The sequence below is a fragment of the Bos javanicus genome, chromosome 13, assembly GCF_032452875.1.
Source record: "Bos javanicus breed banteng chromosome 13, ARS-OSU_banteng_1.0, whole genome shotgun sequence".
In the NCBI taxonomy this organism is placed as follows: Eukaryota; Metazoa; Chordata; class Mammalia; order Artiodactyla; family Bovidae; genus Bos; species Bos javanicus.
In genome coordinates, this window is record NC_083880.1 from 64250887 (window position 1) to 64394554 (window position 143668).

Genomic DNA, 143668 nt, shown 5'->3' on the forward strand with positions numbered 1-143668 from the left:
GTTGGCTTCCTGTGAATCTTCAATGCCAGGATGAAGGAGGCTCCTAACTGGTCTACATTTCCTCTATTTTCTTCCTCTTCAGCCAGGTTATTCCTTTTCACCTGTGGTTCGAGACCTGCTTTTCTTCTTGTGTGATTTCCCCAGGGAACCTGGGAGAACTGGGGATAGAGGGGAGCAGAAAGGGGAAACGACAGCATCCAGGTGCTTGGAGAGGGATGTCTCACTCTCTCTGCTTCTCTTTGTTTCTTTCTTTATTTTTTTTTTTAATCTTTTGGCCATGCTGCATGACATGTGGGATCTTAGTCTCCCAACCAGGGATCAAACCCACGGCCCCTGCATTGGAAGCGTGGAGTCTTAACCACTGGACCCCAACTCCCTCAGAGGGAAGTCCCCGCTTCTCTTTTTGATTTGGTCTCTGCCACTGCTTTTTGTTGAGACTTGACCAGTGCTCTCCTTTCCCTGGGCCTCGGTTTTCTGGATGTACAGAGAAGGCTGGACCAAAGAGTCCCAGAGTGCATCCTGTGGTTCCCGCTCTCTCAGTTTTCTTGCTCTTCTTTCCTGGGCATGCGGACATTTTTCTGGGTATATCAGACTCCCTGAGACTTGGTTTCTCTCCCCCAGTACCTCAGTCTTTCCAAATCTCTCCCTGCCTTGTCCCTGCCCCTGTCAGTCTGAATCTCAACCTCCCAGTCTCTGAGTGGAGTGAGTGTCTCTCTCCGCCTTTGTGATCCCTTGACAATGGGAGGTAAAAATAGCCCAGGGGCCGAGCTGGTGGAGATAAAAGGGAATTTGCCTTTTGTGTCCTGTGGCCAGGCTGGGGGGGCTGTGACACGTGGAGATTGCTGACATAGCTCTCCTCCGCTGACCTTGACGGCAGCAATAAAAGGGGGAGCCCAGCTCCCAGCCCTCACCGTGGTGCCGAGGTGGGTGATCAGGGCTGGAGTGGGAGCCCAAGGGAGGGCAGACAGGCTGGTGGGTGAGGGTGCTTGTGGGTTGGCACCAGTCTCTCCATTTCTGTGGGAGAGGATGCTCTGGTGTCTGAGAGGGTGCGTGCATGTGTTGGGGGCTTACCAAAGAATCACCTACTATTAGGTCTTGTGGGTTGGTTGATCACACCCCAGTTTGGGGCCCCTGCCCTTAGTCCCCTCTCCATGCCATCTTCCAGTGCCTGCTGACTTGGACCACCTTGAACCTCCAAGATCTCTGCTGCTGCATCCTCCGCCTCTCAGTGCCACTACCATGATGGATGTGAGTGAACTTGGGGAGTCTGCACGCTACCTCCGCCAGGGCTACCATGAGCAGATGAAGGTGCACACCGTCCTGTGGGATGGTAAGTGAGGGCAGAGGTGGGCAGAGCCACAGAGAAGTTCTTAAGGACTCAGAACAGGAGTGAGGAGGGGTGGCACTCCACTCGGGTCTGAAGGAGCCCTCTGGCCTGACAGCTTTAGCCCCAAGAAGAAAATCCCAGGGACCTAGTATACCTCACTTGGGTGTCTGTGAGCAAGCCTTGGTTTGCTCCTCTGTAAAATGGGACAGTATCGCCTGCCTCCTGTGACTGCAGTCCGCGGCCAGAGCCTGAGGCTTCTGAGACGAGAGTGCCTGGTATGTGTGCGGGCTGCCTTCACGTGTCCATAAAACCTGTGCTGGAGTTATTTTTAGTGCTTTCCCTAGAGCCAATCCCTCTGTTTATTAGGGACAGGAATAAAGGTGACTATTTATGACCCGGTTTGCTCATAGGACAATAATAACAATAGGCAATGTGTATCAAGCACTTATTGTGCGCCAGGCCCAGAGCAGATGACTTTCCATGCATCATTGCAACAACCTGGGGAGGTGGTGACCAGGGCCAGGGCCAGCTTCGTGGGCATGTGACCTCTGCAGCTGCACTGGGGGCCTTTTACTCTTTGCTATCAGCATCTTGAAATTTTAAATGATTTCTTAACAAGAGGACTTGCATTTTAACACTGGAGCCTGCAAGTTATGTAGTTGGTCCTAAGGTACTTGGCCAGTAGGTGACAGGATACCTGAGTCTTTAACTTTCATGATGCCTTTAAACTACCATGAAATATGGGCTCCCTGGAGCTCTGGGACCAGCTGCCTGGGCAGGAAGGAGCATAAGACAGACTTACAAGATGCAGGGCTTGAGTCTTGGGTGAAATAGGGGAGACAGAACCCACTAATATTAAGTGCCTGATACTGAGGGTTGCTCCAGAGGAGAACTAAGGCAATGCTTACAATGTTTTGCCTTTGAGGGACAGGCCCAGAGAGAATGAGGGATTTTCCACAGGTCGCAGGGCAAATACAAGAGAAGCATGAATCTGAACCAAAGTGTGTAATCCAGGGCTGTGGGGGACCCTTACTTTAGTCAGGGGATTCTTTGAGGAGATCTCTAGGGAAACCTCCCAGTGCTGCCTTTTCAGGAAAGAGGGTCTGGAGGGATCTTTCCTGGGTACTCCTGTGTCCTGATAGAGGGGCTCCTAGGCACACAGCTCTAGGGACACGACAGGGGAACCCAGTTGGGCCCCCAACCCCTGGATGTGCATCAGTCTCTTTCAAAGCCCCAATGCTCTCCCGGAAACCAGGGAAGAAGCGGGTCTGGGTACCTGATGAACAGGATGCTTACGTGGAGGCTGAGATCAAGTCGGAAGCCACTGGGGGCAGAGTCAACGTGGAGACCAAAGACCAGAAGGTTTGGCTCCCCCCTTTTCCTGGAATTAGCTCCTCTGCCTCCCGGAGGTGTAGCTCCTGGAAGGCATGCTCTGGATGAAAGGGGGTCTGGGGGTGTACAGGGGTGAGAGGCTGAGGTCACTTGGTTCCTGCCCCCACGATATGGCCTTCCTGGCAGGTGCTGACGGTTCGCGAGGCTGAGCTGCAGCCCATGAACCCGCCCCGCTTCGACTTGCTGGAGGACATGGCCATGATGACGCACCTCAACGAGGCATCCGTACTGCACAACCTGCGCCAGCGTTATGCTCGCTGGATGATCTATGTGAGCCTGGAACCGAGGAGGGGCCACGGGTGGGATGGGGCTGTGCGTGGTGGGGGCGGGGCCGTACCATCAGGGGCGGGGCTAGAGCGAGAGCCACAGCTCGGCGGGGTCGGGACCGTGGGGAGGGCGCGGGGCTGTGTGTGGTGGAGGAGCAGGGCTAGAGGTAGGGTAGGGTGATGTCATGGGGCTGAGGGGGCGGGGCCACCGGTTGGTGGGCGGAGCTGGAGGTGGGGCTGGAGGTTTGGCTACGGGACTGTAGGGAAGGAGCGGCAGCCGCCGAGTCGCTGGGCAATGGGCTGTGGAGGTGGGACCACAGGCTGAGGGCAGGAGTGAGAGCTAGGGCGGGGCCAGGACGGCCACAGAGGTGTGGCGTCGCACCTTAGGCAGCTCATTTTGGAGAATTTTTGCAAAGATCATAGTTTTGCGAGGGCTAGAGCTTGAGGACGGGAACTTGGCCTCCAATAACCCATCTATACTCTCTCTCCCCAGACATACTCGGGCCTCTTCTGTGTCACCATCAACCCCTACAAATGGCTCCCTGTCTATACAGCCTCCGTGGTAGCAGCTTACAAGGGAAAGCGCCGCTCGGAGGCCCCGCCCCACATATACGCGGTGGCGGATAACGCCTACAATGACATGCTGCGCAGTAAGGGCTGCCTTGACTCCTCTCCCTGAGTCTTCTTTCTCTCCTGAGACCCTTCCCCCGGCTCCCGGCTCCCCTTCCCTCCACTCGCACTGCCCTCTTTTCCATCCCGCTGGACACTGAAGCATAGTCGTTCTGTGTCTTCAAGTGGGAGCTGGCCTGCAGTCTGAAGGTTCCCACCTGGTCCTTCCCATTTCTGGCTCTGGGTGGCGGAGGGGCTGTCCCAGCACCAAGGATATCCCAGGTGTTCCACCTGTGGCTGGTCCCTCACTTTGGCTAACTTCTCTGTCTCCTCCCCTTTCTTCCAGACCGAGAGAACCAGTCCATGCTGATCACGTGAGTGTGGGGCTCTGGGGATGGGGTGGGAAATGCTGGCCATCTGGCAGGGAGGGATTGGAACTAAAATCATTTCCCGAGATTGAATAATTGAATACAAAGTGCTAAGGGCAGGGGTTTTACCACCTAGAGCCAGTGTCCCAGGTGAGGCTAAATTATAGCGTCTTCTCTGCCCCTGTTCTGAGCAGATAAGTAGAAAAGGAATGCCAAACTGATCACCCACCCTCATACCCCCTGTTCCTAGGGCCTGGAATCTTCTCTAACCTTGATCTTTGGGGAGTTCTGATTCTGGCTCAAGGAGGGGGGAGGAGATCCCCTTCCCTTTCCTCTTTATTTTAGTCGGTCAGTCATGTCTGACTTTGAGACCCCATGGACTATAGCCCATCACACTCCTCAGTCCACGGGATTTCCCAGGCAAGAATACTAGAGTGGGTTGCCATTTCCTCCTGCAGGAGATTTTCCTGACCCAGGGATTGAACCCATATCTCTTGCATTGCACGAGTCTTCTTTACCACTGAGCCCACCAAGAAAGCCCTTCTTCTTTATTACCAGCTTCTTATTTCTGAATCTTATTTATAGCCCTTTGTTTGCCTCCTTGGGAAAGTGGTAGAATTCTCACATACCAAGTTTAGGTCCAGCCAAGCCAATATGGACATCGGTTGTGCGTGAGTGTGTGTATGTGTGTGAGTGTGCAGCCTGTTGGTTAAGAGTAAAGCCTTTGAAACCAGAAAGACCTGGATTCAAGTTCTCATGGGTCCACTTCCTGCTGGTGCCCTTGGTCCTCTGAATCTCATCAGTAAAAACAGGACAGTCCTGCTTACCTACTGCAGAGCTATAGGAGTCAGCCGGTGAATGTTTGCACCTGGCACCCAGCAGAAACAGCTACATGACCTCTCTGAGTCACATCCCCTTCTCTATCAAGAGGGTGATGATGGCGCCTGCCTTACAGGGTTCCTGAGGCTTCAGTGAACCAGTTCAGGTGAAGCACTCGGCCCAGGGCCTGGCAGTAAGTTAGCGCTCAGTAAACAGTGGCATCATGTGTTTTCTCATCTCACTGGGATGATTTATGCTGGTTTGTTTTGTAAACAATTCAACACCTCTGGGAGCTGACCCATCTCTGAGGAGTTTTGGGTTGGGGGGCTCCTGAGTTGGGAGCTGGGTGTGGGGAGGGCAGAGGCACCCTGCTGGAGAAGTAGGGTGCTGGGGGTGGGAGGAATTAGAGTAGCCAGATGGACATTGGTGATTCATGTTTGTGTCGTCCAAGGGGAGAATCGGGGGCCGGTAAGACCGTTAACACCAAGCGGGTCATTCAGTACTTTGCCATCGTCGCTGCCCTGGGAGACGGGCCGGGCAAGAAGGCTGTAAGACTTGCCCACGCGGGCACTGCTCCCTGCTGCTTCTCACTGTTTTTCTTTTCTTTTTTTTTCTCCTTTTCTTCTTTTTTTTAAAAGTTGATTCCCCAGAGCCTCTCGCCCTGCCTGAGCCTCCCACCCTGGTGGCAGACTCTGGCCCGAGCAAGGCTTGACCAGAGAGGCTGTGGCCATTCTCTGTCACGTGACGCAGATCCAGGCTTGCCTTACTGTTCCCATCTGAAATGCAGAGGGGCGGGACCACATTGCTAGTCCTCAACATTTCATGTAATTTTTCCCTTTCATATTCTCACGACCTTCATATTTTAAAAGTTTACCAAGCAAGCTGTTTTTTACCAAAAAGTAATAATTGGTTTCTTGGTTTTCATGCTCCAGTTACCTGCTGTCAATCAAACAAGGCAGGTTTAGCCAGAGCCAAGGGCACTTGGCCTTCCCAACAGTCAAGATTAAGGGCAGTTTTGCACCCTATGATTTCTTTATGGTTTTTGAAATTTTCTGAAACAATGGGGGACCAGTATTTGGGGGTTTTTTATTTGTTTTCAAGGTGCAGTTTTCCTTCCTAGCCCTATGGCCAGCTGTTTAGAGATGTGTGGGCACTGCACCCCCACCCCCAAATGGGTTGACTTTTCTTTCCAGAAGCCTAAGGCCTCCGCCCACCCAGCCCTCACTCCTGGTCTTGTTGAGCCTTGCTTTTATTCTGGGGCATTTTTCTTTCTTCTTTTTCTTATCTTTTTTTCCATTTAAAGTTTTGTTTTTTTTTTTTCCTTTTTCTTTTTGCCTTTTCCTGTTTTCCCATTTGATTTTCTTGTGATTTTTTTTTTTTTCAGTTTTGGTTTTTTGTTGTGGTGGTGGTTGTTTTTCTTGTTTGGTTTTGTTTTTGCTGTTGACTTTTTTGGTACTCTTTCCTCCTTCCCCTCCACCTCATTTTCCAACTCCCAAAATGTCTCTGAGGATGCTACAGGAAGTTGGGGCTCGGTCCAGGAATAGGAATGGAGGGCGGGAGCTGATGGGTCTGCAGCCAGAATGGGTGAGTCTAGGGGGCACCTGGGCAGAAAGGAGCCCTGCATCGTGGATTTGAGGTTTAGGGGAGCTGTCAGGCAAGGGAGGTAGAGAGAAAGCCTGGCCCACAGGGGCCATGGGCATTGTAGCTTAAAAACCTTATCAACCTGCCTCCCTTCTCTCCCAAATTTGACTACATCTATCAGAAGGAGTCCTATTCAAAAGCCCTGGAGCTGAGTGTGTGGGGTGGAGCTCAGGGGAGGGCTCCTGCCATCTGTCTCCTGCCCCTGTCTCCCCAACAACAGCTCAGGGGGATTTTTAAGTCTTGGGCTCCCTGGAGGTGAGTGAATCACCAAAGTCTCATAGCATAGGACAGGTGGCATGGCACCTGTCACTCCAGAATCCATTCCTTCCTTTCCCCCCTTTTTTTCCCAGGCTGCTGGGATCCAGGGCAGGGAAGAGATAGAAGGGTAGATGGAGGGAAGATGAGGCTAGGAGAGCAAGTGGGGAGGAGTCCTTTGGTTCAGCAAGTCCCTCTAGATGAGAGACAGGTGGCTTTGGGCGTCATGGGAAGCAGGATGCCTGGACTCAGTGTCTGCCCTGCCCCTGACTTACTGTGTCATCTTGAGCAGACACTTTCCAGCTCTGAGTCTTAGGTTCCTCATTTGCAAATTAGGGCTAATAATATGCACCTGGCGGGGCTATTTTGACTAATACTCAATATACAGTTGTACAGTGAAAATGCACCCAATCATAATAGAAAGGAGAAGTGTGAAGAAGGGCCATCACAGAGGGAGGTCAAGGGTCAGAAGGTTTGGACAGGAAGAGTCTCTTCCAGCCTCAGAGAATCAGGGAAGACTTCCTAGAGGAGGGGGCTTTTGAGCTGGACTCTAAAGGGGAGTAGATTGTAGTCAGGAACCTCTGGGGCTTGGAGCAGGGTCAATTCCAGGGGAGTGGGAAATGAAGGGATATGGAGGAGGCCAAAGACAGAGCTTTGGGGCACTGTGGGTAGGGGACACCCACACACAGCTCCTGCCTCAAGCCCCTCCCTGACCAGAGCCCTGCCTGCTCCATTTCTTGCATTTCTCCATCTAACAGCCCCTGGAGGGTCAGGCATAGGGAGTGGGGTGACATTTGGGTGACTAACATTCACTGTCCTGCTAACCCACCCTACTCCCCCACTGCCACACTCCCGCCTGGTGAGACCTCACACCTTCTAACTTTGTCTTCCTTCTCCTCCCAGCAATTTCTGGCCACAAAGACCGGGGTAGGTATGGGGCTGGTATGAGTGGGGCAGACAATTATTATGAAGTCCTGGGGACCCTCCCTCCCCTTCCCCTTCCTCTTCCCCTTCCCAAGCAGAGGTGGTCTGGGATGGGCTAAGACCCAGGACTACGGGGTGAGAGACCCCTCATCCTGCCACCAGGGCACCCTCGAGGATCAGATCATCGAGGCTAACCCCGCCATGGAGGCTTTCGGCAATGCCAAGACCCTGCGCAATGACAACTCGTCCCGCTTTGTGAGTGGCTTTGGTGGGAGACTGGGTGGGGTTGGGGCAGGAGGGTGGGGAGGCGGGGAGACACAAGGTCTGGGGAGCCCTGGGTGGATGGAGCAGCACTGCCTGGGCCCCCGACTGAGGCTGCTCCTCTGCCCACAGGGCAAGTTCATCCGCATTCACTTTGGTCCCTCTGGGAAGCTGGCATCAGCGGATATTGACAGCTGTGAGTTCAGGAGAGGGAGGGGAAGAAGGAGGATGGGAGGGGCCCAGGCCTGCACCTTCCCACTTAGATTGAACAAGTTTCATCAAGTCTTTGGGGCTCCCACCTGCCCCAGACGCTGCTCTTCATCCTCAGGCCACTGCCGAGCTCATGCCACCTCACCTCTCACCTGGAACTTTACCCACTGCCTCCACGTGATCTCCCAGCCTCCATTCCTCTGCCTGATCTTCTTTTAGCCAGAGTGATCTTTTTTTGGCTACTAATCTGATCACATCGCATTCCTGCCTAAAAACCTTCTCCAGATCCCATCACCTTAAGATGGAGACCCCCACCCTTATTTGGCGGGTCAGGCTCCTTGTGATTGGGCCCCTCCCCCTACCACAACCCCAGCCTTTTCTCTGACCCTCCATCCAGCAGACCTGTGCCCCTCCTGCCCAGCCTCATCTCTGGGCACCTTGAGACCCTGTCCTGCCAGGAAGGTCTCCCCCAGTGTGTCTCTGCAGTCATCGCCTATCCCTGACCCAGTCCGGCTATGCAGACACTGGGTGCCCAGGTCACACGCACAGAGGGACCCCTCCACATTGACTGCTCCCCATCTTGGGATGCAGGGCCAGATCCTGACGGACAAGCATAGGCAGGTGGTGATGGGAGGAAATGTCATAATTTACACCCTGATGGGCCCATGTGCAAACACACCAAGGCTCTGCTCTCTGCACACACTGGCACACCAGCACACCTCTGGGGGAAAGGAGCAGTCTGTGGGTGGAGGAATGACAGCCTAGATGAAAGAACAGAAAAACCAAGATCCACACGCAGGGGATTTCCCCGATGGTCAGTTAGGACAGTGAAGATTTGGCACTCGGTGCTGAGGGCCCGGGTTCAGTCCCTGGTCAGGGAGTTAAAATCCCACAAGTCAAGTGGCCAAAAAAAAAAGACCCCTACACAGACACCCACATTAATACACGCACACTGGTGTACAGACACACACATTCCCACACTGTGGCACATGTGCCAATGGAGAGACCTCCCACAGCACATGCCGGGGGTGTGTGCAGACACGGCGCCTCCATGTGTGCAGACACCCTTGCCCCCTGCTCCTCAGCCCTGGTGGGGTGACCCACTCGGGACAGTAGGCCAGCTCCTCCCTTTCCCCCAGATCTCCTGGAGAAGTCACGGGTGATCTTCCAGCTGCCCGGTGAGCGAGGCTACCACGTCTACTACCAGATCCTTTCGGGGAAGAAGCCAGAGCTGCAGGGTGAGGGCCAGCAGCCCGACGGGGTGGGAGTCAGAGCCCGCCGGTCTGGGTGGCAGTGGGGCTGCCCAGCCCTGTCCCGGGCCCCTACAGACCAGGCCCTGGGCTGCCTGTTCCCCTGCTGTTCTGGGGTCTGTGACATCCCTTCTTCCCTAGAGACGCAGCACTCCTTCTAGCCACCCACCCGCTTCCTGGGATTTCTGGTTCCTGCTGAGCCCTCCCCCTCGCGCTGGGGAACAGGCACCTCAGCACCTCTGCCCTGGCCAGGTTGTCTCTCTTGTCCTGAGACTAGAAAGGTTTCCCCCAGCACGAAGCAGGGAGCAAGGGCTCCATCTGGGCCTGGCTTACCTCTCTTGCAAGCCCCTCGAGGGCAGAATCTGATCCTCCCTGTACCCGAGAACCCAGACGGGGTCTGGGCCGGAGGGGTGGCCGTGAGCAAGGATCAAAAGGTGAGTGAGAGCTAGGGACTGTGGCTCTTTCCCCAGACTCATAAAGAAAGAGAAGCCTTGGGCATTAGAGTGGAGGAGAGAAACTCCGGATACAAAATCTAGAGAGGGCCCTAGAGTCTCTTGCCGCAAGAGCCCCCAGGATCCACCACACTGGGACCAGGGGAAGGAGGAGAGCTGGTGAACCCAGCCGACACCCCCTTCTCGGCTCTGTGTCCCCCAGACATGCTGCTTCTGTCTATGAACCCCTACGACTACCACTTCTGCAGCCAGGGCGTCATCACCGTGGACAACATGGATGACGGGGAGGAGCTCATGGCCACTGATGTATGTCTGGTGCGAGGGGAGCAGGTCCCGTGGCTCCGCTGGACCCTGAGGAGCCTAGAGTTCTCTGAGTCTTCCCTTCCCCCACAGCACGCCATGGACATCCTGGGCTTCAGCGTGGAGGAGAAGTGCGCCTGCTATAAGATCGTGGGGGCCCTCCTGCACTTCGGCAACATGAAATTCAAGCAGAAACAGCGGGAGGAGCAGGCTGAGGCTGACGGCACTGAGAGTGAGGCGCCCTGACCCTGACCTGACCTGGTCATTCTCTTGACCCTGATTCCAACCTCCAGTCCGTGACTGTGATCCCTGAGCCTTGTCTGCAACCTTTGACCTCAGTCTGGCCCTGATTTGTAAATTGTGATTACTCAACCCCAGCCCCTCACCCTTCTGAGCTGTACAGTTTGCTGACCCTGACCTCTCCCAACCTCCCTCTCCTAACCCTAAGTAGAGACCAGTAGAGCCCCCAAAACCCCTAGTCTTAGCCGCCTCCTCATCTCACCTGTGTGTCCTGCCAGGTGCTGACAAGGCTGCCTACCTGATGGGGGTCAGCAGCGGGGACCTCCTCAAAGGTCTTCTGCACCCCCGAGTGCGTGTGGGGAATGAATATGTGACCAAGGGTCAGAGCGTGGAGCAGGTGAGCTGCCGGCAGGCCGGGGCCCACCCTGGGACAGCCGGGGCAGGGTCCGCTTCTTGCCGGGTCCCAGCCCAGCCTCCCCACGACTCCAGGTGGTGTTTGCCGTGGGGGCTCTGGCCAAGGCCACCTACGACCGGCTGTTCCGATGGCTGGTGTCTCGGATCAACCAGACGCTGGACACCAAGCTGCCCCGTCAATTCTTCATCGGCGTCCTGGACATTGCGGGTTTTGAGATCTTTGAGGTACGGGCAGGCCCATGGCCCCAGGCTCTGTTCTCTCTGGGGTGGAGGACCATAGGGGTGGGGGCAGGAGCCCTGGGCGTCTGCCTGGAGGCAGGGTGGAGTCCCGCACATCCCTGTTCTCTGTGGGCCTCCATGTCCCCATCTACAAGCAGGCCGGCTGAGCCGGGCGCTGCCCTCTACAGTTTAACAGCTTCGAACAGCTGTGTATCAACTTCACCAATGAGAAGCTGCAGCAGTTCTTCAACCAGCACATGTTCGTGCTGGAGCAGGAGGAGTACAAGCGGGAGGGCATTGACTGGGTCTTCATCGACTTCGGCCTGGACCTGCAGCCCTGCATCGACCTCATCGAGAAGGTGGGGCCCAGGGCCAGGTCACTCCGGCAAGGGAGTGCCTGTGTGCTTGTGTGTGAACGAGCGTGTGCAGGCATGCATGTGCGTGTGCATTGAAGTGAGCGTGTGTATACGAGCATGACTGTGAGCGTGTGTGTGTGATGTGTATATGAATGGAAATGTGTGCGGGTGTGTGACTAGGTGTGTTGGAGATTGAGTGCGATCGTGTGTTGGTGAGCAGGGCGTGTGTGTGAGTGTGCGTCCCTGTTGCACTGCTGACAGTAAGCCCTATTGCAGACACAGTTTCACTGGACCCTCAAAACTGTCCAGAACTACAGGGCAGGGTAGGGTGTGTTTGTTTATTTGCTTTATAAAACATTACACGTATTTCCCTATGGTACAAAGACTAGAAGGAAAGAAAAATCAAAGAAAAATGGAAAAATCAGAAATAAAGGGGAAAGAATATTTCCCCCAATCCTACCACGACGTGCATCCTCTCCATCCTTTATCCTCGGCATCTCTTTTCTCTAATGGACACAGACTCACTTCTCATCCTACCTTTTCTCTAAAAGTGTATTCTGGGCGTGGTGCTTTGTTGAAGAAGGCACAGTGGTTCACACAGCAGATGATGCCCATGCGTTTCTATAATCTCCTACCTATGCACATTCAGGTGGTCGACAGTTCTTTGCTGTTATGGCAGGAATGAAAGTATTCATGTCCCCATTTTGCAGGTTAGAAAACCGAGGCTTAGAGAGGTCTAAGGGCCCCTTAACCACTAAGTGAGGAAGCCAGAGTTTGACATCAACTGCGTTTTTTGACAGCACCATGTGGGAGAGTGTGAGACCACAGATGTCGGGGGTGTGTGGGTGCAGGGGTGCTGGTTTGAATTTGCACACTTATAAGCAAAGAGAACAACTCAGGGCCAGCTGCAAATTGGTCAGAAGCGGGTTGAAAGCCAAGCCACAAACTTTCTTTCTTAGAAGACAGGGCTCCTGGGTGCAGATCCATTCTGCCTCCCTCTGGGCAGATGGTGGCTGAGGTTGGGGGGTCTGGGGAAGCTCCCAGAGAGTGGGGCTCCAGGAGGTGGGAGTCCAGCCCAGCCTGGATGGACTGGCTTGATGGAGACCCTTCACCCTTGTGCCCTGTCCCCAGCCGCTGGGCATTCTGTCCATCCTGGAGGAGGAGTGCATGTTCCCCAAGGCCTCGGATGCCAGCTTCCGGGCCAAGCTCTATGATAACCACGCGGGGAAGTCGCCCAATTTCCAGCAGCCACGGCCTGACAAGAAGCGCAAGTACCAGGCCCACTTTGAGGTGGTCCACTATGCAGGCGTGGTAAGTGCCTGTTGAAACCCCAGCTCTTGATCTCCCTCCTCCCTTCCTGCGGTTCCTCCGCCCCTCGGGTCAGCACCTGTCTGGTCTCTGGCAGGTGCCTTACAGCATTGTGGGCTGGCTGGAGAAAAACAAGGATCCACTGAATGAGACGGTGGTCCCCATCTTCCAGAAGTCGCAGAACAAGCTCTTGGCTACTCTCTACGAGAACTATGCTGGCTCCTGCTCTAGTGAGTACCAAGTGGTGCAAGTCTGCAGGGGACTCACGGAGGGAGTTCTCTGCAGTGAGTGACTGGCCCCTTGTCTGTCCTAGCTGAGCCCCCCAAGTCCGGGGTGAAAGAGAAGCGTAAGAAGGCAGCATCATTCCAGACGGTGTCCCAGCTGCACAAGGTGAGGCCCCACCTAGGCCCTGTGGAGGACCCCTCCCTGCCGCCCCCACTCGGTCCTGGCTCCCTGCTCTGTCCCCTGCACCCGGGGCGGGCGGCCGTTAAGACTTGCAGTGATGTTTAACTCCTCTCCACGTGAACATCACAGCAAGTCTGTGCTGCTTCCCGTCCCCACGCTGCCTGGGCAGGGTTTAGGGGGGATGGGGTGGGAGCCACGGGGCCTGTGGGAGGGCTGAGGATTGGTTGGGGGACTTGCCTGGTCAAATGGAAGAGGGCCAAGCGTCACAAGGAGAGTCAAAGGGTGTCACTGCAGAGACCCAGTGCTGAGGTGCCCAGTCCTTAGCGGGCTGGTCCATCCTTGGTGGGCTGGTCCACTGCGGCTTCCAATCCTGCTTCTCTGCCCTCTTGTGCTTTCTCCCCTCTCCCTCCCCCAGGAGAACCTCAACAAGCTGATGACCAATCTGCGGGCCACGCAGCCCCACTTTGTCCGTTGCATCGTCCCAAATGAGAACAAGACCCCAGGTAGTCACCCCAGGGGGGCTGGTTCCCCATGGGGGGACATGGGAGGGAGGGGATGGGGTGGCCAGAGCTGGGTCACCCCTCTCCACAGGGCCTGTGCGGCCTCGAATTCATGAAGGTGTGTCCCCTGACTGCTAGTCTTTTCCTTTAACCTCCACTGTGCCCAGGGGTCATGGACGCCTTCCTGGTGCTGCACCAGTTGCGCTGCAATGGGGTGCTGGAGGGGATCCGGATCTGCCGACAGGGGTTCCCCAACAGGCTGCTCTACACTGACTTCCGGCAGCGGTGCGTGTCTCCCGGCCCCAGCCCTGGCTCCTCCCTAGCTCCCCCGCCAGCCACCTTCCCTCTTACCTTCCTCCCAGGTGGAGGCAGAAGGTTGGGTGGGGTGGGAAGGGCACCAAGGAGGATGCAGGAGGGCTGGGGGGCATCCCAGTGGGAAATGCTAGTCGGTGAGACCTGAGGGACTGGGTTTGGGAGAAGTGAACAGGCTCTGGGTAAATACTGCAGCTTCAGCCAGCAGGGTTTGCTAATGAACTGGAAGTGGAAAGAGAATGAAAAAGACAGGGGTGACTTCCAGGTGTTTGGCCTATCAACTGGGGAGTTGGTGGTAGATTTACTAAGAAACCAAGATAGTTTTTTAAACTTTTGGCAGGGGGAGGTAGGTGGACAGTGGATTGAACTCTCCTTGGAACATGTCAGATTTGAAATGTCTCCAGCAGGAAGCCCAGGAGGGAGGTCGGGCAGGCAGAGCCAGGTGTGGATTTGGGAGTTGAATGAGGGTTCACATGGACTAGGCTTTATGTAATGCCTGGCAACGAGCGCTTGGTCAGTGCTGTAGTCTCTCTGCCTTCCCTTTATAGGTTTGACTTTTGTCTGGCTGCAATTGTCCACGGGTCCCTCCCTCTTCAGAAGTAATTGTGGCCATCCATGCTGACCATTATACATGTGTGTCTGTAGAAATACTTTACACATGGGTGCACACACACACATGCGCACACACACATGCACACACACGCATGAGCACACACACACACATGAACATGCACACATGAGAACACACACATGTTCTGTTTTTTCCCTGTAACTGTGTCTTAGGGATTGTTCCTTGTTAATAGACATAAGTCTGCATCATCACCCTCTTTAAAAAACATGAAGACTATTTTTTAGAGTAGTTTTAAGGTTTGCAGCAGAATTGAGGGGAAGGTACAGGAAATTCCGACAGTCCCGCCTCCCCTGTGGTCAGTGAACCCCACCAGAGTGGGGCATCTGTTACGGCGGCGTCATAATCCCTCAGTGTGTATAGTCACCATTACAGTCCGTTCTCAGTATTGTGCCTTCTAGGACTTTGGGTAAGTGTAATGACAAGGAGCATCATCCATTTTGTTATGGAGTGAAGTACTCTGTAATCTAGTGACCCGTGCTTTGTAATCAGTCCCTTAGTGAGGGCCCTTTTGTGTTTCCAGGGTTTTGCCTTCACAGTGTGGTCAGCGCAACCTGACCCACACGGCCCTGTGCACACGTGCAAGTGTGTCCTTTTAGAAGTGGGCATGCCGGAACCCTTATTGATCTTGTGATCCACAAGATCGTGATCTTGTCAATCACAATTCTCTCCCAATGCTTCTTCAGTTTGTGATATGCTGTAACACATCACCGTCTTTACTTTTTTATTGTCTTCTCAAAAAACTGATAAAGTATTAAAAATTATAAGTTAAAAATTATGACAGTGCCATAGGCCTTCTGTAAATACTGCCGCCTCTTAAAGAACTACTGAAGCCGTTTAAATATTACCTGAGCTTTTAAAGCAGAGTATGCCCACTCCCCGAGTATCACGAGGCTGTCAAGTGTCACCTGCCAGCTTGTTCAGTGGAGCCTGAACAAGCCTCCGAGAGGCCAGCCTCTCCAGTCCTCTGCTCCCTGCCCAGCACCCTCCTCACCAACCCTTCCCCACCCCCTCAGGTACCGCATCCTGAACCCCAGCGCCATCCCGGACGACACCTTCATGGACAGCAGGAAGGCTACAGAGAAGCTGCTGGGCTCGCTGGACATCGACCACACCCAGTACCAGTTTGGCCACACCAAGGTCGGGGCACAAGGGAGTTAGTTAGGGTCCTGACCCGGTGTGGGCACGCACTCTGCAGGGGGGTCATGCAGATGATTGAGGGTTATACCTACCATGCCTACCCCAGGTGTTCTTCAAGGCTGGGCTCCTAGGCGTCTTGGAGGAGCTTCGTGACCAGCGTCTGGCCAAGGTCCTGACGCTGCTGCAGGCGCGGAGCCGGGGCCGCCTGATGCGCCTGGAGTACCAGCGCCTGCTTGGAGGCAGGTGGGTGCGAGCAAGGGGGTGGGACACAGAGTTGGCGTACAGCCACTGTCCCCCAGCTCACAGAACCTCTAGGCTCTCTGAACCTGGTCGTACTGTCCTGTGGGTCAGATTTTGTGTATGGCTGGTTGAGTGTCTCCGAAGGGGCAAGGCTCTGCTGTGTGCCCATCAGCCCCCAGCTACCTGCCACTTCCTCCCCTCAGAAGGTGGGGAAAGAGAGTCCATCTCTATTCCAGGCCGTCCCAGAGTGTGGTCTGGAGTGAGAATAAGGGCATCTAGTGTTTTCTAAGAGTCTTATGTGCCAAGCCCTGGGCGAGATATCTTGTTTGAATTTATCTTGGTTAAGGTACAGGATGGACTTCTCAGGCGTCTCTGGTAAAGAATCTTCCTGCCAATGCAGGAGATGCAGGAGACACGGGTTTGAGGGAAGATCCCCTGGAGAAAGAAATGGCAACCCACTCCAGTATTCTTGCCTGGAGAATCCCATGGACAGAGGAGCCTGGTGGGCCACAGTCCATGGGGTCACAAAGAGTCGGAATAGACTGAACACACATGCAAAGTACTGGACAGTCCTAAGAGGCAGATGACCATCTCTGCTCACCAGAGGGGGTGTCTGAGCAGAGAGAGAGCTGTCAGCTGTCTCATGGGGGAGGTGGGAGGCTGGGATGGGAGCCCAGGCTGTCCGACCTTATATGACAGTCGGCTTAACCCCCACTGGTGTCCTGTCTTCAGGACCCTTGCAGGGACCACCAGGCCATTCAGGGTTTGTGAGCTCCAGCCCTGGAGGCAGACCTGCATGCCCTGGGCCTCTCCCTCAACCTCGTCTGTAAAGCAGAGGATTAGGACCTATTTGAGAGGCTGTTGGGAAGGTTAATGCGATCGACCACACACTGAAGTGCTTAGTGCAATGTCCGGCCCAGGGGAGGTGCTCAGCAACATCGGGGCTATTGCTATGAAGGGGCAGCTGTGAACCTGCTGACCACCTGTGGTCACCCCTCCCAGGGATGCCCTGTTCACCATCCAGTGGAACATCCGTGCCTTTAACGCTGTCAAGAACTGGTCATGGATGAAGCTCTTTTTCAAGATGAAGCCGCTGCTCCGCTCGGCGCAGGCTGAGGAGGAGCTGGCGGCCCTGCGGGCAGAGCTGCGGGGGCTGCGGGGGGCCCTGGCCACTGCGGAGGCCAAGCGCCAGGAGCTGGAGGAGACGCACGTCAGCGTCACCCAGGAGAAGAACGACCTGGCCCTTCAGCTGCAGGCGGTGAGGCGGGGAAGGGCGGGCTTTCTTTCTGCGACCTGGTGCCCCGACCCCCGGGCATCCTCAGGGAACCCCAGGCTGCTCCGAGGAAATAGCACAGGCAGACGCACCGTGCCCCACTCCCCCCGCCCACCCACCCCCGCCCCCCGCCCAGCCAAGGCCAACCTGGCATGTGCTGGGTGCTCAGGCTTTACCTGGGTCCTTTTTGCTATTCTGGAGGCTCATGGGCTCATACCTGTGTGCGGCCTCCTCATACCCAACCTCCCCACCCAGTCAGTGCACGTGCCCCAGTGCTCTCACACCCTGGGCCCCCATGGCTTCCTGCTAAAGCCTCCGTGGAGCCCCATCTCCCCAGCTCTCTCCTCTGCTCCCTCCCTGAGACAGTGCCAGGCTCTCTTCTCTGGTTAAGGGCCATGGGAACCCAGGCAGCAGGTAATAGTAACAACCAAAGGGCAGAGATCAAGGGTCCAGATCCTCCCCCAAGTCCACAGAGCCCTTCCTTCCTTCGGCAAACACCTTGAGTGTCAGGCACCACAGAAGCTCTGGAGATAACACTGGTGGGAAGACAGATGGGCCTGTGCTCAGAAACCCACCCTCTAGAGCAGGAGATGGTTATCCGGTCAGGTGGTGAGGAAACAGTGCGGTGGCCGAGAATCTGAGCCCTCTGTGGCCCCACAGGGCCCTCCCCACCCCGACTTCAGTGAGGGCGGACCTGGCCGTTGGCTTCTCTCCTTGAGCCTTGTTTGGGCCTTTCTCTGGGTCGCCCCACAGCCTAGGTTCCCCTCTTGTCCCCCGGTCCATCCCTCCACTTGTGCCCTCATCCCACCACAACTGATTGCCTTCAGGGCCCAGAACAGGTCATTGGCATGGCATTCCTTGGTCCCAGAACCCAACTGAACCTGTGTCAGGCCTTGGCATGGACAAATGAGCTTTCTGTCTAGGACCTGGCCTGGGGTCTCTCGGCTGTCCTGACTTTGCGCCATTCCCGTGTCCCCCTCCAGGAGCAGGACCCTCGGCTGTCCTGACTCTGCGCCATTCCCGTGTCCCCCTCCAGGAGCAGGAAAACCTGGCAGATGCTGAGGAGCGCTGCCACTTGCTCATCAAGTCCAAGGTGCAGCTGGAGGCGAAGGTGAAGGAGCTGAGCGAGCGGCTGGAGGACGAGGAGGAAGTGAACGCAGACCTGGCTGCCCGCCGCCGCAAGCTGGAGGACGAGTGCACAGAGCTCAAGAAGGACATTGATGACCTGGAGCTGACGCTAGCCAAGGCTGAGAAGGAGAAGCAAGCCACGGAGAATAAGGTGTGGGTGCGGGGTAGGGTGGGGAAGAGCTGTGGGGCCAGGCACCTGCAAATCCCACACCTGTGTGGCCCTGGGCAGGTCTCATCCTGTGAGCCTCAGTTTCCTCCTCTGTCAAATGGGGCTAATAGCAGCACTTCCCTAATTAGGGCGGGTGAGGATTCAGTGTGTAACTAGGCTGTGCCAGCACTCGCCACCAAGCCTCGCACATAGTAGGTGCTCAGCAGATGCTCGGATCGTCATCCACCAGCTCCATGTGCCCCAGGGGCCTTCCCTCATTGAACTCTTTCGAGAGCCCGTTGGTTCACACTCTGGGGGGACTGACTCCATCATACAGGAGGGGAAGGTGAGGCTCTGGGGGAGGGTGAGCTGCTTATTCAGGTTCTCACAGGTGCTCCCTGAGGAAGCCAGGAGTAAGAACAGCTGCTTAAACACCCCTGAATACCCAAATAGCTGGCATCTATTGATCTCTCAGTGCCAGCCAGACACTGGGGAAGGGCTCAGTAATCCCTCGAGGAGGAAGTTACAACCATCCCTGAAGGATGAAGAAATTGAGGCTCGGGATGAACTGACTCACCTGAGGTTCCCTGGCTGGAAGGGGCAGCTGCTCAGGCCAGAGTTGGGGGAGGCAGCCCCACAGTGACCTTGGCCCCGACACAGGTGAAGAATCTGACGGAGGAGATGGCAGCACTGGACGAGTCTGTGGTCCGGCTGACCAAGGAGAAGAAGGCCTTGCAGGAGGCCCACCAGCAGGCCCTGGGTGACCTGCAGGCTGAGGAGGACCGTGTGAGCGCGCTGGCCAAGGCCAAGGTTCGGCTGGAGCAGCAGGTGGAAGACGTGAGTTGGGGCCACAGCAGGGGGCTGCATGGAGGGGCCGGGCTGGCCAGGACAGCGGGGAGCCCACCCACCCTGTCCTGCCCAACAGCTGGAGTGCTCCCTGGAGCAAGAGAAGAAGCTGCGCATGGACACGGAGCGGGCCAAACGCAAGCTCGAGGGGGACCTGAAGCTGACGCAGGAGTCGGTGGCAGACGCTGCCCAGGACAAGCAACAGCTGGAGGAGAAGCTCAAAAAGTAAGTGTGGGGAGGGCCCAGCCCCGACCTCCTGCCGCGGGGGCCTCCTGAGCCTGCAGCCCGCTTCTCGTGGCCCCCAGGACTCTAGTCAGTGTTGCATCACAGCAGAGGTTGAACCGTAGGGTGAAGGGGGCCCACTTAGGGCCAGGCTCTAGGGCTGGGGCTTGAGAGGGAACTCTGGGGAGATCTTGAGGGCTATTCCAGGCACAGTGCCTCAGGACAGCATGTGTGCTGGGGCTCCCAGCAGGTTGGCGGCAGTTAGGACCTGGGCCGGCTCACGCCCACCCTCTCCCCCAGGAAGGATTCGGAGCTGAGTCAGCTGAACCTGCGGGTGGAGGATGAGCAGCTCCTTGGAGCCCAGCTGCAGAAGAAGATCAAGGAGCTGCAGGTGCGTGAGGGACGGGGGCGGGTGAGGACCCGGCTCAGGGGCCCATGGAGGTGACCCTGCCGCCTGCCTGCCCGTCCCCAGGCTCGGGCCGAGGAGCTGGAAGAGGAGCTGGAGGCTGAGCGGGCGGCCCGGGCCCGCGTGGAGAAGCAGCGGGCAGAGGCGGCCCGGGAGCTGGAGGAGCTGAGCGAGCGGCTGGAGGAGGCCGGCGGTGCGTCAGCCGGGCAGCGCGAGGGCTGCCGGAAGCGCGAAGCCGAGCTGGGCCGGCTGCGGCGGGAACTGGAGGAGGCGGCTCTGCGGCACGAGGCCACGGTGGCGGCCCTGCGGCGCAAGCAGGCGGACGGTGCGGCCGAGCTGGGCGAGCAGGTGGACAGCCTGCAGCGTGTGCGGCAGAAGCTGGAAAAGGAGAAGAGCGAGCTCCGCATGGAGGTGGACGATCTGAGCGCCAACGTGGAGACCCTGGCCCGCGGCAAGGTGTCGGCCTCCTTCCTGACCCCGACCTCTGACCTGCCGCTTAGCAGCCCACCCTCACCGAACCCCTCCTGACTGCAGCAGCTGACCCCACGCTCTGAGCCCTGAGCACCCCCTGCCTATCTGACACCACACTAGTGCTGACCCTGCACCTGATCCTGATCCCTGGCCCCTTCACCCGGCACCCAGCCCGAAACCTCCCCTACCAGTTCTGACCTCAAACCCTACCTCCTAAACTCTGTGCCCTGATGCCAAAGGATTTTGACCCAGCATCCAATTCCAACTTCTCAGTCTTTAACCTCTGAATTCTGACCTCATCCCTATCCTGTTTGGGCTTCCCTGGTGGCTCAGATGGTAAATAATCTGCCTGTAATGCAGGAGACCTGGGTTTGATCCCTGGGTCGGGAAGATGCCCTGGAGAAGGGAATGGCAACCCAGTCCAGTATTCTTGCCTGAACAGTTCCATGGACAGAGGAGCCTGGTTGTCTACAGTCCATGGGGTCGCAAAGAATCGGACATGACTGAGCAAATAACACATACCTGACTGTTCTTGTCCTGAATCCCAGCACCCAACCCTGACCCCTGACCTTTGTACCACCTAATCTTAACAGCTGACCTGTGACCACTGTCCCCAGCTGACTTCAGACTCTGGTATCCTTACCTCACCTTGACCCACTGGCCTTAGGACTGGTTCAGCCAGCTCACTTCTGACACCCATGTTTTAAGCCATAGTCCAGCACTTGAATCTCTGACCCTGAACTTGGGGTTCTGTTCTCCCTTTGATTCCTGGGCACATGTCTAGCCTTCCAATTCCTGGCTCCAGTCTCTCTGATTGGCAGCCCTAGATCCTGCTTTGTGGGTCTCTGACTTGTTCTGATCCCTGACCCCGGCTCCCAGGCCAGTGCAGAGAAGCTGTGCCGGGCATATGAGGATCAGCTGAGTGAGGCCAAGATCAAGGTGGAGGAGCTACAGCGGCAGCTGGCAGACGCAAGCACCCAGCGTGGGCGGCTGCAAACCGAGAGTGGTGAGGCACGGGGCTCAGCGGGCCACGGCGGGGCCTCCATGCTGTCCACTCGCCTTCACCTGACCTGCTGGCTCCCCTTTGGCCTGCAGGGGAGCTGAGCCGCCTGCTGGAGGAGAAGGAGTCTCTGATTAGCCAGCTGAGCCGTGGGAAGGCCTTGGCCACCCAGAGCCTGGAGGAACTGCGGCGGCAGCTAGAGGAAGAGAGCAAGGTGGGCCAGCCGTGGGCAGCCACAGAATGGCGGGGGTGGGGGCACAGGGCCACCGGCCGGCCCCATGCTGAGGTCACCGGGCTCTCTGCAGGCCAAGAGCGCGCTGGCTCATGCAGTGCAGGCTCTGCGGCACGACTGTGACCTCCTGAGGGAGCAGCATGAGGAGGAGGCTGAGGCCCAGGCCGAGCTGCAGAGGCTGCTGTCCAAGGCCAATGCCGAGGTGGCCCAGTGGAGGAGCAAGTACGAGGCAGATGCCATCCAGAGGACCGAGGAACTGGAGGAGGCCAAGTGAGTGCCCTGCCGGCCTGGCCAGCACCACCTCGGGGCGGGGTAGGGTGGGGGAGGATGCGGGGCTCAGCTACACTCCCACATCCCATCTGTTCCCGGGGCCCAGAAAGAAGCTGGCGCTGCGACTGCAGGAGGCAGAGGAGGGGGTTGAGGCCGCTCACGCCAAGTGCTCGTCGCTGGAGAAGGCCAAGCTGCGGCTGCAGACCGAGTCAGAGGACGTGACCCTGGAGCTGGAGCGGGCAACCTCTGCGGCCGCGGCGCTGGACAAGAAGCAGCGGCACTTGGAGCGGGCGCTGGAGGAGCGGCGGCGGCAGGAGGAGGAGATGCAGCGGGAGCTGGAGGCGGCCCAGAGGGAGGCCCGCAGCCTGGGCACTGAGCTCTTCCGGCTGCGGCACAGCCATGAGGAGGCCCTGGAGGCCCTGGAGACGCTCAGGCGAGAGAACAAGAACCTGCAGGGTACGACCCACCATGGGGTCAGAGCTGCCCTGGGGGTCACTGGGAGTTCCCTCCGAGTCACACAGGCAGGGTCCCCTGGCCGGGGCACCCTGGAATTATGAGGGGGTGAAGTGATGTGGCTGCAGCATGAGTGGTGGGGTGGCCCCTCAGTGCCCTGTCCTTTCTGCAGAAGAGATCAGTGACCTCACAGACCAGGTCGGCCTCAGTGGGAAGAGCGTCCAGGAGCTGGAGAAAGCCAAGAAGGCGCTGGAAGGGGAGAAGAGCGAGCTCCAGGCAGCGCTGGAGGAGGCTGAGGTCAGGAGTGGGGCGACGCTGACCCGCTGGCTCCTCTGGCCTCCCCTCTCAACGTACGTTCGTGGACCTCCTGGCTCAATGGCTTGTTCTATACCCCAGGGGGCCCTGGAGCTGGAGGAGACCAAAACCCTGCGGATCCAGCTGGAGCTTTCCCAGGTCAAGGCTGAGGTGGACCGGAAGCTGGCAGAGAAAGATGAGGAGTGTACTAACCTGAGGTGCGGGGGGCTGGCCCTCCTCTCCAGGCCGACAGCCTCTCCCGTCCCAACCGTCTGAGAGCAGAGGGCAAGAGGTGTTGGCTGAGCCCCAGCGTGCACACAGATTTGCATGACACCTAGTCCCCCCTCCCCAGGACTTTCTTTGGGGGGAGGAATGGATTACTGTCCACAGTTCAGAGGTGAACCGAGGAGAGGCCAGAGGACTTGCGCAAGGTTACACAGTAGAGGCAGAGCCAAGATTCAGTCCATGTCCGTTTGCTCCGGAGCCTCACTCTTGCCTGTGAAGTTGCTCTGATGGGCAGCAGGCAGTCATGAGGGGCTTGAAACCAGGGAGAGTCCGGTCACTTAGTCCAGTTTACATCTCCAGCGTTCCTTTTGCTCCTGTCAGCAGGTGCGGTGCGCGGGCCCCTGCTCCTCGAAGGTCACCACTCCTCCTTCCGTCCCTCCCAACCATAGGCGCAACCACCAGCGGGCAGTGGAGTCCCTGCAGGCCTCCCTGGATGCGGAGACTCGGGCCCGCAACGAGGCACTGCGCCTCAAGAAGAAGATGGAGGGTGACCTCAATGACCTGGAGCTGCAGCTGGGCCACGCCACCCGCCAGGCCACAGAGGCGCAGGCCGCCACGCGGCTGCTGCAGGCCCAGCTCAAGGAGGAGCAGGCGGGGCGGGACGAGGAGCAGCGGCTGGCGGCAGAGCTCCGCGAGCAGGCACAGGCCCTGGAGCGGCGGGCCGCCCTGCTGGCCGCGGAGCTGGAAGAGCTGCGGGCAGCCCTGGAGCAGGGTGAGCGCAGCCGGCGGCTGGCGGAGCAAGAGCTGCTGGAAGCCACGGAGCGTCTTAACCTCCTGCATTCACAGGTGGGCACTGGGGGTTGTCACCAGAGCGTGCGGGGCGGGGGCCTGCAAGGCCCAACTCTAAAGCTCTGCTTCCCTGCAGAACACAGGTCTCCTGAACCAGAAGAAGAAGCTGGAGGTGGATTTGGCCCAGCTGAGTGGGGAGGTGGAGGAGGCCGCCCAGGAAAGGCGGGAAGCCGAGGAGAAGGCCAAAAAGGCCATCACTGATGTGAGGCTGGGCCGGGGCTGGGGATGCCAGAGAAGAGTCCAAAGGGACCGTCACCTCCTGATCAGACCGCCGCCTCCCCCACAGGCAGCCATGATGGCGGAGGAGCTGAAGAAGGAGCAGGACACAAGCACACACCTGGAACGGATGAAGAAGACGCTGGAGCAGACGGTGCGGGAGCTGCAGGCCCGGCTGGAGGAGGCAGAACAAGCCGCCCTCCGGGGCGGGAAGAAGCAGGTGCAGAAGCTGGAGGCCAAGGTGTGTGCGGCCCGCCTCCCAGTCTGCTGCCCTGGCGGGTGGGTCAGCCCCGGGGAGGGCAGGCCAGGGGCAGCAGGCCCACCGGCTGGCTGCTTGTAGGTGCGGGAGCTGGAGGCCGAGCTGGACGCGGAGCAGAAGAAGCACGCAGAGGCCCTCAAAGGGGTGCGGAAGCATGAACGCCGGGTCAAGGAGCTCGCGTACCAGGTGGGTAACCAGGACCACCTCGAGGGGTGGCCCTAGGGCTGGGCTGCTTTGGGCAAGACCTGAATCCCCTTTGCCTGCCCAGGCTGAGGAGGACAGGAAGAATCTGGCTCGCATGCAGGACCTGGTGGACAAGCTGCAGAGCAAGGTCAAGAGCTACAAACGTCAGTTTGAAGAGGCGGTGAGTGCACGGGAGTCTGGGTCTTTGGGGCCTAGTACCAGTCAGGATTCCGGTGGTCACCCCACTTCTACAGCTGGCCCCAGTCAGTGGGGATGCCAGCAATGGTCAGGCCTGTTCCATCTCTGGGCTGTGATTTCCCCCACGGTGGCTTTGTGTGTTGGTTGGGACAGTGACCCCACTGCCCAGTGGGAAGAAAGACAAGTTTCTAACAGGTCCAGCAAGACACAAGACCTAGCTCTGTCTCTGAGGGGACCTCTCTGATTTCCCCTTCCAGGCAGGTCTGGCACCCAGGCACCTCTGGAATGAGTGGCTCCATGCCCTTCCTTCCTGCCGTGGGGACTGGGGAGGGATGGGGAAGGCCGTGGGCAGCGGTGGTGAAGCAGACTGGAGGACCAGGAGAAGCCGGCCCCTTCTGGGGCAGCTGACCGTCTCAGTGATCAGAGAGTGAGCAGGCCTGCCTGTGCCCACAGGAGCAGCAGGCCAACACCAACCTAGCCAAGTATCGAAAGGCCCAGCATGAGCTGGATGATGCAGAGGAGCGGGCAGACATGGCGGAAACCCAGGCCAACAAGCTGCGGGCACGCACCCGGGACGCCCTGGGCCCCAAGGTGAGGGGTGGTGTGGGGCACCCTCCCTGCCCTCTGCCCCGGAAGCCGCTCACTCAGGCACCCCTCTCCCTTTAGCACAAGGAGTGACACTGGAACCCTGGGCTCTGGGAAAAGAGGGACACCTGCTGTCTGCCCCAGCCTGATCCTGGCCTCTCTTCATTCACACATGCTGGAGCCTCGCCACCCCAAGCCCTGCTCCACCTTGAATAAACCCTGTGGCTGCAGCTCTGACTGGGTTTCTGCTCATTCTTTGGGGTTCAGGAGGGGAGGGGAGCACATGGTCTCACAGACAAAAGTCAGGCCCACATCAGTCATTTAAAATAAATTCTTTAATAGTCTCCATTTAATTGGTTTATTTGTTGTTAATAAATTGGCAACACAAGAAGGGGCCGGGGGTGTGCTCCCAGGCAGGCTCCCGTGCGGGCAGGCTCAGGCAGGAGACGCTGCCTGGGGGTGGGGGTGGGGCACAGCCACCCTGTGCCCCAGGGGATTGAAGGAGAAAGCCCCCCACTTCTGGGGGAAACCCCTGGGATGAACACAGCGGCCAATGAGCAAACAGAACCAGAGGAGCTAAAGGAAAACGAGGGAGGGAGGAAAGGAGGGACAGATGGGCAGGCCTGGGGGAAAAAAGCATTCTCTGGTATCCCCCACCCCTGCCCAGGGGCTCAGAAGCCTTTGCCTGGGTCCAAAGGCCAGGGCAAGCTCGGCTCACAGATTGGGGAGGGGGCCCACATCTCCCTCCCCATGCCAGGACTGACAGTCAAGAGACCGGCGGGAGCTCAGACAGAGCTGTTTTTAAAAGTCCCCTTGGCTCTAGGTGGGCCAGGGCCCCAGGGTTCTGAACGAAGGGTGGGCACAGCGCCCCTGTCCTCATCATGGCCATCTTGAGGGAACTGAGGCACCCCAATGACCCGGAGCCTCAGAACCCAGGGGCCAAGGGCTTCTAGATGCTCCCTCCCACTCAGCCTGTACCTGAAGACCCGGGGCAGGTGGAGCAGCAGGGAGGCGGGGGAGGGTGGGGGCAGGGCGTGAGGCACGCGTACCCCGCTCACCCGCGCTGGCCCAGCAGCCACCGAGGCCTGGCCCAAGATCACTCCTCGGTGAAGTCCCTGTCTATGTCCATGTAGGGCTCCTCAATGTAGCTGACAAGGGCAGAGGGAGACTGGCGGTCTGGGTTCAACAGGATGGACACGGTCTCTTTCCAGTACGAGAAGCTGATGCAGGAGCTCTGTGCACAGAGAGAGGGGCCACGGGAAGTGCCCTGGTAAGGGGTAGAGAGCTGCCTTCCACAGGGCCCGGGGGGAGTCAGGCGGCCCGGACACCTGCCCCTCCGAGGAGCCTGGGCCGGCGCGCCCGCAGCCTGCCCGCCACCCTCGGGGCGGGGCACTCACGTTCTCCAGGCAGGTGCTGTCCTTGTCCTTGTGCAGGTAGTGCTGCTGCCAGAAGCGCAGCAGGTTGTGGAAGTTGTTGAGCAGGAAGCCGGGGTACTTCTTGCTGTGCTCCATCCGCTGCAGCAGCCGCAGGTAGAGGGGCAGCCGCTCTTTCCGTCGGGCCAGCATCAGGATCACCAGGCTGGTGTTGAGGCAGCTGACGTTCTCCTACAAGGATCGGGCTGTGTGGGTCAGGCGTGTGCCGGCAGCCCAGGGGCCCTGGTGGACCGGGGCGGGAGGTAAGGGGGTAGTGGGCAGGGCGGAGGTGTCCACGGGCCTCACACGGTGCTGCCCTGCATAAAGCCAACAGAGGACGGCAGAGAGGAACGATGAAGCTCCCGCCCCCAGTGCCTTCCTGGCCCTCACTGCCCCCATCTCCCACCCCAGAGTTGGGGGGAGCGGCATTATTAATCTAGTCAGTCCATGCCTCCTCCAGAATCGGCTCAGGCACGGCTTCTTCCTGGGAGCCTCAGTCCCTGGGGCGGCTGGGCGTACACATCTCTCTCACTCAGCACTAGACTGGAAGCATCTTGGTCTGTTTATTCATGGTGCATCCCCAGCCCAGGGTCTTGCCTTAATAAATGTTTGTTAGATGAAGGAACAAAAGAAAACCTCTGAGTGTCACCCCCATTTTAGAAAAGAGGGTGTGAAGCTTGGAGGAGGGCAGCTGCACAATTGCTTGTTGAAGGAGATGGGTGTCAACATCAGATCCAACCCCAGGTCTGTGCTGCAGGCAGGGCCTGGAGAGCACTGGATGGGGAGTCAGAACTCACTGCCCACCCAGACTCTGCCCAAACCACTTGTGACCTCAGAGGCTGGCTCCTTCCCCAGGCCCCTTCTGTAAAATGGGGAGCTGATCCCTTATTGGAACAAGTCCTCAGAATAGCTGGGGGGTCTCCTAGGAATGAAGGGGTGGGTGACAGGAGAGGTACTTCTAGGGTGAAGGTGGCCCCGGGATGATGGTAACTTTCCAATCCCCCTTTCCTGGGGGCAGGTCTGTAGGCCTCTCACCTGGGTCAGCGTCTGCACGTGAATGATATTGATGAGGCGGAAGAGGAAGGACATCTGTGTGGGTACCTGGGATATGTAGGCGAGCAGGCGGCACTCGGACAGGACCTCCGCAACTGAGGGCAGACAGGCAGAGGTGTGAGCAGCAGGCGCAGAAGCTTCTCGATGGCCCAGGGGCCCGACACCCAGGCTTCTAGTCAAGCCCCCCTCGGGCCCCAACTCTGAAGCTGGGAGCCCCCACTGTCAAAACGACTATAGAAAAGCTGGGCTGCAGCGGGGAACAAAGCTCCAGCTGCTCCGCCACCATGGCCAAGCCTGCGTTCCCATGAGAGCCCCAGCAGGAGTGCGCCTTCCCCTTCTCCTTCAGTCCCATTCTGGCGCCATGCCTCCCTGAGGCCCTCCCCAGGCTTCACCACTTGAATCCTCATCCAGGCAATTCCAGGCCAGGAGAGGAAGGGTATGGTGGTGTTTCTTGCATTTTGCTGGCAACAATGTTTTGGTTTTCTTTAATTAAAGTGTCATACATGCCCATCAGAGGAAGCATGGATGATAGAGAAAATTCATGAAAATCACCCAGAGAGCCACTGCCCTGACCCCAACCATGTTGGTTGTGTAATGACTCAGAAATTTCCGTCTCCTGCAAGAGGCTGGGTGTTTGACACCAGTGCGGCCACAATGGATGGCCTCGCGTCAGCACTGAGCCTTCTCTTACCTTTCATGTCCACCTGGTTTTCGAATCGGTCCAGTGACAGGGTGACACAGCGCACCAGCATGTTGGAGTCCACCAGCGAGCTGTTGATCTGCTTCAGGAACACCTGGAACTGGAGCGGGGGCCAGGCTGACGGGGGTGGTGGGCTCTCGGCTGAAGATGGCCAAGGCCCAGGGCATGCGGTCACCGCAGGGGGCACCCACCTACCCTGGCCCAGCTGTTGCCAACAGGAAGACCGAAGCTCAGAGGGACTCGGTGCCCTGCCCTCCCCACCTAATAAGCAGCCCCAGCAAGAGCTGAACCAGATCTTCAGACACCACATCCAGTGTTTTCTGCACCAAAGGGACTCCTGTCATGTTTACTTCAATTAGTCTGGGCTGGGTTTCTACCACATACACCCTGAAAGCTTACCCCATCAGGCCCCGTCCTGCCCTTCCAGGGCCCATCATGGCACCTGGCACACTGTGTCAGAGTCACTGCCAAGCTCACCTGCTCCCGCCTGCCCACAAGCAGGCGAGACTTTCATCCCTGCATACCCAGGGTCTAGCGCAGAGCAAGGGCTAATGAACGCTAACTGACATCTGCCCGCTGACCCCAGGACTCTCCAGTGTAAAACCAGCACCTGAAGACTGGCAAGGACCAGGGCTCTGACATAACTTCTGGACAAAACAGTGAACTCACGAAGCCCTGGCTTAGACTTACCTTTGCATCAGTGTTGATGTACTTATTGAACCTCTTGAATGCATCAACATTAAACTTCATCAGCTCCCCAAGAAGGTCAAAATAACTCTGCAGCACATCCCGTGACTTGCACTCACTGTCCACGATGCAGTAGAGGATGTGCTGGGGGTGGGAGAGGACAGAATGAAGGCAGGAAAAGGTGGCTGGTCCCCGGAGGCCCCAGGCCGTGCTCATCTGAGCTGCCCACCGCCTGCCTCCCCCAGCCCTGGGTTGTAGCTCAGGCCATGTGGTGTTAGCTTCGAGCAAGCATCCAGGTTGATAGGACCTGCTCCCCTGTCTAGATTCTCACTGGAGAATGCTGGTGGCTCCAAGGGCAAGGCCAGGCCCGACACACCTAACCAGGAAGTGGGGCGGGTAGGGGTGAGGGCAGGTTGAGGTATGTAGCCACAACCTCTCTTGCTTGCCCAGGTCTGAGCTCAAGTCTTTTCACGATGGCCAAGCTCTCCAGCTCACAGGGAGGGAGCTGTCTCCAGAGGTAATACGGCCCTGGCCTGAGGACTGAGGCCATCCAAGTGCAGCATGGGGTTTAAGGACAGGAGACACATTTTGACCCCATGGTTCATGTTAATAAACGGAAAGGTTTACGATGAGTGAATTTTTACAAGACAGTTAAAATGTTTCCTTTTCTTTTTCTTGAGATTGTATATACTCATTTAAGTGAATTCTTTACCTTATGGATGTTATTACAGTTCATGGGTCAGTTTCCTATTTGTATCCTTTTTTATTTTTTAAACCAATTGTAGCTTTGGACATTTTGCTCTACCCCCTTTTGTAAACTTTGCTTTTTCTGGAGGCCATTTTTCAATAAAGGGAAATTAAATAGTCAGCAGCAAAGTATCCTTGGGGTCAAAAGGCCTTGCTGAGCAACTTCACAGACTCCTATAATCCTCCATGGCCACCCCTCAGATCCCTCAATCACCCGGTAAGCACCCATGGGGAACCCAGAGCTGAAAGCTCAGGGGAAGTACCAGAGAGATGTGTACTGGCATTTGAAGATAGTCTGGTCTGCTTCTGCCAGCTGTCTAGGTCTCAGGGCAGGAAAGCAATGCATGGGGCTGGGGGAGAAGGAGACACCCAACACCCTGGCTCCTCTGGGCCATTACCTCTAGAAGGCCTCGCTTCAGCAGGAACATCTGGTCTGCATAGGAGGTGGTCCCTCGGAGGAAACTCTCCACAGCCCGGGCTTGCCAAAACCTGCGACCCAAATGTTGACCCCTGGCCCAGGTGGCTAAGGCTGCCCTCTTCTGGCCCACGTTCCATTCACCGAGCGGCTGGGAGATGTCTATTGCCCTTTTCACTGATCCAACACACTGAACACTGGGAGATGCTTACTGAACCTCTCCTAGGCCTTGGGCCTCACACAGGGCCCTGGGAACACGTGGCGAGTCCCCATACTTAGGGAGCTGACGGCTCAGTGGGGAACAGTCCTCTATGTGGTTCGTCTGGAAGGAGTATGTGGGCTCAGAGGACTGCCCCAGGAGTTACGTGTGAAAACATACTCTAGGCTCCGTTCCTTCAGAGGAACAGGAGGACATGGAAGAGAGGGATCAGAAATGCATGAGGGACCAGACAGGCTTGTGGACGGGTCACTGAACTCACTTCTGATGGGCTGTCCTAGAGAAGAGGAGGCTGATATTGACTGAGTGGCCCCAGAGGGCAGAGCTTGGATCCGTGAGGGGATGAAGGGACAAGGTAGGCTGAGCTGACAGGGAACCCTTGGGCATGGAGCCTGCTGACAGCTCACACCCACCCTGATGGAATGCCTCCCTCAGCCGTTGTCCTGTCCACAGCCTCTAAGACAACATGGATGAGTCTAAGGAACCGGGACACCCTCCCTGTCTGCACCCCCCCTCCCCCACAAGCCCTTCCTTTGCTCCCACAGTCCCCAGGGCAGGTCCTGGCTCTGAGCCCTTCCATACCGCATCCCCCACACAGGGGTCTTCCCATGCTTATTTCCTGCATGCCAGGGGCCTCCATATGGGTAGGGATTGTAGCTCCCATTTCTTCCCGCTTGTCCAGCATCAGCACAGAATAGGTGCTTGCTGAATGCTGGCTCAATTCCTGAAACACACTGCCAGCACACAGCAGAATCCAGTACATGCTAGATTCCGTACAACACCAGGGAGCCAGCAGACTCCCTCTCCCTGACAATAACCAGCTATGCGGGGTGGAAGCTGGTGATGACAGAAGGCATTTCTAACAGCTTAAACACTTGGTTTCTGCACCCTCAGGAGTGGGAGGTGCATGTCCAGACCTACCTGAAAGATGACTCAGCTGGCTCCTTCTTCATAACCTGCAGCAGACGTGTTAATAAGCCCCTCTTCCCATCACATACCAAACTCCTGAAAGAAAACAGACAAAAATCTTGATGGAAGATTTGAGAGGCTGACAGAGGCCGAATTCCATATGGCAGAAGAACAACGTCTTGAGACCCTGGGGCTGGGTGTCTTTGCTGATGTAGGTGGGTAAAAGGCAAAACAAAACAAAACATGTGGACATTTCTAAACCTGCAGGATGTCCTCCTGCTCCACCTGGGTCCAGAGCACCCTAAGGACTCCTGCAGTCTCAGAACTAAACAGCCAAATGCATTCTCACATCTCAGGGCAGCCTTCACTGCCCAGGCATGCTGACAAGTGACCAGAGGCCAAAAACACATCCAGAGTCATATGGGGCTCGGAACTGCTGGAGGGAGGGCTGCTCGTGTCAAAAGTGGGTTTGGATTACCATGACAGAGTCTAAGAGATGGGGCAAAGTCTGTGCCACTGATAGGGTACGTAAGGCAGGGAGTACCCTGGGCCCCAGCTTTGGCTTCAGGTGGCCATGGACACATACTGAAATTTCTGGGCCTCTGCTTCCCGGTCTAGGAAGCAAAGAAAATAAATGAGAAAAGCACTCAGGCTGCATTATGGAGGAGAGAGGAATAGCAGGCAGCGACTCTAGGCCCTTAAACTTTCCCTTCAAATAGAGCAGTTCTACTCTTCACCGACTACAGGCCTTGTGCTGTGTACTTGACCGCTCAGTCCTGTCTGACTCTTTGCAACCCCAAGGACTGTAGCCCACCAGGCTCCTCTGTCCATGGGGATTCTCCAGGCAAGAATACTGGAGGGACTTGCCGTGCCCTCCTCCAAAGGATCTTCCCAACCCAAGGATCGAACCCGGGTCTCCTGTACTGCAGACAGATGTGGGACTACATTCAATTTCATTTGAACAAAGATTTCTGCTGCTTTTAAACCAAAACAACAAAAGATCAGAGAATTATGACTCCTGTTGCTGCACACAGTCCTCCCTGCCCTGACCCCTGTGAGCCTGAGACCCCACTGCTCTGCTCCAGAAAGTGAGGCATTACTCAGCTAATGGGTTTTGGCAGAGGGCAGGAGAAGAGGAGGCCAAAGAAGCTGAGTGAGCAGGGAGGGGGCAGAGCATTTATGACCTTTGGCAGGTGACCTTGCTGAGCCCCTGCTCCCCAGTTTACAAGGTGGGTGACAATGGCACTTCCGTCCGAGGCTGCTAAGGGGCTCCAGTGAGACAATGCAGGTGGCGGGAGGACAGAGCCTGGTACACGGGAGCCCTCAGCATGCCAGTTACACATGTGAGAAAGGACAAGCATGCAGACCCTGGTACACCTGTCTGTGAGCCCCGGGACACGCAGGCAGCCAGGCGGGCTGTGGGCCCCCGATGCTCACCTGTCAGTGTTGAGGACGGCTTCCACCTCAGGGATGTTGGCCTTGAGAGAGATGGCGCTGAGTTCATTCAGCTCTTGGTTGTTGAGCAGTAGGTATTTGTTCCTGAAACAGATGTGTTGGAGGCGGTAATGGACAGGAACTGGGGCCGCCACCTCCACACTGGGCCAGTCTCTTGCTGCCCACTTCTGTTAAGAAGCCCCCAGTAGGTGCCCTGAAAACCACCCACCCCAAGGCAGCATTCTGGGGGAGGGCATGGAGCCCACTGCTGTTCGGCTGAGGGAGTCTCCCTGGCCCCAACGCCACCCTCTGCCTGCATGCTCACTAACAAAGCCCCTTTCCTTAGTATGTGTAAGGCCTTTCTTTTGCTACTGAACATTTCTATTTAATTTCTCAAAGGCACTTCCAACTCCATGATGCCCAGACGCTCATCACTTTACTCAAGCCTGGCCCTAGTTCAGCTCTCCCACCAGGAGGCCCGAGCGTGACCTTCCCCCTTCACAGCCAGGCCTCTCATCACCCACATCATGTGGACAGAACCAGCTTCCTAAACGGTCTCCCAGAGGAATCAATCCCACACACAGCACCCAGAATGATCTTTGGAAAACTGGAACCTGACCCTGCCACTCCCATGAAAAGCACGCCCCCCTTTCCTGCTGCTTCAGAATATACACAATCCAAGCCTGCGAATGTGAGCCGTCAAATGACGAAAGTGAGGAACCCAGGTCCTCAGGGGAAAAAGGACACATTCAGGACATACTGGTGCCTTTTTTCAGAGTTGCCATACTTCCTGGGGCTTAAGGCCTTCAAACAGAGAATCTCTCAGAGAGGATGGGCCACACCACCCACACAAAAGCTTCAAAGTGAAGGCCCCTGAGGCCACACGGGTCCTCAGGCATGTTCTATTAGCTTACACAAGGAATCTAAACCAGCACCTAAAAATCAGGACCGTGCACATAAATCTTCATTTCTGGCTTCTCTCGGGGGAGAAACTCAGCAACTATACAACAGTGGGCCCTGTTTCCTGTACCCAGCAGGTGGTAAGAGCTGAGTAGCGCCTGCTTCTGTTTGCCAGCTCACCAACGTCTTCCCAGTGTCAAGGTCAAGGGTCAGCTGCCATTTACCCCTCCCCTGCCTGCACTGTTCCCTCATAGCGGAGACTCATTCTCCTACACATCCTCCATCAAAGGCTGAAGAGTAAAAAATGAGAGGGCAGAATGTGTTCCAAGGAAAACAGGAGAAAGCACATCTCCTCGTACAGGCAAAGAATATCCCACCTGTTCAACATATAAATACTCAGCCCACTCTGGCCATCTGAGGTTCCTACAGGCCCCTGCGAATAGCCAAGCTGTCTACTCCCGGCTCAGAGGGACAGACGGCCGAGAGCTGCATTGACTCCAGGGGTATTAAGGGGCCAGCAACTTCCGCACTCACTTCCAAGGTGGCTGTGGGGGTCAAGGGGAAGCTCAGGTAGTGCCTGGCATAAAGGAAGGGCTGGACAAATGGCAGCTCTTATGGAAGTGCAGCCTCATGGTCACACTGAGGTGAGAGCGGCTCTCACAGCTCCCGGGTCCTCCTCCGCTGAGGTCAGTGATGAGACAAAGGGAGAACAGAGACAGCAAACCAAGTCTCCTCTTGGGGACAGCTTGTACTTACTCGTGGTGGTCGCTGAAACTCTGGAGGAGCCTCAAAAACTGGATCTTCAAGGTGATGTCCTAAAATACACGTGCATCCTCGACGTTAAGACCACAGTCACAACGTTCCAAAAGAAAACAAAAGGGTCTGCTGAGAGCCTGGGCATCCTGCTGCTTCTCTGAGTCCCTGTCCTGGCGCACAGGGAGGACTCCTCTTTAGTCAGAAAAACTTTTGTCCACATCTGGCCAACAGTGGATTAAGCTAAGGCAGAACCTTTCTGTTAAAAACACTCCAAGATACTGGATACAAAATAACTGAAATTATTTTCAATGTGAGGCTAAGCACATAGGAAAGAAGAAATTCCACTAGAATTAGAAACGAAGGAAGGACTGAGTTCAGAGCAGGGAGCAGGGAGCACAAGAGCTGACAGCTGGCAGAGAAGGGCAAATGAGACTTATTTGGGCCAGGGCTTGGGTTTCAACGCTCTGTAGGGACCAGACAGGACCTTGGGCCTATGTAAAGCCTGTGGAGCTGATACATTTAGTGAAAAAAGGGTTAGAAAAACCCCACCCACCAGCCCCAGGAGCTGGCAAAGAACCCTGTCTCTGCTGGTGGATGGGAGTCCCCAGGTCCACAGGACCCTGGGCTCACACTTCCAGGGGAGGAGGGCAGATACTCAATGTGAAAACTTGCCCTGGGACACCGCTCCCTACAGCACCTGGTAGACAAAAGCCAAATGTTCTATGGGACTACTTCCAGTATGCCCAAGGAAAACAAGCTCCCTGAAGGTGACCTTCTATAAACAGTAAAGAACACAAGGCAACTCCCCACCCCAAGCTGAGTCTGAAGACGCAGGCACAAGTATTAGCACTCTGTGAACAATCCAAAAAAGACGATACAAAAGTATGTTATTAATAATTAAAGAGATGAAATTAAAGACAGAAAATGCAACAGAAGAAGAAAATATTTAACATAATGAATAAAAGACCAAATACTTTTGGACAAAGATCCAGACAAAATGTCTAGAAACGTAAAATATATGAACTCAAATGGATCTGTTGAAAGGTAAATCTGACAAAGCCAAGGAGAAAAACAGCAAACTGGAAGACACGGCACTGAGGGAAGTCCCCAGGATGCAGCAGAGAGACCAGGCAGGGCCCACGGCTCTGGGCCCTGACAGCCGTGTGGCACTGATGTGGTGCTGACGGCCGATGATTTAGACTCCCCGTTCAGGGCTCTTTAGGGCACTGTGATGAAAACCAGGTAGACATGAGCCCTTGACCCTTAAAAAAAAAACTTCCTAAAGTCCTTTTTGGAGGCCAACCGCTGGCGTGGTTCTGTGAGGCAAACCTAATTATTAGGGATGTCAATTAGAATGGGGTAGAGAACAATGAGGAAAACCCTGCTGCCCTGGAGTGGAGTGTGTGGCCCTGCCTGGAGGTGAATGAACAATGGGAGGCTGGTGGAGGGTCTCCAAAGGGATTCCTGGGTAGGTGGAGGGTGGGGTCAGATCCTTCCCCAAGGTGGCTTCCAATTATGGGAGTACACGGGCTGTGACTTTTAGTTTCTGCTCTACTCTCAAAGAAGGAGATTTCAAAGGGCCAACAGCAGGTCTTGAAACAACCACTCCTGGCATCTGCCGTCAGGGTCCCTGCTCACCGGGCTACAGTCACAGTTCTGGTTGTGACCGTGGAGCACGAGGGCAGATGCTGAATGCTTCCTCCAGATCAGTTTGTCAAACAAATTATTCAGCCCAGGGATCAGCTTGAACTCCGCAATCATTCTGTGAACCTGAAGGGGTAGGAAGGCAAAAGCATGAAGACAGATGTGCGTTGAAGGTCTATCAAAAGCCCAGGCATATATGTACAAGAAGCCTTCAGGATAAAGAAAGCAATGCTGAGCTTTAAAGCAAACATCTACACTTATTCTCACTATGCACCAATGCACTTTCACACTCTCTAGAGACATTAATAATTGGTAAAATTAGATGCCTCATGGAAGAACCTTGAATGTTCAGGATCAGAGGGGAGAAAGGCTTCACTGATACTTATTTATACCTCAATACAGCACTATGTGAATTACCGACCTATTAAAATAATCCATGTCCCTGTAGTACCTGGCACACAGTAGGAACTCAGTAAATGCTGACTGTGCAAATGAGGACACAGCAGCATCACACTGGCTCTCAGGAAGGCAGGGTTGAGGCCAGCCGGAAAGGGCGGCTGTGATCAGTTTAACCAAAGACCACAAAGATTCATAGAAACTTGGTGCCAGGGAGACTAAGGGAGCAGGGGAACTATCACGGTGAAGGGACAGAAAGAAAAGTCAGAGCAGCAGGATTTAAGTCCTGCTCTGACGATGCCTGGAGACTGAGAACATGGCCCTTATGTGGGTCTTGGTTTTCAAAAGTATCAAGTGGGATGGAGGCCACCATCTGCTGTGTAACTTACCAAGCACCTGCAAATTCAAATATGATTACAGAAGTGTCTCGAAAAAGAAAAAGCACTCAACACAGGTAAGACATCATGACTAATATTTTTTATATGAAATATATACCACATGGAAGGAAGGAGCCCCAGTGCTGTGGATGTCATGGCAGGATCTCATCCAGTGTCCTGGTTTTAAATGCCAACCACAGGTTGACAATCCCCAAAGTTATACCTCCAGGGCCCATCTCGCCCCTAACTCACGTGCAGGTAACTCCAGTGCCAATTCTAACAGACAGCTAAACTTAACCTGTTCAAACTGAACCCTGCCCCTTCCTCCCTACAGACGTCTGCCCCTCCACTTCTTACCCACTAGTCTTAACCATCTCAATAAACGGCAAACCATTCCTCCCACCTGCTTGGAGAGAGATAAGGAAGTCATCTTTACTTCCTCTCTCCACTTAAGTCCATACCTAACTTCTCAGCAAATCTTACCTGTTCTACCTTCAAAACAGCACTGCTCACCACCCCTGCCATCAACACGTGGGTCCTAGCTACTGTCAGCTCTTGCACACAGCAGCTGGAGGATGGTTTTCCGTTTCACTCAGGGTGAATGCCAGAGTCCTTAAATGGCCTATGAAAGCCAGAGGCAACCTGGCCCCCTGCGACCCCTCAGCCTGCCTCTCCTGACTGCTGGCTCCAGTGCACCCCCAGCTTTGTACTATTCCACTAAACCACCAGCCCGGTGCCCACCAGGGCCTGCTTCCTTGACCTGGTAGGCCACCTCAGGCGAAGTGGCTGGCATGCCTGGCTCCCTCACTTTCTTCAGGACACTGCCAGGCCAGATGTCATCTTTTCAGCCAGTCTTTCCCCTTCCACCTTCTCTAAAATTGTTCCTTTCTTGCAAACTTGTGATAACCGCATCCATCTCACAGAGAGCTGTGTGAGAGAACAGTCTCTGACTCAAAACGGTGCTCAGGGACTGCCGTGCTCCCAGCTCCCCTCAGGCCTCGCTACATCCCTAGGAGGTAGAGGGAACGGGAGGGGGCCGCTTGTCCATCCTGGGGAGAAGCGGGGTGTGCTTCCAGAGCACCCCCCATCCCGCCCTCCTGGAACTGCTTCAAGACTCAGGGAACCTCCACACAGCTGGACCCCTGGTAGCTGCCCAGCTGTCATAACTTGACTTAGTTCTGGCCCAGCACCCCAAGCCCCCATCAGACTGGCAAGTCCTCCAGTGCATCTGCAGGGCAGACACCCACCCTTTACCCTGTGTATTAACAAGGTCGGGTAACAGGTAACATGGCTACGTCACCCACTTCTGCCTGGGGCCCCTGAGCTCTGTCTAAAAAGGTCGCCCCAGTACGGTGCGGTGGGAGGACAATGGGCTCTGGAACCAGACTGCAGGGCTGAGGAACGCGACTCCTCGCGCTGCTGGGCCAGGGCCAGAGTCGCTGTGGGGGCAGCCGAGCAGGACACCGGCGCGCTGCACGCACCCGCGGGAAGCACCTTGCCAGCGCCGCGGCCTGGAGCTGGGCGGGCCTCACCTGGTTGCGCTGGCGCCCCATCAGCAACACGCACAGCACGTACAGCACCTCCAGCTTGTACATGATCTCGTGCATGATCTTCATCGACTGAGGCAGCTGAGTCCTGGTGGAGCTGTGAGGCGGGCTGTTCTCCTCAGAAGCCCCTGGCGGAGGGAACACAATGGAGGCTGGCACAGCCACCAGGAGACAGGCTTCAGTCACCGCGCGTGAGGAAACACGTTTCTGCCCCTCAAACCTGCTCTAATAGACTTGAGGGGACAGCCATTAGACTGGGCCCCAGGCCTGTGATGGAGACTCTGAACGTCAGGCCACCAGGGACCAGGGAAGCTTAGACGCGTAACTAGACGGTAGGAAATACGGACTCTGCAATTCTACCCCATCCGCTTTTAACGCTCTGACACAGCCCACGCAGTACCCTAACCCATTCTCTGCCCTCATCTGGACCCCTCACCCCACCTCCGCCGCCAGAAGGCACCCAGACACACGTCCAGCAGGAAACTGTCAAATTCTCTTCAGGTCACAAATGACTGAATATGTGGTCATTCTGCCGAGATTCCACAAGGGGGCACCGCTGAAGGACTGAAACGGGATCTTTTTAAAAGACTTTTTTCCTCCTATCGCTCAGCCAAGGGAACTTTCCTAAGGCAGAGGAGGCATCACAATCGATACTAGAGATGGAGATGAACATATTACCTACTAACAGATTTTCATTTCCCCCGATTTCATTATTAGCAGTGACGGCAACAGCTATGTTGTACTGTGTCAAGCACTGTGTTCTGGGCTTTAGATAAACCATTTACCCCACTGCCCCACTAACAAAACAGTCTCAGTGAGTCACACAGCGGAGGGTACTCTCAGGAGCGTGGCGGAGCAAAGGGATGAAGACTGAGGGCTGTGGAACGACAACCTACTGGCTGGCTGTGGGACCCTGGGCATGTCACCTCCTCGTCAGGCTTTCAAGGGTTCTGTAAATGGGGAGAACAGGAGTACTGCAGCAGTCAGCTGAAGACCCTGTGCAGTGGAGGAGGACACAAAAAGCCCAGAACCTGATTCTTGGGAAGCCTCACTCGCGCTGTGCTGTGCTCAGTTGTGTCCGACTCTTCGCAACCCCCAAGACTGTAGCCCGCCAGGCTCTCTGTCCATGGAATTTCCCAGGCAAGAATACTGAAGTATTCTTCCTGGAGTATTTCCTTCTCCAGGGGATCTTCCAGACCCAGGGATCTAACCTACATCTCTTGCATTGGCATGTGGATTCTTTACCACTGAGTCACCTGGGAAGTCTCACTCTTCGGTCCCTATTATTTTAAATGCTCAGGGTCAGGAGACCTTAGGATTTACTTTCTCTTAGTTTTTCTCATCTTTAAGGTGAAAGGAGGTCCTTTCATACTCCTACTGAACTGCTGCCCTGGAGCCTTTTGAAAAGGCCAGAAAATCTGTCTGTTATAGAGCAGTGGTGCTAAAATATACCCAGGTGAGGCACTCACAGTTATGATTTCTGTATGGTGATATCATGTCACAAGAACCTAACTTACTCCACCTCATGGACTTGGAACTATTTTTCCAGCCATGTTAAACATCACTAATATATAAGCTGGAAGACGACCAGATGCTGAAAGAAGCACAACTGCAGCACAGGGGCTAAAGACTTGGAGCCAGACTGTTAGGTGGCTTTGTGGAAATCTGTTGACATGCCTATGCTTCAGCATCCTTCCTCATCTATAAAACAGGAGTAATGGCAACAATGTGTGTGCTGTTGCTCAGTTGCATCCAACTCTTTGCAACCCCCTGGACTGTAGCCCGCCAGGCTCCTCTGTCCATGGAATTTTCCAGACAAGAATACTAGAGTGGGTTGCCATTTCCTGCTCCAGGGGATCTTTCTGTGGCAGGGATTGAACCCACATCTCCTGCATCTTCTCTCTGGTGTCTCTTGCACTGGCAGGAGGATTCTTTAATATTGCAACACCAGGGAAGCCCAACGGCAACAGTATCTATTACCAATGTTGCAAAGATTAAATGACTTAATATATTAAAAGTGCTTAAAAACTGCCAAGCATATGTACCCTACATACAAGTGTGTGTCAAACAGAAGTAAAAAACTAACTCTGGGATTTTCAGTTAATGCTTGCTTGCTATTTCTTTCTTGTAATCTGCAAGCTCTTAATGGCAACTAAAGTGGCAGTAGGCAAAAACTAAGAAACAGCTTACTCAAGAAAATCTAATTGAGAAAATGCTATTTATTGACATATATTTTCTTACATGTTGGGAGAAAAACCATCATTACTCAATTTTATGTCTTGGGACTCCTTGGCCCAGCTCCCAGAACAGTTTCAGAGTCAACTGATTGGTAAAGAGAATCTGATGAGTTATCACGCAGAACCACACCTCTGCTGCACACCTACAGGGTGCTGTGAAGCCTCTGGTGCCTCAGTGTCCTCATCACCTAGACCAGGGGTTGTGGCGGGGGAGGGGGAGCACTGCGGGAGAGGACCTTTATGGAAGGAGCAGGTGTGGTGGGTGGCACAGGAGCCCTCCTCAGTAATGAACCTGTGAAGAGATGCAGGCAGCTTGGATTCTTCTGAGTCACTGACAACTTTTGCTGCCTGGTTTGCAAAGGCCTCATAAGAAACTCTCTAGGATAAATATTTTCAACAAACGCAGGCCTCAAAGCAATAGCCAGTGTGCAGGAACAAGACAATTCCCAAGGATGAGGATGGGAAAACTAGTTTAAGAGGCCTGGCCTTCCCTCCAGATCTCTTCAGTTCCACAATACTGATTAAAGTGGGTATGATCCTCCATACATCTATACTGTACCCTGGAGCACACTAACTTAAACAGCTTTAAGCTATAATTCACATACCATACAATTAATCCCTTTCAAGGATATGACTCACTGGTCTTTAATATATTCACAGAATATCCAGCTATCATCACAATCCACATTAGAGCACTTTTATCACCCCACAAAGAAATCCTATTTGCTTTAGCAGCCACTCCCCTTTTCTCACCAAGCCCCTAGAAACCCAGGCATCCATTAGACTATGTTCTGTCTCTTTCTGCAAATGGAATCATACAGCTTGTCGTTTTTTGTTTCCAGCACAATGTTTTCAAGGTTTATTCAGACTGCAGTATGTATCAGTACTGAATAATAATCTATTATATAAAACATATTAATTTTTTTATCCATTCATCAGTTGATAGATATGAGTTGTTTCTGTATTTTGGTTATAATAAACCTGCTACTATGAACATCCATGTGTAAGTTTTTGTATAAACATATATTTTCATGTATCCTGGGTGTATACCTAGAAGTGGAATTTCTAGGTCATACAAAAACTATGTTTAACTTTTTGAGTAACTGCAGACTGTTTTCCACAGTGGCTGTACCAGTTTGCATGCCTACCAACAGAGAATGAGGATTCTGATTTTTCCATCTCCTTAAGGACACCTGTTACCAGTCTTTTTGATGACAGTCATTCCAGTGGGTATGAAGGGATATCTGATTGTTGGATTGGATTTGCATTTCCCTGATGGCTAATGATGTTGATAATGTTCTCATGTGCTTGCTGATTACTCTTGTATCATCTCTGGAGAAAGTCTATTCATATACTTTGCCCATAATTTGAAATGGGTGTCTTTTTATTATTGAGCTGTAGGAGTTCTTTATATCTTCTAGATACAAGTCCCTTATTAGATATATGGTTTGCAAAAATGTTGTCTTCTACCATCCAAAAGTCTTCACCCATTCTGGCTTTTCCTTTTCTTGATGTTGCTTTTTGAAGCACAAAATATTTTCATTTTAATGAAGTCCAATTTACCTAGTTCTCATCTGGTTGCCTGTATTAGGCATCATCTAAGAAACCACTAGGGTTTCCCTGGTGGCTCAGTGGTAAAGAACCCACCTGCCATCGCAGGAGATGTAGGTTTGATCTCTGGGTCAGGAGGATCCCCTGGAGGAGGAAATGGCAACCCACTCCAGTATTCTGGCCAAGAAAATCCCACAGACAGAGGAGCCTGGTGGGCTACAGTCCACAGGGTCACAAGGGGTCAGACATGACTGAACCACAACAACACTTGTTTTCTTCTAAGTGTTCTCAAGGATTAGTTCTTACATTTAGGTCTTTGATCTTGTTGAGCTCATTTTTATATATGACGTGAGGTGGCAGGGGAGGGAAGTCCAACTTCATTTTTGCATGTGGATATCTAATGGTCCCAGTACCATCTGCTGAAGAGACTACTGTTTCCCCAGCCAAATGGTCTTGGCACTCTTGTTGAAAATCAACTGACCATATAAGTGAGCATTTATTTCTGAATTCTCAATTCTATTTCATTGTGTATATCTCTTGAGGTCAGTAGCATTATAGCTTTGTACTAAGTTGAAAAATTAGGAAATGGAAGTCCCCCACTTTGTTCTTTAAGACTGCCATAGCTATTTGAGGCCTCCTGCATTTCCAAATGAATTTGAAGGCCTACTAGTTCATTTCTGCAAAGCAGTCAGTCGGGATTGTGACAAGGACTGTGCTGAATCTTTAGACAGACCTGGAGATCAAGGTGTGAATTACTGCTACTTTAATAATGTCAACTCTTCTGATTCATGAACAAATGCTTTCTTCACAATTTTTTAGGTTTTCTTTCAGTAACAATTATGTTTTCTAATTTTCAGAGTGTAAGTTTTCTATTTCTTTGTTAAATATGTCACTAAGTATTTTATTCTTTTCTGATGCTCTTTTAAATGAAATTGTTTTAATTTCATTCTTGGTTTGTTCATTGCTACTGTACAGAAACACAACTGATTTCTGTATACCTATCTTGTATGCTGAAACTGTTGAATGAACTTGTTTATTGGTTTAACAGTTTTGTAGTGGATCTTTAGGTTTTTCTATATAAGAGATCATGTCATCTGTGACTAGAGACAGTTTTACTTCTTCTTTTTCTTTCTTTTTCTTGCCTAACTACCTAGCCAGAACTTCCAGTACAATGAACAGAAGTGGTAAGAGCAGATATCTTTGTCTTGTTCTAATCTTAGTGAGAGAAAAGTTATCAGTCTTTGGCCATAAAGTGTTATAATATTGGCTGTGGGTTTTCTTAGATGCCTTTTAACAGGTTGAGGATTTCTTTTCCATTCCCACTTGGAATGTTCTTATCTTAAGATGGATTTTGTCAAATGCCTTTTCTGCATCTACTGAAATAATCATGTAGTTTTCGTCCCTTTTCCATCAGTGTGGCATATTAAACTGACTTTCATATACTGAGTCAACCTTGCATACATTCCATTTAGTCATGTATATATACTTGATCAGGTATATAATCCTTTTTTGTTGCTGTATTTGGTTTGCTAGTATTTTTGTTGAGGTGTTTTGCATATACGTTTGTAAGTTACGTTAGTCTGTAATTTCCTTGTGATGTCTCTGGTTTTGTTATCAGGGTAATACAGTTTCACAGAATGAATTAAGAAATGTTCTTTCCTCTTCTACTTTATGGAAGTCTGTGATGTACAGGCATTACTTCTTCTTTAAATGGTTGGTAGAATTAACCAGTGAAGGCTTTTGAGCCAGGACTTGTTTTCGGGATAGTTTTTCATCACTAATTCAATCTCTTGTTATAGGTCTGTTCAGATTTTCTATTTCTTCTTGAGTCAGTTGCAGGAGTTTGTGTCTTTCTTATAATTTTTCCATTTCAGCTGGGTTATCTAATTTATTAGCATATAGTTGTTTATAGTATTCTCTTATAGTCCTTTTATCTTTGTAAGGTTGGTTATAATATATCTTCTTTCACTCCTGATTTTAGTAATTTGAATCTTGTCTCTTTTTTTTTGCTTGATCAGTGCAGCTAAAGATTTGTCAATTTTGCTGATATTTTCAAAGAATCAACTCTTGGTTTTGTGGATTTTCTCCGTTGTTTTTCTATTCTGTATTAATTTCCAATTCAATCCTATTATTTCTTTCCATCTGTCTGCTCTGGGAATGTGGTTTGCTCTTCTTTGTTCAATGACTTAAAGCAGAAAGTTAGGTTATTTTTTTGAAATATTATATGCAGGCATTTACAGCTATAAATTTCTAAGCATGCTTTAGTTGAAATTCAGTAAATTTTGGTATGTTGTGCCATCATTTTCATTTCATCTCATTCATCTCAAAGTATCTTCTAGTTTTCTTTGTGATTTTATCTTTGAACCATCAATTATTTAGAAGTGGATTGCTTAACTTCCACACATTTGTGAATTTCCCAAATTTCTTTCTACCATTAATTTCTAATGTCACTCCATCGTGATCGAAGTATATACGCTACAATTTTAATCCTTTTTGAAGTTTTCTGAATTTTTTTTAGGGCTTAGTGCATATATATATATATATATATATTTAGTCTAGGTGGCTTACTGTGTTGCTTAAGTCTTCTATTTCCTTGTTGATCTTCTATATAGTTACCCACTATTGAAACTGGGTTATTAAAGTTTCCAACTATTATGTTGAACTTATATTTCAAACTTATATTTCCTCTCTTCAAATCTGTTAGTTTTTGCTTTCTTTACTTATTTTTGGCTCTGTTGTTAGACACATATGTGATTTTAACTGCTAAATCTCGATAGATTTACTATAAAATCTACTTATAAATCTCTGATATCTTTTTTTTTGTTTTTAAAGTCTCTCTTATAGTACAGCCATTACAGTTTTTTATGGTTATCTTCTGCATGATACACTTCTATCATTTACTTTCAACCTATTTCTACCTTTGAGAAACTGTGTATCCTGTAGGATGCATATAATGGATCGTTTTAAAAAACCCAACATGGCAATCTGTTTTTTGAATGAATTGTTCAATCTATTCACATTTAATGTTATTAACTGACAAAATTGAATGTACTTCTGCCTTTTACTTTTTGTCTTGTTAAAGCTCACTTGTATTCCCCTAGTTCTTCGTTAACACTTATTGTATTAAGTAAATATTTTCTAGTGTAACAATGTAATTCCTTTAACTATATTTCTAAAGTTACTATGTCAGCATTCACTACAGGGCTTGCTTGCCATATACATCTTGACAGACTCTTTTTTAGATTTAAACTAACTCCAGGGCTAGTGCACTGGGACGACCCAGAGGGATGGTATGGGGAGGGAGGAGGGAGGAGGGTTCAGGATGGGGAACACATGTATACCTGTGGCGGATTCATTTTGATATTTGGCAAAACTAATACAATTTGTAAAGTTTAAAAATAAACTAACTCCAGGGCTCTCATAGGTCCCTTTCCTCCCTTTTTGTGCTATTATTATTATGCATACTACATCTACATATGCTGAAAACCAAACAATACAATGTACTATACAATACCTTGTTACACAACATTGTATAATTATTTCATAAAATTGTATGTCAATTAAAGAAGCTAAGAAAGGAGAATAAATATTTATAATTTTCTATAATGACCCTCTTTATTTACCATTTTGATTTTCTTCAGATTCCTGTCAATTCCTGGGTTACTATCTTGTAACAATTTCCTTATTCCAACACAACTTTGGTCCTACTCACTTTCTTTGATCTGTTATTGTCAAATATATTACTTTTCTATTTGTTATAGGTTCAACAATATAATTATAAACGCAGTTTTACACAACTGCTTTTGAAATTAGTTAAGGAAAAACATGCACTTATATTGTCTTTTATAATCATATATAATTACCTTTACTGATGCTGCATTTTTTTGGTGTGTGAATCTGAATTACTGGCTGAGGTCACTTGCTTTCAGCCAGTATTTCTCATAAGGGAGATCTGCTAGCAGCAAATTCCCTAAGTTCTTCTTTATCTAGGCAGTTTATCTAGGTGTTTATTTCACCTTCACTAAAAGAAAATTTTTTAATTGAAGCATAGTTCATTTACATTGTTGTGCCAATCTCTGCTATACAGCAAAGTGACTCAGTTAAACATGTACAGACATTCTTTTTAAAAATACTCCTTTCTATTATGGTTTATCACAGGATATTGAATACAGGTCCATGTGCTACATAGGACCTTTTTGTTTATTCACCCTGTATATAATGGTTTACATCTGTTAATCCCAAACCCCCAGTCCTTCCTCCCCCCAACGCTGGCAACCACGAGTCTGTTCTGAGTCTGTTCCTGTTTTGTAGATAGGTTCATTTGTGTCGTATTTTAGATTTCACATATTAAGTGATATCCTATGGTATTTGTCTTTCACCTTCTGCCTTACTGCACTCATATGATAATCTCTAGTTGCATCCATGTTGCTGCAAATGGCATTACTGGCTCCTGTTTATGACTGAGTAGTATTCCATTATGTGTACATACCACTCTTCTTTATCCATTAATATATGCTGATGGACATTTGGGTTATTTCCGTGTTTTTGTCTACTGTGAACAGGGGTGCGTGTACCCTGTTGAATTACAGTTTCATCTGGTTATATGCCTGGAACAGGACTGCTAGACCATACAGTGATTCTTAGTTTTCTGAGGAGCCTCCACCTTGTCTTCAACAGTGGTTGCACCAACTTGCATTCCTACCAACAGTGTAGGGGAGTTCCCTTTCCTTCAAACTTCTAAAGCATTTATTATTTATAGACTTTTTAATGATTGCCATTCTGACCAGTATGAAGTGGGACTCAATGAACTTTTGATTTGCATTTCCTTAATAATTAGTGATGTTGAGCATCTTTTCATGGGCCTACTGGCTATCTGTCATGTCTTCTTTGGAGAAATGTCTATTAAAGGCTTCTGCCCATTGTTTGATTGGGTTTTATTGTTACGGAGAAGGCAATGGCACCCCACTCCAGTACTCTTGCCTGGAAAATCCCATGGACGGAGAAGCCTGGTAGGTTGCAGTCCGTGGGGTCGCTGAGGGTTGGACACGACTGAGCAACTTCACTTTGTCTTCACTTTCATGCATTGGAGAAGGAAATGGCAACCCACTCCAGTGTTCTTGCTTGGAGAATGCCAGGGACGGGGAGCCTGGTGGGCTGCTGTCTCTGGGGTCGCACAGAGTCGGACAGGACTGAAGTGACTTAGTAGTAGTAGTATTGTTGGTAAATTGTACGAGCTGTTTGTATATTTTAGAGATTAAGCCCTTGTCTGTTGCATCATTTGCAAATATTTTCTCCCATTCCATAGGCTGTCTTTTCGTCGTTGTTGTTTTTTTATGGTTTCCTTTGCTATGCAAAATCTTATAAGTTCGATTAGGTCTCTTTTGTTTATTTTTGTTTTTATTTTTATTGCCTTGAGGGATTCACCTTCGTTTCTGAAAGAAGGTTTTACTGGATATAATCCTTGGCTGAGTTTTTTTTCCCAGCACTTTGAGTAGGTCATTTCACTCCCTTCTGGCTGCTATCATTTCTGATGATCTTATTGAGATAATCTTGGGCATGATGAGTCATTTCTTTCTTGCTATTTTAAGCTATTTACTTTGCTTAAATATTTTTCAGGATTTTCTCTGTCTTCCAGCATTTTCATTATGATGTGCCTGGGTATAATTCTTTTGAGTTTATTTACTTGTAGTTCTTTGAATTTCTTGGATGTGATGTGTATACATTGATCAAATTTGGGGAGTTTTCAGCAACTACTTCTTTGAATATTATTTTCTGTTCCTTTCTCTCAGTGAACTTTTCATTCCAGTTATTGTATTTTTCATCTCTGGAACTTCCTTTTGACTTTTTTTATCTGGTTAATAATATTCTCTATTTGATGACTCATTGAGCTTCTTGAGCATAGTTACCTTTAGCTCTTTGACTATAATTATGATGTCTCTGTTAATTCTAACATCTGAGCTCTTCCACAGGCAATTTCTTTTGCCTGCTTTCTCCTATGTATGGGTCATATTTTCCTGTTTCTTTGGATGTCTCAATTTTTGTTAAACATCAGACATTTTGGGTAAATATTATAGCAACTCTTGAGGCTGATTCCCCTTCTTCCTTTCAGGGCATGTTGTTGTCTTCTTGTTTGTTCAGTGACCTGCCTAGCCACTTGTGGTAAAGTCTATTTCTCTGAGGACTGATTTGTTGTTTTCTTGTTTATTTGTTTAGTGACCTACCTAGCTACTTGGGGATAAAGTCTATTTCTCTGAGGACTGATTTGTTGTTTTCTTGTTTAGTGACCTGCCTAGCCATTTGTGGTCAAGTCTGCTTCTCTGAGGACTGATGAGCCCCTCTGCCAGCCTTGGGCATGTGTCCCTGGATGACAGTGTTTTAGCAGGGCTCTCTTTGTCTGGATCTTTCCCTCATCTCTCTGTTAAACTTTCTGCCTCATCTGATACGAAACTCAGCTGTCAGGCTCCACTAATTGCTAGCTGACCACTCTACTGTTTTTGACAAAGCCTTGAGGCATAAATTGCTCCAGAGTCTGATTCAATTAAATTCATGCAGGGGTAGTTTTTGAGACTGAGGTTTCTTGTGACCTCAGCTTTAAGCTCTTCTCAGCCACCTCTTTCCCTGGTTCTCTGGGGAACTAGCTGGCATATGGTTTGACTTTTACTTCTCAATTAAAAATAAGTCCTTTTATTTTCTTAAAAAATCTACATTGTTTCTGAGAATGACCTTGAGCTCAAACTTCCCAACATTCTGTTCTTACCTATTACCTCTCCGCCTGGCAAAATCTCAGTGCTACTACTCTGAGCAGGACTGATAGCCTCCACTGTCTTCTCAGCCTGCCTCTTTCTATGTGGTGGAACCTTTGTTCCACAAGTGAACTGGGGCAAGGTGATAAGGGCCACAGAATTCTTGGTCTACTGGGCAAGCTTCTGAGCTATGAATACGGTATGGAGGTAGGTGGAAGGAAGGAGCCCCTGGCATTACGCTAAGTAAAATAAGTCAGAGAAAGACAAATACTGTATAATATCAATTATATGTAGAATCTAAAAAAAGCTGAACTCAGAGAAACAGAGTGGTGGTTACTAGTGGTTAGGAGTTGGGAAAATGAGAAGTTATTGGTTAAAGAACACAAACTTTCAGTTATAAGATTAATAAATTCTGGGTGTCCAATAGAGAAGATGGTGATTATAGCTAATAATACCATTATCATATTCCTGAATGTTGCTAATACAGTAGATCTTAAATACTCTCACCAGAAAAAAAGAAATGTTAATTATCTGATGGGATAGAGGTGTCAGCTAAGGCTACAGTGGTAATCATTTTACAATACATAAATGTATGAAATCAACACATTGTGCAATGGGAAGGGAAAGGAAGGGAGAAGGAAAGGAACCTCTGCCCTCGTGGCTGTATTCATCAAGAATTCAGCCTCTTCCATTTGGAGCTAGAAGGAATGAGAGCCTGTCCCTCCCAGGGAGATTCTGTATCCTTATCTGGGAGCTGAGAGAGCCCTGTCTTTCTGGCCACACCTGCCTACAGTGGAACTTGCATCAAGTAGAAATTCCAGCATCACAAGCTCTCAAGGTTCCCAATCTTAGTAGATTTTTTCTGGAAGAAATGTTTCCCTACTCGCTGCATGCTCTGAGAACAATTTCCACAGACTTTATATGGATGTCTGTTGCTGCTGCTGTTGTGTATCCCAGGAATGAAACTCCTCCCTTCACTTTTATCTGCATGATTCCAGTGGGAATTCCTGTATTTGTACAATTTGACCCCAGAGTCAAATGCTTTGGGTTGAGTACCTCATCTAAAACAGAGCAGTTCACCGAGAAGTTGAAGCTGAGACTAGGAGTCCACACATTTCCAGGCGGCATACTCATCAGAATGGAGAACGGAGAAGACTAAAGAAATGTGTAGAAAGAAGCAGAGACAGAGAAAGATCCTCTGGGTTGCTAAGAATGTTCTGGTAATGGTTTTCCAGTTGGTCCTTTGGGTTCTGTAATAAAGGTCCTGTCCCTGAAATCAGGTCTGCTTTGAGGGAGCTCCAAGAAATTGTCATTTGCTATTAAAATCTGAACAATCATGATTCAGGACCGCCCTGAGGGAGATTCTTTTTTGAGTCAATTTCAACTTATTCTCCTTGGAAAAGAGGTCAAGAATGGCTCTAGGAACCCACAGGAACACTCTCCACCTCTCAGGAGACCTGCCCCGGGTACCTTGATTGTGCTCAGATTCTTCATTAGCCACTCGCATCAGGGCATCTAGCACCAAGGCATTGTCCAGCCACGTGTACCACTCCTCCAACTCCTGCAGGAAGCTGGCTGTGCCCGTTGATTCTGACACCTTTCTAGTTGCCAGCTTGCATAGCCGCTCGACAAAGCCAGGGATGCTGAGGAGGGCCGCTGCCGAGGAAAAACAAGAGAAGAAATGTGACCACAGAAACCAGTACTACAGCTCTCAACAGACAACCAGATCCTCACCTGCATGAGAGGAATGATTTTTTTTTTTAAGTGAAAATTCTGGGGTTTTTTCTTTTAAATTGGAATATAATTACTTTACAATGTTGTGTTAGTTTCTGCTGTACAACAACCTGAATCAGCTCTATGTATACATATATCCCCTCCCTTTTGAGCCTGCCTCCCACTCCCTGCATCCCACCTAGAGGAATGACTCTTAAGCTGACAGCAGTTAGAACTTCCTTTTAAAATGAAATGCCCACCCAAGGTAAAACAGTAATAAAGGTAGAGAAATAAGAGCAATTTTAGCAGGTGCAGGGAGTCAGGCTGTCTCATATCAATTGGTGGGAAGATAAATTGGAGTAACCTTTAAACCCTGTATTTCTCTCTGTCTTTGAGCTAGAGGTCCATTTCTGTGAATTCACCATGAAGAAATAATTAATTACAGATAGATAGATAGATAGATAGATATCTGTAGAGAGAGGTTCACTGGTGTTTCTATAACAGCGAAGTCACAGATGACTATATGTTCATTAACAGCATACTGATTAAATACAATATATCCATGCAGTGGAGCACAATACACAAATACTAAAAACAATGACACATATGTCTATATAGCAACTCTAAAGAGGTGTTTAATTTACTTCTTAAAGAAGTAAATTATTAAACAGTTTTGGCTTAAGCCCAATGTCTTTAAATTTTAAAGTTTTCTTCTTTAAAATATGCACATTATATATACACACACATGAAGAATGGAAGGATATATACCAAAGTACTTACTGTGGCTGTTCCTAAGTAGGAAAGGATACAAATACTTCTTTTAAAATTACTTAACTATCTGATTTTCCTATAACACACACACCAGGAAGAAAAAATGATAGTCCTTTTTTTTTTTTTAAGGTAAAGAAAGCAGCTTAACCACCCAATTCCTATTTCCACCAGTTCCATTGTACTCACCATGATGAGTAAGACAGAAATTCTGGTCAGCATAAACAGCATAATAAACTTTGAAGGCAGGGAATTCAGGTTCAAATCTTGGCTCCAAAAATTAACCCTCTTTAAAATAAAGCTAATGTCTGTGCCTATTTGCTTGTGGATATACTAAATCTTGGAAGGACAGAAAAGAGTGGTTGCCAAAGGCAAAGAGAATATGGCCATTGGGAAAAGTGTGAGGAGAAGTTTACAGTGAACACCTCTCTGAATTTGTAATTTTCTGAACCATGAAAATGTAACAGCTAATAAAAAATTAACAGATATTTCAAAATATCAAGATATTAATATTACTTTGGGAGAGTATAATATGGTATTAAGAGTTGTGTTTCAAGAATCACCATCTTATAGAAACACTGAAATATAGGCAGGTGAAATATTATAACGTCTGGGATCTGCTTCAAAATATCCAAAGTGAGGAAGAGAGGAGTAAAGGAAGGTAGAGACAAAGACAGGCCATCAGTTGATAACTGCTGAAGGCAGGTAATACGTAAACAGGGATCATTATACTGTTAGATACATGTCTCTACTTTTATATGTGTGAAGAGTCCCATAACAAAAAATTTTAAAATAAATCCTAGAATACAACTTTAAAGAAAGTTCTTTAAAAATAGAATAAATAAAAACAAAATAACTAGTTAGGAGGATTATGTCATATGAATTTAGTCCCAGCAGAAATTGGCAAATCATCTTAGCCCTCTTTCCATCCTCTACAAATTAGTGACTGACTATAAAATAATGTATGACTTCATTAACAAAGATGAAATAAAACTATATTTAAACTAACTTTTCCTCAAAAAGTTAAACATAGAATTATTATACCATGTGACTTAGCAATTCCATCCTAAGTATTCATTCTGTAAGATCTTACAGAAAAATCTGAATGAACTTTTAGGCCAACCCAACACATACCCAAAAGAAGTGAAAGTAGGTGCTCGAACAAATACATGTGTTCAGAGCAGCACTATTCACGGTAGTCAAAAGGTGTAACTAACCCAAATGTCCATCAATAGATACACATTTTGTAATGTGTATAAATTTTGTGTGTATTTAACAAAATTATAAATTTTGTTATATACACACAAAAAAGAATGAAAACAGAATGAAACATTGACATTTAACAGCACTGATGAACCTCAAAAACATCATGGTAAGTGAAAAAGGTATGAGATGTGATACAAAAGGTCACACATTTTAAAAATCCATTTATATGAAAAACCCAGAATAGGTGAATCCACAGACAGAAAGCAGATGATGGCCAGTGGCTGGGGGGAATAGAGCTTCCTGCCTGCCAATGCAGGAGACCCAGGAGATGCAGGGGTCTGATTCCTGGGTCTGGAAGATCCCTTGGAGGAAGGCAATGACAACCCACTCCAGTAGTCTTGCCTGGAGAATCCCATGGACAGAGAAGCCTGGCGGGGTCGCAAAGAGCTGGACACAACTAAGGCCGCTTAGCACGGGCTGCGGGGAGAGGGGCTGGGGAGTAACTGCTGAATGTGTTCAGGGTTTCCTGTTGGGATGAGGAAAATGGTTTGGAACTAGATGGAGGTGGTGGCCGCACAAACTGCAAAGGTACTATAAGTCACTGAACTAAGTGGTTGGTTTTTTAATGTGACTTTCACATCAAGTAACAAAAATATACTGGGATAGAATTTTTTGGTTTTGTGTTTACATTTGTTTCTTTTGAGATACCATTTCTTACTTATCAAGTTTGACAAATATCAAGAAATCTAAAATAGCCCTATACTGGGAAGGGTATACAGGGTGGGAAGATGAACTAGTAATTTCTATGGAAGGTAAATTTGTTAACATCTATCAACATTTAAAAGGCAAATATCCAGTACATTAAACTCTATACATAAAGATGTTATTTGTAGGAACAAAGACGAGGGAAACCAAATTTCCATCAACACTGGACTAATTAAATAAATTGCGGTACACCCATACAATGGCTATCCACTTGTAAAAAGGAATCAGGTAATTCTACATGTACTGGAATGGGATGCTTTGCAAGATAAAGTTATCTGAAAAGAGTCAGAGGCAGCATGGTGCTTATTTTACATCATCATCAGTACAACCAGAAAGGAGCCAGTCTTCTCTCATTCCCTCCTCCACCCCCGTGGCTGGGCATCTCTGGAGGGACAGATGAGAAACTGGTGATACGTCACCACTGGGAGGAGAACAAACTTTCTGCTGTATACCTGCTATTCATCTTGTAGTTTGTGAATAAAAAAAAAACACAACTGTAGATTTCCCCCCACAAAAAATAAAATAAATGATAAGTATGAATTCTAAAAATTTCTAATTTTGAAAAATTTCAAAAACATGGATTTTTAGTCACATTTTCTTTCTCCAGGTAAACAGCTCCAGTTTTCCTAACTGTTCCTCGGAGGGCAGTTCCTAAGACCTAGTCAACACACCCTGAACACTAAACACAGCCATTCAGATGTGACCTGCCCAGTATTTAGGATTCTGAGACTGATTCCCACCCGACAGGGTCCTGAGCTTTTGTTAGTCACTCATCTCTGATGAATGTTATGGATTCTCTGATGATGAAAGCTGATCAAAGTTATGGAGTCTCTTCTCAGAAAAAACTCACTGGCCTCACTTTACTCACCAACTTATGCACAATCTCAGGGGACTGGCAACCCCAGCATTGTACAATCTGTACTTCTCACAGCTTTACCAGTAGCTACCACACACACTGTTGGCTAATGTTAAACCAGCTGAAAATTAAAACATCCACAACTTCCAATAATTTCTGCAAAAGCAGACCTTGTCTCTCTTATTTGTTAAAACATCAGTATTTCCAAAATATTCCTGTAAATTTTTCTGCTGCAGTTGAGGCCCTGCTTTCCAGATCTCTGAGAGGATTCTGAATTCCATTCTAGCTCACATGTTGTGTAAATCAGCCCCTCTCATCTCTGTGTCACCTATAAATTGATAATTGCCAGGCCTGAGGCTTTATTTGCATCTCTGACTAAAATTTGAAAGACCTTTTCCCCACAGATGGATCCATTTGTTTCCATCTGAATCGACAGAAGAAATAATTGGTAGTTTCTGAGCAGCCTATAAAGTGCTCTAACATTTTTATTAACTGAGGGGCAGGAAGATAGATAAATCATCATTTTGCTGGTCAAGAAAACTATTTCACAGCCGCAGTTTATTAGAAACAAAACAAAAACTTTTTGGCAACATCCTACACACTTTAGCCTTCCACACTATAATGGAATGAACTGTGTCCCCCCACAAATTGTTACGTTGAAGGTCTAATCCACAACATGACTGTATCTGGAGACAGAGTCTTTAGGGAGGTAATTAAATGAGATCATAAAATGAGGTCCTAATCTGACAGCAATGGTATCCTTATTTAAGAGGATGAGACACCAGAGCTCTCTGTGCATGTGCAGAGAGAAGGTCACACTGAGGCCACAGTGAGAAGGCGGCCATCTGCAAGTCAGGAAGAGAGGCCTCACCAAAACCACTGCCGATGGCACTTGCATCTTGGACCTGTATCATCCAAAACTGTGAGAAACTAATTTCTGTTGTTTAAGCCACTCAGTCTATGCTATCCTGTTATGGTAGCCAAAGCTGACTACTATGTATACCTCTATTTCCTTAAACAACTGAAAACAGAGCTACCAGTCAGATCCTGCAATCCCACTCCTGGGCATATATCTGGTGGTTTAGTCACTAAGTCATGTCTGACTCTTGCTACCTGACAGACTGTAGCCTTCCAGGCTCCTCTGTCCATGGGATTCTTCAGGCAATAATACTGGAAAGGGTTGCCATTTTCTTCTCCAGGGTATCTTCCCAACCCAGGAATCAAACCCGGGTCTCCTGCCCTGCAGGCAGATTCTTTACCAACTGAGCTACAAGGGAAGCCCTGCATGTACCTGGAGAATACCATCATTCAAAAAGATACATACACCAGAACATTCATTGCAGCACTATTTATAATAGCCAGAACATGGAAGCAACCCAAATGTCCACTGATGGATGAATGGATAAAGATGTGGTACATATACACAATGAAGTATTACTCAGCCATAAAAAATGAAATAATGCCTCTTGCAGCAACACGGACCTACAGATTGTTATACTGAGTGAAGTAAGCCAGAGAAAGATAAACACCATATAATACCCCTTATATGTGGAATCTAAAAGTAAAAAAAAAAGGTACAAATAAACTTATTTACAAAACAGAAATAGAGTCATATATGGAGAAAACAAACTTACAGCTACTAAGGGGGAAGCGGGGGAGGGATAAACTGGAAGACTGGAATTGACATACACACACTACTATATATAAAATAGATAACTAGTAAGAAACTTCTGTATAGCACAGGGAACTCCACTCAGTATTCTGTGATGACCTATATGGGAAAAGAATGTCTTAAAAAAGTGGATGTATGTATATGCATAACTGATTCATTTTGCTGTACAGCAGAAACTAACACACTGTATATCAACTATACTTCAATAAAAAAAGAGACTGCTGAAATGACAAAGGATTTAAGAATATTACATAAACTTAGTTGATAAAGCAACAGCAGGGTTTGAGAAGATTGACTCCAATTTTTTTTTTTTTTCTGATTGACTCCAATTTTGAAGTAAGTTCTACTATGAGTAAAATCCCAACAAACAGCATTGCCTGCTACAGAGAAATCATTCATGAAAGAGTCAATCCATGTAGCAAACTGCAGTCTTATTTTAAGAAACTGCCACAGCTACCCAAGCTTCAGCAACCACCACTCTGATCAGTTAGCAGCCATCAACACTGAGGCAAAGAGATTATAACTCTGAAGGCTCAGATAATGGCTAGCACTTTAGGCAATATTTTTAATTAAAGTATGTACTTTTTTTTAGATATAGTGCTCTTATTACACACTGAATAGACTAAGTAGAGTGTAAACATAACCTTTATATGCACTGGGAAACCAAAGAGTTTGTGTGACTCTACTGCAGTATTTCTCACAGTGCTGCAGATACTGGAACCGAACTTCCAGTCTCTCTAATGTATGACTGTATATATCTTTCTCTGTGTGTGTGTGTGTGTACATACACAAGTGCTAAGTCGCTTCAGGCGTATCTGACTCTTCACATCCCCATGGACTGTAGCTCACCAGGCTCCTCTGTCCATGGGGATTCTCCAGGCAAGAATACTGGAGTGGGCTGCCATGCCCTCCTCCAGGGGATCTTCCCTGTACAGAGAAACATACACACACATATATACACACACACATAGCATATAGCATCAGTCAGTATCAGTTCAGTAGCTCAGTCATGTCCGACTCTTTGCGACCCCATGGACCTGTAGCATGCCAGGCTTCCCTGTCCATCATCAACTCCCAGAGCTTGCTCAAACTCATGTCCATCGAGTCAGTGGTGCCATCCAACCATCTCATCCTCTGTCATCCCCTTCTCCTCCTGCCTTCAGTCTTTCCCAGCACCAGGGTCTTTTCCAATGAGTCAGTTCTTTGCATCAGGTGGCCAAAGTACTGGAGTTTCAGCTTTAGCATCAGTCCTTCCAATGAATATTCAGGACTGATTTCCTTTAGGATGGACAGTCCAAGAGAGTCTCAAGAGTCTTCACCAACACCACAGTCCAAAAGCATCAATTCTTCGGTGCTCAGCTTTCTTTATACTCCAACTCTCACATGCATACATGACTACTGGAAAAACCATAGCTTTGACTAGACTGACCTTTGTCAGCAAAGTAATGACCAAAGATTTTTTGCATATAGCATAAAGACCCAGAAAAAGTGTAGTGGAACAAAAGACATATGTACTTTTAATTCTGATAAATACTGGTGCTTCACTTTTTTGAAATTCTGTAACTATTAAAAAATCTGATGGCTATGGACTTGGTCCCCCAAAATAATGAACAGATACACACAAATTTTACACACTCTAAGTGACCCCAAGGAGCCCTCACATGGAGTCAAATCTCTAGAAATACTGAAAGAAAAGATTTAGGAAGGGATCTCAGTGCTACAGTGTCAAAATTCTGACAACTTAGAGAGTTTACCTTGGTTAATTTCAGCTGCAGAAGGCCCCAAGCTCAAGCTCTTCTTTTGCTGAGCATTTTTGGCAAGAAGTGTATGCTTGTCATCATTCCCTGTATCCATCTCTGAAATGGTGACAGCCAGAATCCGGCAGAAATTAGCAAGCTGTTGCTGATCAAAATTGGATACTAAGGAACTCAGATTGGGGACTTCATCTAGTCGGATCATTTCCTACAAAAGACACAAACAAAACAATTCCCATGCTCAGTTCATTTGAGACTGAATGTGCCGCTCTACTGCATTCCCCTGAGAATGGAGCTTGGTATTTAGACCACTTAGGTTCAAATCCCAGCTCTGCAATTTGCAGCTGTGCAACCTTAAGTAAGTCATGGAATTTAAATCTTTGTTTTCTCATTTGTTAAACAGAACTAATCTACCTAGCAGTCTTGGTTTGAGGATTAAACCCTTTGAGCGCCACTATTTGTATTCTCTACCTTTGCTCATATGTCCCATTTTGGCTTAAAAAAAAAAAAGTCTACCATTCAAGTTTTATGAATGAGAAATTGCCACAGATGTTCTCTTTTTAAGGCATAAAATATTTTAAACATAGGTGAACGCCCCTGTGTGTCCCTATCCAGTAGCCTTCACTTCTTTCCCCTCAGAGGTAACCATTACTCTGAACTCTATTATTTCTACACGTTCACACTTACAAATATTTCCACAAAAATACATGTTATTGTTCACAACCTACTATGTTTAAAATAAAGATATAACGTATAGCACAGGGAATGCAGCTAGTATTTTATAACTTTAAATGGAGTATAACCTAGGGACTTTCCTGGTGGTCCAGTGGTTAAAAATCCTCCCTGGTCAGGGAACTAAGATCCCACATGCCTAAGAGCCACCAAGTCTGCATGCCGCCAACTATCAAGCCTGCACACCACACTAGAGTCCATGTGCCACAACAAAAGATCCCACGTGCCAAAACTAAGACCGGATGCAGCCAAATAAATTCTTAAAATAAATTTTAACAGAGCATAATTTTTTAAAATTTTGAATCACTAAGCTGTATACCTGAAATTAATATAATTATACCTCAATAAACAAAAATATACAGTTTTGTTCTGCATCCAGTGTGATTGACATATTATACCCTATTTTTCACAGTCAACACTGTAATTTAACTTTATTGATACAAATAAGTCTGCTTTATTCATTTCTCACTGTTTTACCCTATGATTTATTCAATCTTTCTCCTTTTACAATATGTGTGTGTTAAGGTGGACTACAACTTTTCACTATTAAACAAATTAGCAATGAACATTCCCAAAGGCGTCTCCTTGTGTACCTGCCTATGTAACCAATTATCGAGAGTAAATGACAGCAGACATTCTCCCCTTTTCCTGTAATAGAAGTATTCCCAAAGTTCCAGGTTCAGTTGGATGTCTGCTGTAAATTTTAACAGATAGTCAGTATCACCTTAAGGAATTTTCTTTCTATTCCTAGCTTTTATCATGAGTGAGTACTGAGTTTAATGAAATGCTTTTTGTTATCTGGTTATATTCTCATTTCCTTTCTTAAGAGCCACAAATGTTGCACATACATCACATGAGTTTCTCTCCTTGAAGCATCCTGACATTCCTCAGATAACACCTGCTACCCCTCATCCCATAAATTTACTCAACTTTCACTGGATTGGGTATTTCTCTATCACTGCACATATCACACGAAGTTTTCTATTCCTGCATCTAATTTCCCAAATAAACTGACACTGTCTTGAGGGCAAGGTGTGTCTTACCTTCTCTCCAGGGCTTCAGTGCATAGAACCTGGTAGTGAGGGTCTCAATAAACATGTCATGAACAAATAGATGATTCCTAGAAGCCCTCCTGAATCCTACTCCCACTTCTGGTTGTCTGTGGAGGGGTATTTGAGAACAATTTCTTCCACCTTTGCTTCTCAGTAACAATAGTAACAATAAATGTTGGCTATTGTTATTATTGAAAACTTTCAGCTCATCAGTTCCTCTAGCCCTGGCTAACTTAGGGTGTGGGGTTACAACCCAGGCCCTCCCACTCTTCAGGTGCACTTGTTTGGGTTACATTTTAATTTTTATTTAATACTTGGTGTAATATATGCCACAAAGTAAAACAAAGTGAACAGCTATGTGCGCCTCTTCTATCACATTTCCCTGCCTCTCTACCAGAGGTAACCGCTATTCTGAATTTTATTACTGTTTTTTCATTGAAAAAAGTTTTGTATAATTTGAGTTTGCCTATTTTTGAGCTTTGTAAAAATGATATACTATAGACCATCTTCTTTGACTGACTTCTATCAATAATTTCTATGATTTGGCTATGTTGCTGCTTATAGCAACATTCATTGTATAATATCCCATTGTGGGAATAGAGGACATTTATCCATTTTCCTGTTGATGGATCAGAGAGACCAGATTTCAGGCTCTTAATCAATAATGCTTTAAACGTTCTTATGTGTTTCTTGATGCACAGGTGCAGAAGTTTTTCTGGGGCAGTGGCTTCCAAACCATCCTGACAATATTCAAGAGTAAAAAATAAATTTTCCATCACAACCTAGCAAATATACATTGGTGAATGCATAAATATGTGTATACACATGAAACAAAAACTGAGTTACCCTTACACAATACATTTTGATCTTTTCTATTAGCTGGTAGATCCACTGAATTGATTTCACACCCTTGTGGCTTCAATTTAGTGTTTTTATTTCTAAGAATCACTGTTCTGGGGACTTCACTAGTGGTCCAGTGGTTAAGAATCTGCCTGCCAATGTGAGGGATACAGGTTTGATCCCTGGTCCAGGAAGATTCCACATGCCATGGAGCAACTAAAAGCCTTTGTGCCACAACTACTGAGCCTGTGTTCTAGTGGCTGCGAGCATCACTACTGAGCCCACGTGCTGCAACTACTGAAGCCTGTGCACTGCAACTAGAGGGCAGCCCCTGCTCGCTGCAACAAGAGAAAGCCTGCACAGCAATGAAGACGTAGCATAGCCAAAAATAAATAAATAAAAGAATCACTGTCCTGGAATTGAGCTTCCCCACAAGCATGCCTGGGCACAGGTTACAGGTGACCTAGGCCACGATACTAGTGCCTCAGTCCTCAAGGAAATGCTTCCATAGGTGTGGGTCACAGGGAAGGCGCATATTCAACTAGAAAACAAAATAGGTTTACTCCACTGATACAAAAAGGTGTCCGCAGTAATACGTTTGCAGTGATGCACATTCTCATGGGAGTTAAGCATCTTCTATTTATGGATCATCTGTCTCTCTTCTGTAAAATGCTTGTTCCTATCACTGCCCATTTTTCTACTGGGCCAATTGTCTCTTCCCTGCTGATGCGTAAGAATTCACGATAAATTCTACTGTTGCTTTTGGTCTTTTTTGTTGTTTGTCTGGCCGTACCATGAGGCATGTGGGATCTTTGTTTCCTGACCAGGTATTGAACTCGTGCCCCCCGCAGTGGAAGCTCAGAGTCTCCAACCACTGGAGCGCCAGGGAATTCATGATAAACTCGGAACACCAATCTTTTGTTAGTTGAATGAGTTGCAAATATCTTTTCCCAGTTTGTGGCTTGTGTTCCCACTCTCTTTAAGGTGTCTATTCTTTCCAACTAACATCTAGCAAAACTCATCACCATTTTTGGCAACACAGAAAAGTATGAGAGGGGAGAGAGCACACAAGGGACAAGGAGGCAAAGTTATGAAGGAGCAATCCCAGAGTCTCATGCTGAGATTGTCAGGGAATTTGGAGTTTCCGCCTTGGAAGCCCCTTCTCACAAACGAACATACAATTATTGGAAAAATAACAAAGCCTTTTCATCAAAAGGAACAAAGGGTCTGTCTGGGACCTGCACACATCTCCAGTGTGTTCCTACAGACAATGGGTCACTTGTGCATCTTTGGCCTGGGCAATGACAAGCAGAGCCTGGGGAAAGTGCAGCAGGATGACAGAAGTGAAAGCGGGGATCTCCACAATGCACATGGTGCTCTTTTCACTGCAACAGCAACTCTAAGAGCAATGCTAACTCCCACCTCCTCAGTAGTAAAAGAAATCTGCCAACTGTAACTGACACAGACTGGGGGAAGAAAACCAGGTTCTAACAAGCATTATGCCAAAAATCTAATACAGTGCTTTTCTAACATGTCTACAGACCTCTGGAGAGGTCTGTGAGTGCTTGATGACAAGTTTTTAATTTAGTGCTTTCGATTACAGTTTGCCTTTTTTTTTTTTTTTTTAAGAAAAGCATATTCTGCATCATTTGAAAGTTCGTCTTAAGACCAAGTAGCAGGATTTCAGTGCTCATATTTGTTATTTCTTATGTTGGTGTCAATTAAAAGTAACTGCTGAAGAGTAATGAGAAAAAACACAGGTGAATGTAACAAGTGAAAGTCAAACATCACCATAAGAAAGCTTCACAACAGTTCAAATATAGAGAAGTGGTAGCAAAACAGAGTCCCTGCACAGCATACAGCAGAAGAGCTATGAGAAAAAGATCCTGCATCATAATAATTGAGGGACAATTTGATTTCAGCACAGTAACAATAGCTGACACATTAAATTCACGTCAATTTGTCCTTTTGAGTTTTATAATTAGTTTGATTTCAATCTGTCTTAAGTTTTATAGTCACTTAAGATCTGTTATAAGGAGCATAACCTAGTAAATATATTTAAGCAACACAAAAAAATAACTTTTTTGTGTTACTTAAATATATTTAAGTATTTTAAAACCTTAAGTATTTATATGTTTATATATAAATATTCTGTTAGCATATACTATATTATATATTTATAAATATATTTAAGTATTTATAAGGAATATAGCAAAAATTCTTCTTTAAAAGAGCTCTTGTATATCACTCATGTACAGCTGTCTGAGACATTCTGCTCCACCTGGTCACGCACCAGCCAGAGGACCCAGCTCACCTTTTTAACACCCAAAATATCTTCAATGAGGGTTGCTGTTTGTAAGAATGTCTTCTTACTCGTCATCAGTGTAAACAGGAAGATCACAAAGTCATTTTTTTCAGCCAAACGCTTTGTAACCCCTTCCGTCTATCAGGGGAGAAGAAAAGACAGAACAGGTTAAAATCACATAATAAAACATAAAGGGCAAAATATCCCCTCCAGACATGGAAAAGCAATTCCATGCTATACCAGGAATTGTAGCTGAGACCTTAAATTCCTACAACTATATATAAAACACTGTATGAATGCATTTTTTTTCTGGGGAGGAGTTTTTAAATAATATCCATCATAGGTTCTTAACCTAGTATCTGCCTAGTATTTAAATCAAGCGCTACAAACCAGCACCTAGTAAGACAAGTTTTATATGGCCAGCAGCACCTTTTAAATTTTGAATTTAAGAGACAGGACAATCTTACTCCAGGTTAGTCACAGGTTAGTCACTTGTGACTTGTGACTAAAGTTTGCCCACTCCAAAACAGGCAAACCTTTCTTGTTTTCTACCTGATCCTTGGAGGCACTGGTGTTTGCAACTTTGAAAGCCCTAGGTTTCCATCTAACCTGGATGTAAATCAGATCAGCACAGGTTGGACCACATCATCCTATCTTTATGTTTTTGTTTCTTCTTCTTTCTTCTGTTTCATTTTCTTTCTTTCCCATTCCTTTTCTTTTTTTCTTCCTTCTTTCCCTGTCTTTCCTTCCCCTTCCTTGCCCTTTATTAAAACTGAACTGTGTTCTACTGGAGTATCATTAACATTCAGTTCAGTTCAGTTCAGTCACTCTGTCGTGTCCGACTCTTTGCGACCCCAGGCAGCACGCCAGGCCTCCCTGTCCATCACCAACTCCCAGAGTTCACTCAGACTCACGTCCATCGAGTCAGTGATGCCATCCAGCCATCTCATCCTCTGTCGTCCCCTTCTCCTCCTGCCCCCAATCCCTCCCAGCATCAGAGTCTTTTCCAATGAGTCAACTCTTCACATGAAGTGGCCAAAGTACTGGAGTTTCAGCTTTAGCATCATTCCTTCCAAAGAAATCCCAGGGCTGATCTTCTTCAGAATGGACTGGGTGGATCTCCTTGCAGTCCAAGGGACTCTCAAGAGTCTTCTCCAACACCACAGTTCAAAAATTCTTTGGCACTCTTGTAGGACTGCCCCATAAGACTATTAACAGCATGGAAGCTGTGAATGATGGGGTCTTTACATCACACATGCATCATCTTTTCTTTAATAAGAACAATTTCTTACCGGCTTTAGTTATAATTGTGCACTACCTGAACAATTAGCTTATTTTTACCTTACGGGTCTGTCTGTGCCTACCTGTGCCACTAGCTGCATGTGGCTACTGAGGACTTGAAATGTGGCTAGTCTGAACTGAGATGTGCTGTAAGAGCAAAAAATACACTGGACTTTGACAGTTTAAAATAAAAAAAGAATGTATCATTAATAATTACTTATACTGATTACATGTTATCTCACTAAAAATTACTCATGTTGATTACACATTGGAATAGTATTCTTGACATACTCTGTATTAAATAAACTACAATGTTAAAATTAACTTCAACTATTTCTTCCTACTTCTTTTCTTACTTTCAAAAAAACTGGCTACGAGGACATTTAAAACAACCTAGTATGCTGGAGTGATAGGTTATTTCATCTGTTTTTGGAGTACTTTTATATTATACTCTAACATTCTTGAGAGACCAGTATAATACATTTTTATACTTTTTAAAATGTGGTACACAGAAGCAAACACAAAATATACATAGCCTAATCAGTGACTAAAAATGCAGATTAGGTGCAGGTTTATTACATAACTCTTTTTTTAAAAAAAAGAGAAAAAACAGGTCCGAATCTTCAGTTTTAAAATTCTACATGTCTTTTACAATACATTTGTTATTTAAATGACCTCTAAATGGTTAATGTACAATGAATACTTTTTTTCTGAAACTGAACCATGAATTCTGACCTCATCAGTATGATTATTCTAAACAGAATAAGAGAGTGTTGGGAAGGGCTGTGTGCTGCTGGGAGACCACCACCAGCACATGCCTTCTTGTAGAATCCAGGTGACCAATCTGTGCAAAATGCTTTTGAAGACTAATGATTATAGCTGATTTTAAAGTCAGTCAATGGAATTAGAGTTTCTTTTTGTTTTGAAACATCAAAGCGCATTTAAAAAAAAAATTAAACAATTTGCTTTCACAGTCTACAGAGGCAAACTCGGAATTATAAATATCTGCATGCAGTAACACTCCTTTTCAAATATTTTTGAAGAATTTATACATTTTATAAAGAATGTCTTAAAGGGTGTAAGTTTTCTGATACTGGTTTCACAAAAGGACAAATGCTGCTAACAATAACTAACAGTGAATATCTAAGTTCAAGCTAATGTATATGTAACAGGCAATTAAGGTGGCTAATCATAAGCCACAATGCACATTTTCCCTTTGAAAAAATGAACTAGTTTGATCCGCATTTCTAGAGTTACTTGGGTAGAAAAACAAAAACAAAAACCACTTTAATTCAGCTGAGAGTTTTGGTGAATTTATTGTTCCTAAAATGTAACCAGGTAAATAGTAAATGATATGTACCACTGAACTATATTATTATTTTAACTTTTCTATAAAAAGACGGTCTGCTGTGTTGGAAGGGATGAATAAGCACTGTTGAACAAATGAGAAAAATGTCACAGAATGTCTCAGTTTCTTCCATAAATTATACTTTCTTCTTCCATGACATAGGTTTCACTCTATAAAACTTTGTCCCCAAAGGAAATTTAAATCTGTTTTGTGCCCTTTTGGCCTGACAGTACTCCTTCTCCATCATTTTTCCAAGGACCCATGGTCTTTAAGATGCCCCGGAAGCCTGGACTGGGATGTGGGTCCACCGGTGGGCACGGTGGCTGGGAAGCTGGAGATTGGGGACTGGAGAGCAGTCCCCGGGCCAGGATCCCAGGACCACCACAGAAAGATGGCCCAAGGGAACAGGAGGGAGGAAATTTCTGGCAAGGAGTGCCCCCAGAGGAAAGCTGCACAGTCATGGAAGCAGGGCACCACTGCTGAGTCGCACACAAGGGTGCAACTCCTTTTAAATATTTTATTTCGACTGATCAGTAGACTAAGCTTGTTTTAGCCTTTTTTGGTGACAGTAGTCTTTGATGAATCCTTTTGAACTCTGAACTTACTGACAGTTTAGGCCCCTAAACTATTTTTCATTTGTATGTCCCTAAGACATACCTCCCTTGCTCAGGACCTTAGTTTTTATTTCCCGTATGTTTATAGTTATATCCAAAGCTTATCCCTTTTTAATTCTTTTTATTCAAATGGTCTATCATGTATGTTGTCAAGATCTTTGTGGATGCCGATTTTTATCTTAGGATATCAATCCTGAACTAATAAACACATCATTCCTAAAGGTAAAATAAAAAGAACCTGAGTGTTTTGTGTTATATTTCTATTGCAGAGCACTGTTATAATAGATGCTTAACTGTGTTAAGCACTGAAACATATTTCCCTATTTGTGTTGGTTGTTAAGATGCTTAAATCCAAATTTGTACCCCATCCATGGTACAGATGATTTTATGTTCAGCCCAATTCCTGGATATCTGCTTCTAAATTAATGATCTTGGTAGATTTTACATGCTCCTAACAAGGTGCTTGAAATCTTTCTTTGAATGAAGCAAGCAATGAAATGAAAATTAAATATTCCTTTGTGCTTTGACTGCATATAGGTTTCACTTCTGCAACAGCAGCTGTTTCCTTCTGTTGTATATGATTCACTCTTTACAGTTTACCACATAAGCTCCCAAAAGACAGGTATTGTGTCTTACAAAAATTAACACTGTATATTGCTTTACAAAGTGCTTTCACATCTATCATCTCATTTAATCCTCACAATAACCCTATGGTGTTGTTAGTATGATTACTAACCACACTCTACTAAGAAATGAAACTGAAGCACAGGGAGAATGAATAAGCATGAAGACAAGAGCCAGAATCCCGAGTCAACTTCCAGCACTAAGTGCTATGCTCTCTCTACCAAACTGCTTCTATTTACCATTCTTTCTCACTCAGTGATCAACCTAGATGAGTGTCCTGGTCAACAAAAGGTAGGCCTTCTGGTTCTTGTTCTGTTTTCTAACAATAAAAATGAAGGAGTAGGCACAGTAGAGTTTAAAGAAATCCTAAAAGGTCATAGACACTCTTCCCAGGCTTGCATCCATTTAACAAGTATTTGTTCAGTCTCTGCTTGGACTCCTCCAGGGCTAGAAGAGTTCAGTAGCTGTTGAATCAGCCATGGTTCTTAACAATTACTATGAAATTTTGCCACCCCACAATTTCTACCTGTTGGTTCTGGTTCTCAGGCACACATAAGTCCATAAGTCCAATTCTCCAATGTGTGAAGATAGCTGTCATGTCTACCACCCCCATTCAAATCTTCCTTCCTCAAGCACTGCAGATCTGGTAGGGAGATAAATGAGGTCCCAGTGGCAGGGGTACTTACACAGACACAGGTATTATACAAGATGCTCAAACAGTCCTTGGACATTTCATCACTTACTGAAAGTGAAAGGGGAACAACTGGTTATTTTTCTCATTGGAAAGACAGTACAACAGAATCAAATTTTTGAACATAAGAATTGTTCCTCATGATCCCAAAATGATTATTTTCCTTTCAGCATACCTCCTTCCAGTCCTTATTTACCCGAGTTTCAGGATGCCCATCAGAGCCTATTAACCAATTTGTATATAGCTTTTTGGTCTGATATACTAGTATGCTTATTAGGGTCCACAGTCTTCATAATTTCAACCTGTTGTGGTGTTATCACTTAATAAGCCATGTTCCCTTTGCAGCTTGCTTAAAATCATATCCAGCTTTTCTTTTTCTTTTACTTTTGCTATTTAAATAGGCTAGAAATAAATAATGTAACATACAGCCTTAATTTTATGCTTGTGTTGAACTGGTTCCCTAAAACACATTTCCAAAAACAGAACTGTAAGAATCCACTAAAACTAAAGTATCAGCACCAGGATTGTTGTTATAAATCTCCATTGAAAATTCTATTAGCAGCAAACAAGGAAGTCTTTTTTACTCCAGACTCAAAGTGTTCTGTTTTATTATTTGTGCTAAATAAAAGGCTTTTAATCCCTAACCTACTGACTCTAATAAAGAACTAGTTACTTCTCCGTGAGCAGGAACAGAAGAGTATGACAAAATGGAAAATAAATTTTCATGACCTCAAAAGCAGGAGATAATAAAGCTGAGTATGAACCATGGATAAAGTGCTTTGTTTGGCATCATTTTTTATTTTTAAAAACTGTTTACATTCATTCCCATGCTGCCACAAACTCTAAAATGTCAAGCTTCCCTTCACAATTCCAGTGGGCAGCCCTGCCAAGCTAGAGTGACCAGAGGACTAACTGACATAATCTTGAGACAATGGAGATGTCCTATATCCCTCACCACTGCTTTTCAACCTAAGGGGGCTTTTTGGTTTACTTCATGACTTCGGAGCAGACTGGAACACCAAATCAGTGTATTTCAGTACTTCTAGACCTTCATTTTCAAAGGGAATTGGAACTCACTCATTCATCAAATATTTATTCAGCATCCACTCTAGAGCAGATACAGAATATACAGAGGTTAGCAGGGGAAAAAAAAAGACAAAGCCTCATAGAACTTATGAATTTAGAGGGGAAGAGAGAATAAATAAGTACACCAACAGGTAATTACAAGCTGCTACTTGCTACGAGGACCAAGGACGGGAAGAATCAGTTTAGACAGGATACAAAGGTACGACATCAAAGATGAATACAAATCCTCCTAACTGCTCCTGCACGTATAAACAAGGCCTTCCTTATACACTATGTCATGTTGATTTTGTTTAGAAGAAAAATTTTTCATTAAAAAAAAAAACAAACTGATGTTTGTAGTAAACATTCATCAAATGTTAACTGATCCCTGGCTTTTAATGTCTTTTAATTTTTTACAGTTTTTTATTTTTTTACAGTTTTTTTTAAAAATTACAAAAGGATGACCTAAAAATAGTATTTGCAACATGTGTAAGTTATAAAGACTAATAATAGGACAATACCCATATACCCACCGCCAATTCAAGAAATTATGTGCTATCTTAACACTCTGACTTTTCACCACACACATTCTGGTAGTAACGGAACTTTTTACAAAGAACGTGAATAACCTCATAACAACAAAAACAAGACAGTAATTAAAAAAAGTAAATGATCTTGCCAGTTTTTTCCTTACTCTCTCAATTAGTGATATGAGAAATAAGAATTTGCAAAGAAAACATAAAAGCTGAACCCAAAGACTGTTAGAAATTACAAAGATGCAATTCTTTTAGTCCAGTAATTTTCACACTTTTTGATTTAAAGCACCAGATTTGTATTTTCTACCGAGCATAAAATAAAGAGAGCAGTTAGGCGGAGAATGTTCTACAGCTGAATGTAAGGCATGTCCTCAGTGTGAAGGGAAAGAAGAGACACTCCTGGGAATCACCACAATAGCAGGTTAGAAAATGAGCACCAGTAGCTGCTGAGTATACTTACTTTTCAGTTTCTGTCCCCGAATAGAAATTGTAGGCCTCATAAGAATTTCTACAAGGAGCTATTTAAAAAAAAAAAAAAAGGGATAAAATCTTCAAAATTCAAAGCACAACTTATAAAACAATCTTTGCTGTGATAACTCATGGCCCAAATACCTGTCATGGTACTGCAAGGCCCTTTTGTTCCCAACACAGGGAGAAGGCAATGAAGTTCAGGGAAATGAGCACTGTACCAAGAGTCAGGAAACCTGGGTTCTAGTCACAGCTCAGCCACCTATTCTCCATGAAAACTTGGGCAAGTCAGGGTCCCACCATGGTCTCAACTCTCATTTCAAAAGATAAGAATGTTAGATTAGTTAACCTCTGGGATCCAATGTGGCTTCAAATTTTTAAAAGCTGCAGAACATTACAACAATGATTACTCTTGCTTTAGAATATTTATGTTCTTTTATAAACACAAGTTTATAAAAAGAATCACAAAAGATACACCATAAACTGTTAATACTGATTTCCACAGGGGGCTGGAGAGGATATGCATTCATTTATCATTTTACATACTTTTAATACAACATATAACTGTTTAAGGGCTTCCCTTCTGGCTCAGACAGTAAAGAATCTGCCCGAAATGTGGGAGATCCAGGTTCGATCCCTGGGTCACGAAGATCCCCTGAGAAGGGAATGGCAACCCACTCTAGTATTCTTGCCTAGAGAGTCCCGTGGACAGAGGAGACTGGTGGGCTAGTTCATGAGGCTGCAAAGAGTCAGACATGACTGAGTGACTAACACTTTCACTTCCTGTTTAAACTGTTTATAATAAATATGCATTTAAAAGCTCATTCTGAAAAAAAAAAAACACATTTTGTTGAAAGAAAGAGTTAATAATGATAAAAGGGTCAATCCATTGGAAAAGATATAACAATAATAAACATATATGCATCTAACAACAGAGCCTCAAAATACATGATGCAAAAACTGACAGAACTGAAGGAAACAGACAAGTTAAACAGTAGCTGCACAAGACAATACTCCACTTTCAATAATGGATAGAAAATGAGGTATCACCAAACAGAAGACTTGAACACGATAAACCAATAAGCTATAACAGATAGCTATATAATTCTGCCCAGCAAGAGCAGAATACATGTTCTACTAAAGCACGCATGGAATACACACACACAGAGAAGAATACTACTCAGCTATAAAAAAGAACAAAAATTTGCCATTTGCAGCAATATGAACAGACTTGGAGGACATTATGATAAATGAAATAAAACAGAGAAAGACAAACAGTATATGAATATTACTTGTATGTGGAATCTAAAAAATAAAACAAAATAGTGACTATAGCAAAAAAAGAAGCAAACTCACAGATACAGAGAACAAACTAGTAGTTACCAGTTGTGGGGAGGGGCAACATCAAAGTGGGGGAGTACAAACTACTGAGAGTAACACAGGCTACACAAATGTATTATACAACATGGGGAAGACAGCCAGTATTTATAGTAACTATAAATGGAGCATACCCTTTAAAATCTGTGAATCACTATGCTGTACAATTGTAACTTATATAACATTGTATAGCAACTGTACTTCAGTAAAAATGCAAAAAATTTCTCTTAAAAGAAAAAAAAAGGAATTATCTCAAACCAATAGCCTAATCTTTTACTTCAATTCACTGGAAAAAAAGAGGTGTAAGCCAACCCCAAAGCAAGCAAAAGAAAAGAAATAATAAGGATTAGAATGGAAACTAATTTAGCAGAGAATAGAAAATAACAGAGAATATCAATGATATCACCACTGACCTTATAGAAAACAAAAACTACCTTCCTCCTGATGAATATTTTTAACTATTATATGTAATGCCACACTAAGCATTTTTGTATACAAAGCTTTATCTCATTTTGACTTATGTCCTCAGAAGAGATTCACATAAACGCAAACAGAGCAAAATCAATAACGATCTTTAAGATTTTGAGATGTACTACACAAAAGCTTTTCAAAGAGATGCCCTGCTTTTCAGTCATCCCAGTAAAGTATGAGGAGCTCATCCTGCATAGATTATTATATTTAAAATAAACTGTCTTCAAATAGATGATGTTCTATGTCAATGAACAAATTAAAAGTCCTTGAATGCCAAGCATGGATTACACCTGGCCCACAGACGTAATTCATGTGGTCCATATCTACTGAAAAGCTGTGATTCTACTTACGAATCTAGATTTCCTACATCCCTGAGGGCAAAGGTCAAAAGAAATGGAAGTCATTTCCCTATAAAAGCAGGCATGCACTCTCCAGTTCATCTCAGTCTCTGCAGTCATTTAACTTATGTAGATCATCTTACTCTGGGCCTGCTTCACTATACGCCTACTTGATCCTACAGGCATCTAACTTCACAGACTCTAGGATACACTTTCCAGTGTTACATTAGGGGTTTGTTCAAGTTGACAAGGAATGGTGTAGCCACCATTCCACTTCAGCTAAGCATTAGGCAGCATGTTGAAAACGGAATTACTTTGGAGCCTTTCTGGGGATTGGCAGAGGGAGAAATAAAGAACTTTGAAAGGTACTTTTAGAAGCAAGATGACAAGAGAATTCAGCAAGAAGAAATGCACCCAAATAATGGTTAGTGAAGAACAAAATAATCCAAGCAAAAGCCTCTATAAACACACTGAGATTCTTGGAGAAGCTAACCTAACTCGAAGCAGGGAAGAAAAACTCCACAAAATCAAGAACTAATGATCCGAAGATGTCCTAAGATGGGGCATGTACCTGCAGGAGAAAAGCTTCGTTCCCACTGCAAACAAGACACCAGGCTAAAGACTCCTATCTTCTTTTTCCTCCCAGGAACACACTGGTTTCTATTAAGCAAATTCTTTGACAAACGATTCAGAAGTAAAGGCCCTTCAAACTGGCCAGTAAGTAAATGCGACAGGACCGCTGGGATTGCTAAAGAGGGAATGCTGAGCAACGGTTGAAGGAATATAGTCTATGACTCATGCTATGGATGTAAATGTTCAACACTCAATTTTTGCTTTGGGGAAAATGGCATCTTTAAGGAAAGGAAGTGTTTTTTCAAATTGAAGTAATAACATGATAGCAAACACCCTCTTCCAACAACACAAGAGGAGACTCTACACATGGACATCACCAGATGGTCAACACTGAAAACAGACTGATTATATTCTTTGCAGCCAAAGATGGAGAAGTTCTATACAGTCAGCAAAAACAAGACCAGGAGCTTACTGTGCCTCAGACATGAACTCCTTATTGCCAAAATCAGACTGAAATTGAAGAAAGTAGGGAAAACCACTAGACCATTCAGGTATGACCTAAATCAAATTCCTTATGATTATACAGTGGAAGTGAGAACTAGATTTAAAGGACTAGATCTGATAGACAAGAGTGCCTGATAAACTATGGACAGAGGTTCATAACATTGTACAGGAGACAGGGATCAAGACCACCCCCAAGAAAAAGAAACGCAAAAAAGCAAAATGGCTGTCTGAGGAGGCCTTACAAATAGCTGTGAAAAGAAGGGAAGCAAAAAGCAAAGAAGAAAAGCAAAGATACATCCATTTGAATGCAGAGTTTCAAAGAATAGCAAGGAGAGATAAGAAAGCCTTCTTCAGTGACCAGTGAAAAGAAATAAGAGGAAAACAATAGAATAGAAAAGACTAGAGATCTCTTCAAGAAAATTAGAGATACCAAGGGAACATTCCATGCAAAGATGGGCTCAATAAAGGACAGAAATGGTATGGACCTAACAGAAGCAGACGATATTAAGAGGAGGTGGCAAGAATACACAGAAAAGAGCTTCACAACCCAGATAATCACAATGGTTTGATCTCTCATCTAGAACCAGACATCCTGGAATGTGAAGTCAAGTGGGCCTTAGGAAGCGTCACTACGAATGAACCTAGTGGAGGTGATGGAATTCCAGTTGAACTATTTCAAATCCTAAACGATGATGCTATGAAAGTGCTGCACTCAATATACCAGCAAATTTGGAGAAGTCAGCAGTGGCCACAGGACTGGAAAAGGTCAATTTTCATTCCAGTCCCAAAGAAAGGCAATGCCAAAGAATGCTCAAACTACCGCACAATTGCACTCATCTCACATGCTAGTAAAGTAATGCTCAAAATTTTCCAAGCCCAGCTTCAATAATATGTGAACTGTAAACTTCCAGATGTCCAAGCTGGGTTTAGAAAAGGCAGAGGAACCAGAGATCAAATTGTCAACATCCACTGGATCATTGAAAAAGCAAGAGAGTTCCAGAAAAACACCTATTTCTGCTTTATTGACTATGCCAAAGACTTTGACTGTGTGGATCACAATAAACTGGAAAATTCTGAAAGAGATGGGAATACCAGACCACCTGGTCTGCCTCTTGAGAAATCTGTATCCAGGTCAGGAAGCAACAGTTAGAACTGGACACGGAACAACAGACTGGTTCCAAACAGGAAAAGGAGTACGTCAAGGCTGTATATTGTTACCCTGCTTATTTAACTTATATGCAGAGTACATCATGAGAAACGCTGAGCTCTAGATGAAGCACAAGCTGGAATCAACATTGCCAGGAGAAATATCAATAACCTCAGATACGCAGATGACACCACACTTATGGCAGAAAGTGAAGAACTAAAGAGCCTCTTGATGGACGTGAAAGAGGAGAGTGAAAAAGCTGGCTTAAAGCTCAACATTCAGAAAACTAAGATCATGACATCTGGTCCCATCACTTCATAGCAAATAGATGGGGAAACAGTGGCAGATTTTATTTTGGGGGGCTCCAAATCACTGCAGATGGTGACTGCGGCCATGAAATTAAAAGATGCTTACCCCTTGGAAGCAAAGTTATGGCCAACCTAGACAGTATATATTTGGCAAAACTAATACAATTATGTAAAGTTTAAAAATAAAATAAAATTAGAAAAAAAAAAATTTAAACACTGTAAAAATACAACTATATTTAATATGAATAAATATTGGTATGGTTAAAAAGTAAAAAAAAAATAAATAAATAAAAAGCAGAGACATTACTTTGCCAATAAAGGTCCGTCTAGTCAAGGCTATGGTTTTTCCAGTAGTCATGTATGGATGTGAGAGTTGGACTATAAAGAAAGCTAAGTGCCGAAGAATTGATGCTTTTGAACTGTGGTGTTGGAGAAGACTCTTGAGAGTCTCTGGGACTCCAAGGAGATTCAACCAGTCCATCCTAATGGAAATCAGTCCTGAATATTCATTGGAAGGACTGAAGTTGAAGCTGAAACTCCAATACTTTGGCCACCTGATATGAAGAGCTGACTCATTTGAAAAGACCCTGATGCTGGGAAAGATTGAAGGTGGGAGGAGAAGGGGATGACAGAGGATAAAATGGTTGGATGGCATCACTGACTCGATGGACATGAGTTTGAGTGAACTCCGGGAGTTGGTGATGGACAGAGAGGCCTGGCATGCTGCAGTCCATGGGGTCGCCAAGAGTCGGAAACAACTGAGTGACTGAACTGAACGTGATAAAGCAAACAGTATAAATTGTAAACATACAGCTCCAGTTTTTACAAAGTGAATCTCTATCCAACACAATCAACACCCAGATCAAGATACAACACAACCACAACACCCTGAAAGCCTCCCTCATGCTCCCAGTAACAGGGGAAAGGACAGGTTATCTGAGAGAAAAGAAGCAGGATCCCAGTACCCTCACTCATTACATAAAAATAAATTTCAAGTGGTACAAAAATTAATCATACATGATAAAAACTTTGAAGTATTAGATGGAAATAAAGACACAGTTTATAATGCAACAATGGGCAAAGAAAAACTCTGAACCCATGAAAGGAAAGACCGATCAGTTTGACAACCTAAAAAGTAAACAACTTAAAAAGTAAACCTAAAAAGTTTCACATTAAAATGTATCATAAACAAAGTCAAAATTCAATTTTCAAACTAGGGAAAAAAATAGAACACTTATGACAAAGGACCTTTAAAAACTGAGTACTTACAAGTTACTATAATCTGCATGTTGTCTCCTGAAAACCATGCTAAATCTTAATGCCCAATGTGATAGCATTAGGAGGTGGGGCCTTTGGGTGGTGATTAGGTTATGAGGGCAGAGCACCCACGAATGGTGTTACACCTTATGAAAGAGGCTCCAGAGAGATTCCCCAGCCCTTCATCATGTGTGGACACAGGGAGAAGCTGGCGTTTGTAATCCAGAAGAGGATCTTCCCGAGACACCAAATCTGCCAGTGCCATGAATCTGGACTTCCCAGCCTCTAGAACTTTGAGAAATAAATCTGTTGTTCATAAACTACTCAATCTGTGGATTTTGCTGTAGCAGCCTGAACTAAGACAAAAATCAATAAGAGAAGGGCCTAATAAACAAATAGAAGAAAAAAAAAGGAACTACTTATAAACACACGAAAAGATATCCAATTCCACTCATTGAAAGATATAAATTTTTAAAACTATACAGAGACTATATAAAGGGCTCTCAGAATTCATAATAACGATATTTTCTGAGGAAGACAAACAAATGACCTAGAAGCACATAAAATAATGTTCAATAGCATTACGCAACAGGAAAATGCAGATCAAAACCACAATGAAGTAACACTTCACACCCAGTAGGATGGCTATAATCAAAAGTGGAGAGAATAGCCAGTGTTAAAGAGGATGTGGAAAAATCAGAACCCTTGTGCATTGTTGGTGGGTATGTAAAATGGTGCAGCTGCTTTGGAAAACAGTCTGATAAATCCTCAAAGAATTAAATACAAGAGCTACTATATGACCCATTAATCCCACTTCTAGGTATATTCCCAACATTAATGGAAAGATATTTCCACACACAAACTTGTACACAAGTGTTAAGAGCAGCATTATTTGTAACAGTCAAAAGATAGAAATAGCCCAAGTGTCCACTAACTGACAAATGAACATACAAAATATGCTATATCCACCCAGTAGAGTATTATTCAACCATAAAATAGAATAAACTGCTGAAATATGCTATAATGGGGATGAACCTTAAAAACATTAAGCTAAGTGAAACATACCAATAACAAAAGATCACATATTATGTGACTCTGTTCATATGAAATGTCCAAGACAAGGTTATCTATAAAGACAAAGTGGAGTAACAGTTGCCTATGATGGGGCTGGTGGTTGGAGGAGTGGGAGAGTGATAGCTTAAACATATGGAGTTTCTTCTCTGGGTGATAAAAATGTTCTAGAGTGACTGTGGTGGTGGTCTCACATATCTACAAATACACTAAAAACTACTGAATTATACACATTAAATGGGTGAATTATATGATGTGAACTATATCTCAATAAAACTTTAAAAAACTATGAAGAAATATCATTTTTCTCATATCTGCTTAGCAAATATTTAAAATATTTAAAACATATTGCTTAGTGAAGGAGGCTACTCTGTGTTGGTAACAGTCTATTTCATGGTTTGGGTGGCAAAGGTGAATGTATCTCCTCATAGTTACTGACATACCTCACTGTATGCAAGTTACACCTCAAGAACAAAGTCCATAAAAATACACATACACACACTGTGTTGGCGATGGAGTGGATAAAAAGACACTCTTCTTCTTTGTTACTGGGGATGTAAGTTGATAAAAGCCTTTTAGGTACATAAATTGGTAAGTTTATAAACAATATAAGACACATGCTTTGATCCTAAAAGTATACAGTACTCACATGTACAAAAACTTTCACTGCAACCTTGTTTGTATAGGAAAGGTGTTGAGAAAGCTAAATGTCCATCAACTAAGGCCTAAGTAAATAATGGTATAATCATACCAGGGAATACTATATAGCTGTTAATAATAATGAGGCAGATTTACACATATTAAAATGAATCTACCTCCAAGTTATAGAATCACATGAAAAAAAGCAAGCAAGGTACCTGTATATATGATATGCTACTTCTATGTGGGGAGAATATAAACCTAAGGGGGGGCAGTCAGGGTAACTATTTACATACACACATATATATATTACATCTCTGGAAGGACAAAGAAGAAACTAGTCATCACAGCTGAACTGGGAAACATTAACTTTGTGCCTTAAAAAAGTTGATATTATTATCAATTCACACAAAATCAACTCTTTCAATGTAAAAGCTATGGTACTTCAACACAGGTGAATACCATGGAGCTTCTAAAGAGAAAATTCTGAAATGCTTGCTATAAATTCTAAAACGCTTCCTAATTCCCATTTCAAAAGTTCCCAAGCCATTAAATAGCAGTAGTAATAATAAACAATGACTTACATCAACACCTCCAAACAAGTCAAAAATATAAGTATTTGGATAAGTGGTTTCTTGGGTAAGTTTCCTCTCTTCAGTAACAAACGCCATAGCCTCCATGGAGAGAAGAGGAGAAATTTCCTAGTGAAGAAGGAACCAAGAGACACTGAGTGCTACTATCCAACACAAACCAGACACCAAAAGAACAGTTTGCATTGTAGTCACAACTTGAATTCCCATGAAGCCAAAGACAGCCTCCACAATGAACAATAAAAAAAAAGCCAACTTACAGAAAAGCTGATGTGATAAAAGTTGTTGTAATCGTAGTAGAAGCTAACTTATTAAATGCTTATTATGTACCAGGCATGGTTCTTCATAAGTTACCTCTTTTAAAAAATCCTCACAACTCTATGACGTAACAATAATGTATTGGCCCAATTTTACAGATAAGGAAACTAAGACACAAAGAAGTTGTCAATGTCAAACAGGGTATGTGACAGAGTCAGGACTTAAACCTAGGATGTCTGGCTCCTGAGTCTGTGCTTACAAAAGAAAGCATAACTACTGTGGGTCAAACAGGAGGAAGAGTAGGAGGAATACAGGGTCCTACTCATTATGCTCTCTTCTCAGGAACCGCAAGGGAAGACGGAACCCACTGGACTAGAGCAGTAGTTCTCATACAGTGGTGAGCATCCAGTCACCTGAAGGACATGTTAAAACCCAGACTGCTGGGTCCCATCTGCAGTTTCTGATTTAACAGGTCTGGGCTGGGGCCTGAGAATGTGCATTTATCGTTAAGTACCCAAGTGATGTTGATGTTGGTCGAAGTACCACTCATCAAGAAAAAGCAGAACTCTCTCTTACAGATAACCTATTACATGACAAGCACTGGATTTCTATACTTAAGTCCATTTCATCCTTAAAATAATTCAATGAAGTGAGTATAGTTTGACCCATTTTACAGGTTAAAAAACAAAAAGCACAAAGTTGTACAAGGTCACATAATTAGTGGGAGAACTACTTCCTCTGGGTTTCATTTCTCTCATTTATAAAACTAGACTATAATTCTGCTGGCAACACAGTACAGTGGAAGCTGGTTTCAGGAGCAGGACAAATCTGGGCTCATCATGATAACCACGTGAACGTGGGTGGATTATGCTGAGTCTGTTTTCTCAACTGAGAAAGGAAATGCAGAAGACACCTGGATTTTCCTGCTCAGTATCTCCTTTTCTCTTCTTCAGGTAACAGCCCTACTTCTGTGGAAGAATACGAGGCCACACACAGATGTCAAGATAAGAAATAGACTGCCTAACTCTATTTGGCCCCTGAATTCACATCTGTGCTTTCTGAAGATGTGAGACAATAAAAAATCTTTTTCGCTAATCTGAGTGGGTTACTGTTACATGCAATCAAAGTATTTTGGACTAATCCACTAATACCACCCATCTCACAGAGTTATCATAAAAATTAAATATGCCTGGTACATAGTAAATTTCAAGTATTTGTTGAATGCATAAAGAAATGATGATTACATAGCAAGCACTCACAAATATGAATTTCCCTCTTTCATCTACCTCATATCTCAGAGATTTTGCAGGAATCAAGTGAAATAATGTATAATTCTTCACAAAATGTTTTCAAGCAAGCATAAGACACTGTAATTATTTCTATCCTAAATCAAACTGTGAGAAGATTAAGAACACAAACATCTTTTTATAAACTTTTACTTGGGAATGATTTTCAATTTACAAAAAAAGTTGTGTAGACAAAACATCTCTTCTGAAAGGTAAAGATTAAACTTATCTGGCCCTATTAATATTTAAAAATGATTTATGTGAAATAATAAACAGAACTTCACATATGAAAAACATATTTTATTATGATCAAATATAACTTGAATAGATTTTAGCTACATTAGAGCCAGTAATCTAAATTCAAAGTTGGACCTGCTTTCCCAATATGAAGTTTGACCTACTAAATCAGAAATTCTACTGGCAGGGCCCACCATTAACAAGGCTTCCAGGTGACTCTGTAACACACTCCAGATTGAGAACAACTGCCCTGGATGTCTCTGCACTCTTTCCAAGTCCCTTCACCTTCAGATGCCTGTCATACTTATCAACAACCACAAGGCCACTTCCTTGAAGTCTCACCCAAATGGGACCTTTTAAATCCCATTGAAAAAGAATGTATCCCAATCCCAGGGCAAGGCCTCGTTAATTAGGCAAGTACTAGGACAAAACACGGAGAAGGCGATGGCACCCCACTCCAGTACTGTTGCCTGGAAAATCCCATGGACGGAGGAGCCTGGAAGGCTGCAGTCCATGGGGTCACTGAGGGTCAGACACGACTGAGCGACTTCACTTTCATTTTTCACTTTCATGCATTGGAGAAGGAAATGGCAACCCACTCCAGTGTTCTTGCCTGGAGAATCCCAGGCTCCCCCGTGCTGCCCATAGGTGGGCTGCCATCTATGGGGTCGCAGAGAGTCGGACATGACTGAAGTGACTTAGCAGTAGCAGCAGCAGGACAAAACAAGTGTGAATAAAACCCAGAAGTATATACACCGGGAACTTTATGGTGATTATCTCTGTGTGGTGGGATTATAGGTGATTTTTATTTTCTTCTTTGCACTTTTTCTGAACTTCCCAAATTTTCTACAGCTTACTCAATAAATACAGGCTATTTTAAAAAGCAGACTGAAAAAGAGGAATAACCCAGATGTCTGGTATCACCTGGAGGCCTGAATGCAGCCCCTCCAGTGCCCCTAACAGTTACCTTGAGGATGTTTTGGCATTCAACGAAGTCACTGTGGAGGTGGCTGGTCGCATACAGCTTAAGGAGCAGCTGCGGAATTCCACTCCATTTGGACTGTTTGTCCCTTTCCGTCAAAAAAGTTTCAGTGAACTGTAAGTCCAAAGGAAAAAAAAAAAAAAGAGGAAACTATTACTGGTGAGGAAAGAAGTACTAGAACATACAGCAAAAGAGAGCAGCTGGCTCCCAAATCCACCCAGGACAAGTAAGTCAAAGGTCTTTCTAGAAACCTTCCAAAGTTTCCCGACAGCCTGTAAGGTCAAAGTCCAGCTCCTGGTTTATGATACACCCCCTTCCTACTCTATCACCTACTTTCCTCTCTTAACTTCTTCTTTGCCCAATGCACACTCTAGGCTCCAAATGTATGTGTTCTCTCTCTATGCTTTGCATATGTGCTTCCCCCGTACACAGCTCTGTATAGGTATGCCACCTGTATGGGGAGAAAATAAACCTAAGGTGGGAGCAAGAGGCGTAATTATTTACACACACACATATACAGGTTTGAACTGCATGGGTCCACTTACATGAGAAATTTTCTTCAGTAGTAAATACTACAGTACTACACAATCCATGGCTGGCTGATTCCACAGGTGCAGGGAAACTGTGGGTACGGAGGGCTGACTCTTAAGTTATACAAGAATTGTGACTGAACGGTCAGCGCCCCTACGCCTCTGTGCTGTTCAAGGGTGGACTCTATGCCAGAGAACAGAACATTTCTGGGCATCTTTCCTACCTGGAAAGCTCCTCCTCCTCCCTGTCTCTTCTACCTGGAAAGCTCCTTCTCCTCCCTGTCTTTCCTACCTGGAAAGCTCCTCCTCCTCCCTGTCTCTTCTACCTAGAAAGTTCCTTCTCCTTCAAAATGCAAGCCAAAAAACCAGAAACTTTCCTTGATAGGACTTCCTCTCTCTCCTTTCTGAGAGGGTCTGGGACCTTATCTAACATTTATCGTACAGTATCATAGTTACTGGCTCATTTGTCCTAACCGCCGCCGCTACAGAGCAGGTGTCAGGCTGTGTTTACCGCGCACGCCTTCTTTCTCCCCAAGGACGCCAGGCACGGAGCAGGGGCTCAGTAAGTGTCTGAAGGCATGAGCAATAGCCTAGTCTAATGACAGGTTCATTAATCATGGCAGTGTCTATTTTGGGGATATGGCATTATCGGTGCCAGAAGTGAATTATTTTCATGTAGACTTATCCCTCAATTAGATCAAAAGCTCATTGCAGCTTACAAAGGACACGCAGGTCTTCAGTAACAGCTTGGCCTATCCTGATGCACATCAGTACTCTGATCTTGGACAAGTCCCATTACTCTTCCTGAGCTTGTTTTCTTAGATTATAAAAATAAAATAATTCAAGGGTCATGAAAGATAATGAAATGTTTCTGAATATTTGTATTAGGGTGAACCATAGGAAATTACCATTTCTGTAGGTCTAAATGATTATCAGAAATGTTATATTCTTCAAGCAAACTCAAATTAAGGCAAACCCCAAAACAATGGAAAAAAAACAAAACACCTTTCCCTTCCTTGAAAGGAAAAAGACAGAAAATAACAATGGCTTCATGGGTCTTGGCAAAAGCAGTGCTTACAAGTTTATAGCTATAAACATTTATATTAAAAAGGAGAGCAATCTCAGATTATCTTATCTTCCATCATGAGAAACTAGGGGGAAAACGGAGTAAACCCAACCCAAAGCAAGCATGAGGAAATTAAAAATATCCTTGCAAAAATAAGTGATATAGAGAAAAGAAAAATAACAGGAAAAAAATCAACAAAATCAAATTTGGTTCTTCAAAAAGACCAACAATATTAAAAATAGTTACACTGACTAACTTACATTGACTCAAATTACTATATATTCAGGAATGAAAGAGGAAACAACTACCAATTTTAAGGAGATAAAAAGGTTTACATGGAAATACTAGGAGCAACTATAGGCCAACAAACTACATAAATTAGATGAAATGTACAAATTCTCAGAAGGACACAAATAACAGAAACTAACTTAAGAAGAAACAGAAAATCTGATATACCTAAAACAATTAAAGAGATCAAATTAGTGATTTAGTACAAAAGGAAGAAAAGGAGGGAGGGATGGAGGAAGGAAACGACCCATAAAAGCCCAAGTCTAGATGCTTCACTAGTAAATTCTATTGAACATTTAAAGAGAAATTGGCAAATACTTCACAAATTCTTCCATAAAACAGAAGAAGGAACACTTCCCAACTCATTCTATGAGGCTAGTATTACCCTGATACCAAAACCAAAGACATTAAAAGAATACCTAGAAATAAACTTAATCAAGGAGGTGAAAGACCTATACTCTGAAAACTATAAAACAATGATGAAGCAAATTAAGGATGATACATAGAAATGGAAAGATATCCTGTGTCCTTGGATTAGAAGACTAGTTAAAACGTCATACACTCAAAGCAATCTACAGATTTAATGCAATCCCTATCAAAATATCCATGGCATTTTTCACAGAACTAGAACAAAATCCTAAAATGTATATGGAACCACAAAAGATCCAGAACTGCCACAACCATCCTGGAAAAAAAAAAAAAGAACAAAGCTGATGGTATCACGCTCCCTGATTCAGACTATACTACAAAACTACAGGAACCAAAACTGCACAGTACTGGCACATGGATGCAGACACACAGATCAATGGAACGCAACAGAAAGCCCAGAAATAAACCCACCACTTATGGTCAATTAATTTATACCAAAACCAACAAGAATATACAACAGTGAAAAGACAGCCTCTTTAATAAGCAGTGTTGGGAAAACTGTATAGCTATATGTAAAACAATGGCATGTGTAACACAACACTGCAAATCAACTATACTTCAGTAAAATAAATTTAAAAAAAGAAATTTGAACATTTTTTCACAAAATATAAAAAATAAACTCAAAATAGACTGAAGACCTAAATGTAAGACAAGAAACCATAGAACTCTTAGAAGAGAACAGAGGCAGAACTCTGACATAAATCATTGCAGTATGTTTTCTGTGTCTCCTCAGGCAAAAGAATCAAAAACAAATAAATGGAGCCTGATTAAACATAAAAGCCTTTGCACAGCAAAGGAAGCAATCAACAAAATGAAAAGGCAGAACCCACTGAATGACAGAAAATATTTGCAAATGATATAATAAGGGATTAATACCTAAAACATATAAACAGCTCACACAACTCAAAGCAAAACTACAAAAAACTAATTAGCACAAATTAGCATAACATTATAAATCAACTATACTTCAACAGAAAAAAAAAAATATAAACAACCCAATTTAAAAATAGGCATAAGACCTAAATGGACATTTTTTCAAAGGAGACCCACACACACACTTAGAGCTAATCAATGAGTTTGGCAAGGTTTCAGGATACAAAATCAGTATACAAAAATCACCTGAATTTCTATGCATCTGCAATGAACAATCCAAAAGTTAAAATAAGAAAGCAATCCCATTTGTAACAGCATCAAAAAGAATACTTATGAATAAATTTAACAAAATATAAGATCTGTACAATGAAACACAAAACATCATTGAAAAAAATTAAAGAAGTAAAGAATGCCTAAATAAATGGAAAGCCATTCATGCTCAGAGATTGGAAGACTTAATATTTCTAATATGGCAATATTCTCCACATTGATGAGATGGTTGGATGGCATCACTGACTCAATGGACATGAGTCTGAGTAAACTCCGGGAGTTGGTGATGGACAGGGAGGCCTGTTGTGCTGCAGTCCATGAGGTCCCAAAGAGTCAGCCACAACTGAGTGACTGAACTGAACTGATCAAAATTCCAGACGGCTTCACTGCAGAAAGTGACACTACACTTATGCAGATGACACCACCCTTATGGCAGAAAGTGAAGAGGAACTAAAAAGCCTCTTGATGAAAGTGAAGGAGGAGAGTGAAAAAGTTGGCTTAAAGCTCAACATTCAGAAAACTAAGATCATGGCATCTGGTCCCATCACTTCATAAAAAGTGATATAAAAATAGATGGGGAAACAGTGGAAACAGTGTCAGACTTTATTTTTCTGGGCTCCAAAATCACTGCAGATGGTGACTGCAGCCATGAAATTAAAAGACGCTTACTGCTTGGAAGGAAAGTTATGACCAACCTAGATAGCATATTCAAAAGCAGAGACATTACTTTGCCAACAAAGGTCCATCTAGTCAAGGCTATGGTTTTTCCAGTGGTCATGTATGGATATGACAGTTGGACTGTGAAGAAGGCTGAGCGCCGAGAATTGATGCTTTGAAACTGTGGTGTTGGAGAAGACTCTTGAGAGTCCGTTGGACTGCAAGAAGATCCAACCAGTCCATTCTGAAGGAGATCAGCCCTGGGTGTTCTTTGGAAGCAATGATGCTAAAGCTGAAACTCCAGTACTTTGGCCATCTCATGCGAAGAGTTCACTGATTGGAAAAGACTCATGCTGGGAGGGCTTGGGGCAGGAGGAGAAGGGGACAACAGAGGATGAGATGGCTGGATGGCATCAACTGACTCAGTGGACATGAGTCTGAGTGAACCCCGGGAGTTGGTGGTAGACAGGGAGGTCTGGCATGCTGCGATTCAAGGGTTCGCAAAGAGTCGGACACGACTGAGCGACTGAACTGAACTGAAGTGATACATTCTTTGCAAGTACACAGAGCATTTACAAAATGCGCAGCTGCCGGGCCATGGAGCAAATTTCAATACATATCTAAATGAATCAAAACACAAACTATGTTCTCTGACTGCAGTGCAATCAGCCTAAAATCTGTAACAGAAAGATAATTATAAAACCCTGATGTTCATAAATTAAAAAGTATACCTCCTAAAGATGCATAGGTCAAAGAAGAAATCCAAGGAAAAATTTGAAAATATTCCGAAATAAATGACAATGAAAATACTACAGATCAAAATTTGTGGGGTCCAACTAAAGCTATGACTAGTGGCCAGGATAAACTTGATACCAAAACCTGGTGAAAGGAAAATTATAGGCCATTCTCATTCATAAACACAGAAGGAAAAAAATCCTAATAAGAAAATTAGAAATCAAATTTAGCAATCTATAAAAAGGATGAAGTTTTGAATCAGAAATTCAGATTTGGTTTAATATTTGAAAAGTTTACTCAGTGTAATTCATCATATTAATAACACAAAGGAAAACAATTATATTAACATCTCAATGCAGAAAAAGCATTTTGATAGAATTCAACACAAAAACTCAGAAAAGAAGTGAACTAATAAGAGTATCTACGGAAAATATTCAACATCATACTTAATGGTTAAATGTTTAAGGGTCTCCCTCTTAGGTCAGTGACATGCCACTTCAATTCACTGTAAAGGAGCATCCCAAACAGCAGTTAGGTAAGAAAAAAAAGATGCAAGATAGGAAGGGATAAAATAAAAGCTTCATTTGCAGATATACTTGCAGATGACTGTACACACACACAATCCAAAATAATCTAAAGTATTAAAATACAGGAGCAATATAAACACTGCAGCAATACAAAAACCAATCTTGTTTTTATATTACAGCTACAGTTAGAAAACATGATTTTTAAAATGCTATTTACGATACCATCAAATCATATCAAACACCAAGGAATGAATCTAACAAAGACCACTACATAGAAAACTATAAAATATCATCAAGAGAGATTAGGAAGATTAAGTCAGAGAAAAAGAGATGTAAGGGAAGGAGAGAATGAGTGTGCAGTATTGAATAGACTGAAAGCAAACCCAATCAAAATTCTGTTGTAAAAATGTACACACTCATTCAAAAATGTATATGGAAATGGCAAAGGACCAAGAAGAGCCAAGGAATTCTTGAAGAAAACTAGGAGAAGCTACTCTTCTGATTCAATATTCTATAACCAAAATCAACACATAAAATTACAGAAAATAAGAATTGGTATTAGCATAAGGGCAAACGGACAAATTAAAGGAACAGAACAGACATGAAACAGACGTGAAAACAAATACTACACAGCACTGGAGGGACAAAAAAAGACTTTTCAATAAGCAACTGGTCAACTCGATATCTCTATGGAAAAGCTCACACCACACCCAAAAATAAATTCCAAGTGGAACATATGTTTCAATGGCAAAGGCAAAACAGTAAAGCTTCTAGAAGATAAGCAGAGTATCTTCATGACCTTAGAGTAGGTAAAGATTTATTAAACAGAATACAAAAAGCACTAACCATAAGGGAAAATAGTGGTATTAAAATTAAGCACTTCTGTTTACCAAAAGATCTTTTGAGAGACTAACAAGGCAAGCCACCAAATAAGAGAAGATATCTGCCAAATATAACTACAAAGGGCTCATATCCAGCAAATAAAAAGAACTTTGTTTTAAATGAAAAACCCCACCAGAAAAATATGTAAAAGATTTAGACAGGTAATCCACAAGACAGAAAGTCCAAATGGCCAATAAACTCCTGAAAAGATGCTTAACTTCACTAGTCATGCTGCTGCTGCTGCTAAGTCGCTTCAGTCGTGTCCGCCTCTGTGCGACCCCATAGACGGCCTCCCAGCAGGCTCCCCGTCCCTGGGATTCTCCAGGCAAGAACACTGGAGTGGGTTGCCATTTCCTTCTCCAATGCATGAAAGTGAAAAGTGAAAGTGAAGTCGCTCAGTCGTGTCCAACTCTTCGCAACCGCATGGACTGCAGCCTACCAGGCTCCCCCGTCCCTGGGATTTTCCAGGCAAGAGTGCTGGAGCGGGGTGCCATTGCCTTCTCCGTCACTAGTCATGAGGGAAACACAAACTAAAATCATGAGACGCCACTTCTCACACACTAGAATGACTAAAAAGACTGGCAACACCACAGGTTAGTCAGAACATGGAAGAGGAGCTCACATACACTGCTGGTGGGACTGTAAATTAGTACAACCATTTGGGAAACTGTTTAGCTGATGATGCTAAACCTATGTATATCCTATAACCTAGGAATTCTACGTTTAAGTATACACCCCAAAGAAATTGCACAGATATGCTTCAAGAGACAAGTACAAGAATGTTCACATAAGCATTATTCAAAACCGCCAAAAACTGGAAAGATCCCAAATACTCATCAAAATTACAATGAATTAACTGTGGTTTAATACTATATAGCAATCAAAATGAATGAACTACATCTTTACCTGTCATCAGGGATGAATCTCACAATGTGGACTGAAAGAAGGCAGAAGGCAGACTTAGTACATACTGTTTGATTCTATGTATGTAGGTACGTATGCATATGCGGGCTCAGGCGTGTTCAACTCTTTATGACCCCATGGACTATAGCCTACCAGGCTCTTCTGTCCATGGGATTTTCCAGGCAAGAATACTGGAGTGGGTTGCCATTTCCTCCACCAGGGAATCTTCCCAATCCAGGGATTGAACCTGAGTCTCCTGGACAGGCAGGCAGAGTCTCTACCACTGTGCCACCTGGGAAGCCCTGATGCTATTTGTATAAAGTATAAAAACTAGTATGACTAAATGCAAAGTCAGAAGTTACACTAGCGATTTCATTTGAGGGGAAGAAGAGTAGATAGAGAGGTTAGTAAGGAGTACAGAGGTGATGCAGTATTTGCTACATAGTAGGTAATTTTCAGCTGTTCATTTATCTTTGTGCATTTCAACACAGAAAGTTTTGTAAATGCCTGAAATAAAATAGTCTTATGTAGTGACTATGGAAGGATCTCGACAATACATTTGTAAGTGAAAAAAGCTAGAAGCACATAGCACGTATAGTGTGTATACAGACTACACAACAGTATGTATAGGACAGTATCACTTGTGTAAGGAAGACTATAGAGACACATTTGCTTTCCTAAGCTTAGACAGAGGGATCCACAAGAAATCAATAACCAGAGTTGCATCTGGGAGTAGAACTGGAGGGAGATAGGAGAGGTGGCAGCAGGCCATCTGTAAGGCAGACTCACTTTCTCCCTTTTGTACATGAGTATATGTTACTCAAAACAAATGTTATCTCCGGCAGAGAGGGACTGACATGAAAGGGGAATTAAATATATTAATAACTTCTCAAATTTGGCCATGGGTACATGTTTACTGTGGCAATACACTGGTATTACTTATTACAGCTTTTTAAAGGTCAAATATTTAACAATAAACTTAAAGAAAAAAAGCCAACTCTATGCACAATGGCATACTGTGGACGTTCAATAAATGTTACGTTCCCCGCCCTAATCCCAAATATCTAAACTTGTCTCCCACCGATCTCCCACAGGAGCACTTCACTTTCTCTTCTGTCTTCTAATGGCCAGTTATGAGGACTTTCTCAATGGTGTTCCTGAGAAATATCTACGCTACTGTTAAAAGTCTACTCATTCTTCAGAACCAACTCACGTCTCACTTATTCTATGAAGTTCTCCAAAGCAATCATAGCCCAAACTTCAAAAGAGAGAAGATGTCTTTTAAAAATAGGAAGATCCTAAGAGAACACTTAGTGCAATCATTTGCAGAGGGGTTAGTCAGGTGATAGACATGATTTCATCTTAGTTGTTACATATTTTAATGTACATCTACCAAAGTGTACCCATAATGAATAAGAAGACTTTCATCAATGCATATTATAGGTAAAATTACAGAAGACCAGAAAAAGAGACGACCCTAAAAGCTCTTAGGAGGTAAGGAGTGGGAATATAGGTCATGTACAAAGGATGGGGCATGAGAACAGAACCTTTCGACAGTTACACCAAGTGTTTAAACACAATGGAATAATATGCCATTAAAACTCTAATGGAAAATAACTTCTAACTTAGAATTATATACCCAGCTAAACTAAACACTCAAGTATAAGAAAAAAAAGACATTTTCAGACATACAAACTTAAAAGAAAGTTACCTCCCATGTATGCTTTCTTAGGTGGCTACTAGAGAATGTACTCCAAGAGAAAGGAACACAGGATTCAGAAAACAGAGATCCAAAACATGAGAAAAAGAAACAAAATGTCCTGAATTTGGTGAAGGGAAACCCCCAAAATTCAGCAATACAGCTATTCTAGCAAGTAACTAGTCCAAGCTGAGGTGGGCCAGAGGGTTCCAAGAATTTCTTTTTAAAAGAAAAAAGTAGGAGTTTTAGAATTTGGTAATAAATTGTAACAAAAAGTAAAGCAAATTTTATAAGGATGATTATAGTGAAAGAAGCCAGACTCAAAAGGCTACATATGGAATGATTCCATTTCTGTGACAGTCAGTAAAACAGCCTAACAGGATAGACAACAGATGCGCAGCTGCCAAGGGATGGTGGTGGGGAAGGGTATGATTCCATTTCTGTGACAGTCAGTAAAACAGCATAACAGGACAGACAACAGATGCGCAGCTGCCAAGGGATGGTGGTGGGGAAGGGTAGACTACTACAGGGGAACTTCCTGAATCTTAACTACAGTGGTGGTCACACAACTATGTGTGTTTGTCTTAACTACAGTGGTGGTCACACAACTGTGTGTGTTTGTCTTAACTACAGTGGTGGTCACACAACTGTGTGTGTTTGTCTTAACTACAGTGGTGGTCACACAACTGTGTGTGTTTGTCTTAACTACAGTGGTGGTCACACAACTATGTGTGTTTGTCAAAACTTACAGAACTATACACTGGAAGGGTGAATTCTACTATACCCAGGTTTCAATTTAAAAAGTAGGGAAAGAAAGGGCAGCTTTTAACTAAGAAAAACGCATTATACAGAATATAATTGTTGCATACTATATGGCTCTGCCATAAACAATTATATCTTATCACTATCATCATAATGAAAATACCAATGGCCAAAACTGACATAACCACATTAGAAGAATCATGGAGACCAATTGTATGGCACAGGGTGCTGTGAATTAAACCCTCATCCTCTACAAGAGGAAGAGAAAAGATAACCTTTAAAACTGTATAGTCAAGTATTAGCCTTATGTCATTTAGAATATTGGTTTTCCTGTTTTGTGGACTCTTCACCTGCAAAAGAAAACAGCCACAGTGTGGACAGTGACTGCCCGGGGAGAGTGGGACTTGGGGTGAAAAGTGGGGGCACTGCTGTTATTTTTCGCAAGGTTCATGATACCCAGAGATTCTCCAAATCATAATCGAAATAGTCAGCTTCACACGGAAATTTCTTTTACTACTATCAGTTTGTCTTACAAGGCACTTACTCTCATTTAAAAATAATCATCTGGGTTTTGTTTTCCTTGTGAGCATCTGAGTAGTATGATGAAAAGAGCCACTATCCAGGCATCTTCAAAGCTGAATTTTTGGCAGGTGTTGTATGGGTTTTTTCTCTTGGAGTACTTGTGGTTTGACAGTTTATAGGAGTGATAATCTCTTACATCATGCTGCCTAAGCTGTCAACCTATTTAGTAAATGTGACACTTCCAGACATTTACAGTTTTTGTTGACTTATTTCTGTCTTTAGTGCTTTTCTTTTTAAATAATTAAATGATGAATTCCATAAACATAAAATGTATGTTTTATTTGTTTAGTTCTAAGTGTAAGATATCAAATGCCTCGAAATAAATTAAGTGCAAGTAAATAGCCTTCTTAAAGATTAATGAAGATTAAATACCTTTAATTAATGAAGATAAAAGACATTGTTAGATTCTGCTAATATTAACCAATGAATGCTTGCATCCACTTTAATGGGATCTGTTATGTTTTAATACAATTAAAAGTGAATTTTATGGTTTGTGAATATAAAAACCTGTTTAAATATTATCCATATTTTTAAAAGAATTTATCCTACTGGGGGGTTTTCAATATCAAATTATCCTTGACAGGCAAAGAGGACAGTATTTGATTTGAACCTCTAGGTTTCAAATGTTAATGCTTAGAACAAGGCTGAAAGAGACAGTACCAATTGAAAATTAAAAAAAAAAAAGAGGGGTCAATCTAAAAAGATACATATGAAGTAAATAACACCCAGGTAGAAGTTAGATATACCAATAATCACAAAGGAAGTGATGACTGGAATTTGGGAAACAGAACAGGATGCCATAAGCCAGCCTATCATTAGATTTCCAAACTGAAGTGGTATCTTTAGGTGTGGTGGGTCATGACCTGTTGAGTTGCCTTGCCTAGTCTATCACTTTCCCGCAATTCCCACTGACCATGCAGGGTCCTGTGCACCCCAGGGAAGGAAACTGCATTTGATACCAACTGCCACTGGAGGGTTTTAGGCAAAGGATTATAAGATCTGATTTGTTTTAGGGATCAAATGTGCTGATAAATCTGGACAGGCTCTGTAAACACTAAAGCATCATACCAGCATATTTTATTACCTGACAGAGGACAAACTGAAAGGGAGAGATGAAAATAAGGCACACTAAAATCCAACTAGGAAAGCCCCATTTTAAATCATTCAGCCCGGAGTCTTCTCCCAGGCTCCTCCCAAGTTCCATTTGGGACTTGAGGAAGATCAGGTTTGGTGGGCTGTATTTGCCATATTAAGTTTTTGAGGTGCCCATTAGATGTCTGTGTGGAGATGCTGAGAAAGTATTTGGATATATCCAACTGGAGCTAAAGGGGGGAACCAGGATGGAAATACAGATTTAGGATCTATCAGAATAGTTTTGCTAAAAACAATACTTGCTAATCTTTATAGCGTGACTACTATATTTTAGACACCATTTTAAGTGCTTTACATGTATAAATGCTCTTGGTCCTTACCACAGCCTTACCAAGCTAGAGCCCATGATTATCTCTATTTTATAAATGAAGAAACTGAGGCAAAAAGAGATTAAACTACTTGTTCAAAGACACACAGCAAGTATGTACCAGAGCTGGGATTCAAATCTAAGTAATCTGACTCCAGAACTCTTTAAAGCCATGGGACTGTGTGGGATATACAAAGAGACAGCCCCGAGAAAGACAAAGCCCTCAGATACAGTATTTCAAGTCAAACAATTTCCTGAGTCCTGAGGATCAAATGACTGGTGCTGTTTCAGGCTCTGCAGACACATAAAAAAATAAAACACAGTCTTTCAAGAGGCCCAGTCTCAGATCTATGAGCTGATAACAACTATTTACTGAGCATCTACTATATGCCATACACTGGGCAAGCTTTTTAGATATATTATTCTACTTACTCCTCCCCCAATAGCACTAAGAAGATGTTACCATTGCCATTTTAGAAATAACGAAACTGAGGTTAAGAGAGGTTACATAATATAACCTAGCAGTAAATGACAGAACTAGGGTTCAATACAGGTCCATCTTACTTCAAAATCTGGTTTTTCCCAAGGAATTCCTGTTACATGCTACATTGTGGACATTGAGGACATTGTGCTAAGTTAAATATGCCAGGCACAAAAAGACAAACAATGCATGATTCCACTTATATGAGGAATTTAAAGTAATCAAATTCATGGAAACAGAAAGTAGAAGAACGGTGGTTACCAGGGGCTGTGAGAAGGGAAAAAGAGTAGTTTAATGGCTCAAGTTTCAGATGTACAAGATGAAAAAATTCTGGAGATCTGCTTCACAACAATATGAATACTTACTGACTGCACACTTAAAAATGAATGAGTTGGTAAACTTTACATTCATTATGTGTTTAAAACGCAAAGAAGAAAATTTTAACCTGGTCTTTCCAAGTATTCCACAGGCCATAAGAGAATATACTCACTGTGTCATGGAAATACCTGTGAGGAACTCATTTGCTCTGCAACGTGGGGGAGGAAAAGGAGTGGAACAAGGAAGAGATCAAACAAAGTTACTAAGAAGTGACACATTTGAAAGATGAAGATTTCCACTTTATCTTCACTATAGTTTTGGGAAGGAACCGCAGTCTCAACCTCTGAAATAGCTCCCACACCTGTCTGTATGCAACTTGATTACCATACTAATGGTGGTAATTAATGTGGTAATCAATTATTACCACAGATTATAAATGGGGCTCAAGAACATTCCAGTACCTTCTATCCGATGAGTTTCTCCAGTCTCCTTCCATTCCAAGTCATCCAGCATTGGGTACAAATAAATGTAAAGAACTTAATTTTCTTTCATTCATTAAGTTAAAGAACTCTGGTGGCTCTCTATTGCTCTCAGAACACAGAAGATTATCAAGAAGACCGCTTAGGAGCAAATTACCTAATCTTTCTGAGCCTGTTTGTTCATCGGTGTTAAGAGATGAGTCCTGACACTTGATTCAAAAGACTTGAGAATGAAACAAAGACACTGTATAACTTGCACAATGCTTGATCCAAAGTATGTACTCAATAAAGGTGAGTTCAGTTCCCTTTCTGCCCGTTCCTACCTACTCAGGTCAGTAAGAGTCTTTGGGTTAAAGGACAGAGCAAGTATTTCCAGGATCTTAAGGCAGATAGAGAAGAATGCAAAGGGAAAAAAGTTGCTCATCTATGGTTATCTTATGGCAAGGAAAATACTGCTCACCCAGAACTGCTTCTTCATCTGTAACCCTATACAAACACACATATACATATGTCCTTTTAACCATATAATATTAAAATGGCTCAAAACTAAGTTACTATGAAAAATCTCACTCTCATTCTCTCCCTCATCTACCCAATTCCCACTCCACCAATCACTTTATTAGTTTCCTGTACATACTTAAAAGTTTCTTTATGCAAAAGCTGTCCTTAAGTTAAGCTAATGTTTTACAGGGGTGTTTACAAGGTAAGTTCTGGGAACAAGGTGAGGGGGAAGGGGAGGAGCAAGCAACCTTGGTCTTATTCACCCTGATTTACCCTAAAACAGTGTCCTTCATTCATTAAAAAAAAAAAAACAAAAAACCCAAAACTAATCATATAATAGGCACGTAGCGTAAGCTAGATAACAAGTACTGCATTAATATTAACTGATTACCCTTCAGCTTTTTACTATGCACCAGAAACTTACTTAACGCTTTACACAATTGTCTTTGATCCTCACAACACCTTAACAGGTTGGTTACTAATAATCATCTTCATTTTACAAATGAGGAAACTGAGGCACAGAAAGGTAAACTTGCCCAACCAAGAGACAGCAGGGTTCTGAATCCAGGCCTGACTCCGGAACCCTAGCTGTTAACCATGACGCTTTACACACGCAACACAGATACAGTCCCTGCACCCGTTGGAGCTCAGCCTAATGTAAGATACAGGCGAGAAAAAGAGTAGACAACAAAGAAATACGTAATTAGAGACTAAGAAAGTAATGTGAACGAAACGAATTCTGGGCTGTAACTGAATAACAATGGGGACCTACTTTAGAAGGGGGGGAGGGGTTATGTCAAGGAAAGGCCTCTCCGAGAGAATGACATTTATGATGACTGGGGAACCGTTTGGTGGCTGCAATGATGACCCACCGCCCAGTTCATCGAGGAGAAACTCGCGGCCCGTAGAGGCTAAAGCAAACTCGCCCAGGGTCCCCCAGACGTGCAGACGTGGCGCAAGGAAGGGAGGATCCAGGAGCTGGGCCCAGGACTCGTACACGCCATCAGTGCCCGATGCAGCCCAGCCCGGCTCGGCCCCTAACCCGGAGCCTCTAGCCTGCCGCTGCCCACTGCTCCGCCGCGGCTGACAGCGTCGGGACAGCCTACAGAGAGGCCCAGCGACCGGCCAAGAGGGGTCAGGCCCGTACTGCGGCGGCCTGGAAGGCCTCTTCCCCGGCCCCCCGCCAGCTCCCGCCCGGTCCACCCCGCCCCGCCCCTCCGGGCCGGCTTCATACCTGCACGGCCCGGGCCAGGCCCCGGCCGGTCAGCTGGCCCTGCCGCAGCTGCAGCAGAATGTTACCCGGCCGCGGCCGGCCGCCCCATCCGCCCCAGGCCGCCACCGTTGCCGCCGCCCGTCGCCCTCGGCCGGCCCCAGACCCAGCAGCCGCCGGCGCCGCCGCCATGTCTCCTCGTCCTACAAACAGGAAGCAAGCGGCCCCGGGGCCGCGGAGATTTCTACGGGGCGGCAGAGGGGTCGCCGCAGCGCCCCCAGTGGGCCGACGGCGGAGGCGCAGGCCGCGTGGCAGGGGCTGTGCGTGCCGCGGGGGCTGCCGGGAAATGTAGTCTTGTTCGCAAGCGGGCAGATGAGAGCGAGCGATGAGTGGTTTCTTGTGCCACTTGTCCTTCTGGCCCCTCGGTCCAGCATTTCACTGAGGTCCCTCGAGGTCGAAGACAAGTCCCTGCGTACGCAGTCTCCCATTTCTTGCCAATTTGGGGAGGTTACAGTCAAATGACTAGGAAAAGATCTTGGGTTCCAGACCAGGACCAGGCCGCCTGTTCTGATTCCCATCTGCTTCTTTCTGCTGAGACTCGCCACGGACCTCCCTGAGCTTCATTTTCCCGAGTTCATTCAATCAATAGTTCCTGGGAGCCTATTCAGCCAATACATAGTTCCTTGGAGCCAGCTCTGCGCCCAGCACCGAGCGGTCCCTGGAAAAGCAGTGGTGAGCAGAGAAGATAACTAGGTCCCTGTTTTGGAATGCGAGTTACAGGGGAAGACAGCACATCCCTACTCAGACGCACAGTAGGGTAAGTTGTGTAACTTGGTAGGTTGCTGTGAAGTTAAATGAAATAATGGAAGGGAAAATGGTTGGTAAATTGTGACATCATATTCACTGTCAGAGGAAACTTGACCTGATTTCTCCCCACCAGTATGTTCTTACTCTACTCTGAGCCCACATAATCATGCTTTTGGCAAACTTCTGTGGTAGGATCGTGGTGTCTCCTTGCCTTTTTTCATTCTGGGAAGGGGTCTTGTATTAATAACATAAATGAAAGAGGAATGGTGGGTGTAGTGCAATAAGGAATAGTGGAGGTTGTAACTCATAATTTACTGCCCAAACCAGAACATTGTTAAGAATGAAAAAGTGCTATTAATTACAACAGGACAGTAGGCATATAAAGAGGCTGTTTCTGGTAAACTGGGATTGTGGTCGTCGTCCTCATTCCCATCTGCAGGGAGTGAGCTCTACTCGCCTTCAGCAGGTTGTTGCTAAATCGTCTGGTTTTTTCCAGAAAGGCCAAAAGTCTGAATTTTTATGTGAAATTACCCAATTTTGAAAACCCCAAGGGCCAAATAAAACCCTATTTGTGACCCCTGAAACAAAGAGATCAAGATCAGATTCCGGTATACATGGAAATTTAACATGTGGTAAGGGAGACATTTCAAATCAATGGGGAAAGAAAAAAAAAAGTTAGGTGTTGAACTTTACACCAAAAGCTAAAATGAATCTCAGACATACTAAAAGTGGTATGTAACAAAATCAAAGTACAGTTTTAAAGCTGGATTGTGCTAATGGTTATACAACCATAAGTTGGCTACAAATAATTAGACTCAAAGTGGACGAGTTTTATTGTATGTAAATTATACCTCATGAATTTATGATATGTAAATTATATATGTTAAAAATCAAAGTATAAAAACAGTAGAAGTGAATCTATGGGACTACTTTTATGATTTGGGAGTAGGAAAGTTCTTTTCAATCATAAAACCCAGAAGTCACGAAGAGGAAAAGATTGACAAGTTTGACCGTAGCAACATTAAAGCTTTCTGTATAAGACACTGTAGTGTTAGTCACTCATTCCTGTCCAACTCTTTTCGACCCTTTGGACTGTAGCCTGCCAGGCTCCTCTGTCCATGGGATTCTCCAGGCAAGAATACTGGAGTGGGTTGCCATTTCCTTCTCCAGGGGATCTTCCCAACCTGGGGATTGAACTCAGGTCTCCCGCATTGCAGGCAGATTCTTTACTGTCTGAGCCACCAGGGAAGCCCCATAAGACAGCATAAACAACCATAAAAGGCAAGGAATATTCTGGGAAACAGTCAGTATCCAGAATGTGTGAGGAACTTCTCATCCCCAGGAAGCTTTCTGAATGGTTTGCTTTCTCATGCACTCCAGGTTTCTATTCAAGGAGAGACCTTCCCTACCATCCATATAAAAACAGCACTCACACTCCTTACTTACGCTCTCCATCTTATTACCTGCTTTGTTTGACCTAACATGGTTTTCTTTCTGCACCCCTCCCCCTGCCTAGAGGATAATCTGGGTCTTTGTTCATTGCTGCATTTATATCCCCAGCACATAGAATAGAACTTGACACATAGTAGGTGGTCAAATATGTTTATTGGCTCAGTAAATTAATGAACAGATGCGTTATTCAGTTCAGTTCATTCGCTCAGTTGTGTCCGACTCTTTGTGACCCCATGAACCACAGCATACCAGGCCTCAGGCCTCCCTGTCCATCATCAACTCCCGGAGTCTGCCCAAACCCATGTCCATTGAGTCAGTGATGCCATCCAACCATCTCATCCTATGTCGTCCCCTTCTCCTCCTGCCCTCAATCTTTCCCAGCATCAGGGTCTTTTCCAATGAGTCAGCTCTTCGCATCAGGTGGCCAAAGTATTGGAGTTTCAGCTTCAACATCAGTCCTTCCAATGAACACTCAGGACTGATCTCCTTTAGGATGGACTGGTTGGATCTCCTTGCAGTCCAAGGGACTCTCTTAAGAGTCTTCTCCAACATCACAGTTCGAAAGCATCAATTCTTCAGCACTCAGCTTTCTCTATAGTCCAACTCTCACATCCATACATGACTACTGGAAAAACCATAGCCTTGACTAGACATTACTTTGTTGGCAAGGTAATGTCTCTGCTTTTTAATATGCTGTTTAGGTTGGTCATAACTTCCCTTCCAAGGAGTAAGCGTCTTTTAATTTCATGGCTGCAGTCACCATCTGCAGTGATTTTGGAACCCAGAAAAATAAAGTCAGCCACTATTTCCACTGTTTCCCCATCTATTTGCCATGAAGTGATGGGACCGGATGCCATGATCTTAGTTTTCTGAATGTTGAGCTTTAAGCCAACTTTTTCACTCTCCTCTTTCAATTTTATCAAGAGGCTCTTTAGTTCTTCTTCACTTTCTGCCATAAGGGTGGTGTCATCTGCATATCTGAGATTATTGATATTTCTCCCAGCAATCTTGATTCCAGCTTGTACTTCCTCTGCTGCTGCTGCTGCTGCTAAGTCACTTCAGTCGTGTCCGACTCTGTGAGACCCCAGAGATGGTAGCCCACCAGGCTCCCCTGTCCCTGGGATTCTCCAGGCAAGAACACTGGAGTGGGTTGCCATTTCCTTTTCCAATGCCTGAAAGTGAAAAGTGAAAGTGAAGTCGCTCAGTCTCGACTCCTAGCGACCCCATGGACTGCAGCCTACCAGGCTCCTCCGTCCATGGGATTTTCCAGGCAAGAGTACTGGAGTGGGGTGCCATTGCCTTCTCCTGTGCTTCCTCTAGCCCAGCTTTTCTCATGATGTACTCTGCATAGAAGTTAAATAAGTAGGGTGACAATATACAGCCTTGACATAGTCCTTTTCCTATTTGGAACCAGTCTGTTGTTCCATGTCCAGTTCTAACTGTTGCTTCCTGACTTATTGGCTCAGTAAATTAATGAACAGATGCGTTAACACCTACAAAAATCAAGGAAAACCAAACAACCCAATAGGTATGGTGGACTATACTCTCTCATCTTTGTCACAACTGGGAGACAGGATCCTGACAGATCTTACAGTTCAAATGGCCCTTCAGGTTTCCCTTGGCACTCATCATGCTGGAGGCAAGTCTTCCCATCTCAGCTGTGCTGCTGCTGCTGCTAAGTCGCTTCAGTTGTGTCCGACTCTGTGCGACCCCATAGACGGCAGCCCACCAGGCTCCCCTATCCCTGGGATTCTCCAGGCAAGAACACTGGAGAATGTTCACAAATGTGAACACCCAACCACAAATGTCACTGTCCATTCCTAAATTTGTACGTTCCTCAGCCCATCCTGGCCCAGGCATTCCCCAGATCTATCTATTCACTGAGTCAAAAATGATCACTTCAAGTTCAGTCCCAAGGTCACTACCAACTAGGAAATGAGATAGGTTTCCAGAAAGTTAAAGAGAAGTCGCTCAATCGGGTACAGCTCTTTGAGAACCCCATAAACTGTAGCCTACCAGGCTCCTTAGTCCATGGAAATCTTCCAGGCAAGAGTACTGGAGTGTGTTGTCATTTCCTCCTCCAGGGGAATCTTCCCAACCCAGGGATTGAATCCCCAGGTTTCCAGAAGCCTCTGGGTAAAGGCACTCCCACTTCTCTTTTCTGCCGGCCTTTTCCATAGAAACCAAATGAGTGTCCTTCACCACCAGAGGGCGTAGGACCCCTCCCAAAAGAGCCTCAGATCAGATCAGATCAGTCCCCATGAATCGCAGCATGCCAGGCCTCCCTGTCCATCACCAACTCCCTGAGTTGACTCAGACTCACGTCCATCGAGTCAGTGATGCCATCCAGCCATCTCATCCTCTGTCGTCACCTTCTCCTCCTGCCCCCAATCCCTCCCAGCATCAGGGTCTTTTCCAGTGAGTCAACTCTTCGCGTGAGGTGGCCAAAGTACTGGAGTTTCAGCTTTAGCATCATTCCTTCCAAAGAAATCCCAGGGCTGATCTCCTTCAGAATGGACTGGTTGGATCTCCTTGCAGTCCAAGGGACTCTCAAGAGTCTTCTCCAACATCACAGTTCAGAAGCATCAATTCTTCGGCACTCAGCCTTCTTCACAGTCCAACTCTCACATCCATACATGACCACAGGAAAAACCATAGCCTTGACTAGACGAACCTTTGTTGGCAAAGTAATGTCTCTGGTTTTGAATATGCTATCCAGGTTGGTCATAACTTTCCTTCCAAGGAGTAAGCGTCTTTTAATTTCATGGCTGCAGTCACTATCTGTAGTGATTTTGGAGCCCAAAAAAATAAAGTCTGACACTGTTTCCCCATCTATTTCCCATGAAGTGGTGGGACCGGATGCCATGATCTTCGTTTTCTGAATGTTGAGCTTTAAGCCAACTTTTTCACTCTCCACTTTCACTTTCATCAAGAGGCTTTTGAGTTCCTCTTCACTTTCTGCCATAAGGGTGGTGTCATCTGCATATCTGAGGTTATTGATATTGGGGTCACAGTTAGAAAAACTTAAGCTTCTTCATAGGCTAATTTTCCCCCCATATTAATCCCAAATGGTTTAACCAAACATGCTGATACTACTCAGAGACTATAACTTCTTATAAATGAGTTACCCAACTGGGCAGATGGATTTTCTGGGCAATTTAAAAAATTTTTCAACATAGAAAAGTCATTTTAATCAAAGCAACTGGTACAATTATATTCAGACCATAGAAACAGCTGTTCATATATCGTCCTTTGCTGTTATTTCCAATGATTATATTTTACACATTACATTTCTAATGTACAACTTTTCAAGGATTTGTTTCAAAAATGTTTGTTGGGTACGGTTTCACTTGCCAGGCGCTCAGGATACAGTGCTAAATAAAAGAAACAAAGTCTCTGCCCTCATGGAGCTTATATGCTTATGTAAGACCCACCCTTTTCTTTTTCGGGGCGGGGGGGCATTTATCATTGGCCAAGCAGTTTATTTGCAATATTTTATTTTCCCTCCAGTTTTTTTGGGGAAATTTTCAAATCTTCAGACAAGTTGAAAGAATAATACTACGAATACTCAGATATCCTTGCTTAAACTCATCCATTTTAACATTATTTTATCTTTATTTTTCTCTATTTGCATATATATATATATATATATATATATACACACATAAACATCAAATTTGTTCCCAAACCATTTGAAAGTAAATTACAGATATCATGATACTATACCTCAATACTTTAGCATATTATCTCCCAAGAATACGGACCTGCTTCTAATAACTATGACACCATCACATCTAAGAAATTTAATGTTATATAATATCACCTTCTATTCAATTGTCTGCAGTTGCCCCCAAGATGTCCTATAGAGTCTTCCCCCCCACCCCCCCAACAGGATTCAATCAAGGATCATGCCTTGTTTTTGAATATCATGTCTCTTTAGTGTCTTTTAATGTCTAAGAGTCCTTTCATCTGTTCTGTCTACATGATACTGACAGTTTTTAAGGGTCTGGGCCAATTTTGCTGAATGCCCTACTATCTGAATTTCTTGATTAGATTAGGGTTCAGATTTTCTAGCAATAATACTATATAGTTGATGGTATCTTTCTCACTGCTTCACATCAGGATGAAATAATATAAATTTATCCCATTATTAATGATGCCAAGGTTGAACTCTTGGCCTAAGTGGTATTTGCCAAGTGTCTTATTGGAAAGGTACATTTTTTCCTTTTGTAATTAGTAAGTAATATGTGGCCTCAAGACTGAAGCTATCTTGTTCCCCCCACCAACTTGTTTTAATTGCTAAGTCGTGTCTGACTCTTTTGAGACCCTGTGGATTGTAGCCTGCCAGGCTCCTCTGTCTATGGGATTTCCCAGGCAAGAATACTGGAATGGGTTGCCATTTTCTTCCCCAGGGGATCTTTGCAACCTAGAGATCAAACCCACATCTCCTGCATTGGCAGGTGGATTCTTTACCACTGAGCCACCTGGGAAGCCCAACCTTTTCCCTAGGATGATAGTAATTAACCTTTCCTCTGTTGTCAAAGGGGCTTCCCTTGTGGCTCAGCTGGTAAAGAATCTGCCTGCAATGCGGGAGACCCGGGTTCCATCCCTGGGTTGGGAAGATAAGGAAATAGCAACCCACTCCATTATTCTTGCTTGGAGAGTTCCATGGACAGGGGAGCCTGGTGGGCTGCAGTCCATGGGGTTGCAAAGAGTCAGACACAACTGAGCAAGTAACACACACATAGACACACACCCCTGATTCCCATCATTCTTCCAAAGAGTCTGACACAACTGAGTAACACACACACCGCACCCTGATTCCCACCATTCTTCCACATCCCCTCCATGTTCCAGGCAGACTTGGATCCTTAGAGACCTCCTGTCCTACTAAGGATGAGAAGACCCAACTCCTGCAAATCCCACATTTTCTTTAAGACTAAGTTCCTACTCTTTGCAGAACTCCGGAAGCATTTCTGGTTAGACTCTCACAACCTAATCCTTGCTCACCAACATTTTTAGTATTGTTCTATACTTAGTTCTCGTGGTTTCTTTCAACTTCCTGGTAGACTGCATCTGACAGAAGGATAAAGCAACAAGATTACTTCCCCTCCTCCTAACATACATATAGTTCAAAAGACATTCAAAACCTTATTTCCTGCAATTGTATAATTATCCCTTTCTGAAACTCTGTTTTGGAAAGAATTAAAAAAAGAAAAGGTCTCTTTTGAAAAGAAAGAAAAAAAAATCTAAGTAAAAGCCACTGCCTCTGAGTCTTTTCCGTAATTCTTGGGAACTTCTTGACAGGCGACAAATTTGACTTGTGGTGAATTCGAGTCTCAAACACAGCCCAAAGTCCTTGAGTGAAATGATGAATAGTGGATGATTAATACCATTTTTTTGTTCTTTAAAATTTTTTTTTTAATTTGGAATAATTTTAGATTTACAAAAGAGTTCCAAGAATAGTACTAACACCCTTACACCCGTATCTCATCTTTCTCCAATATTTACATCTTATATAACCATCATTTTTCTGTTTATTTTTTTAAAGCTTCAGTACAAGGAAAAGAAGTCCCAGACTGTTGTGCTGCAATCCTAGAAAGCAATCAATCAAATTAGAAGAGCCCCTATGAAGAAAACAGAATAGATTCCCACCAGGAATTAGTGTCAAAAATTGAGATTCTTCAGCATTCAGAAACTCTTAAAAGGATATAATTACAATTTTATGCCTAGACATTTGAAAATTTAGATGGAATAAAATTTCTAGGAAAAAAATCTATAGCTAAATGGACTCAAGAAGTAGTAGAAAATTGGAATAATCCCATAACTATTAAAGAAATTGAATCTATAATTTAAAAACCTCCCCCCGCCCCACACACACACACAAATTCAGTCCCAAATGGCTCTGAAATCTACCAACCTTTTAAGGAAGAAATAATACCAGTAATATATAATTTCTTCCAAAAGCCAGATAAAGAAGTAATATTCCCCGACTGTTATTGTGAGGCCAGCATAACATTAATACCAACAATAAGAGATAAGGGGCAATGAAAATCTCTAATTTTATTTCATTTAATTTGAGCTCCTTGCATTAATAAGGTTTCATCGATTTCTTGCAACAATGATGGGGACATCAAATACCCTGCTTCTGAAACGTGAGCTTACATCAGAATCACCTGGCCAAGTTGAGCATGCAAAGTTGCTGCAGTTGTGTCCACTTCTTTGTGACCCTATGGACTGTAGCCTGCCAGGCTCTTCTGTCCATGGGATTCTCCAGACAAGGATACTGGAGTGGGTTGCCATTTCCTCCTCCAGAGGATCTTCCCAAATCAGGGATCAAACTCGCGTCTCTTTCTCCTGTATTGGTAGGCAGGTTCTTTTTTTTTTTTTTTTTTTGAGTGAAAATGTTTGTTTTGGTTTTTTTTTTAATTTTTAAACTTTACATAATTGTACTAGTTTTGCCAAATATCAAAATGAATCCGCCACAGGTATACATGTGTTCCCCATCCTGAACCCTCCTCCCTCCTCCTTCCCCATACCATCCCTCTGGGTCGTCCCAGTGAAGAAGATATAACAGAGGGAAACGCCTTGGAAGCTACAGGCAATAGATCAAAACCCTGTGGTTACTACGGACTACATAGGAAGGGGCCTATAGATCTTGAGAAATATAAGTCTGACCAAGGAACTAGCCAAAAATGAACTGAACCCACAACACCCACAAAAAAACCAAGAAAGTCCTAGATATATTTTTATTATTTTTATGATCATTCTTTCTTTTTTTTTTTAATTAAAAAAAAATTTAAGTCCTCTATTGTTCCTTTAATTTTCACTTTTATAACCTATTACTTTGCAAAAAAAAAAAAAGACCCTATTTTTTTCTTCTTCAGCAAACTTCATATATATATATTTTATAATTTTTTGACCTTGTTTTTTTTTTTTGCTTTTGTTTTTTTCTTCTTTTCTTTAACATTGTATTTTTGAAATTCCAAACTCTACTCTTGATTTTTAATTTTCACTTTTTGGTATATGTTATCAATTTTGTACCTATAGTTTTTTTTTATATAATTTCTGTGACTTTTTTTTTTTTCGTCTTCTCTGTTTCTTTCTCTTCTTCTTTTATATAACATTGTATATCTGAAGTTCCAAACTCTACTCTAGATTTTTAATTTATGCTTTTTGGTATTTGATATCAATTTTGTACCTGTATTTTCTTTATAATTTTTGTGACATTGTTTGTATTTGTTTGTTTGTTTTCTCTCTTTATTTTTCTTCTTCTTCTTTTTTTTTTAACATCGTATTTTTGAAATTCCAAACTCTACTCTAGATTTTTAATTTTTGCTTTCTGGTATTAGTTATCAATTTTGTACCTGTACTTTCTTTATAATTTTCGCGACCTTGTTTGTTTTTGTTTGTTCGTTTTTTCTCTCTTTCTTTTCCTTCTTCTTTTCTTTAACATCGTATTTTTGAAATTCCAAACTCTACTCTAGATTTTTAATTTTTGCTTTTATGTATTTGTTACCAATTTTGTACCTTTAATGACCCAATCTTCAGGACCCATTTTTCACTAGGGAGCGAGATTACTGGCTTGACTGCTCTCTCTCCCTTTGGACTCTCCTTTTTCTCCACCAGGTCACCTGTGTCTCCTCCCTAACCCCTCTCTACTCTACCCAACTCTGTGAATTTCTGTGTGTTCCAGACGGTGGAGAACACTTAGGGAACTGATTACTGGCTGGATCTGTCTCCCTCCTTTTCATTCCCCCTTTTATCCTTCTGGCCACCTCTGTCACCTTCCTCCTTCTTCTCTTCTCTGTATAACTCCGTGAACATCTCTGAGTGGTCCAGTTGTGGAGTGCACATAAAGTAGGCAGGTTCTTTACCACTAGCGCCACCTGGGAATCAGCTGGAAGGCTTGTTCAAACACATACTGCTGGCCCTCCCTTTTCTGAATCAGAAGTTCTGGGGTGGAGCCCATGGGTTTACGTTTGTAACAAGTTCTCTGGTGATGCTCCTGCTTCTGGGCCAGGGGCCACACTTGAAAACCGTGGGACCAGTGGCATGTATTAGGTTGGTACAGAAGTAATTGCAGTTTCGGACCGTGAATTTTAAATCATTATAATGAGGATCAGCTTCAATGGTTGCTATCAGTTGGTCGTTCTCAATTTCCAACGATCGGCCACTATGCTCCTCAGCTTTAAGGCTCTTGTCTCCTTTGCAAAACTTCTTGAACCACCACTGCACTGTACATTTGTTAGCAGTTTCTGGGCCAAATCCATTGCTGATGTAGCTAGTTGTCTCCACTGCTTTATGACCCATTTTGAACTCAAATAAAAAAGATCGCTCAAATTTGCTTTTTGTCTAACATCATGTCTATAGTCCAAAATAAATATAAAATAAACAGCAAGTAATGTCATTAGCAAAAAACATAAAGTGAGAAATGCAATTAAAATGATGTATAACATAACCACATTTAAGAATGTGTTCTAATAGCAAACAGCAAAGTTCAACAGTGCAAAACCGCAATTACTTTTGCACCAAACCTAATATATTGAAATTTTGCTTGCCATTGCAGTAATATCATTTGAAATGCTTGGATAGGCTTGAATTGGACTGGGTTTCCTAAGAACTTTCTAATTTAATTCACTAAGAATGTTAAAAAATATATCAGTCAAATAGGCCAACATTGTTATTCCAAAAAAACAACTTTGAAAAGATTTTCCAAATGAGATTGCTTTTTGGCTAGAAAAATAGGAATTTTATTGTATTCTTGTAATGTACTTTGGACTTTCCCTTAAGACCACCAACTAACTCTGATAAGATAAAATAAGTGGTAGGTCACCTCTAATCCCTGAATAATTTTTTTCCAAAAATTGGCTATTCTGTTGACTTCCTTTAATAAAATGAACAACTTCCACTGTTTCTGCCCAACATACACATGAATTTCACCAAAATTTGTTTTCCAAAGATTTACAACCTATAAGACTATGCCAAATAACATTGTTTTCAGATGCTGCTAACATTTTAAAAATGCCTTTGTCATATTTTAACTTTTCCAGATTAATTTATATTGACCAAAATTGCACTTGTCAATTTTGTATACATTTTTAATCCAGTTTTGTATGAGACGAATAACTAAATACATAACAAGACCTTCCTTAAAATGGCCTTACCGCTCATCTCAGGCATAAACTAAGCATTGTGCAATACCCAACTTGTCTTTCTCAAGTTGGATCACAAAATCAATACCATAATTAATACTACTTCTAAAATTCTGCAAAGATTCAAGGAGAAATCATATTATTGCTAAGACGTATGTTTATTGATTTACCATAAAAACAGTACACACCAAAAAATATACCAGAAGACTAAAAACCTTTAGCACAGGGAAGGAAACCATCAACAAAACAAAAAGGCTACCTACTGAGTGGGAGAAGGTATTTGCAAATTTCCTATCCAATAGGAGGTTAATATCCAAAAGAGACAAAGAATTCATACAGCTTAACATCAAAGACAAAACAAAACCTAAGTAACCCAATTAAAAAATGGGCAGAGGATCCAAATAGACATTTTTCCAAAGAAGACATACAGATGGCCAACAGGCACATGAAAAGATGCTCAACATCACTGATCAACAGGGAAACGCAAATCAAAACCACAATGAGAGATCACCTCTCACCTGTCAGACAGCTATTATCAAAAAGACAACAGATAACAAATGTAGGTGAGGATGTGGAGAAAAGAGAACCCTTTTGCATTATTGGTGGAAATGTAAGTTGATGCAGCCACTATGGAAAACAGTATAGAGATTCCTCCAAAAAGTTAAAAATAGAACTACCGTACAATTCAGTAGTTTCACTCCTGGGTATTTATCCAAAGAAAATAAAAACACTAATTAAAAAAGATATGCACTCCTGTGGTCACTGCAGCATTATGTACAACAGCCAAGATACAGAAGCAACCTAAGTGCCCATCAATAGCTGAATGGATAGAGTATGTGGTATAAATATATATTGCCCAGCCACAAAAAAGAATGAAATAGTGCCATTTGTGATAACTTGGATGAACCTAGAAGGTATTATGCTAAGTGAAGTAAGTCAGAGAAAGAAAAATGCTCTATGATTTTACTTATGCTGCTGCTGCTAAGTCACTTCAGTCATGTCTGACTCTGTGCAACCTCATAGACGGCAGCCCACCAGGCTCCCCCGTCCCTGGGATTCTCCAGGCAAAAACACGAGTGGGTTGCCATTTCCTTCTCCAATGCATGAAAGTGAAAAGTGAAAGTGAACTCGCTCAGTCATGTCCGACTCTTAGCGACCCCATGGACTGCAGTCTACCAGGCTCCTCCGTCCATGGAATTTTCCAGGCAAGAGTACTGGAGTGGGGTGCCAATTATATGTGGAATCTAAAAACCAAAACAAAGGAACATAACAAAACAGAAACAGGGTGAGATGCAGAGAACAAACAGGTGGTTGCAGAGGGGAAGGGAGTCAGGGGTGGGGGCAGGAAAGAGATGAAGGAGATTAAGAGTTACAGAATTCAAGTTACAAAAGAAATGAGTCACGGGTATGAAATGTCCAGTGTGGGGAATATAGTCAATAATTATGGGGACTTCCCAAGCGGTCCAGTGGTTAAGACCTTGTGCTTCAAATGCAGGAGACGCAGGTTCAATCCCTGGTCCAGGAACTAAGAGCCTGCATGCTGTGCAGCAAGGCCAAAATAAGTTTTTTAATAAAATAAATAATTATGTAATGTCTTTTACAGGGACAGACTGTAACTAGACTTATTGAGGTAATCATTTTGCAATGTCTAGAAATATTGAATTACTATGTTGTGTAACAGGAACTAACACAGTGTACACAGGTCAGTTGTACTTCAAAAAGAAACTCAGAAAAAGAGATCAGATTTATGGTTACTAGAGGCAGGGGGAGGGGGCTGGGAATTGGATGAAAGTAGTCAAGAGGTACAAACTTTGAGTTATAAGATAAATAGATACTAGGCATGTAATGTACAACATAATAAATATAATTAACACTGCTAAATATATGAAAGTTAAGAGAATAAATCATAAGGGTTCTCATCATGAGGAAATATTTATTTCTATTTCTTTAATTTTGTATCTATGTGAGATGATTCATGTTCACTAAACTTACTGTGAAAATCATTTCATCATGTTATGTAAATCAAATCATTATACAGTGCTGTGTGTCAATTTATATCTCAATAAAACTGGAAGAAAAACAAAAGCAAAATATATATATGCCAGGAGAACAGTTTCTTATTTTTTCAGGAGCCTTGTAAGCAGTTTTCCCTTTTGGCACCAAATATACAATCCAATACAATGATAATAAGGATTTCTCATTGATAGCTACATCATGGCACAGAAAAATCTGTCCCATCACATTATATATACTTTTCTTTTTTTGAAAATATTCAAGGGACTGATTCAGCATGTCATGTTTCCAAGTATCTTTCTACTACTACTACTACTAAGTCACTTCAGTCGTGTCCGACTCTGTGTGACCCCATAGACGGCAACCCACCAGGCTCCCCCGTCCCTGGGATTCTCCAGGCAAGAACACTGGAGTGGGTTGCCATTTCCGTCTCCAATGCATCTTTTTAATATTGCTGGCTTATTGATGCTTTCATTGGCAAGAGTATCATTACAAATAATGCATTAGTACATGTCACTTTTGGTTTTGTACATTTGATAAAGTCATATTTTTAAAATGCTGTCTTACTAACTTACCCTTGTTTTGGTGTCCTGGGTCTTCCCTCATGTGTGGGCTTTTCTCTAGCTGCAGAGAGCTGGGCTGCTCTCTAGATGTGGTGTGAGTGCTTCTTACTGCAGTGGCCTCTCTTGTGGAGCACCAGCTCTAGGGCATGCGGGCTTCAGAGCACAGTTGTGGCACACAGGTTTAATTGCTCCAAGGCATGTGGGATCTTCTCAGACCAGGGATCCAACCCACGTCTCCTGCGCTAGCAAGTGGATTGTTTACCACTGAGCCACCACACAAGTACCTACCCTTTCTTCTTAATGAGGCACAAATAAAGCCATTGTCTGCTAACGTTAAGTACTTTTCCCAATATCACTATTCATTCTTCCTATATTTTCACCTTCTCATTCTCAATTTTTGTAGCATGAAAACAGTCCATTTAAGGACAATTTGAACTATTTCAGTAAAAATGCTACATTTTTCACACGTTCAAGATATTCCTGATTATGAACCGTCTGAAAAAACCACACTGCAAATTCCTAACCAAAACTCAGTTGAAAGTTATGGCAATGTTGCCAAAAATGAAAAATTCTCCCACACTTTCATTCATAACTAACTTCAAATTAGTTTGTGGTAACTTATTATAGCAGCCCAAATAGACTAAGACACCGTGTCCTAGTGGGCATGAAGTGGTATCTTATTGTGGTTTCGATTTGCATTTCCTGAACGACTAATGATGTTAAATCTTTTCATGTGCTTCTTGGCCATCTGTATACTTCTTTGGAGAAATGTCTATCTCCTTTGCCCATTTTTTCATTGTATTGTCTTTACTGTTGAGTTGTAAAAGTTCTTTATATATTCCGGATATGAAACCCTCACCAACTATTTGATTTGCAAATATTTTCTCCCTTTCTGTAGGCTGTCTTTTCATTTTAGTTATAGTGTCCTTTGAAGCACAGAGTTTTTAATTTTTAGAAAATCCAATTTATCTGTTTTTCTTTGTTTACATGTGCTTTGAGGTGTCTTCTAAGAAGCCACTGCCTAATCCAAGGTCACAAAAATGTATGTTTTCTCCAAAGATTTTTATAGTTTTAGCTCCTATTTAGGTCTTTGATTCACAGAGTTAGTTTTTTATATGGTATTAAATAGTAGCACAAAATCTTTCTTATGCAAGTAGATATCCAGTTGTGCCAGCATAATTTGTTAAAAATGTTCCCCACTGGATTGCCTTGGCACCTTTTTCAAAAATCAATTGACCATGAAGGTTTATTTCTGCATTCTCAGTTCTATTCCATTAATTTATATGTCTACCCTTAATGCCAGCACCATACTTTCTTGATTATTATTATTATTTGTAGTAAGTTTTAAAATCATTATGAGTGAATCCTCCAGCTTTGTTCTTTTTTAAGATTGTATTGACTATTCCCGGTCCCTTGACTTTCTATATGACTTTTAAGATCAGCTTGTCCAATTCTCTAAAAAAGGAAACTGGGTTTTGATAGAGATTCCATTGAATCTGTAGACTAATTTTGGTACAAATGCCATCTTAACAATATTATGTCTTTTAACCCATGAAGATGGAAATATTTTCCCTTTACTTAGATCTTTAAACTTTTAACAATGTTTTGTAGTTTTCAGTGTACAAATCTTCTTGTATTTTTGTTAAATTTACTCCCAAATAATTTTCTTTTATGCTGTTATAAGTGGAGATGTTTAATTTCATTTCTATATTGTTAATTGCAAATGTACAGAAGTAAATTAATTTTTGTATATTGATCTTATATCCTGCAACCTTGTTAATCTAATGTTTTTCTCTTATTTGGGAGAGGTATAAAAAGAACAATTAACTTTAGACTTTAAATTAAAAACATGTACCAGTCGGAATGGTCTCTAGATATAACAGTTAGGCACCTGAGAAGAAACATACAGCTCACTCAAATTAGAAGGATGAGAGGAGGGTTTAGTAAAAAGACTATTTACAAAGGTATTTGGGCAGAGTATAAGAGAACCTCAAGGGATAGCATAGTAATCTGGGGCTAGTACTAGCATAGCCATTACCATACCTAGCCTGAAAGAATAAGGGAACGGAAAGGTTACCATCACCTGAAAAGAAGTTGAGAGAAACAGTGACCTTCAACTGAGAGACTAGCTAGCCTGAAGCACCCCCGCTGGAAGAAAGCCGTGGGAATAAATATCATGACCTCATTCTACTTCCTTTCGCCAGTCTCCTGCCCAGACACCTCACTGACTGAACCCAAGTAGAAGCCAGGGAAAAAGTGAACCCATTGGTGTAGTTCATACAGGACCACAAGAGCAGAGAACAATCCACCCTCATGGGGGAGAGAAGGTGGAGCGGACCTCCAGAGGAGCAAACGGAAGATACCCTCACACGAGATTATGCCACAGTGATAGACAACCTCATCAGAATCACTCAAAGAAAGTAGGAGGAAGAAAACAATAGAAAATACTGAATCACTATGCAGTACACTTGAAACTAGTATCATACTGTAAATTACATTTCAATGAAAAAGTACCTGATTAGTAATAAAATGTGAAAGAATTTTTTAAAAGGAAAATAATAAAAGCCAACATTAGGATAGTAGAAAATACACATAACAATTAACAGTAACAACCAAGTCAAAAGTTTGTTCTTGAAAAACGAATAATAAAACTTAAAATCTCTGGCAAGACTAATCAGGGCATAGGTAAGTAGTATCAGGGATAAGAAAAAACAACTTTATGCTAATAAATTCCTGAAAAATACAATTTTCTTTGGTGATCACTTTGTGATGTATAAAAATATCAAATCATTATGTGGTACTCCTAAAAATATTAAATCACTCTGTTGTACACCTAAATAGTATAATATTGTAAATCAACTATACTTTAATTTTAAAAATGCCACTCTGTAAATTGGGGAAGAGAATAGGATTTAGGAAAGGGCTTTGCTTCTTCTCTCTGGTCTAGAATCCAGTATGTTGACTGATGATCAAGGGTATCCCAGAGTATGGGGGTGAGTTAGCCTTGGCCACAAAGAAGCTCTGAATAATGAGTGGGATGGATTCTGGTTCTATGAGCAGCCACAGCTAATGGCAGCTGTTAGTTTCTAGATGCTGTCATTCCCCAACTTCCAGTCAGGTCTTACTAAAAGTTCATACACCACGATGAAGTGGAATTTATCCCAGAAATGGCTCAATATCCATAAATCAGTGTGATACACATATTAACAAACTGAAAAATAGAACCATATGATGATCTCAATAGATGCAGGAAAACTGTTTGACAAAATTCAACACCTATCTGGCTGCTCTCACTTTCTAAGACTGCCCACAATCTATCTGTGGGGCGTGTTTCTCCCAGGGCTTCTCTCATCTTTTGAGAGGGACTGTATCCTGTCTGTAGAGTGTGTATCTATCTCTTTCACTTTACTATGGCTCGTTCTTGAATTGAAGCCAAGGACTTCAATTGGTGGCCTGTCCCAGGAACTTACCTGAGACCTAGGACATGACCATCCTCTTGTGCATCATTTTCCTAAAACATCTTTACAAAGGAAAAGGAATAAGGTGCTCTTCTCCCTCTCCCCACTTCTTCGATTATAAAAATGTGGCCCACTTAGTTCTTGGGGTAGAGCCCTCTTGCCTGCCTATTTGTATCCATCATAGGGTCCTACATTAATAAGTCTATTTCTTGCCTATCAAAAAAAATTCAACATCCACTTATGACAAAGACTCTTAAAGTGGGTATAGATAGAACATATCTCAACATAATAAAGGCCATATATGACAAATCTACCGTCAATTTCATACTCAGTGATGAAAAGCTGAAAGCATTTCCTCTAAGAGAAGGAAAAAGGCAAGGATGCCCACTCTCGCCACTTTTATTCAACAAAGTATCAGACGTTCTAGCCACAGCAATCAGACAACCAAACAAAAGGAATACAAGTTGGAAAAGAAGAAGTAAAACTGTCACTGTCCATTGATGACATGATATAGAATCTATTTATAGAAAAGTATAAAGACACCACCAAAAAACTATTAGAAATAATAAGTGAACTTTATCATACCATATAAACATAAGACTAGAAACCATAAAACTCCTAGAAGAAAACATAGTATGCTCTTTGATATTGGTTTTAACAATATTTTTTTGGATATGTCTCAGGCAAGGGAAACAAAAGCAAAAAAAAAAAAAAAAAGGCGGGGGGGATTACATCAAACTAAAAAGCTTTTGTACAGAGAAGGAAACTATCAACAAAATGAAAAGGCTATCTACTGAATGGGAGAAGATATTTGCAAATAATATATCTGATAAGAGATTAATTATCCAACATCAACTCAACATCAAGAAAACAACCCAATTAAAAGATAGAAGTCATAAATAGGCATTTTTCTAAAGAAGACATATAGATAACACACAAACACATGAAAAGATGCTCAGCATCACTAATCATCAGGAAATGCAAATCAAAACAATGAGATATTCCCTCATACCTGTCAGAATGGCTATCATCAAAAAGACAACAAATAAATGTGGGCGAGGCTGTGATGAAAAGGAAACCCCTGTATACTGTTGGTGGGAATGTAAATTGATGTAGCCACTGTGGAAAACAGTATGAAAGATTTCTCAAAAAATTCAAAATAGAACTCCCTTAAGGTCTAGCAGTTCCATTTCTGGGTATTTATTTGAAGAAAACAAAAATGCTAATTTGAAAAGATATATACATGCTGATATGCATGCCTATACTCTATGCAGCATTATTTAGAATAGTCAAGATACGGAAGCAACCTAAATGTCCATCAACAGATGAATGGATAAAGAAGATGTGGTGTGTGTGTGTGTGTGTGTGTATATATATATATATATGAATATTAGTCACACAAAAGAATAAAATCTTGCCCTTTGTAAAAATATGAATGGACCTAGACAGTATTATGCTAAATGAAATAAGTCAGAAAAAGACAAATACCATGTGATTTCACTTATATGTGGAACCTAAAAACAAAACAAATGAACAAATGTAACAAAACAGAAACAGACTCATAGACACGGAGAACAAACTGGTGGTTGCCATGGGGGAGGTGGGGTCGGGGGGAGACTAAAACAGATGACAGAAATTAAGAGGTACAAAATTCCAGTTATAAGTAAGTCATGGGGATGTAATATACAGCACAAGGAATATAGTCAGTAATACTCTAATAACTTAGTATGGTGACAGATGGTAACTAGGCTTTTTGTGATGATCATTTTGTAATGTATAAAAATATCTATTTACTACATTCTACATATAGTTTTTATATAGTTGTATATTATATAAGCCCTATGGAATTTATAGAATGTTGTAAGTCAACTATACTTCAATTAAAAAATGAAAATCTCTCCGCCCACCCCCCCAAAAAGGACTAACAAATATATTTACAACACTCTCCAGAAAATGGGAACCTTGAAAGGAAGGGAGATTCAAGTATCAAGCCCTGGGGTCTTTGAAGCCGGCTAACTTTATGTTCAGCTATTTCTCCAACCATAAGAGAAAAAGTAGATTTGCAATTGTTTTTAGTTGTACACCCTATCTTTGAATGAAATCTCATGAAACAACCCAATTTGTAAAATAGAAAACCACGATCATCAAAAGCCGATTTATTGTTACAGTTTAGTTTCAAAAACAAAATATCATCCAGTGGTTATGAGGAATCTAGGAAAACCTGTCCCAGTAATGCCAGCTTCGAGGTAAAAGGCTGACTAGGGCAGCTGAGAAGTGGGATTTTCTGCTTGGCCGGCTTCTTTTCCCTTGCCTGCTCATGGTTTTCAGGGGAGGAGAATGTTCCGGGCCCTGTTGGGGGTTCCCATGGACCCGAGCTCATAGTTTTCTTCTGAAATCTCGACCTTTTCCGTTTGAGAGAGTAGAATTCCCTCATCAAATCTTCCACTTCCCACTGTTCTTCCTTCAGCCTCCGGCAACAGTGCAGGGCAGCGGGGTCGATGGGGTGTGCTTCTGTGTTGAAGATATAACCCCCAGCCCCCAAGACGCACTCCCCGTAGGGGGTGATTACCGCATCGAAGGTGGAGCCGTTGTTGTGGATAAAGTTGTCCGGATCAAACAGCAGGTAGAGGTATTTCACAGTCTCGGCCAGGAAGAAAGACTCCATGCGGTTGTCAAGCTTGTGGTCCCGCAGATCTTTGATCTGCCACGTGGAAGAGGGAAGTAAGTCAGACTAGCATCAGAGCAGGAGAAAGGGTCGGGGGGGGGGGGGGGGGGGCACCCCACCCCGTCAGGCCTTCCTGCCACTAGGCGGCTACGGATCTTTGAGCAAATCACTTAACGTCATCTCTCACCAAGCTTATCACAATTTTCAACTGGGCTTCCTTCTTCCATTCTTACCCTAAAGGATTGGTTATTGTTGTTTAGTCGCTAAGTTGTATCCTACTCTTGGCAACCCCATGGACTGTAGCCTGCCAGGCTCCTCTGTCCATGGGATTTCCCAGGCAAGAATACTGGAGTGCCATTTCCTTCTCCAGGGGATCTTCCCGACTCATGGATCGAACCTGTATCTCCTGCTTGGCAGGCAGATTCTTTACCACTGAACCACCTGGGAAACGCTATGCTCAAGGATATTTTTATCTTAAGTCTTACCTGTCAATCCTCTATGGAAAACCTTCTATTAACATCCCATTTCCCGCAAACTAAAATCAAAGTCCTTATCGTGGCCTAACAGGTGTTTGCTGATCTGGCTCCTGCTCCTTGCTGACCTCATCTTTTTCCTGCTCTTTCTGTGGCTCTCACAGGTCCAGCCACTCAGCTTTTCTATTCCGTGAACATGCTCATGCCTGGCCCAGTTCTTTTCAGTGGTGTTCCTGAAGCCTGGCGCCACCTTCCTTCAGGTATCTTCCCCCTCCTTCACTTCCGGCAGGTCTCTGCTCAAATGCTGCCTCATCAGAACTATCTTTCTTGGTCCCCCTACATGATACACAAATATCCTAGCCCCTTTATCCTATCCTTTTTTGACTCCAAACATTGATCTAATGTTTACGTCTCTTAATGATGTAAAAATGTAGCATCATTTGCTTATTGGACATAAAGATGGTTACCAAGTTTTTTGCTCTTGTACACAACTGATTAGGAGTCTTTACAAAGAAAAATTCATACTGAGTTTATAGTCGGGGATGAGTAGGTTTACTTGCTACAAACATTTATTTTAGTTTCTAAAATAAGTATTTATTTTAGAATTAGCAATGCATTTTCTTAAACAAAACTAGTTCTCAGTAGATATCTATTTTATACCCAAAAAATGTGACTAAAATATGGACTTGATGTACCAGGAATTATTATTCTTTTGTCCCATTTCCCAAAGGCCAAGGAGTCAGATGCCTATTCCCATCATTCACCTCGGCAGGGCTCCAAAAGACTTCATTTTCATGGAAATAAGTCAAGAGTTCTAAGGCCCCACTGAACTCATCCACTTTGGCTTTTCACAAAATACAACATACTAGAAATTAAAGCACATCCTTGCTTTATATTTCTCCTACACATACAGGTCTTCTCTTTAAAAATATGCATCTATGTTTTACTCATAGAATATAATCAATTACAACTTTTTGAAAAGGAAGAGTTTTTTTCTGATTTGATTGTTTTTAATTCCATACCCTAAAAAAACCTCTGTAGGCTTTTTGGTGAATTTCCTTCCAGACTATTTGCTTCAACATCTGGTTTTTACATGTCTGCAACCACTGTTTATTTCTATCTTGCCTGCTTGGGTCCTCTAAGGATGTGATACGGCTCTCCTCCTTGACCCTTTCAATCCATTCTCCACAGAGGGGCCAGAGTGATCTTTCTAAAATATAGCATGTCACTGCTCTGCTGTAAATCCTACCAAGGCTTCTCATTCCCAGCAGAATGAAATCCCAGCTCTTCCTCATGGCTAATACAAAGCCCTATGTGATCTAGCCCCTGCCTACTTCTGGGGATGTATCTTCTCCCACTTTCCCCCTTGCTCACCCGCCTCCAGCCTCAATGGCCTCCTTTCTGTCTCCTAGATACACATTCACTGTTTTTTTACTGAAATGTCAGCTCAGGAGCTTGGTCTTTCTTCACTGCTATAATCCTCAGTCTAGCACAGCACCTGGCCCGTGAAAGACACTCAGTAAATATCCGTGAGACCAGTAAGGCTGTTTCATTAAGGATCCTTGGGTTTGCAAATAAGGCTTACTGTTGTTTTTCAGTTGCTAAGTCGTATCCAACTCTTCTGCAACCCCATGGACTGTAGCCAGTCAGGCCCCTCAGTCCATGGGATTCTCCAAGCAAGAATATTGGGTTGTCATTTCCTTCTCCAGGGGATCTTCCCAACTCAGGGATTGAACCCACATCTCCTGTTTGGCAGAGGGATTCTTTGCTACTGAGCTACCAGGGAAGCCCGCAAATAAGGCTGTGTGCGTGTGTGTGCATGTGTGCTTAGCTGCTCCATCATGTGCAACTCTTGGTGACCCCATGGACTGCAGGCAGCCAGACTCCTCTGTCCATGGGAATTTTTCCAGGCAAGAAGACAGGAGTGGGTTGCTATTTTCTCCTCCAGGGGATCTTCCTGACCCAAGGATTAAACCCACATTTCCTGTGTCTTCTGCATTGCAACCAGATTCTTTACTGCTGAGCCATCAGGTTTCCCTGCAAATAAGGCTATGGGACTGTAATTCTCTTCTAAAATCCATTTTATAGGCCTTTTCACAAAATGTTTCACAAAACACTTCTTTGCAAAGTAGCCTATTCAGATAGCTAGAGGGTCTCTGAAGTAAGGAGAAGGCCAAGGGCATGGAGTCTAGACCCCTGGGAATGAATCCTAGCTCCACCTCTACCTGCTTTGGGACTTTTAGCCAGGCTCGCTTCTGTTCCTCAGCCACCCCGTCTATAAAATAAAGACACTACTTACACCTTTAAGAGTCCTTCCAATGTTAATATTCCAGAGGCTCTTTAGTGGCAGGGGGAGACATTTCCCAATTCTTGGGCCCGTGGAAACACTTACTGTGGCAAATCCACACTCCACCTTGCTGATTTTCTCGATGGATTCCACAGCATCTCTTCCGAGTTCTAAGAGGGTGGGATCCCCCGTGGCACGGTAGAGGTACATGGCACTCTCAATGAGTTCTGCAAAGTTCAAAGTGGACCCTTCTCATCCAGTGGCTGGGCAGGGAAGGCTAGGAGCCTGCCTGGCACAGTGAGAGACTCCTCCCCTCCTTACTGTGTCCACAGGGTCCCAACTAAGGGGAACTGGGGCAACTCCCTTGAATTGAATCTTCAGAGCCAATCCACACACAATCTGAGGCTTAGTGAAGACCAGCATTAAAATGGACCATGGATTCCCATCCCAAGGGAGAGACAGGCAGCCAGGTTCTGGGATGCAGAAGGGGGAAGGGGCTGCTGCCCACCTCCCAATATCTGTTCCCGCCTTCTTCCTTAGTAACAGAATCACGAACTTTACTCAAGCACAAGGCTCCCCGGATTAACAACTATTCCCAGCAGGCAGGTGTGGGATTTCTTTGGAAGGAATGATGCTAAAGCTGAAACTCCAGTACTTTGGCCACTTCATGTGAAGAGCTGACTCATTGGAAAAGACTCTGATGCTGGGAGGGATTGGGGGCAGGAGGAGAAGGGGATGACAGAGGATGAGATAGCTGGATGGCGTCACTGACTTGATGGATGTGGGTCTGGGTGAACTCCGGGAATTGGTGATGGACAGGGAGGCCTGGCGTGCTGCGATTCATGGGGTCGCAAAGAGTCAGACATGACTGAGCGACTGAACTGAACTGAACTGACACCAAAGAGTACCACATAAGGCCGGAAAATCAGAGAACAAGTTAAATTTCCTGTTTTTCTTTTGACCACATGGTATGGCATCTTAAGTTTCCCCACCAGGGATTGAACCCAGGCCCCTTGCAATAGAAGCGAGGAGTCTTAACCACTGGACCGCTAGGGAAGTCCCCCCAAAATAAACTTCTATTTTAATTAAGCTACTATTTTTTCTCTGCCACTTACAGCCTAACTGATCCTAAAGCTTCAGAGTCTGACTCTGTCATTATAAGGCCCTTTCCAAGATGGGATGGGCAAAAAGATGAAGGTTGAGATATTCAAGAATCAACTTACAATCTAGCAAAGATCCAGCCATCAGTTCACTGTGCCCAGAGCAAGGCAACAGTCTTGCCTTGTTCTACACAATTGGAATCTGACATTCGGACATGAGCCCCATCATAAGATGAATATTAGCCAACTAGCCAACAGGAGCTGGACTGGATGGGACTATGTATCTGGAGAAAAGAAAACCCAGCACAATGTGTTTGTTGCTTTCAGATATCTCGAAGGCTGTTACGGAAAAGAAAGACGTGACTTCTGGGGTGGGCTCGGTGGGTAGAAGCTACAGCTCCACAGACTTTGCTACTTCTTCACCTGTCTTTACTCGGACAGGAAAGAACTCTTCTCCTCTCCCTACACAGCCTCTCCTCCTCATGTTCTGCTTCCTATTTCCTCCTGACTCCTGATGAGTACTTTTTTCCCTAATGATTTATTACTGTAAATTCTATTTCTAGTTTTGTTTTTTTTTTCCTGGCCACGGCATGCAGGATCTCAGTTTCCTGACCAGAGATCAAATCTGTGCCCCCTGTCATGTAAATGCAGAGTCTTAACCACTGGACCACCAGGGAAGTCCCTTGAACATTTTTATGTGTAATTCAAGGAATTAAACACATTGGCTTTATAGAGTTTGTTTCAATAGGAATTATTATTCCATTTCATTTTGGCAGAGTTGAGAAGACATCAGAATTGTTTTATATTCAATTTCTTTTTTTTTAAAGCCATGCCACACAGCATGTGGGATCCTAGTTCCCTGACCTGGGATCAAACCCAGGCTTCCTGCATTGGAAGTACAGAGTCCTAACCACTGGACGGCCAGGGAAGTCCCATCTGTTTCTTATTTTGGGAGAAAATACCGCTGCCGATCTCCCCAGTGTTCTCCTACTTCTCCCTCCCTTTAACCCACAGGCTTGTGGACACTTACTAATCTAATTGCTCATATTCTAAGCATAGATGGGGGTACATTTACTGGTAGATGAACACACTGTGTGTGTTCAGAGATGGAAAAGATGGTGCCCTCGTGGGAAGCCTCCCCTTATGCTTCTCGCAGCTGTCTGGCTCAGCGCACCCAGGGCCAAGCATCTTGTTTCTTGTTTTCTCTTCCTCACACATAGGCCTGCGCCTGCTAGTGACTGCTGTAACTTCTGGTGTATCTGGTCAACTCTCTGCAAGAGGGTGAGAGCCCAAGGTTTAGACTTGGACTTAGGTGAGGGTGAAGGCCTTCGGAGGCTTTTAGGCTAGGTTCTGTGCTCCAACACTGCTGGTCAGAAGCATGCACCAGAGCATCGGCACTGGCCAACCTAATTATAGAAGAGTCCCTTATCTCCCATTTGCTATTGTTTGGGGTAGGAAGAGTGACTGGTCTAAGGCATTTCTGGATTCCTGGCTGTGGTGCCTTACTTTCCACTGAGCCTTCCTGTCAGCCTATCCTGCAAATAAAACACATTGCCTCTGTAAGTAGTGAGCCTTCTGTCATTGTTGGTAACCAGACAAAGACACGAGATAACTACATGATGGGGCTATTGCAGGGGGATATCAATTAGAACAGGAGTCCCCAACCCCTGGGATCTAATGCCCAATGATCTGAGGTGGAGCTGATGTAATAATAATAGAATAAAATGCACAATAAATGTAATACACTTGAATCGTCCCCAAACCATCCCTCCCCCAACCTTGGTCTATGGAAAAATTGTCTTCCACGAAACTGATGCATGGTGCCAAAAAGGTAGGGGCCACTGGATTAGAAGACCTCTCAGGTTCCCTCTATCTTTGAGAATGCACAAGCCTAGGTCTCACATTTAGTCCCAAACTCTGTCTTCATCCTATTTAGTAGTAACATGGCATCAATACAATCTGACCATTTTATGTTAAAAAAAAAAAAAAAAAGCTATGAGAATAAATGCATGAGCAATAGTAAAAACAGCAGCCTCCAAGGAGTCAAAAATGACTAATTTGCTCTTTCCAGTTGCTGTTTTATTCCCACTTCTGTTGCTTCTCCAAGATTCTTAGAACAATGATTGAGAAGATTAGCACGTCAGAGGAGGAAGGAAGTGGGGTAAAGAAGGGCAGAATGGGCAGAAGCCACTAGAAGGCCCATCCCACAGTTAAAAGGCATTCAGGTGGGAGGAGTCAGAAACAATGGGAACATAAGCTGTTTTGGGGTGGGGGGCAGGGTGACTGTGTGCTGACTCAGCTTCCTTCCTCTGCCCCCCTTTCCTTTCCCCTCCTTGTAATGTTTAACTTTCCTTCAGTGAATCAGAAGATCGGAGCTGGAAAAGAACACAAGAGAGTTATCGAGTGTGTGAGCCCTTCCTTCTCTATGTCTTGAGGACTGAGCTGCAAATGAGGAGGTGGGGGACAAGAGATAGTTCACTCCTAAAGTCCATTCCTAAAGTCCCAACATTCCACAGATGCACAGTTTATCTGACCTGATCCATTGACTTATGATTAAGATTGCCTATGCGTCCAAAATCCCAATGGCAGGAACTCAAAAGGCATCAACCTGGCTTTGTCCATCTCACTTGCTTGTCCAAGTTTGAAAGAGCATAAGATGTAATGAAGAGACCTGGGTTCCAGTCCTAGCTTCTACACCTAACAGCCTTGGGGAAGCCATTGCAACCAACCAGCCTTCCATTTCCTTCTCTGAAAATAAAAGGGATATAGAATTCCTAGCAGGAAAACCACCCAGAGTCACTGGAAGAAGCAGATGGGGGAAAAAAATGGAGCTGTGAGCATTTGTGAGGCATGGAACCTCATAGAGATGTTGAGGGCTTGGGGTTCGGAGAATTGGAGGCTGTGAGCTGGCCATGGGCCAGAGATGCTGCTTACCTGGCCGAAGCGGGTAGCCCTCTCGCTTCTCCACTGTATATCCCTGAGGAATGTTGTAGAATTCTGGGAGCCCCCCAAACTGCTTCCAGATGGTGTAGTAGTTGAGGAAGGTCCTCATGGCATTGTCAATGTCCCCAATGAGGCTCTGCAGGAGAGAACTGGTTGTCAGGAAAGCAGCCACCAGGCAGGAAACCCACATACAGAACCTCACACGCACCCTCGGGGGAAAGAGGAGGCAAAGGCTTTGGAGATCAAGACCTGTGATCAAACCCTGAGTTGGCCATTTACTCACTGTGCAACCTCAAATCAGATACTTAACTTTTCTGAGCCTCATGTACAATGTGCAATTATAATGTATATTTTATTTTGCTGTAAGGGACACAGGGTGTATACAAAGTCCCTGCCCATCAGTACTTGCTCAGTCAATACTGGCTACTAATAGTTAAATAGGTAAGTCAGCCATCTGATTTGAAATTCTAATAAGAAAAAGGTTGATTATACTAAGTTTCACTCCTACCCTATACCCCAGAACGTAATCATTTTGCATTAGTTTGTAACATAAGCAAAGGTGTATAAGTATATATTACTTCCCCTACATGAAATACAGCTTATTCAATATACTGTTCTGCAGTTTCCTTTATCATTTAACAATACAACTCAATTTTTCCAAGTAAGTACATCTCCCTCCTCCTATTTATACAGTTGCATAGTAAGTATCCCACAATTTAATTAGCTCCTTATTGATAGTTAATTGACTTGCTTCCAATCTTTTGCTGTTTGCTATAATAATCAATGCTACAAGAAATAACCCTGTACTTATGTCAACTCAAACATGTGAAGTGTATCTGTAAGATACATTTCCAGAATTAGGATTGCTGAATCAGAGGATGTAGGTGCTTGTCATTTTACTAAGTGCTTCTAAGTAGCTATTCATATTAATATAAGCTCACAGGGAAGCAGCTGACCTTCCTGACATCTCCACTGGATGTCTCAGGGATAGAACAAATGACATTTTCCAGGCTAAATTCTTGGTTCCCTCACTCTCTCACAAATTTGCATCTCTACTCTCACCTCTCTCCCTTTTCAGTAAATGGCACCACCTTCCACTGATTCCACTCTGGCTAGATAGCTGGGGGTCATCCTTGGCTCTTCCTTCTTCCCCAACCCTTACATCCATTCTACCAGCAACACCCATCAATTCCCTCTCTCTAAAACATCAAGATTTTTCTCTACTTATCTCCAGAGCTACCACTTGTTCACTAGCATCTTGCACTGGGATGACCTCAAAGGCCTCCTCACTGACTGGTTCTCTGACTTGTCTTCTCTAGTCCACTCTCCCCAGTACGGCCAGAGTAACTGTCTTACTCAGAGGCTTATGCTGACCAGACTCAGCATAAGGTCAAGATGCCACCATGGCCCTCAAGGCCCTGTGCAATCTGGCCACTGCTGACATTCCATTAACTGTTCTTTTCCTTCCTTGGACTGTGGCCATCCTGCTTTTGTCCCTGATAAACACCTGACTCCTTCCTGCCTCCAAGACCTTCACACATCATGTTTCCTCTGCCTGGAATATCACCCCCACCCCTACTTCTTCAAATATCAGCTTCAGCATCACCACTTCTGAGAGTCCTTCTTATCTAAAGTAAGTCCCCATCTAATATTCTCTCTTTTAGCCTCTTATTTGTTTCCTTAATTGCAACTTATTATTTTATGAATTTGTCTAAGTTTTTCTTTGTGTTTCACTCTCTATGAACTTCGTGAAGGCACCCAAATATCTGTTGAGGATATGAACAAATTTAATGTCCTCCTTTCTTCATCTATGGAACATCACTTCAATGGGCTATGATGATTCTGTGTAAAATGCCCAACACATAAATCATTCTTTCATAAATATTTATCACCTCTATGTACCAAACTGTCAGCTAAATGTTAGCTATTAGTGTTATTATAACCTCACAGAGAAATAACCCCAGAAACCTTTCTCAAAACAGGAAAAGTGCCACACACAAAGCACACAAATCCTATACAAACTGGGATGGCAAAGTGTGATATATACTCACAAAGGAATATTATTCAGCCTAATAAAGAAGGAATTTCTGATATAGGTTACAAGCATGAAATTTGACATTATGCTAAATGAAATAAGCCAGTCACAAGAAAACAAATACCATGTGATTCCACTGATATGATACCTGGAGTAGTCAACATCATAAAGATAGAAGTTATAATGCTGGTTGTCAAGAGGCTTGGGAAAGACGGAATGGAGAGTTAGTGTTTAAAAGGTGTAGAGTTTTAGTTTTACAAGATGAAAAGAGTTATGGGGATGGATGGTGGTCTACATAACAACATGAATATAAATTCCATCGAACTGTACACCTAAAAGCATTAAGATGGTAAATTTTATGATGTGTGAATTTTGCCACAATTTAAAAAAAGGAAAAAAAATACATTTATTTTTCTTTCATTACTAGACGTTTGGATCATTTCCAGTTTTTCTTTGTCATAAACTTTGCTGCTAGAAATACCCATATATGAGTTGCATCTTTCCCTGATCAATTATTTTCTTGGAAAATATGCACAGAAATAAAATCATGCAAAGTCAATAGGTGTGATCAGTTATATGGATGGCTGGTATAAGCAGGTTTTTTAAGGGGAATGTAGGCACAAATGGTTTTAAGGAAATAGATTTCCAGATCCTCAACTTTTCTAAAACGTATCACCGACACAAAGGCAGGCTACCCATTCTGTCTCTTTCACAACTGTCCTTCTACCACTTGACAAAAGCAAGGTGGACCCACCAACAATCTCCAACCTTCCTGTGGAACACTGAACACTCAACTAGGTTAAATTTAAAATATTAGTGTAATGAAAAACAAAAAAAGATATTAGCTTAGGTATTAAGAAAAATGAACGACTCTAACCACTGGGTAACAAATCCTTCTGCAAATCAGATGGCTTTCAATTCTTTGCTTTCAAAAAATGAAGAGAGGAACTGGTCAAGTTGTCAGCAGAGACATCATTAAAAATAATTTTTGATGACAGATCATTATGTGATTTTCTTTGAACAATATAATATTGCTACTTCTTCAGGTCAAAAAATGGTTGAATGCTGGCAATTTTATACAGTTCAATCTATTAACTCAATGATTTCAAAGAACTGAATGATACTGCAATTATCAAACTCCTTCCATCCATCTACTTATTTATGTGCTCAGGCTCCTCAGCACTTATATTTTAAAAAGGTGAAAAGCAGGAGTAAAATTGATGTGTAACTGTGCCCCGTTTTAGCACATTTGGGTTGCAAAAGAGTCGGACATGACTGAGCAACTAAAACAACAACATTCTTCATGCACAAATACATGAACTACTTAAAATTTTAAAAAGCCCCAAAAATCTCATTAAGAAATGAACCTCCAATTAAGTTGCTTTCAGGTTAATAATCATCAAAAATTGTAAGCTATAAATGTTGTTTTAATCATCTACATACTAATGATAACTAAATCCAGAAGAAATTAAATACTCAGAGCCTGTGGGCATGGGGAATTTTAAAACGTTTTAAATTTCTACATATGAATACATTTTGTCACAGAGCCATATATAGGGTGTCCAATAAAATGCTTTCAGCATAAAATTATAATTAGGATAAAATCCTATTGAGGTAGTAGGATGGAAATATGAGTTGGAGGAGAAAAAGGAATGGTATGCCATTATTTAAATTCGTAAGATTAAAAATATGCAAGGGACACTACAATTTTTTAAAATCTTTTTAGGGGATACTCAAGTAATAAAATTTGAAGATCTTAGAAGAGCTGGACCAATATTCAATATTATCCACAAGTTCTCTAGGAGCTTCTTTCCCCATCTGTAAAATGAAAGGGTTGGCTAAAAGTATATAATGGGAAACTAGTTAAATAAATGATGCTATGTCTATTCAATGGAATATAATATGCAACTGTTTAAAAAAGTAAAATTGATCTATATGTATCAGTAAAGAATGATCTCCAAGACAGTCAGTGAAAAGTAATAAAATACTCCTATTTATATAAAGAAAAAAAGGGGCCATAAATATACACATATCTATGTATATGGATTTCTGGAAAGAGGTACAGAAAACTGGCAATAAGGGCTGGCTTGGAGAGAGAATCTGAAGGTGGGGGCTTGAGACTTATTTATCACTGTATTCCTCTTTTGGGGGGCATTTCTTTTTATGCTGAAAAAATTTACTACTCATCTATGTGTCCGACTCTTTGTGACCCCATAGACTGTAGCTTGCCAGGCTCCTCTGTCCATGGAATTCTCCAGGCAAGAATACTGGGGTGGGTAGCCATTCCCTTCTCCGGGGGATCTTCCCAACCCAGGGATCGAACCCAGGTCTCCTGCATTTCAGGCAGATTCTTTACCATCTGAGCCATCAGGGAAGCCCCTACATGTTCTAACCTTTTTTTAACTTCTTAAGGCTAAAAAAAAAGTTTATAAAAATATTTTAAAGTATTTAAAAATATTTACAGCTTATAAAAATATTTTAAATATTTGAGGACACCCACAGGGTGGATTAGATGGGCTCTAAGATCCCTTCTCACTGCAATACTATCAGACCATGTAATGGGAAGACACAATGATGGCAGCAGAGTGGCCCCAGATGCATTCACACCCTTCTTAGGCCAGCTGTCAAGAATGAGGATATGTGACAGAAATGTCCAATGGAGAAATGGTCATTGCCAATGGCTATGACCGCCCAACCCAGAAAAGACACTGTGTACTTTAAATGGTACAACATTCCACAGCAAACTAGAAGTTCACTTCCTGACACCTGAAAGCTCCCCCTGAAAAACTCAGTCTGGCAGAACTTTTAAATCTGTCTGACTCACTCTAAGCCTCTCTTCCCTCCCCAACCCACCCTTCCAATAAAACGTACTCAAGCGCTTTGATTACACATCAGAATGAGCTTGCTTTGCCCGTTCCATAGAAAAAGGACCACCCTCTCTGATTGCTCCTACCTGAAGACCAGGCCAGTAGGCCTCCAGAGACTGGAAGACTGGCATGGACACAGTCCCCTTGTACATCTGCACCCATAGGTACCAGTCATCGAAGCGGGTGTAATTCCGAATGGCTTTGTTATATTCTGCAGAAGTAAGACAATGGACATGTCAACGATGAGGGACACAGAAGGCAGGCTTTGGCAACTGGGGGATGGATTTAAACATTTGAAAGACCCTCGGGTGACCCAGCCTCAAAGTAGACAAGGATGCAAGGAGATAGATGAAGGAATGTGGATTCTGGAGTCGAACTTCCAGGTTCAAATTTCAGCTCCAGCTCTGCTACTTGCTAGCTGTGACCCTGGGGCAAGTTTTTCCCCTCTTAAGCTTCAGTTTTTGGTTTTTAATTTAATTAAAAATATTTTTATTGGAGTGCAGTTGATTTACAATGTTGTGTTAGTTTCAGGTATATCATAAAGTCAACAGTTATGCTGTTGTTCAATTGCTAAGCTGTGTCTGACTCTTTGTGATTCCATGAACTGCAGCATGCCAGGCCTCCATGACCTTCACTATCTTCCGGAATTTGCTCAAATTCATGGCCATGCTATCTAACCATCTCATCTTCTGCCTCCCTCTTCTCCTTTTGTCTGCAATCTTTCCCAGCATCAAGGTTTTTTCCAGTGAGTTGGCTCTTCGCATCAGGTGACCAAAGTATTGGAGCTTCAGCTTCAATCCTTCCAACAAATATTCAAGTTTGATTTCCTTTAGGATTGACTGATTTGATCTCCTTGCAGTCCAAAGGACTCTCAAGAGTATTCTCCAGCACCACAATTCAAAGGCACTGATTCTTCAGCACTCAGCCTTCTTTACAGTCCAACTCTCGCATCTGTACGTGACTACTGGAAAAACTATAGCTTTGACTATATGGACCTTCGTCAGCAAAGTGATATCTTTGCTTTTTAATACCCTGTCTAGGCTTGTCATAGCTTTTCTTCCAAGGGGCAACTGTCTTTTCATTTCATGGCTGCAGTCACCATCCGTAGTGATTTTGGAGCCCAAGAAAATAAAATCTGTCATATATACATATGTCCACTCCTTTTCAGATTTAAGCCTCAGTCTTATTATCTATAAAGTGATGAAAGTAATGTTATACATCTCATGGGATTATGCAGTCATTTGTTCACTCAACAGTATTTACTGAGCACCTCTAGGTTCCTGGGTTGGGAAGATCCCCTGGAGAAGGAAACGGCAACCCACTCCAGTATTCTTGCCTGGAAAATTTCATGGACAGAGGAGCCTGGTGGGCTACAGTCCATGGGGTCGCAAGAGTCGGACACGACTTAGGGACTAAACCACCTAGGTTCCAGATATCTAGGGAGTGGCAAACAAATCAAAGTTCAACCCTGAGGGAGCTTGCATTCCAGTGGCAACTTGAACTTATAACAACCCCTAGAGTGTAAAGCCATGAGAGTTAGGACTTTGTTTTGTTGATTGCAGGATCCCCAACATGAAGATAGTACCTAATAAATATGCACAATAAACGTTATCTGGGGACTTCCCTGGTGGTCTGGTGGTTAAGAATCTGCCTTGCAATGCAGGAGACAGACGTTTGATCACTGGTCAGGGAACTAAGATCCCACGTGCCACAGAGCAACTAGGCCTGAATACCACAACTAGAGAGTCCATGCATCTCAATGAAAGATCCCTCATGATGCAACAAAGATCCTGCAGGCTGAAACTAAGATCCAATGAGGTCAAATAAATATTTTTTTAAAAAGCAGATATTTAAAATTAAAACAAAACATTATCTGACTGAAGTACCAAAAACACATCCAAATAAATAAGACAATCTCAATGTTGTGAGGATTAAAAGAAACAGTCTATGTTCAGTGCTTGGCACTGCAGTTGATACATCAATGGTACCCAACAAATATTTGCTGAATAAATGAATGGTATCCATAATTATTACTAGGTGCCCAATAATTCCTCAGTATCATTATTGCTAGTGTCTAAGGGACTGGAGGGTAAAATGTTTCTATTCAACAGACATTCATCTGCTAGCTACTTCCTGCAAAGCACTGCGGGAAGTACAAAGATGAATAAAGCCTGGATGTTGCACTCAGCTGGTAGAGCTGTAACTTGTGAAGACAGCTGATGGCAAAAAAAAGATGCTGAAGGTCCTAAATTTTACTGAGGCAGCATCAGGCTACTTCCTGGGCATAATGACATTTAAGCTGAGCCATAAAGGGTGAACAGAATTTGAACACATAATGGCAGGAAAAAAGGCATTCAAGGCAAAGGAAACACAGTATGTGCAACGGCCAGGAAATAAAAAATAATCCAGGGCCGCCTGCAGGCAGGCAGCACGGTTCAGCTGGGCTCTCGCAGGACAGCGTGAAGAGGTGTGAGGGGCCTCAAGTGGGCAGTGTGAGTCCACGGTAGTTTTGAATGCAGACTCTGGTACGCAGAACTAATTGTGTAGGCAGGCTGCTGCTGCTGCTAAGTCGCTTCAGTCGTGTCTGACTCTGTGCAACCCCATAGACGGCAGCCCACCAGGCTCCCCCGTCCCTGGGATTCTCCAGGCAAGAACACTGGAGTGGGTTGCCATTTCCTTCTCCAATGCATGAAAGTGAAAAGTGAAAGTGAAGTCGCTCAGTCGTGTCCAACCCTCAGCGACCCAATGGACTGCAGCCCACCAGGCTCCTCCGTCCATGGGATTTTCCAGGCAAGAGTATTGGCGTGGGGTGCCATTGCCTTCTCCGGTGTAGGCAAGCACTTGGGAGCAATTGAAAGTTTATAAATAAATGATATTTCAACAGGGGAAACCAAGAGGAAAAGCCCCCCTTCCCCGCCCTCTTTACCTAGGAACATGGCCATGAGCTTTTTATCCTGAAGCAGGATGGCTCCTTTCACCAGGTACTCAAAGTAGGAGTCCACACCAGCCCCGATGCCTGCGTCCTGGGCCACCCATTTGCCAGTGAGCACGTCGATGTGGTTGCCAACCTAGGAGAAAGACACGTGGTCTCAAAGGAGGGAGCTACTTGAGGTCCCCAAAGTGGCACCCTCTTAAGGAAATGTTAAGGATTCCTCACACAACTTTCACTTTCAAGCTGACTTAGAACCAGAATTTGTATAAAACATGCCCCTACCTGAATCATTTTCAGACAACACAGTCTTCATCTGTCATAATGACTCAGTGAGGAGGTATAAGTATGTCACACTACTACTGAAGTAACTGTGGATCAGAAAGGTTGAGTGACTTGGCCAGGGTCACACAGTTTCAACAGAGTAAAGCCAGAACTCAATCTCAATTCTGACTAAATCAGAGCTATTTCCTGGACAGCTCTGGCTCACTTACTGTTAATTTCACTGGATGATCCAGTTTAGGAACTGCAATCGACCTCAGAGATGACTGGTCACATTTTTCATGGGTTAGTAGGTGTGGAGAGGAAAGGGAAGCCCTGGTATCAAATAAGTTTATGAAACACTGTGTTAAGCAAAATTAAACAGATGAATTTATCAGAGGTTTTCATAACCTTTAAGCTGTTTGTGTTCATTATAACTCTTCAAAGAAAGGATACTATTTATAATATTCCCCAAACTTAACTGACCAGGAATCTTTTTTTCATGGAACAGTTCAGTGTCTCTTATCATAGTTTCACAAAAATATGTAAAAATGAGGGCCAGACAGGCGGATTATCTAAGGTCACTGAGTGAGTCGGGGCATGAAGCATGTGACCCACTCCCTAGAAATCAGAGAAGCTCAAGGAGTCAGAGCTCGTCACAGCCCCGCTTCCTGGTAAAGGATGTACTCTCATGCTCTCCTCCTCTCTGTGCCAAAGCAGGAACTGGAGGTCTCATCTACTTTCCGTGTTGTTAGCCTAAGTCTTGAACCACTCCTGAGGTCACCCTTCGTTTCCTTCAGCTGAACTGCAATTTGTTGCTCAGAGCCCCGAGCCCCGAGCCGCGTAAGCACGGGCCAAGGTGGCCAACTTGCGGGACCTACCAGCCCAATGTCCGACCGGCTCTCCCAGAGGCGCATCAGGGCCACTCTGGCCACGTCTTCGAACACGGGGTCACCGGTGAGGCTGCTGAGGGTGGCAAATTCCACAATGAAGGTCCCGATGCCTGCCGTACAGGTGACAGGAGTCTCTCCCGGGTTCACGCCGTGAAGCAGGTTCACCGTGCCATACGGCATGCCAGTGGGGGTCTGAAAGGCTGAACGATCACAAAATTAAGACCCCAGACAGGAGTGGGGAGGTGGAGATGGTTGGACACAGGCCTAAAGCCTGAAGCTTTGGCCAGTGCTTCCCTCTTGTCCCCTAGGTTCGCAGTCCACAACCTTTTTGGCACCAGGGACCGTTTCGTGAAGACAGTTTTTCCACAGACTGGGGCAGTGGGATGTTTCAGGCAGTCACATGAGTGATGGGGGCTGATGGGAAGTGGCAGATGAAGCTTCACTCGCTTGCCCACCATTCACCTCCTGCTGGGTGGCCCAGTTTCTATCAGCTTGCACACCAGTACCGGTCAGCAGCCGGGGGTTTGGGGACCCCTGCCCTAGGTGATCTGCTAGAGACTGAGCCAGAGAAGGATAAGTGTTGCAACTGGAGACCTCAGTGGCCACTTAATCCAGATGCTGCTGAACACCGCTCCCCATGCCTCGGGCTCTTGCCTGTGATGCGGAGGGGAATGAACAGCAGGCTGTGCTCCGGGTTGGCACGCATGCTCACTGTACCTAGAGCAGCTCTACTTTTACTTATTTTATACTGTGCCTTCAGAGGCTAGGCAGGTAACTTAGTGTGAAGCAGGTGGGGCTTAAGCCATAGGCAGTGGTGGGGCTGTTGGCACAATGAGGAAGCCATTCATCTACTTCTTAAAACACCATTCTGACAAATGAACCATATCTGCAGACTCAGAGGAGCCAGTTCAGGATTCCTGCTCTAAAGAGTCTTGGGGGCTATTTTTTATTCTTTCTTTTTTCTAAATTGGTGTATAGGTGCTTTACAATATTGTCTTAGCTTCTACTGTACAACAATGTGAATCAGGTATACATATACATATATCCCTTCCCTCTTGGGTTTCCCTCCCACTTCCCCCCACCCCACCCCTCATCACAGAACCCTGAGCTGAGCTCCTTGTGCTATACAGCAGCTTAGCATTGACACAGATACACTACCATGTGTAAAATAGATAGCTAGTGGCTATGTTATTTTTTTTTAAAGGATATAAACCATGAACCTGCTGATTGTAGTCCAATCCTCAATTCACAGGTAGGAAAAGACATGCTTGCAAAGAAGTGACTCAAAGGTCACACAGCAAGCCAAATGGAGCTAAGATGAGAATGACTGCCACGTGCCCGCTCCCTGCTCCCTCCCCACAGGCCCAGTGCCCTGCCCACCCCACCCCAGCGCTTTCTGATTCCAGGCAAGGATCTAGACAGCAAGCTAGAGGCAGAGACTTCCTCTCCAGGCTGAAAGGTCAAACAACCCCAGAGCAGCCTGTGCGTCACCAAACTGTGAACAAAGCTGACAAAACTTCCAAGAACCACAAGGCCCAGCAACTCTACTGTAGGAGGAGAAACTTGCTATCTGGCAGACATGAATGGAAAGCAAGGACGATTCAAGTCACCACCAAGAAGGCCCCAAAAAGATAGCTTGGAAAAGTCAGGCAGTCTTAAAAAGAGAGGGGGGGGTGACTAAATCCTGTTTCTTGACCTGAATGGTAGAAACATGGGTGCCGACTTCAACATGTACTTTGCAATATGTATATTTCTCAATTAAAAAAAAAAAATTGATGCCAAAGAAAAGTTTCCTCCAAGGATGAGTCACACAGAACATGAAGCTTTAAGGAGACATGCAGGCTGTAAGACAGCGAGCCTGAACTGGGATCGCTCATTCTCCTCAGCTCGTCCCCAAGCATGAGAGGCAAGTAGGGGTGAAGGGGAGAAGTGACATGGCCAAGAGGCTGGTGGAAAGCACAGCGTGATGTGTTTGGGTGTGAACAGCACTCAGAACTTCCACCACACCCTGAAGAGAACACAGTGTCCAGCTGATGCTGCTGAGCCCAGCTACTGCCCCACCAGACAAACACTGTGGCTTGGCCTGCAGCCCTGGACATGGCTTAGCTACAAAACAAGTCCCTCTCGTGTCTCAGTGGTGTTTGAGGTTCTCCAAGAACTTTCTCCATTCTGACCTCATTTTATGTCTCCCCAGAGGGAGGAAGGAATCATGACTGTCATCTGATAGATGGGGAAATTGAACCAAGGAGAGAGATGGGTCAAGAGATTGGCTGGCAGAGCCAAATCTGGAATCTGGGGTTGCAAATGCTCAGACCTGGAATCCTTTCATCCCAGCATTGTGTGGGCCTGGGAGGGGGCATCAGCACTCACTCAAATAAGGGCAAGAGCCTTGCAGCCGCCAGGCTCCCTGCCCACAGTCATGAGGTCAGCTTGTCCATCCTAGTCTGGCCCTCCAAATGCCCAGGACTCCCCTGATTTCCATGGTGGGCGCTGAAAGGTAGAAATATCAAGTGTCTGGTATAATAATTCAGCCACTCTTTTCTCCAGCAAGAGCAGCAGGACCTCCTGGACTTCCTCTCTGGTCTGTCTTGACATGGGTCTTACCTGGGAGGAGTTTCCGGGCTGCCTCCTCTGCCATCCTCAGGAGAGGCCCTGAGCAGGGCCATCCGGCCTCCACTTCCACCCCAGCCTTCTTTGATAGCAGGTGAGCCGACAGAAGTCCTCCTACCACTACATATGGCACAAAAAGCAAGTGTCAGACTCCCAAGGACCAGTCTTTCCCTTGTGCAAATTAAACCCAATGCTCTGTTTGGTGGTTCACTGGGAAGCAGATAGAACTACCGAGGGAAAGAAGAGTCCATAACACCCATATTGGTACAGTGTTAAGGTCACCAAGTCTTTTTTCCTCTTGGTAGGTCACAAAAACAATGACTATCACTTTAGTCCCTAGGGTATACCAAACAGGACTTCCCAGGTGGCACTAGTGGTAAGGAACCCACCTGCCAGTGCAGGAGACATAAGAGATGCGGGTTTGATCCCTGGGTCAAGAAGATCCCTTGGAGGAGGGCATGGCAACCCACTCCAGTATTCTTGCCTGAAGAACCCCATGGACAGAGGAGCCTGGCGGGCTACAGTCCATAGGGTTGCACAGAGTCAGACACGACTGAAGCAACTTAGCATGCACGCACGTACACCAAACACCAGGTATTTTGTGCCCTCTTCAAAGATACTGAGGTTCAGAGGCATAAAGCGACTTGCCCAGGGTCGCCCGGTCTGCCTGACTCCAAAGCCCACGCTCACTGTACTTGGTCACTGTCTCCCGATCGCCAGGAGAAGAAGGGAAAGATACTTATTACCTTCATTTTATTCATTTCTCTATTTCAATTTATTACATAATATTTAGGACTTATAAAAAAAGACCTAAAGTTTACATATCTGGAAATATGGCGAAACTGGTGACCTTGGGCTTCAGTTTCCCCCCTTCAAAGGCCAAACAAAGGCAGTGAGATAATAACATTTTCCTACTAAGAAAAGCTGAGAAAGAACGCACCTGCACTAAAGGACATTCAAAAGGACGTTTTTCAGATAAAAGGAAAGGGACCACAGATGTAAGGTCTGTGATACAAGAAGGAAAGATGGTTCCCAAGTGATAAATAGTAGTAAATCTAAACCTTCAATTCTATAGAATGGCAATAATATATGGATGGCTTAAAAGAAATAATTAAAATATATAACTAAGGCATACAGGTACAGATAATCCTCAGAGCCAGGTTTTATATTATTCAGGAGAAGAATAAAGATCTTCATTAATTTTAGACTATGTTTGTTAAATTTTCCAAGAAAACTAATAAGCTAGATATACTGCATACTTTCTAGATTAGTAAAGAAAAATGGGATGAGGGGGAAAACAACTCAACCTACAGAAGGCATAAAAAAGAGGGACTTCCCCAGCGGTCCTTGGTTAGGTAACTCCATGCTTCCGTTGCATGGGGCGCGGGTGGGTTCAGTCCTGGTCGGGGGAACTAAGACCTCATATGCCACATGGCACAGCCGAAAAAATAAAATTGAAAAGAAAAAGAGAAAGAGTAGAGAGAAAGATGGGACAAACAGCACAAAGTAATACTATAGAAATGAACGCAAATGTACCAGTAGTTACAGTAAATGTAAAAGAACTGAACGCTTCAGTTAAAAGAAAAGATTGTCAGAAGGGATAAACATACTATGTAAATTACAAAAGACAGAGCTAATCATAAAATTCAGCAAGATAGAAAGTAAAAGAGAAGAAAAAGACATACTGGGCAAATGTCAACCAAAAGAAGGCTGATACAATTACATGGGTATCAGAAACAGAGACTTAAGGACAACCTTAACTCATAGATGACAATCTGGGCTCAGCAGTTCTGGGACACAGCATTGAGTATGGCCTCAAACTCAGGTCTGATCCCTACACCAGGATTTTATACCATGCTGTCCCTCTGCTTTTTTTAATTAAAAAAAATATATATCTGTAATACAAATTTCATTGCACATAACATATAAAATAAAGATGAGCAAAATGAGGAGGAAAAAATATAACTATCATCCAGAGGTGATGGCTGTTAAGCCACCAATGGTCTAGAAGCTCACTGAAAAGAAGGGTTGTACTACTTTCATAAGAATCATTGGATCAAAATTCACTGAAATGTATAAATCTGTGCATTTCAGTATATGTAAATGCACCTCAACAAAAGGAACGAATCATTTAAAAAAAAAGATTCATTGGCACCTGCTAAAAATACTGACTCTAGGACCCAACCCAAAGATTCCAGTTCATTAGATTTAGAGTGGAGTCTAGACAGCTGAACTTTTAAAAAGGTCCCAGGTGCTTCTGATCAGCATCCAGGTTTGGAAACTAATACCCAAGACTCACGCTATGTAATACAGCAAATAGTAAAAACATGCCATGATTTAAATTTGCATTCATTAAAATTCAATAAAATTAAAAATTCAGTTCTACAGTTGCAGTAAACACATTTCTCGTGGAGATGGAAATGGCAACCCATTCCAGTATTCTTGTCTGGAAAATCCCATGGATGGAGGAGCCTGGCGGGCTACAGTCCATAGAGTCGCAAAGAGTTGGACACAACTGAGCGACTTCACTTTCCCTTTCAAACATGTTTCAGATGTGGCTACTGGCCTGGACAACAGAGATATAAAACATTTCCATCATCAGTGCAGAAAGTTCTATGGGTAGTGCTTCCTAGGCAATAAGCTATGAGAAGGCAAGGATTACATCTTTCTTGCTCTTGGCTGAAAGCCTAGTACCAAGTATATGTTAAATATGTGAGTAATCCTGGCATGTTTCTCTTCAGTCTTTTCTCTGTCCCCTGCTCACTTTCATGTCTAAAACTAATGAGGGATCCTGAGACCTCCCTACCCCACCCCCAGGACGGAAGAGCTCTGTTGATCTGTTTTGAGTCAAGTGGCCTGGAAAGGCTGGCCCTTAAGATCCTATTTACCACCTCCTGGTTTATACGGAGGCCAAAACTCCACAGTCTCCTTTCTTACAAGGATCCTCGAAGGCACCCCTCACCTCGGATGTTGGTTTCAAACACAGAGGCATTCACGTCAATATCAAAGTCCACATTGTCCTGGAGCACTTCAACCACTCTTTGGAATTCTGAGACATTCCCCAAAATCTGTAGGAAAGAGAGACCTGAGAGTGAGGCTCCCAGGCTTGTAGGCACTGGAGATGCTAGATCAGAGTCTAGGATCTTATGCTGGTGTGACTCTCACTTTTTCAACTTAAGACCTACAGTTTCTGTTCTAGAACTGCTGGTAACAGTTCAAAACACTGAGAGCTGGAAATCACACAGACCCAGTATCAAGACATTAGTAAATTCTTTGGTTCCAGCTTTGGAAGAGCTGCTTTTAGGGATTCCCTTTTAAGTACCCCAGGTTGGGAACAGGGTTCTAACAGCCTCACAGCCAAGATCATAGGAAAGGGGCCCTATTTTCCTGCTGCTTCACAGCTCAGAACATGTACTGAATGGAATGTATTTTTAAGAGAATACAGTCTACTTTTTTTGTTGTTGTTGTATTTTAAAGATTGGGAGGGCTAGGGAAGTAGCCCTCAAATAAACTGTTATTACCTCATAGGCCCCCTCGCTGGGGACACATCAATGTATCGGTCTACACCTACTTGCTCAGGCAGGTCCTCTGGCCACTCCCTTGCCCCTTGGAGGCTGGGTGCAGCAGCTTCTCTTACATTCCTGCTCCAAGCACGGGACTGAGGAGGCCAGACCCTGTGGCTGGAAACCAGGGCAAAGCCATAAGCAGTGACTCAGGGCTCCTGGGGTGCATGTGTATAGTTGAAGCTGCCTGTCTGCATGTATCCTCTGGCTCTAATGCAGTCTGTTGGCTCTGCAGCACAATATGTAACCAATAAAGGTCCCTAGTTTCCACAAAAAAAAAAAAAAAAGAAAAGAATCCTATGTACTCATTTAAATGAAACCAATATAAAGACTGTAGACCACATAAGGAAGTCTTAGTTTGACATTTTCAGTGGATATCTGTTGTTTTTAACCTTGTCACATTCATCCTGGTGAAAATACTGCAGGTTGGTTGACCCAACACTGATTTCCAATCTTCTTTATACTTGTAGCTTCCAGCCATAGAAGCTAGAAATCCGATTACTTGTTTCACAGCCTCATTTGCCACTAGAGGTGATTGTATTATCCAGTCAATTCTGAGCGCTGTAGTCTACTAAGGGCACTTCTTAGAAATGGCCTAATAAAAAGAGACAAGACACCATTGGCATGGCTTTTACTCTTTTCCTTTCTACTTTGAAAGCAGACTTGATTTCTGGAGCTGTGGCAGCCATCCTAGACCATGAGGTACGAAGCATGAGAATGTAAGTCAATATACTAATGATGGCAAAATGGAAGGATACCAAGACAATGGGTTTCTGATGACACAGTTAAGCAGCTGACCCAATGCTAGACATTATTAATACCTTCAGATTTACTTTTACTTGAGAAAATTAAACCCTTTTTGTTTAAACTGTAAGTCAAATGCAATCCCGATACCTTTTATTCTGATATGACTGCTCCAACTGTCCCTTGAGGAATCACCCTTCTTCCACAGTCACTCTTATAATTTGAAGAAGCTGATTCCATTCCTTCACCTACACCAGTCAGCATACTAAATCTCTTGGCCAACTGATTAGTTCAGGGATAGATGTGTAACCCAAGCCAGATCATTGAGACTCAGTCATGGCAATCAATGAAAAATAACTAATTCTTTCCACACACAGGTTACTAAATGAGTGGGATGTGAGTCTGGAGCTACCAGTGGTTACCCTGTCAGCATAAGGAGAGCCTGAGAATACAGCCAGCAAAGGAGGCAGAAATAAGAGATTGAGAAAGAGATTCCTACTGACATTATTTATATTGTCTGGAACCAGCTGGGTCTGAGGCCAGTCTTTACCTGGACTTTTTAGCTATGTGACTCAGTAAATTTCCTCCCTGTCTAAATCTATCACTTGCAACCCAAATAATCCTATCTCAGCATTTAAAACCCTCTATGATTTAGACCTAATCTATCCTCTGTGTTTCTCATTGTTCATCTAGCCTCATCTCATCCACTTCAGTAGAACTGTATCTACTATTCCTTGATTTTCTAACCTCAGACATGCTGTTCCCTCTACTAGAAATCACACCCCAAGTCTTCCCATTTACAAATCCAACTTACCCTCAATCGTCTACATGTTACCTTCTCTAGAAAGTTTTTGATTCCCCCAGCTGAAATTGACCTCTTCTTCCTTCAAAAGAATCCAGTTAAGTTTATCCCCACAACACTGAAGCATCTATTTCTTTCCATGTGATGAGAATCTTTGCACAGGCAGGAGCCTCACTCATTCCTACATTCCCCCAGAGGGCTGAGCACAGTGCATGAGACAATTACTCAAAAAATATTTGTTAAATGATTGCATGAATCTTTCTCCACCTTGTAGCCAGTGATCTTCTCAAAGCAGAAATCTAATTTCCTGTCCTCATCTTGAAAAATGCCAGTGGCTTTCCACTGCCCTCAAATTAAAAAGATCAAAGTGAAAGATGAAACTCAAAAGCCCAGGTGAAGAATTCACTTTTCACCCACAGCCAAGCTGCCAAAAGAAGAATATTGGTTATGCAATGTTAGAGAGAAAAAGGAATAGATGAGACACTTACCAGCAAGGTGTCCAGAGCATCAATCAGAGTCAGAGAAAAACTGTAAAAGGACAAAAATATCAGCTGCTTAGCAACAAAATCAAGCACCAGATATCAAGGCCTCAGATCAGATACCCCAGAAACTAATAAGTGAGGCACAGCAATACCTCTGCCAGTCCCACTTGCTGTCACAAGAGATGCCATAGTGAAAATCGCCAGGAACCTCTGACCCTTTTAAGGCACTTGGGAGGTGGGCAGATGCAGCTGACTGTAGTTAAACACATCGCCTATATTCTCTGGAATTCTCTACCATAGGGAGGCAGTATAAGATTGCAGCTCCCAGCATAGGCCTCCCACATCTATGACTTTATCTCACAGTGCACAGAACTGTAGGCTTGAGAATACGTATGGCAGTATTGTTTTTAGAACAGCAAAAAGCTAGAAATAACCCAAATCTACACCAGTTGAAGAGTGAGTAACCAAATCGTAATATATTCAAACAGTGCAAAACTATGAGGTTGTCAAAAAGATTGTTATCAAGAGTTCTATGGGCTAATGTGAAAATATTCAAATTATCTAGTTTAATGAAAAAAACAAGCTACAGAATAGGTAGTGTCATATGTTCTAACTGCATTGTCAAAAACAGACATATATACAGAAAGCAGATTAGCAGTTTTTTGGGCCAGTGGTGGTGGAGGGATTAACTATAAAAGACCATAAGGGATCTTTTTAGGGTGACAGAAATGGTTCTCTATCCTATGATGGTGGTTGCTACACACTTATAGTGGGTGCATTTCATGTAAATTACACTTTTTAAAAGTTAATTTAGAAAGATACATATATACATATCTATAGGATGGTATAAATCAAAAATATTTCTGGAAGGACCCACAAGAAAGTTAACAGTGATTGGAGTTCTAGCATATGGGAGATATTTATTTTATTATATGACATTGTACTGCTTAAATTTGCCATTCTCGTGCATTAGTTTTTCAACTAAAAAACAACCCAACAAATTTTGGGGGCTTCCCTCATAGCTCAGTTGGTAAAGAATCCACCTGCAATGCAGGAGACCCCAGTTCGATTCCTGGGTCAGGAAGATCCGCTGGAGAAGGGATAGGCTACCCACTCCAGTATCTTCGGCTTCCCGTGTGGCTCAGCTGGTAAAGAATCTGCCTGCAATGCAGTAGACCTGGGTTCGATCCCTGGGTTGGGAAGATCCCCTGGAGAAGGGAAAGGCTACCCACTCCAGTATTCTGGCCTGGAGAATTCCATGGACTGCATAGCCCATGGGGTCCCAAAGAGCTGGATATGACTGAGCGACTTTCACTTTACATAATTTCTCCAGTTCTTAGCATATTCATTTGTAAAATGGAGATAACAGCACTTAACGCCTAGGGATGTTAACTACACGAGATGAGGCAAGGAAAATGCTTAGCACAGTGTTTCCTCAATGTCAGTTTCGCTAAATGCAATGATTCTTCACTCACTCAGCAAGGACCAAGACAGAGGATTCCATATCATCGATTTTTTTTTCATAGATTTTTATTCTAGTGGAAGTGAGAAACACAAACTAGCAGATAAGTGAAAACGACAGTATCAGAGTGAGAAGTGCTACAAAGAAGATAAAAAAGTGTGTTTGTGAGACTGACTAGTAGGGGATGGGTATTTAAGGGAACTGACACTAAGGTGACAGTTTGAGCTGAAATCTCAAGAAGCAGTCAAGGATGTGAGGATAAAGGAGGAAGTGCATTTCAGTTACACTTACCAAGGCTCTGAAGTTTCACCTTTGGAAGAGTTATAGCTCCTCCTGGGCCTGTTTGACTACTTACAACATGAAGGGGCTGGGTCTTCTGACTTCTTGAAGCCCTTCCACACATCCTATGGCTCCAGAGATTTGCCCAAGTCCCAACAGCTGATGTCTGTTACTGCTGTGGCCAGAGCCCAGAGATCCAGCCCACTAGGATAACCCAGCCTTTTCCCACCTTGTGATACAAATTTCCAGGAGGCTGGGTGGATCTTGGTGGCCGTGGGCCTGAATTGAGGGGAATGCGACCCCACCCTGGCTAGGAGCTTTTTCTGGAACCCCGTGAGGAGACCATGAAGCCACCAGTTCCAGCAGACCCGCCGGCCTAGGACCAGACTGCTAGACCCAAGCCTCCCCCTTGCTCCTCCCTTCGCACTACCTGCCCCAGGTGTCGTGCCCGTCACAGGTGAGAGGCCGCAGCTCATCGTACGGAAAGGCATTCTCCAGGTAGCTGTCGTAGGCGTGGTAGAACATGGCTTTGACTCGCTCCCTGTGCAGGGTACGAGAAATAAGGCAGAGGGTCACCAAATGAAACCAGGCAGGGGAAGGACAAGAAACAGGGCGGAAAGTGGGAATTGTCACCTGGTTTCTGCCAGGAGCCCAGTAAGCTGGGTGCCAGCAGGTCAGGATGGGGGTCCCGGGATGGAGGGAATAGGGAAGGGACCAAGTCTTTGCTTCCTATTCCCCAACTATGGAAGGGCAGGGAGCTCGACCCCCCACTTCACCTGTAGTGGGCGGGGTCGGGTGCGGTGCCATCAGGGCCGGGTGCACCATGGTGCAGGGGCAGCAGTGCACACAGGAGGCCAAGCGGGACGAGCAGCCGGAAAAGCATAGAGCTCGTGTCCTGTCAGCGCCGCCGCTGCAGCAGCAGCCACCACCACCCGCTCATTCTGCGAGCCCCAGCGGGATCTTCCGGGAGTTTGCGACACTACGCCTGCGTGCCCATGAATCATCCACTCACTTCCGGACTACAAGCCCCAGAATGCAATGGGCGATGGAAGGCAAGCAAAGAGAGCTTGGGATATATAGTCTCTGAAGCGAACGTGTCTTAAAGATAGTGGCTGTTACAGCTACTATTATTAATTAAAGTTTTAGCAACAACATCGGAGAAGGCAATGGCACCCCACTCCGGTACTCTTGCCTGGAAAATCCCATGGACGGAGGAGCCTGGTAGGCTGCAGTCCATGGGGTCGCGAAGAGTCGGACACGACTGAGCGACTTCACTTTCACTTTTCACTTTCATGCATTGGAGAAGGAAATGGCAACCCACTCCAGTGTTCTTGCCTGGAGAATCTCAGGGACGGGGGAGCCTGGTGGGCTGCCGTCTATGGGGTCGCACAGAGTCGGACACGACTGAAGCCACTTAGCAGCAGCAGCAGCAGCGACAGCATGTTTTAAAGCTTTCTTAAATAAGTATTTTTATTGAAGTATAGTTGATGTATAATATTATATGTTATAGTATAGTGATTCACAATCTTTAGGGTTATACTCGATTTATAGTTACTATAAAATATCATCTATATTCCCTGTGTTGTAAAATAGATCCTTGTAACTTATTTTATACATAACAGTTTGTACCTCTTAATCCCCTACCCTTAAAACATTGCCCCTCCTCACTTCCCTCTCCCCAGTGGTAACCACTAGTTTGTTCTGCATATCCATGAATCTGTTTCTTGTTTGTTATAGTTACTAATTTGTTGGGTTTTTAAAAATTCTATGTATAAGTGATATCATACAGTATTTATCTTTCTTTGACTTATTTCAGTTAGCATAATGCCCTCAAAGCTAGTGGAGGTGATGGAATTCCAGTTGAGCTATTTCAAATCCTGAAAGACGATGCTGTGAAAGTGCTCACTCAATATGCCAGCAAATTTGGAAAACTCAGCAGTGGCCACAGGACTGGAAAACGTCAGTTTTCATTCCAATCCCAAAGAAAGGCAATGCCAAAGAATGCTCAAACTACTACACAATTGCACTCATCTCACACGCTAGTAAAGTAATGCTCAAAATTCTCCAAGCCAGGCTTCAGCAATACGTGAACTGTGAACTTCCAGATGCTCAAGCTGGTTTTAGAAAAGGCAGAGGAACTAGAGATCAAATTGCCAACATCTGCTGGATCATGGAAAAAGTAAGTGAGTTCCAGAAAAACATCTATTTCTGCTTTATTGACTATGCCAAAGCCTTTGACTGTGTGGATCACAATAAACTGTGGAAAATTCTGAAAGAGATGGGAATACGAGACCACCTGACCTGCCTCTTGAGAAACCTACATGCAGGTCAGGAAGCAACAGTTAGAACCAGACATGAAACAACAGACTTGTTCCAAATATGAAAAGGAGTACGTCAAGACTGTGTATTGTCACCCTGCTTATTTAATTTATATGCAGAGTACATCATGAGAAATGCTGGGCTGGAAGAAGCACAAGTTGGAATCAAGATTGCTGGGAGAAATATCAATAACTTCAGATATGCAGATGACACCACCCTTATGGAAGAAAGTGAAGAGGAACTAAAACGCCTCTTGATGAAAGTGAAAGAGGAGAGTGAAAAAGTTGGCTTAAAGCTCAACATTCAGATAACGAAGATCATGGCATCTGATCCCATCACTTCATGGCAAACAGATGGGGAAACAGTAGGAACAGTGTCAGACTTTATTTTTTGGGGCTCCAAAATCACTGCAGATGGTGACTGCAGCCATGAAATTAAAAGACACTTACTGCTTGGAAGGAAAGTTATGACCAACCTAGATAGCATATTCAAAAGCAGAGACATTACTTTGCCAACAAAGGTCCATCTAGTCAAGGCTATGGTTTTTCCAGTGGTCATGTATGGATGAGAGAGTTGGACTGTGAAGAAAGCTGAGCGCCGAAGAATTGATGCTTTTGAACTGTGGTGTTGGAGAAGACTCTTGAGAGTCCCTTGGACTCCAAGGAGATCCAACCAGTCCATCCTAAAGGAGATCAGTCCTGGGTGTTC

The 143668-nt window shown here is 44.5% G+C and overlaps 3 protein-coding genes across 6 annotated transcripts; 1 reads left to right on the forward strand and 2 right to left on the reverse strand.

Moving 5' to 3' along the window:
• Positions 1-1190: 1190 nt before the first annotated feature.
• MYH7B (myosin heavy chain 7B) lies at positions 1191-25331 on the forward strand. 2 transcript variants are annotated; one of them, XM_061437368.1, is made up of 41 exons: positions 1191-1330; positions 2583-2689; positions 2846-2989; positions 3479-3635; positions 3941-3968; positions 5233-5329; positions 7581-7604; positions 7764-7856; positions 7995-8058; positions 9212-9310; positions 9977-10080; positions 10168-10306; positions 10593-10711; positions 10804-10953; positions 11136-11306; positions 12435-12614; positions 12709-12841; positions 12925-13001; positions 13432-13519; positions 13684-13801; positions 15473-15596; positions 15703-15839; positions 16839-17094; positions 18146-18388; positions 19046-19222; positions 19311-19456; positions 19754-19844; positions 19926-20315; positions 21210-21336; positions 21426-21544; positions 21636-21832; positions 21939-22288; positions 22458-22582; positions 22682-22797; positions 23254-23650; positions 23730-23855; positions 23940-24110; positions 24210-24314; positions 24397-24492; positions 24963-25100; positions 25176-25331. In XM_061437368.1, exons 1-41 carry the CDS (start codon positions 1240-1242, stop codon positions 25185-25187), a joined length of 5826 nt encoding a protein of 1941 aa, XP_061293352.1. In that variant the 5' UTR covers positions 1191-1239; the 3' UTR covers positions 25188-25331. The 2 variants fall into 2 exon arrangements, with proteins under 2 accessions (XP_061293352.1, XP_061293351.1); XM_061437367.1 differs by lacking the exons at positions 1191-1330; positions 2583-2689; positions 2846-2989; positions 3479-3635; positions 5233-5329 and adding an exon at positions 3646-3804.
• An 80-nt stretch (positions 25332-25411) lies between these two features.
• Positions 25412-95061, reverse strand: TRPC4AP (transient receptor potential cation channel subfamily C member 4 associated protein). 3 transcript variants are annotated; one of them, XM_061437369.1, is made up of 19 exons: positions 94823-95061; positions 80133-80261; positions 77379-77495; positions 69102-69159; positions 67036-67091; positions 62492-62620; positions 57554-57761; positions 50290-50475; positions 38274-38416; positions 35963-36094; positions 34325-34383; positions 32672-32773; positions 31247-31330; positions 30092-30182; positions 28950-29090; positions 28251-28359; positions 27542-27654; positions 26492-26698; positions 25412-26328 (listed from the first exon to the last, which is right to left on the reverse strand). In XM_061437369.1, the coding sequence occupies exons 1-19, from the start codon at positions 94988-94990 to the stop codon at positions 26191-26193; spliced, it is 2370 nt and encodes a 789-aa protein (XP_061293353.1). In that variant the 5' UTR covers positions 94991-95061; the 3' UTR covers positions 25412-26190. The 3 variants fall into 3 exon arrangements, with proteins under 3 accessions (XP_061293353.1, XP_061293355.1, XP_061293354.1); XM_061437371.1 differs by having other exon boundaries at positions 38274-38440; positions 94823-94990; XM_061437370.1 differs by lacking the exon at positions 94823-95061 and adding an exon at positions 94461-94778 and having other exon boundaries at positions 38274-38440.
• A 19326-nt stretch (positions 95062-114387) lies between these two features.
• Positions 114388-141659, reverse strand: EDEM2 (ER degradation enhancing alpha-mannosidase like protein 2). Its single transcript, XM_061437372.1, has 11 exons — positions 141418-141659; positions 141072-141182; positions 138907-138946; positions 136272-136377; positions 133304-133429; positions 130688-130899; positions 129543-129684; positions 126703-126827; positions 121706-121850; positions 117777-117898; positions 114388-114947 (listed from the first exon to the last, which is right to left on the reverse strand). Exons 1-11 carry the CDS (start codon positions 141522-141524, stop codon positions 114447-114449), a joined length of 1737 nt encoding a protein of 578 aa, XP_061293356.1. The 5' UTR covers positions 141525-141659; the 3' UTR covers positions 114388-114446.
• Between the last annotated feature and the right edge of the window lie 2009 nt (positions 141660-143668).

Bases quoted from the DNA above. Each gene is read 5' to 3' on its own strand.
- MYH7B (XM_061437368.1), top strand. From the start codon at position 1,240: ATGATGGATGTGAGTGAACTTGGGGAGTCTGCACGCTACCTCCGCCAG. The intron at 15,840-16,838 runs GTGGGTGCGAGC...CACCCCTCCCAG, and splicing joins CAGCGCCTGCTTGGAGGCAG to GGATGCCCTGTTCACCATCC. The intron at 18,389-19,045 runs GTGTGGGTGCGG...GCCCCGACACAG, and splicing joins AGCAAGCCACGGAGAATAAG to GTGAAGAATCTGACGGAGGA.
- TRPC4AP (XM_061437371.1), bottom strand. From the start codon at position 94,990: ATGGCGGCGGCGCCGGCGGCTGCTGGGTCTGGGGCCGGCCGAGGGCGA. The intron at 50,476-57,553 runs GTAAACTCTCTA...TTTCCTCGGCAG, and splicing joins TGCAGCTGAAATTAACCAAG to CGGCCCTCCTCAGCATCCCT. The intron at 30,183-31,246 runs GTAGGTCTGGAC...TTTGGGTCGCAG, and splicing joins CCAGCTGAGTCATCTTTCAG to GTTTTGGCAAGCCCGGGCTG.
- EDEM2 (XM_061437372.1), bottom strand. From the start codon at position 141,524: ATGCTTTTCCGGCTGCTCGTCCCGCTTGGCCTCCTGTGTGCACTGCTG. The intron at 141,183-141,417 runs GTGAAGTGGGGG...TACCCTGCACAG, and splicing joins CCCGACCCCGCCCACTACAG to GGAGCGAGTCAAAGCCATGT. The intron at 121,851-126,702 runs GTAGGAGCAATC...TCTCTCCTGCAG, and splicing joins CCTACTGGCCTGGTCTTCAG to AGCCTCATTGGGGACATTGA.